The 144,179-nt window shown below is 38.9% G+C and overlaps 1 protein-coding gene across 1 annotated transcript; it reads right to left on the bottom strand.

Moving 5' to 3' along the window:
• Positions 1–137,413: 137,413 nt before the first annotated feature.
• LOC149201228 (uncharacterized) lies at positions 137,414–138,619 on the bottom strand. Its single transcript, XM_089399695.1, has 2 exons — positions 138,203–138,619; positions 137,414–138,112 (listed from the first exon to the last, which is right to left on the bottom strand). Exons 1-2 carry the CDS (start codon positions 138,438–138,440, stop codon positions 137,988–137,990), a joined length of 363 nt encoding a protein of 120 aa, XP_089255821.1. The 5' UTR covers positions 138,441–138,619; the 3' UTR covers positions 137,414–137,987.
• Between the last annotated feature and the right edge of the window lie 5,560 nt (positions 138,620–144,179).

Here is a 144,179-nt window from a genome sequence, read left to right as displayed (position 1 = left end):
AATCACTAGTATTATAGGGACCCAACATATTTTGAGTTTATTTTTTGTTTTTCTTGGCTATCATGGGTTTGACCCTAATAATTGCGATGATATCATAGGTTTTCTAGTTACAATAGTGATGATCACTACTTTCCTTCTTACAGGTGCGATGATTGCAGAAAATTAAGAAATTTAGGGTTTTATTTCTTATTTTCAGTTCTATTTTCCTTCTCCCAATGATTTACCAGTGTGCTCTTCATTGAATCTATCATTGTCTAATTGTAATTGTCTTTTAACTTGGTTTCAGTGTGCTTGAAGTTTGATTAGCCTTTTAGGGTTCTAGGTCTTCTAGGTCAACCTTCATCCATTGGTTGGTCTTCCCATCAGAGATCCATTGCTTGTGTTAAAGAGTCTTTGTGTGTTCAGACATAATTTGCAGATCACTTTTTGGTTGTTGTGATATAAGTCATTTTCATTAAGAGATATTGTGAAAGTCACTTAAGCTTCCTTTGAAGAATGATAGATTACAAATTGATTGTCTCATTGGAATCAAAAGGAATTTTTTGCTTTGAAGTTTTTGTGTTTCGAAGTGAAAGTGAAAGTGTTATTCTTTTCATAGTTTTCGAAGCATTTTGAGTTGCATTCAAATCATTTATGTGAAAGAGATTTTCATATTTGTTGGCTTTCTTGCATTCTCTTTTACTTTGCATTAGATTACATTCATTGCATTTTGAAAAAGAGAAAAAATCATCATTATATCTTAATGAAATTTTACTTTAAGATTCATTTTGGCATTGTATTTTCTTATCATATGAAAGATTAGATTTCATATTTTGCATTTAACATTTGAAGACTGTCATGGATGCACTTTTACATTTGGTTTGATGCATGATTTGAGTGATCTTCTTCCCTACATAGATAACTTTCATCAAATTGAAGGATTTCATTTCATCATCTAGTTTGCATTTTAAGAACAGGTAATATCGTTAAGGCCTTTAAATTGAAACATAATTACAGGATCAACTTTAAAATCTATCAATTAACCTAAGGAGAATTTGAAATATTAACGTTCATATCTAGTGGTCTGGGTTAGAGATGTGTTCCTTAAAAACTTAGCAACAGTCATTCGCTTCGACATTAAACAATGCTAGCACAGACTGTGCTCCCCGTACCATTGTGTATATAAAGGGAGACCCCCATAGGTTGCAGAACTTTATCCATAGGAAGTCGATTCTGCTTCCCTATAAATGTGATACATCGAACACAACATTCGGGGATATTTCCTACACGTACGTCAAGTCCTTGGTAATTTTATTTGTTGAGGTGTATATTGCAATTCATGGTTACTGGGCACTCCTTTTACCTAGATTCACCTGGGTAGTCATTTTATCTTTTCTGACTCTTTAAATTTGGAAAGATCATCGAGCAACTTGTCCTTTCAAGCTCACAAACCTATTGAAAGTGACTAAAGTCACCTTTTCTCCCTTTTCTTGACTCTTAAAAGATGAAAAGGCAATTTTTTTGTTTCTAAAATATAACTGGCCACAATAAACATGTCGATCCAAAGAAGTTGCTTCTTAGACCTAAATTGAGTAATTCCCTATTAATTTCAAGATTGTTAAATCCATAAACAAATTTTCCTTTCCTTTTGCTATTGAGAGGAAGTCATGAACCATTGAGTCCATCTCATAGTTCCCCTTCATTGTCTAATACTGAAGGGTCCTCCCAAGGAGTTCATCTCGAACTTCCTCAGTTGCTTGAGGATCAAGGTTTTGAACTTGGAATTGTTCCAAGTATCCAATCTTTGTCTTCTCATCTGACTCCATCAAACTCCTGGTCACCTCAATAATCTGATTTGTTTTCCTCTAATAACCCTATTTAGACCCTTGAGAGTCAGCAGACTCCTGAAAGTCCGTGGAGTCTTTTTATCTATTCGTCAAATCCATTGTTCAATCCTATTGTGATATCTCCTCAATGCCCTTACAGTCTATATGATTGGCCTGGTATTCCTTTGGATTTATCTCCTCAGACATCTCAGGTTCCTCACCACCAATTGTTTCCATCTATGGAGTCAAAAGGTGAGATCCCAGTCTCTTCTCCAGGTCATTCAGAAGTTTCTGCTACCCATACTCCTCCCATGGATGATGAGTAGGGATATGAATTCCCTCCATAAGGATTTCCTCATATAGGAAGAGTCCTGTCTCTCTCCTATCCTGAAACTAGTGGACCCAAGTAGCCACATGGCTATACCACTCTAGCTCAATTAGTTTCAGGCACTCCTAGTGCCTCATCATTATATCAGAACCCCATCTGGTCTTCTAATGATATGACTACATCAGGTTTGTTCATTCTGAACATGATCTCTTGAACCACTATACAAACTACAGTCACTTCAGTTCCTATTCAACCTACCATTCCGTCTCAACTTGTTTCATCGTTTAAATTGACTCTTTTGGTTCGACTGACTGTCTCATGTTGGGTCTCGGTAAGTTCTTCTATCCCTGCATTGAGTGGATAGATTGTGCCACTGCTTGGGGGGAAAGATCTGAATATTCCTCTCATGTCAGGCGAAACCAACGTGAGTGGATTACAAACTCACATGGTTGGAATGAATCAACCTTTTTATGGCGCTATTCCTAACCCTGTTGGTCCGTTTGAGTCAGGTAACGTCCAACATCAGCAGTTGTATATGGCTTAGGTCCCATTCCAATAGGATTATGTTCCATAAGGTTCATAAGCCTTGGTTAATCCACCTTACATTCCTCAAGATGGACCTTATGCTTAACCTAGTCAATCCACTATTCCTAGTGGATATGGCCAGATCCAATTTGGGAACTATTAATACCCTCAGGGTATAACTCAAGGAATTGTCCATCTACCCTTGCAGCAACAAGGACAACCTTTGTAGCATCAAGGGAAACCTTTGCAGTAGCAAGGGAAATCTTTGCAGCAACAAAGGCAAGCATTGCAGCTGTAAGGACAACTGCTACAACAATAAGGGAAACCTTTGCCACAATTACAACATCCTTTACAGCTGCAAAATTAGTTTGTTTAACAGTCCTCCCAACTTTTTTCCTTGCGAGGCCAACCTTTGTAGTAGCAAGGTCAACCTTTACAGCAACAAAGTCATCCTTTGTAGCAAAAAGGTTAGCCTTGGCAGCAACAAGCTTTATATGTGTATCAACAAGGTCAGCCTTTGCAAGGCCAAGGTCAACGCTTGCATCAACAGGGTCAATCTCCTTATGTCCAGGGTCAACATGTTCAGCAACCTTATAACCCATATGCCTCGTACAATGCTTATCAGCCGCCTATGGGAGGGAAGTATCAAGCCTACCCTCAACTGAATCCACCTTACAGGTAAGGTAACCCTCAATGGGGACAAAACTAGGTTCCATATGGACAAAATCCTCCACAGTGGGGGGGAATCCTTACCAACAAGGATGGACTCTGTAGTTTGGGTTGCCTCAAAGGCCCTATATGTCGTTTAACATGAAATTTCCTTTCTTGGCTACGTTGGAGTTGCTCGATGTCTCGAGGTTCATGAATTATCCCATTCTTCATTTTCCTTACTAGCCTCCAGTTCCAACAAAAATTCCAAGCGATTTCCCCAAATTTGAGGGAAAAGCGAAGGAGGATATACAAGCCCACGTGATGACATATCACCTCTGGTTCTCCTCCAATTTGTATGTCGATGATTCTATTTGTCTTCGACTCTTTCAAAGAACTCTCACAGGTGTTGCCACTAAGTGGTACATCGAATTGCCTCGAGGTACCTATGGTGATTTCAACTCTCTTGCTATGGCTTTCCTCACTCATTTCCAACTACCAGTTTGGTATGAAACTGGCACTCATTTGCTTACATTCCTTAAGAAATACATCGTGACCCACATTTCTAATCATATCCATGAATGGGGATGTTGGTTCCGCCTCATCAAGTTTGAGATTACTGATGAGTTGTTGACAAAATGGTTCACAAAATCATTCGTCAGCAAAATTGCTAAGGACATAGCCATGGGTGGATGTGTTACTAAAGAGAAAGCTATTTCTCATGCCTAGTATTTAGACTTGGTCTATTCGTAATCTGGCACATTGTATGAGATGTTACCTGATGATCTGAGACCATCATTGGATCTGATAGAATTGAAGTCTTTGGATACACCACCTGTTGACGGTGTGATTGGTTCTGTGTCTCAAACTTCCGCAAAAGCTTCTTCAAAGCAAAAATTTGTCTCAAACACTGGTTCCAATAATCCCTCAAAAAATCCGTCCATTCCTGGTAAAACCTCTGAGGTACATCTTGTCTAATCTACCGCAGTAGATAAGATCTCTAGAGGTAAAAAGAAGGGAAAAGGTAAGGCTAAAGATGATGCCCAAAACAGGAGCCTCCTAAATCCTATGTTGAAGATTCTTCTAGAAGAAAGATGAAATATCCTTGCCTCATTTGTGAGGAGGATCATTACACTAAGGATTGTCCCCAACGATTTGAAGTTAGTCACTTTCTGAAAGGGACTCGGGTTGTCTTAAAAGAACCCTTCCCATCACAACAGACCTAGTTGGTAGACCAAGCACAGTCTTCTGCTTCCTTAAGTTTCCAAGTGTTCATGATGCAAGGTTCATCACCTATGTCAATCGCTATTCAAACTAAGGACTATCAAGCCACATCTAAGAAGACGATGGAGAAAGAAGACACTGATACTCCTTCTACTTCTACTTCGTCCAGTTCTGGTCCACTCCATATCAAGCATCCTAACAATGTGTCTGTGATCTGACCACCTCCCAAAGGTGTTCTTTGGAAGTCATCTTTTAATCCGAATTCTAGAGCTATGAAACATTATAATGTTGTTGAGGATTTAGCTCAGGCACCTTCAGTGATGTCTGCCTTGGAGGTTCTCCAATCCCATCCAACACAACGAAAGCCACTATTGTCTGATATAGGTGCTATTGGTCCTTCTAATTCAAGTCTGGTTACTTTCGATCTAGAGAATCATGTGCCTCGTCTTCCTCATCAAATTTCATTTCTAATATAGGTCCTTATCAAAGGAATTATGATTCATCGAACAATTATTGATGAAGGTGGCTCTACCTACATCATATCAGTTTTGTGTTGGAAATCCATTGGCTCTCCTTCTCTTAACCAATCTATGAACACCTTGGAAGCCTTTGATGGAATAGGTTCACGACCACACAATATTCTTACGTACTTGCCGATTAGATTAGAAGGAAAGGCTATTGAATTAGAAATAGAAGTTGTAGATGCCAATCTCAACTACAACCTTCTTCTCGGGTGAAGCTGGACTTGTGCCATGTTTTGTGTGGTGTCTTCTTTGTTCCGCATACTTCGTTTTCCTCATGAAGGAAAAATTGTCATAGTTGATCAACCATCCTTCTTTTCTTCTGGTTCATCGAACAATAATGTTCCTTATGTGGGAAATATTGAGATTCCTTACGAGAGTGTGGGGGTAGGTCTCTTCAAAGACTCTACTTTAATGGGTACCTTTTCTCTCCCACCTTTGAATGTTCATTAAGACAATATGATCTCAGACTCTATGAATCCTTGGATTATCCCTATTAACAATCAAATTGACTCATTTGGTGATGTTATGCCTTTAAGTCCATTGGAGATAAATTATCAAGAAATTATCTTAGCTTCAATGGTCGCTTCAGAAAGTCATATTGTCTTCAGTATGAACCTAGACACTTACATGCCATCTCCCTGGCTTGGTTCTTGGGATTCTCCAGATCCTTTGAACGAGATATTCCCCACCGATGAGAGTATCGTTGAGGTCATGTCTCTGGATGAAATTCCATGGAACGGTCTACATCATCATTCTTCTTTTCTTCCTAGCCTCGATGAGATGCCTTCCTGTCTTGAAGCATATGTTTCTCATTTTCCTACACCTCCACTTCAGACACCTGTCCTGGTGCATGAAGTCTTGTCAGATGGGAAACATCACTGCTACAATGTCTCTTGACATTTTTGTTAAACCAAGAATTGTCAAGAACGTTCATATCGGGGTTTCCTATTCTCCATATGAGATCAGGATTTATACTCAACTTTTTAAAGAATTCTGAGACGTTTTTGCTTGGTCATATGAGGAAATGCTAGTTATCGATCCAGCCATAATGGTGCATGAAATTCTAACTAATCCTAGTGCTAAGATTGTTTGGAAATGACTTCACCCTGTGCACCCTCGAAAGGTTGTTTCTATCAAAGTAGAAGTAGAGAATCTTTTGAAAGCGGGTTTCATTTATCCTATTCCATTGAAGGATTGGGTATCAAATATCGTCATTGTTGCCAAAAATTAGGGAATGATAAGTGTTTGTGTTAATTACCACGATATCATTTGTGCATGTCCTAAGGACAATTATCCTACTCCCTTTATCGACCAAATCATCTACAAATGCGTTGGGAGTGAGTTTTTTTCGTTCATGGAAAGTTTTTCTAGCTATAACCATATTAACATTTCACCCGATGATCAACATAAAATGACCTTTATCTATCCATGGGGTACTTTCGCTTACAAAAAAATTTCTTTCAGTTTGAAGAATGCTGGTGCTACCTTCCAATGAGCAATGCCTTATGCATTTCATGAAATTTGACACATTTTTCATCCATACCTCAATGACTTACCAGCTCATTCGGCTAAACGTTGTGACCATCTAGATCACTTAAGAGCCATATTTTTACGATGTCGGCATTACAATATCTATCTCAATCCACACAAGTGTGTGTTTTGCGTCGAGTCTGGACGACTCTTAGGTTTTGTGGTGTCTCGTGAAGGTATCAGGATTGATCCTTTGAAAGTTGAGGCCATAGTCAATCTACCCCCCCCTACATCACTACTGCAATTGTAGAGCCTATAGGGAAAAGCTAATTTTCTCCGTCGATTTGTCCCTAATTACGCCAAACTTGCCAAAGGTTTTACTCGCTTACTTAAGAAGGGGATCCCTTTTATTTGGGATGAAGTTTCCCAGGAATCCTTCGATGCTTTAAAGAACACACTAATTAGTGCTCCTTTACTACATCCCCCTGGATACCGTCACGATTACTTCCTGTATTTGGATGCAACTGATACCACTATTGCTATTGTGTTATTGCAGGATGAAGACGATGACAACGAGAATGTGGTTTATTATCTGAACTGGAATCTTCTTGATACTGAGTCTCGATATGCTCATGTCGAGAAGCTTTCCTTGGTGGTAGTTCATGTCATCCAAATATTTCGACACTATATCCTTTTATGGAAAACCACCATGATTTCTGATTGCAACCCCATGACATATATACTAACTCACCAGTTACTGGGGGGAAAATACTCCAAATGGATTGTGATCTTGTAGGAGTTTGATTTGGAATTTACTGCTACCAAATCAAAGAAATCGCTCGTCTTTGCTGAGTTAATCTATTCTCTTTCATCTGCAAGCACTCCAACTAATTTTACTGAGCAGATACCCAATGAAACTCTGTTTCTGATCAACACTCTTGACCCATGGTATGGAGACATTATTGTTTATCTCCAAACCTAGACTTTCCGATATGAGTTGTCCCGATCCGACCGACGCTGCATTCGGCATCAGTCCCAACCCTATTGGATCCTCAGTGATACATTGTATCGGGTCGGTGTGGACTTTTTTCTTTGCAGATGTCTCACCCTTGAAGAGGCTAAATGGGTCTTAAATGATTGCCACTCTGGTGCCTGTGGTGGTCATATGTCTGGATATTCCACTGCTCATAAAATCCTCTGCGCCAATTATTTCTAGCATTCTATCTTTAAAGACTACGTTCTAGTTGTCCAAAAATGCCATGAATGCCACATTTTCAACCGCAAGTAGTGCACCCCACCCGCACCCCTACACCCAGTAATTACCATTGGCCCATTTGCCAAATGGGGCATTGATTTCATGACATATACCGCTCGTTCGGTCGAGGGGCATGGTTATATCATCGTTGTCATCGACTATTTTATGAAATGGGCCGAAGCAATGCCTACATACAATGTTGCGGTATTACTGCTGCTCAGTTCCTTTTTAACCATGTCATAGCATGTTTTGGTGTCCCTCAAGCTATCATGATTGATGATGGATGACATTTTCATTAGCACATGATGGCAGAGCTAACTGCTTAGTTAGGCCTTTGACATTATAACTCAACTCCTTATTATCCACAGGCCAATGGCTAGGTTGACGCAGATAATAAAGTTTTGATTAATATGATTCAACGTACCATTGGGAAGCACAAAAAGGATTTGCATTTAATGCTATTCTCATCCCTTTGGGCTTACAAAAATTCTACTAAGACGGCCACTGGATTCACTCATTTCCAACTGGTGTACTGTTTAGAGGAAACCCTTCTAATCGAATGTGAAATTCCTTCTCTTAAGCTAGCTATCGAACTTCTTCTGAATACCTTGCCTAAAGAGGAGCGGCTATTATATCCTGAGAGACTTGATGAGACTCGTCACATTACTGCGATGGTTATTGAAGCTCGAAAGAAGCGAGTCAAAGCTTATTTTGACCAAACCGTTTCTCCTCGCACTTTTGCTGAAGGTGACTTGGTCCTTCTTTATGATCAAGCCAATGATAAATTGGGGCCAGGGGCCCTACATCTTCAAGCGTGTCTTACAAAAAGGTGCCTATGAGCTATGTGATTATGAGGGAAATGAATTATCACAGCCCTGTAATGGGTTGTATCTCAAAAATTATTATTCGTGAAATTTGTGTAATAACTTTTGTACATTAGTGTGTTAATTCATTATTGTGTGTTTTTTATTATTGGTGTGTTTGATTCCTTTGCAAACATATGTTTTTTTGCTTACCCTATTTTCCACTCGGTTTGTAGATGTCGTCAAGCCATTACATTGGTTTTGCTGATGGTGCTTCTCATAGCACACAGAACCTCTCTTCCACAGCATGGGTACTCTATGACCCTAATGGCAAGTTGATTAACTTACAAGGTATATGTCTTGGTTGAACAACCAATAATATTGTTGAATATATTGCAGTTATTGAACTCTTGTCGAAAGCAATTGCTCTTGGAATTAGGGATTTAGTTGTCAAGTTGGGTTCGTAGCTCGTTTTGTTACAATTAAACAATCATTACTCAGTGAGAAATCCACAAATATTGCATATGTATCTACATGTTAGATTGCTAGAAAGAAATTTTGATTACATTACATATCAACATATTCCATGTAATTTAAATACATTAACAGATGCATTATCAAATTTTGTTCTTGATAGACATTTGTGTCATTTATAAAATGAAATCATGTTATGAACACATAAGTAGAAATAAAACATGCATATATATGTGTGTGTGTGTGTGTGTGTGTGTGTGTGTGTGTGTCTGTCGGAGTGTTTACATCAAAATGTCAAAAAATAGAGTGTTCTAGGACACTTGGCTTTCAAAGCCTACAAAATGTGTAAAAGACTAGATAAAATATCAAACTACATGGTGCTCATGATAGCACGAGACCACCCTAATCACTTGGCCTAGTAGTCGACACAGTCTCACAGAGAATCCCATAGTGTGTCTCTGCCAACGTAGTGGAACATCATCGATAGTGACATAATCTATAACCCCTCAAGTTATTGCCTCCAGATTGCGCTCCACCTCAACTTCATTATCACATTCACAGTTTGTACTATTGTACCTTGAGATCCATTTTCATTATTGGTGGTTTCTCTCGTACCTGTTAATCGTCCACATTATTGGCTAGTAATCAGGTGGTTTCTAGCATATTCGACTTCAACACTTTATTCGAATGTTAGGATTCGCACATTGATCAAGTTGGGATGGAGCGCAAGACCCTGAGTCTTGTCTGCTATGACTCAGGCTGCATGGAGTTATATGTCATTCATGATTGTACACATGTTTCTACTATACAGATGGCTGTGACCATACCATGAGACTTTATATTTATGATGATCCTTGTTATCTGGATGGTCGTGTCCATACCATGGATCTTTTCATATAGTATTCATCATCCAGATGGTTGTGTCCATGTCATGGATTCATGTATTGATCTCAGATATGTATATGTATATGTATATGTGTACTTTATTTTCAGGTCTCCTGACAGTGTGTGTCCTCATCCTTGCCAAAAAATCATAAAGCATCTAAGCCATCACTCCTCGTTCTACCTTCATGCTTTAGGGGGCATCTATTACACAATATTTTGTCATGCCTCCTGCACTTCCCTATGACATACCCTAAACTGCACGAAACATGATCATTATATAGTATACTCATCCATGTATATAGTTCAAATCCCTCCTTTAACTTTTCTTGGAAAATCTCTAGAGCTTCCCCTGAAGAAATATATCTTAAAACCCTAAAATGAGGGTCGTCGCCCTTATGAAGCTCAAAACTGTGATGATCACCTGGTTCACTGTGTTAAGCCAGTGATGGCATCACTTTATTCTCTTTCATACCCATGATGGTATTAAAAAGGATTTTTTCCCAAAGAGGATGAGAAGCTTCCAGAGCGGCAAACTGGAGGTGGTTTCGCATAGATGAGGTCGAATACTCTTAATTTGACCTCTTGGTCTCATCCCTATGAACTACGTCCTTAAGATGTGGGCCTAATCCTATCTTTGGAGGAGTCCTAAGTCCCTCTCCCAGCCTATAAATTCCTCCTCTCCCATTCCCAAATGGTTGATATATGGCCATTTGCACCCTTATGCTAAGCTTGTGCTTAAAGGTTATTCATTAGACTTGGAGAAGGAGTGTTTGGAGAGTTTCTTGGCTTGGACTTGGATTACCACTCAAGGAGAGCCTTTCAACATCAAGGCTATGGTTGTAAGATTCCCTTTGTTCTTTAAATAATATACAACTACTTGTTCATCTTCCCAAAATATATATGTTTATGTGTGTATTAGCTTGGCATTCCTTGATCAGCTAAGTAGGTTATCATTGGTTTTTTTATTGGTTTTGGCATGATTTGTTGTCTCTTGATCACTTGTGCAGGTACATAAGAACTGAAAGAAGTAGGAAAAAGTCCATGACACAAGCGATTCAAGGATAAGAGTGGCGAGGTATCATGCGGCGCATGGCGATGGCATGTCAGTCGATATGTGATCTACATGTAGGTGGAGCAGAGCCTTTGGCGTGAGATCTGCCAGACAGTGACTAGATGCAGGGACATGTGGGTCCCTTTGATTGTGATTTTTGTAACATGCTATGGGCATGTCAGATGTATTTAGAGCTATGGCTCCAAACACTTTTATGATACATAATATGATTATGCATTTTATATGATGATGATGGTTCGCCATTTGTTTTGTTATCTTCTATGGTATATGTGTGATAAATGCCAATCTAGAATGTTGTTTGCAATGGTATCTACATAGTGATTTTGGGCTCTAGGCACATGACTGAAAGTAATGGTTTCAAATTCACATACCAATAGCTTCACTCGTAGATATTTTCTAAATAGGACTTGGTTATGCACATGATACACACCATTCAATTGCATGACAAGTAGCAAGGAATCTAAACGAACATGAAGATGAAGGATGCGATGAGCGAGGGCATCGACTAAAAAACCTATCACTACATCATATTCAGCCTGATTATTGTTGGTATATCTAATGCACATGCCATTTGAAATGAGTAACGTATGCAAGGGGGTAAAAATGGACCAGGCTTCTGAGGCTAGATTCTGAGAGAAGTGACTTACACCATCAGCTTGACCGATATATGGTGTGGATGATGGATCCATCAAACTGGTGGAAAAGAAAACTGATGAGATGATGCAATCTACCTAACTTGATGGAAGAAATAAAGACATGAAATTCAAAGGGATGTGATATGAGAAGAATTTCTTGAGGTAGAGCACATTGGGAGAATTAGGAAGGAAATGGCCTTCAAAACCCTCTAAAGAAATGCCCCCTTAATTAAGGGTAGGGGTAACCAGGGGTAGACATATCTTCCATGGTATCCTCATCAGGTTGAGAGATGTGTAGATGGGAGGAATACTGACTACATGATGCGGCGACATTACCTGGTGCATCATGTTGAGAGAGAGGATTCACATACGCAACATCTTGAATGGTAGACAACAGGCTAGTAGATGGAGGATATACAAATGTTGAGACCTAAGATTCTATCCAAAGAGGTTCGACAGAGGCACGTGAAGAAACCTTAGAAAGGTTTTCCTGCGAGGAACTCAAGGATGACGACATGTAAAGGATGTGGCCTGTGGTGTCCATCGTATTAACATCAAGGGGAGGGATCACAATAGTGGGACCAGAGTCTCCCTGTTCTAGTTGACTAGTGGTACCTGAATGCATGGGTAGAGGAGTAGATGATCCACTCCAAGTGGCCTCGTATTCGTGAATCGCCCCAAGGAAATCACGAAATTTGTCAAGACAAGGGAAAAAATGGGAATAGTGACCATGATCATCACACAGGGCACAAGGGTGATTTTTTCACAGCGTTTTGAGTTTCTTGATTGGTCCCGGTAAAGAAGTTTGGACCTCAAGGATATTTGACTCGGGGAACATTTCATGAACCAAAGGTTTGAGTTGAGGAAGTTCAGGACAATTATTGGTGGCATGCCCAACAACTTCACAAAAAGCGCACGAATGTGATGACTTTGGGGCTTTTGGGGTTGGAGAAGCTTAGGGAACCTTGTCCTTAGGTTCTTTCCTCTTGGCTTTACCCCCTTGGCCATATGCCTTCACGACAGGAGCTGGTTCATGTTGAGGTTGTAATGGAACTGAAGTAGTGGCAGGGGTGATGGGGACCGGTTGAACCGGGGTCAAAGTGTGATATGGTCTTTTATGACTAGGCAGGATGTTTACAAGGGGATCAATGTACCATACTGGGATCCCCAGAGTCATGTTAGGAAGGACCAGCAAAGCCATGACAGGTACAAAAAGAATTTTCTGGAGGGGAGAATAAGAAAGGTATCTGGCTGGCAGGATAATGTCTCGGCAGAATAGCTCCTGGATGGTTGAGACCTGAAGGAACATTCCTAATGGGAACATAGGAGAGGCACCCACAAATGGAGGAGGTTTTGGGGGGGTGGGTCCAGAGGGTTCAATTGGAAGAGAAACAACAAGTTGCTGAGGAGATGGTTGTTGGTTAGATGTACCAGACTGCTTAAGGGAAGCCTATGATGCTTGTAACATGCAAACACTCTTGGAAGTAGGTTCTGAAATGGGAGGGGGAGGACTAGGGAAAGCACCCAACAATGAGGAATCCTTTTAGACCCCGGGTGAGACACTGGCATAAGGAGTTGAAGACTGGTTGTCCGACATCGATGAGATAATGGACTTGGGGGAGGTCACAGATGCCGACTCGTAGTAAGTCAACTAATCGATGGTAACGGTCTTCCCTTCATGGGGGAAGCACATCTTGCGGAAAACCATAGATGTGACATTTGACATGGCATATGTGTAACTATGACCTAAGAGAATATTCTAATCCAAAGGGGCATTAATGACTTCGATATCGACATGGACAGTCTTGCCCGCAAGAGTCACTGGACAGTTGCAGTACATGACAAAGGGCTCGGAGGGGTGTCCATCCCAAGTACGCAAAGTGATGGTGGAGGGGGACAACTCAAGTGACTTGAGCTGTTTCCAAACAGCAGTAGACATCACACAAGTGGATGCGCCTTCTTCAATAATGCATCTAGAGATGATGGCATTACAGACTCTAACTAGTATCTGGAAAGAAATAGATGAAGGCAAGAGGGGATGTTCTGATGTATCAACTAGAAAGACAATCAGACGATCGACAGAAGGATCTACTGCACCCAAGGAAGTTAGTAGAGCTTTATTTTGGGAAGGGCACGACTAGAGGAATTCTAGTGTCGACATGGTGGCAGGTGACTGCTCTAGGTCATCTACTATACTGTATGTATGGGCAGCTTTATTAGAAGTTGAATTACAACATAATGGCCCTTTTGAGATCTTAAGAATCTATAAGGACCATTTTGTGTTGTAAGAGGCTTAGCAGATACTTTGGTTTTGGAGTTGGAAGCAGATGAAGTGGAGGGCTTGTCATATTGACGCGACCAAGTTTGTAGGTTGATATTGGATGGATTAATATCATCAGAGTTCATCATAAGGATCTAGTAGTCACCGAGATCAGAAGGTTGGGGGAGGTGGGTTGCTTAACCTGGTTGGGGTTGAGCGACAACAAATCCTTACTGAGGGAAAGGATTTGTTAGCACTGCCGGTTGGGTTAGCACAAGAATCTAAGGCAATTGTGGACCTCTAAAAGTTTCTTGAGCTTCCCACATTTGGCACATCTAGGGTAAGATGGGACACTCATGTGTGTAGTGGCCATATACACCACAACATGTGCAAGGCTTGTTCGTATGAATAGCCTTGTTATGCTTGGGCTGGCCACCCTATTGCTGGTTATTAGTGTTAGGCTAGTTCCCCTGCGGTTCACTAGGCTGGTTACCTTGGTTAGCCTTGTTACCCTTCCCCTTATTCTTTTTCTTCAAACTTGGGGGATTGGTAGCACTCTGTTGCACAAACACCTGACCCTGAGGGGGCGGTGGTTGCTAGGGCTGAGGATGCATGGGAGGCTACGATACTAATGCTTTGAGGGTCTGGAGTGATCAACTGTGCATAAGGAGGAGCAACAATTTGGTAGATGGGTTGGGGTCCAGGAAACATGTTGCTAGTAGGATGGGCATAAGTATTGGAGGAACTGGTGCCCCCCTACGGTAGCCATAACTCTCCTGAGTATATGACAAAGAGTGTGAAAGGGAACCAATGATACCGTCAACGGTGTGAGATTCCCCCAATGCATTGGCACTTCCAGGATGAGCGAGGTCTAGAATGACGGTATAGACATAACCGGATTGTGCATAAATCAGATCATGTCTCAAAGCGGTCTGGAGAGCTTCTTCCTAGGTCTGAGGAAAATGGGGCGCGACATCTTTCCCAATGGGGGAAAAAGGCTCTTAAGAAACCAATCAAGATAGACATGGTCTACGAAATGCGGGGCATGACATGTGCTCCTCCTACGACGCCACTCTTGAAGATGGTCAGAAAGGAGAGTGGTGGAGGACTGACGGAATGTGGTCAATAGCTCCATATTAGTGTCGTACCGGAGAGGTATCTGGAAATGCAAAAGGAACGCTTTAGCAAGCGTTGGAAAATGGAATGAGATGCGAAGAGCTGGTCTACATACCATTTTGCAGTGTCTCCAGTGAGTGTGAGTTGGAAGAGCCGAAGACAAATGGAGTCGTCGGTTATGGAGTTGGATGAACATCAAATGTGGAAGGATTGAATATGGTTGGTAGGATCCTCTCCAGCAATACCCTCAAACTTTGGGATGTCTGAGGGAAGCTTAGTTGGCATAGAGGGCCAAACATCATCATGGTGTATGGGCTCCTTTATTAACTGGTTAAGATTTGGTAGACTTAAACTAGCCATAATGGGGAGCATGGGGGCTGTCAGAATGTTTTTTGAGATTGTTCTACTTGATGTGACCACCAGTATAGAATCGGAGCCAACACTAGGTTGGGTTCTTGCACCAGATGTGGGTCAATACACGGTGACAATATGCAGTGAAGGAGGCTTGTAATTAGATGAGGAATCATAAGAACCAAGAGAAGAATCAATATGGTGACTTAGAGAGCTATGAACTCGAAGTCAACATGGAGGAGTAATATGCCCAAGCGAAAACTAGGGGTGAAGGCCTAATAGTCTCCACGACACATGCCTTGGTGGCACAATGATGGTAGGACACTCAGAACATGGAAATGGTTAAGGGAGATTAGTAATATATCTTTGTCTTTATGCAGGGAGATAAATTTATTATGTTAAGTCTTGGCTTGGCGGTGTAAACCAAGCACCCTTTGCTTAAGGTATGCTTGTGTGTGCAAGTGTATTAATTGATTAAGCCCAAATTGTGTTGGTAAAAAAGAAAAAAGCTTGCTGAAAATAAACTGAAATAAATAACAAAAAATGAACAGGAAAACAATTAAGTAAACCCCACCCAAGTTAGGTTTGTAAACACCGTACTGCTTGGTGTCTAAATTGATGGGAAATACACTGAAACAATCAAGAGATCTGAATGTTAGTGTGACTGGGATCAAGAGACACTAAGGTGCTAGAAAGTGGTGTTGAACCTCATAATTACCTTCCCCTTGACATTTGTTCTCACCTTTTTCTCTTGATTTCTCACAAGACTACAGATCCAATCAATGATAAATATTAGATTTTGTCTCAGGAAAGCATTAAAATGATCACCATATTATATTTTCATGTTCTTGATATTTTAATAGATTTTTTCAAATTAGCTACGAAATGCAGCCTATTCTACAGCTAACTATGGGTTCTGTAGCTACTCTCATGGTTTGACAGGTTAGGTGTCAAATGAAGAACTGGGTGAGATGGGCATCTCCAGAATCATCTCTACATGGATTCTATCCTACTCACTCGATCCAGGTCGACAAAAAAGCATGCCTAAAGTCTTGGTCAAAGATGGAGTCAAACACGTTATCTAGTAGTAGTAGGACTCTTGATATTTCGTAGTTGATTAGGAGTCTAACAGTTTTGTTGAAGAGTTAATACAGAGTAAGCCACTTGTAGCTGATCAGGAGTTGAGGATTTAATGCATATCAAGCCACCTTTAGCTATTTAGAAGTCTAACAGTCTCATTACAATTCGAACTAAGCCATTTGTAGCATGTCTTTCTATAAACAATCATGATAGATTTGGATTAAGCCACCTGTAACAAGATTTTCTCTTAAACAGTTATGTTGTTTTTCTATAAATATTGGTTAAATGAGACCGAGAAGCAGTTAGAAGCTAAGGAAGGATACAGGCTTTTTGTTTAAAAACTCTGTTCAGACTTCGTTTTTTGGATAATACAAACTCTGTTTTGTCAATGGTGGTTTAAAAGTGCATCTTTAATTAGCTGTTATCCAGCCACATCAGTTGTAGAGGGCCCCTACACTGAAGGAGGTTTTTACTTGTTGTTTTCATTTTAATTTCTACTACTCTGTTTTCTACAAGTCCATTTTCTCTAGTTTTGTTTCATTTCAGTTTTGTAACCAATAGTGTAAGGGTAAAAATCACAACTGTGCAAGTCTTATTCTTCTAAGATATTGTATGAGAAATGACTAAATGAAAAATGGAGAAATGAGAATACATGGTTGCTTAGCTTCTTCCTATTTTTGATTACTCATTTTCTTAGCATAGAATTGTCAATTAGTTGTATTAATAAGGTGTTCTTAGAACCATTTCAAAATGATGACAATTATAACTTAGTTGGTTTAATATCTAGTTCATGCAGTGATTGAGCTTACTCAATACGTTGTTTTTTACAAACTGTCATCTTTTCTTTTCTGTTTTCAGGTCATTACTTAGTTGCATCACTTGACATTCCAAAAGATCATTTCAAGGAGATTGATTCTATCATGTTCCAAAATTGAATGGTTGAATGGATAATGAATACAATTATTGAATTACCTTCTGCATCAGTATTACTTTTGGTTGTAAAAATTAGATCCATGGATTAGGACTAAATGGTAGATTAGGACTAAATGGTAGATAAGCTAGATGCTATGTTTCTCTTATTAGGTCCTAACTAGTTAAAAATGATTCTTAGTCCATTTTAGGAATTTAGACTAACTTAGGTACCTATCTTTTCTTTAAAAACTTGTTAGATCCATGTAAATTTCTCATAGATTGTATATTCTTAGACATCAAAGAACAGAAACCCCCCAAAACAAACATAAAATACAAAACAACGAAGTAAGAGAAAATTTAACTAAGCACATATAGTGCATCACACTTCATCAGTCTACAAACCTCAATTGATAATTCATGCAAGCAATTTAGGACACTAAATTGACTAAACATTTGGGCGCCATTGCCGAGGAAGTGTAATTAGGTAACCTTATCTCTTACATTCAGAAAATAAAAATGATATGCATAGAGAAAGAGACTCTAGGGGTAAATTTATAGCTAGAGGCAGGAGTTCAATTCCTACAACACCACCTACTCCACCAAGAATAAGAAGAGATACACCTCCATCTCAAGCTCATATTCCTAGCCATAGACCTCCTAAAGTTCTAAGGTCAGAAATTTAATCAAGAGGATCTCCTACTTCATCTACTGAGGCAGTCCTAGAGGAGGAAAATCTTGGATCTCCAGCAGAAGGAGTAACCTTTTTCACCTCCACGGGGGAAAATATTTTAGTTGAAGAATTAAGAATACCTAGTGAAGAAGAAGAAGTAGAACCTCTCTCCCACATACCATTAATAGAGGAACCAGAGGAAGAGAAATTAACCTTGCAGGTTGAATCTTATACTGACTCTGAAGAAACTATAATGGTAGAAGAAGGAGAGGATGGAGAATTCACACTGTTTGGAGGAGGAGGAGGTAGAGGAAATAATGGAGGAGGTAGAGGAAATAGGGAAGTTGATAATTCTTTTGGATTCCCTATAGTTGATGAACAAACAGATGCCACAATGAAAAATATCTCATCTTCTGTCCTCCCAAACTTTCATGGATTGAAAAGTGAAGACCCTGAAACCTTCTTATTTGAATTTGAAGTCTTGTGCAGAACTTATGATTATTTACAAGACTCTCAAAAACTCAAATTATTCCCTTCAACGTTGAAAGGAGCTGCTTTAAAGTGGTTCATGGGGTTGGTCACTCAGTCCATTAGAACATGGAATGACATGAAGAAATTGTTTTTGGACATGTATTTGGATTATTGCATGCCTATCAATCACAAGGATTAAGTGTTCAAAATGATGCAAAGAGAGGATGAAAATTTAGAGGATTTAATTGAGAGATTCAACTATAACTTAAAAAGAGCAAAGATGGATAACTTAGATGAAGATACCTTAAAAGCTCTTCTATTAAAAGCCATTAGAGATGAGTGGATAGATATCCTTAACATGATGGGGAAGGGAGATATCTCTCAACTCCCATTAAGTGACATAGGAGAATTATGTGTTCATCTCTCAAGAGGAAAATCCAAAACTGGGAAAGGTCCAAGAGATCCTTCTCTTGTTAGGGTGAATAAATCTGCAACTAGATCAGTGAGTAGGGCAGAAATTGGAAACATGCTTGATGAATTTAAAACATATATTCTAGGGAGCCTTAGTGAATAGATAGACACCCTTAAGTTACAAAACAAGAAGAAAACCGAAACTGATGCTCTGGCTATTTTTTGTCCCAAATGCAGAAAGAAGCACGCTTTAAGAGAATTCCCTTTAGATGCAAAAGTTATAGAGACTTGTGTGATTTGTTCAGAAAATCATGAGACCAAAAGTTTTCCTTCAATCCCTGGTCTTAAGGCTATTTTTCAAGAAGAAATAGTTTCAAATCCAACAAAGTCTCTTTGCTTTGTCTCTAGAAGACCTTGGCAAGGGCAGCAAAATTAGGGTTTTAACAACCAAATGTATATGCAACCCCCTCCAAATTGGAATTCTTGGCAACAACCTTGGCCTCAATCTTAGTCTCAAACTCAACCTTGGGCTCAAGGAATGCAGAATCCTTATGGAAGATTCTCTCCATACTATCAATATCCTCCATCATATCCAAACTATCCTCCCCAACAAATTCCTCAACAAAATCAACAGCCCCAACTTCAAAACCAAAACCCTCAACTTTCACTGCCATTTCCACAAAGACCAAATCAGTTACCTGCCCAACCATTACCTAACCCCAAGAATAAAAATCCTTAGAATACCTATATGGTAGAAGGATAGCAATTTCCAACTTACATGATCACTCCATTAGATATCAATGATGTCCAATTGAGATCTGGTAGGATACTATAAAAGAAAAAACCTTCTATGGTTATTCAAGAACAAGACAATTTTAAGGAAGATTCTCTACAGAAAAATAAAAGTTTTGAAGGGACATATCCTCAAAACCAGAACAATGAAAATGAAAAATAGAAAGAACCAATAAACTCAACTCCTGTCATAGAGCAACAACCAGTATCTACTTCTACACCTCCTTTTCCAAAAAGATTACAAGTTGATAGAGGGGTAGAAAATCATATTATGTTGCCTAATTATGATTTTATAGATGAATTGAAAAATGTCTGTATCAAAATCCCTTTTTTACAAGGCATTAAGGAGATTCCAATTCTAGCTAAAATAATAAAAAACAATAAAAGAGTTGAGCATGAAGAAACCAGGAAGAAAAACAAAAGAAGTAAAAAGAATTCACCTAACAAGAAAAATAGCAGACATAATGATGGGAAAAATTGCCATAAAAAAAATATGTAGATCTAGGAAGTCCAGTTGTAAAAACACATATCAATGGAGTTGAAATCACAAATACACTGATTGACTTAGGATGAGCAAACAAACCATGGAATAGCTCAAACTCCCCAATCTTCTTTATACACCTAAATTACTACAATTGGAAGATAGATCTGTGATCAAACCATATGGTGTATTAGAAGATATTTCAGTGTCCTTAGACTCTTGGGAGTACCCTGTTGATTTTATGATCCTAACCCCAAAGAGCAATCTAGGAGGACATCCACTTATATTAGGAAGACCTTGGCTAGCTACAACTGATGCATTCATTAGCTATAGATATGGTGATATGTATATCTCTGATGGTAATTCAACTAAGAAATTCAATTTATATCCTCCAACAAGAACAATCACAGAGATAGATGACAAAGAATGGATTGATGATGAAAATGATTTTCACCCTCTCTTTACTATTTCAACCATTAGTGAAGATAGTCAAATCTTGAATACAATGGAAAATTTTGAATCATCTCCGGAATATGAACATGATCAGTTTCAAGAAAGATCTAATATTGAATATTTTTCATCTAGGCAGATGTCTCTTTATTCTATGGAAGAAATTGGTAGCTCCGCAGTTGAAATCTTTCCAGGGAAAACATTGAACATAAACCATAACTTGGAAAAATTACAACAGGAAAAGCTAATCAAAACTTTACAAAAACATTCTTCTGCATATGCATGGGAATACACTAACATGAAAGGAATTAGTCCTAAGACTTGTATACATCACATCTACATTGAGGAAAATTGTAAACCTATCAGACAACCTCAAAGAAGGATGAATCCAAATCTTAGGGAAATTGTGAAAGAAGAGTTGCAGAAATTGCTGAATGTAAATTTCATCTACCCAATTTCAGATAGCCAGTGCATTTATCCTCTAGTGATTGTGCCTAAAAATAATGGTGAATGGAGGGTATGCATTGATTATCGAGAATTGACTAAAGCTACCCTGAAAGATCATTTTCCTTTTGCCCTTTATAGATCAAGTGTTAGATACATTAGCAGGTAAAAAGTACTTCTCATTCTTGGATGGTTTTAGTGGTTACAATCAGATTCAAGTAGCACCTGAAGATCAAGATAAAACCACATTCACTTGCCCATGGGGAACTTATGCCTACCAAGTACTCCCTTTTGGATTATGCAATGCACCTACAACATTTCAAAGAGCAGTACTAGGAATTTTTTCTGATCTGATACATGATTGTGTAGAGGTATATATGGATGACTTTACAGTTTATGGGAATACATTTGAGGAAGCATTAGAAAATTTGGAAAAGGTTCTTAAAAGATGTAAGGAAGCAAACCTTTAACTAAGCCATGAAAAATGTTTTATGATGTTTACAGAAGGGATTGTCTTAGGACATCACATTTCAGGAAATGGAATTAAAGTTGATAAATCTAAAGTTGAAGTCATCTCTAAGTTATCAATTCCAAGTTGTCAAAAGGATGTTAGAAGTTTTCTAGGATTCACAGGATATTATAGAAGGTTTATAGAAAATTTCACTAAACTAGCATCACCACTCTTCAAATTTCTCACCAAGGATTGTGAATTCAAATGGAATCCTGATTGCCAGTTGGCATTTGAGACCTTGAAAGAAAAAATTTCTGAGGCACCCATCTTAAGAGGTCCAAATTGGAAACTACCTTTTCATATTTCAACAGATGCTTTAGATACAGCTCTGGGAGCTGTATTAGGACAAAAAGATTTGATCCCTTATGCCATCTACTACACAAGCAAGAATTTGACTCCCATTGAGTTAAATTACACTGTAACTGAAAAGGAATTCTTAGCTATTGTTCATGCTATCAACAAGTTCAGACATTATATAACAGGATATGAAACCTTTGTTCATACAGATCACTCTGCAATTAGATACTTAATGAATAAACCGATTACTAATGGTAGAGTTACAAGATGTTTATTACTCCTACAAGAATTCAACATCACTATGTTAGATAGACTTGGAAAACAAAATATAGTTGTTGATTTCTTGTCTAGAATTCAAAATATCGAAGATAACACTCCGGTTGAAGATAAATTTCCTGATGAATATCTTTTTGCAGTAACTACTCAAACTCCTTGGTTTGTAGATATTGCTAATTATTTAGTCACAGGAAAATTACCTTCACATTTGTTTCCTAAGGAGAAAAGAAAAATCATTCAAACAAGTGCAAATTACTCATGGATTACTAATGAATTGTATAAAACAGGTCCAGATCTCATGATAAGAAGATGTATTCAAGAGGATGAAATGCCTAAAATTCTTAAGGCATGCCATGATGAACCTTGTGGTGGACACTTTGCTAACAAAAGGACAGCCTATAGAATCCTTCATTTAGGATATTATTGGCCCTCCATCTTCAGAGATTCCAAAGAGTATGTCAAAAGGTGTGACATTTCTCAAAGGGTAGGGAAACATGCTCCTTCAGATTAAATGCCACTACAAACTCAGGTACTCATTGAACCTTTTGAAAAATGGGCCTTGGATTTTTTTGGACCAATTAATCCTCCATCTAAAAAAAAGAAGTATACTTTGGTATGCACTGATTATGTCACTAAATGGGTAGAAGCTAAAGAATTACCTTTTTCTAATGAGAATTTTGTAGTTAATTTTCTTTTTGAGGACATCTTCACTCGTTGTGGTGTTCCAATAGAAGTAGTGACAAATCAAGGATCTCAATTTACATCTAAAATGGTGGAAAGACTTGTAGAAGAATACAAGATAAAACATAGGAAGTCTACTCCTTACCATCCACAAGCAAATGGTTAAGTTGAATCTACAAATAAAGTGATAGAAGGAATTCTCACTAAGACTATACATCTACACATAAGTGATTGAGCAGAAAGGCTTCTTGAAGCCTTATGGGCCTACAAAACTACATGGAGGAACACAACAGGACATACTCCCTATGAGCTTGTTTATGGGAAGCAAGTCTTGTTCCCTATAGAGTTTCAAATCAGAACCTTCAAGATGGCAGTCCAATTGGGATTGGATTTATCAGAAGCACAGAAACATAGATTGGAGAAACTCAATGAGCTTGATGAAATCAGGCAAGATGTCGTTCAAAGAGCCAGTTTAGTCCAACAACAAAGGGCTAAGTGGCATGATAAGTATATCAAGGAGAAGAAGTTTCAAGCAGGAGATTGGGCACTTTTGTTCGGTTCAAAATTCAAATATTTTCAAGGGAAGTTTCAGACTCATTGGCTTGGGCCATATGAGATTGAAGAAGTCTTTAACAATGGAGCGGTGAGAATAAGGACAATAGATGGGAAAAAATATCTCTTCTTGTAAATAGTCATCGGTTAAAGATTCAAAGGAGGATTTTGCCAGAATTTTCTAAGATAACACTGAGATGAAGTTGGTGAAGAAGAATTATTCTTCTCCACTAACTTAGTTTTTATGTGTGTATCTATATATATATATATATATATATATATATATATATATATATATATATATATAATAATAAATAAATAAATAAATAAATAATTGTAAAAGGTTGAAAACCAATTGTTCATTGGCTTACTTATATAGGAAATACAGGGTGAAAATCAGAGATTTCTGACATCCTATATTTCCTATTTCTCTTTCTATAATAAGTAGTGACATAAAGCTACATTCGTTTGCAGTGCCTAATCTGAAAATTCATTTCATTTAATTTAATCTCACTTCACTTTCATTCCATTTCACTATTAAATTCCATTTTCCTTTCATTACACTCCATTTTCATTTTATTTCACATCCATGTTCCATAGCCATATTTCATCTTTATCATGTTCTGTAGCTAACTCCATTCCATAGCCACTTTTATTCTGCGTCCATAACTCCATTCTGTAGCTCTATTCCAAATAAATGTTGATTGCAGGGAATTGAAGATTTTTTTTGAAGACTAATATGCTAAGAAGGGGATCTGCAGATCAACATCAAAGAAAAACAACAAACAAGAAGGTTAAGTTCCAAGAGGTAAAAGTGCAAAAATTTATTTTAAAATAGCAAGGTTAGAACATAGAATATGTATAATATGGGCATTCATATGCCTCCATGACAAATCATCATTTGATTTGATTCCCATCTCTATCGTACTGCATATCCACCACACCATCTGTCCTATGTTTTACAACGGTCCATAATTAAACTCCCTCATTGTTTTTAATGGTCATGACCACGACGTGACATATTTGTCCACGTCTCTCCAAAACCCTCACCATCTACTTATTCCATGCAAACCCGTAGTTCTTTTCACCATACTCGCAGTCAATCCATTTCATAAACCAGGAGAGGTAATTCTGAAGGTTAAGGAATCTTGCGAAACAGAAGACATGGGACTCATTTTCAGGTCAGAACCAGTAGGAGCAAAATATATGGAAGGATACCCACAACTCAAGGAAATGCTGCAGAAGGCTGGATGGCTCAAATTCATCAAAAAATTTGATGGTTTTCATAAAGAAATCACAAAATATTTTGCTAGATATTTTGATGGTACAGAGGTAGAAATTGGAGATATTAAGTTTGCAGTAACATAATCCTTCATAACAGAGGCTAGAGAACTTCCAAGACATGGTGAAAGATGTTTAAAAAACAAGGAATTCCATAGTGAATCATGGAAGGTAATCCCTAAGAACCCAGGTATGGATGTCTCTATTTTTAGAAAAGGAATTCCCATTTCAGCTCTTAAAAGTAAATGGAGAAGCATGCTTTTGATATTACAGAAATTTATCACCTGTGAGGGGATATTCGGGTGCATGTATGTCTACCATATACGTTTATTGATGATTTTTCTAGAAAATAGAGAAATCAATCTTCCTTTCTTCCTGATAAATAGTTTAAAAAGGATGGCTTCAAATGTGTAGAAGAAAATAGAATTCATAGACACAACAATGTACCATCATGGGTTGGTAAAGATACTGATTGAGTTTCATTTAAAAGGCATAGGAGATACCTGGGAGGATTTCCTCATTAGAAATCATTTTCAAGAAGCACCAGAGCCACCCAAAGAAGATAATGTTAGAAAAAGCAGAAGAAAGAAGATTGGTGTAGTCATTGAAGACAAACCTGAGTCTTCATCACAGAAAGAGGATGAAAAATCAATATCTGAAGAATTGACAGAAATTAGGAAACAAATCAGAGTAAGAGGAAAGATAAGAAAAGAGAAAAATATCACAGAGAAAGAGGATGTAAGTCATCCACAACCTAGAAGAAGCTCTAGACTTCGAGGGTTAGTAAAGAAAACACCGTCAAAAGGGACAGAGTTCATAAACTTAGAAGAGGAAACCCAAAAAATTTCTCCTGTTAACATAACTTTTGCACACAGTCCTCAAAACACTCCTGACCATCATTTTGAAGGTAGCCCAAGTAGAGGATCTCCAGGCATAGACCCAATACAACAACAAATATATGATTATATAGAATCAATGGAGAAGAAAAGTGCCTCAATGAATCCAGAACCCTCTGTCAATCCAGAACCCTCTGTCAATCCACAAGAACCTCTAATTAACTCTCTCAAACAGGACATCTATGAATTAGATATATTGAACAGACATATCAAGAAGGAGAATGAAACCTTGAGGGAACAAAGTAAATTGGATAAAGATATTCATGATAATACCATTCTGCATCTAAGGCTGTGGTATAAGAAAATAGGAAGTTGAAGAGGAAGAATAGAAGTCTGAACAGAACAATCATCAACCTCAAATACAGGCTTCTTATGAGGAAACCCAGAATGACAGTCACTTCAAAGAAGAGCAAAAGAAGAAAATTGGATGTACTAGCAGAAGTGTCTAAGCAAATGCATTAGAGAAGAAAAATTCACATTTTTGGCAAATTGCATGAGGACATGCAATGATTTTGCAGTGGGGGTATGTTGAACCTCAGAATTACCTTCCCCTTGACATTTGTTCTCACCCTTTTCTCTTGATTTATCACAAAACTACAGATCCAATCAATGATAGATGCTAGATTTTGTCTTAGGAAAGCATTAAAATGATCACCATATTATATTCTTGTGTTCTTGCTATTTTAATAGATTTTTGCAAATTAGCTATGGAATGCAGCCTATTCTGCAGCTAACTATGGGTTCCGTAGCTACTCTCATGATTTGACAGGCTACAGGTGTCAAATGATGAACTGGGCCACATGGGCATCTCCAGAATCATCTCTACATGGATTCTACCCTACTCACTCGATCCAGGTCGACAGAAAATCATTCCTAAAGTCTTGGTCAAAGATGGAGTCAAACACATTATCTAGTAGTAGTAGGACTCTTGATAGTTTTTAGTTGATCAGGAGTCTAACGGTTCTGTTGAAGAGTTAATACAGAGTAAGCCACTTGTAGCTGATCAAGAGTTGAAGAGTTAATGCATATCAGGCCACCTATAGCTGTTCAGAAGTCTAACAGTCTCATTACAATTCAAACTAAGCCATTTGTAGCATGTCTTTCTATAAATAGTCATGATAGATTCAGATTAAGCCACCTGTAACAAGATTTTCTCTTAAACAGTTATGTTGTTTTTCTATAAATATCAGTTAAATGAGACCGAGAAGTAGTTAGAAGCTAAGGAAGGATTACAAGCTTTTTGTTAAAAAACTCTATTCAGAATTCATTTTGTGGATAATACAAACTCTGTTTTGTCAATGGTGGTTTAAAAGTGCATCTTTAATTAGCTGTTATCCAACCACATCAGTTGCAGAGGGCCCCTGCACTGAAGGAGGTTTTTACTTGTTGTTTTCATTTTAATTTCTACTACTCTGTTTTCTGCAAGTCCATTTTCTCTAGTTTTGTTTCATTTCAGTTTTGTAACCAATAGTGTAAGGGTAAAAATCACAACTGTGCAAGTCTTATTCTTCTGAGATATTGTATGAGAAATGACTGAATGAAAAATGGAGAAATGAGAATACATGGTTGCTTAGCTTCTTCCTGTTTTTGATTACTAATTTTCTTAGCATAGAATTGTCAATTAGCTGTATTAATAGATGTTCTCAAAACCATTTCAAAATGATGACAATTCTAACTTAATTGGTTGAATATCTAGTTCATGCAGTGATTGAGCTTACTCAGCACATTGTTAGTTTTACAAACTGTCATCTTTTCTTTTATGTTTTCAGGTCATTACTTAGTTGCATCACTTGACATTCTGAAAGATCATTTCAAGGAGATTGATTCTATCTTATTCCAAAATTGAATGGTTGAATGGATAATGAATGCAATTATTGAATTACCTTCTACATCAGTATTACTTTTGGTTGTAAAAATTAGATCCATGGATTAGGACTAAATGGTAGATTAGGACTAAATGGTAGATTAAGACTAAATGGTAGATAAGCTAGATGCTTTGTTTCTCTTATTAGGTCCTAACTGGTTAAAAATGATTCTTAGTCCATTTTAGGAATTTAGACTAACTTAGGTACCTATCCTTTCTTTAAAAACTTGTTAGATCCATGTAAATCTCTCGTAGATTGTATATTCTTAGACATCAAAGAGCTGAAAACCCCCAAAACAAACATAAAATACAAAACAACGAAGTAAGAGAAAAGTTAACTAAGCACATATAGTGCATCACACTTCATCAGTTTACAAAACTTGGTTGATAATTCATGCAAGAAATTTAGGACACTAAATTGACTAAACAAGTGGTGTAGCAACAACCAAAAACTAGAGGGAAGATCGTTGCAAAAAGATAGGGAGATGGGTATAACACCTAAGGAAACTGATGGGACTCGAAGGTAGATGACCAAACAAGTTTAAATGTGAAACTATGGATGTTAGCAACCTATCTTAATAGATCTAAAACAAAAGATTACAGATCTAGAAAATGTGGCTAAAAGCGTTGCTGAAACTCAGACTACTCACTCAGCTAAACTCCTCCTAAAAAGGTGGAAGCATACTAGAAGCTTCAGGGGAGGCTAAATTTAACTTTGATGCATAAATCAAAGTGTATCAAGACCTAAGTAGGCTGAGACAGAGGTCAGACAACCCAACAGAAAACTCTCTGAAAAACCCAAAAATCGATCCGAGAAAAACCCTAAAACCCAGAAATCACAGTTACTAACCTGTTTCTCTATAGGGATCACACTTTTCAGGCTGTTTAGTGCATTCTAGCCTCCAGATTGCACTTTTTGGGCCAAAACGTGTGATTTCTACTCTGTGGATCTCGGTCGGAAAATTTTAGGAAAAAGTGTTGCCTTTGTTGTGGTTGGTTCCTGTGACCTACGAAAACGACCAGAAAGCTTGTGGAAGTTAGAAATTTATCAGATCTAGAGTTAAAAAAATGGGAAACATTAAGAGAATTGAACAAATAAGAAACCCTAAGCTGAAAACCAAAGGTCACCTAGGTTTCTAGATCTGAAGTATAAAAAAACCAGTGGAGTCACCTAATTTTGTATTGGAGACCTAGGTTTATGAATCAGAATTATTCCCAAGTGGAGTCACCAATTTTGTGATTGGAAACAAATGGAAAATCCCCAGTGGAGTCGCTAATTTTGTTGTAGTGTTTTCTTCTCAATAATGTAAAAAAAGAACCCACTTAAGATTGTGGATGACAAACAATCTCAAAAATATAAATGGCTGCTAAACATTGTAGATCTACAATAACTAATAGAAACAAAACCTACCAAAGTCTGGATCTATGCGATAATCATAGTTAAACAACAAAAAGAAAGAGCAATAACTCCAATCATCCAATGGAAACCATATATTTAAAGAATAATTTTATTATAACACCTGTGAAGGGAACAAATAGATGTTACCAGTCACCCTCTATAGGATGGGTTGTTGGCTATCCTCAAACGTCTTCAACTTGTTTAGAGTCTCTCTCCTCTATAATGTATAAAACCAACAAAAATATGCTGTGTGAAAATGAAAATAATCTGAGTTACAATAGTGAGTGAAACAATGAAAATAATCAAAAGTGAATAATGAATGGAAATCCCTTCTATTTATAACAAAATATTGAATTATCCTTGAATAATGAACAATAATAAAATATTATTAATCCCATTCTTGGAATAACCACTTGGAAGATTTTATTATATTTGGTTGGGGGGGGGGAAGTATTCAAACTTTTATTTAGAAATAATAAATAAATAAATGATTTATTTATCATCTCAAGGAATTAGTTAAGGAATAATAAACAAATGAGGATTTATTTAATTATTCCTAAGGGATTTAGTCAAATTTGACTAAGAATAATAATTAATTAGTGATTAATTAATTATTCTTAGAGAAAAATAAGATAAATAATAATTTATCTATTTATTTTTCATGATTGGGTCAAATATGACCAAGAATAATAATAAAACAGTGCTTAAATTAATTATTCCTAGAAGAAAATCAAATAAATAATGATTTATTTAATTATTCTTCATGGGTTTGACTATAAATTACTTTAAAAAGGTGGTTTATTAAGTAATTTCTCACAGTGAAAGCAATTTTACTATGATAAAATTGGCTTTACATGGTGTACTTTGATCCATCTAGTAAATTAGGCTAGATGATCAGTTTTTTGGTGATAATAATCTCAATAAAGGAAATTGGAATAGAATCAAAGCAAGGTAGGTCATCTCTCTCGTTCTATTTTTCAATTATAGTCTAGGAAGATGTCTAGTTGATTGTCACTTCAGTTGCTAGACCCACTCATTGGGCTAGAGGAATCGTCTCTGTCCTCAGAGAGGATTAACGTTGTCAATAGGCCCGCATCTGATCCACCATCTCCCATGTAGCGTCTTCAGGCCCAAAGTGCTTCCACTGCACTTTAACTTTCTCTATGGCTTTGTTCCTCAGCATGAGATTATTCCATTGGAATACGCACTAAGGCTCTGGATGTAACTCTACTTCTTGCTCCACCTGCAATATAGACCAATCAATAACATGATCAAAATCCTTTATATACCTCTTAAGCAATGAAATATGGAAAAAATCATGGATTTTCATTGTTGGAGTTAGTGCAAATCGATAGGTCACTGGTCCAATCCTAAAAGAGCTCATCTTGGGCTTGATGCACAAATACACATGATCCCCAGCCTGAAAATCCTTGAACACCCTATGATGGTCTGCATACCTCTTCTGTCTATCTTGTGCTGCCTTTAGATTCTTCTTTATAACTTGCGTTTCTTGTTCCATGCCTGCCAACATATTTGGTCCAATAAATACCCTGTTCACAGGGTCACTCGAGCTGATGGGAGTATTACAACTCCACCCATACAGTGCCTTGAAAGGAATCATCCTCAATAACACCTGATAACCATTGTTTTATGTGAACTCAACCAATGGAAGATACTCCTCCCATCTTCTCTGCTAGTGCATCACATACATCCTCAACATATCCTCCAAGATCTTGTTGACCATCTATGTTTGTCTATTTGTCTGCAGATGATAAGCTGTACTAAAGGCCAACTATGTACCCAAACCTATAAATAACTGCTTCGAGAACTTGGAAGTGAACTTTGCATCCCTGTCTCAAACAATATTCTTCAGAACACCATGTAAACTCACTATCTCTCTGATGAAAACCTGTGCCACCTCACTCGCTAAATATGTAGTCTTCACTGCAATGAAGTGAGCTACATTTCTCAACTTGTCAACCACGACCATAATAGAATCATGTTGTCTCACTATCCTCAGAAGACTTGTAATGAAATCCATGGAAATGATCTCCCATTTCCATTCCAAAATCACAATAGGTTGTATTAGACCACCTAGATTCTTACATTCTTCATTTCCATGATGAAAATCTACACATCTAGTCACAAACTCTACCACTTCCTTCTTTATATTCGACCAATAGTAGAACTTCTTCACCCTCGTCAATGTCTTCTGATATCCTAGGTGACCTAATTATGGCTTCATGTGAAACTCCCTCAAGATAAGCTTCTTGAGCTCACTGCAATTTGACACATAGATCATATCCCTGAATCTCACCAAACCATCTATCGTGAGACGATAGTCTGCATCCTGATCACCTGTACCCACACCTATACCTATGCTTGTACCTGCACCTATACCTGTAGTTGTGCCTGCACCTATACTCTGATGTAACTTGTGCATGATATCCATGTACTTGTCATCCTGTTGTCCTACCTACAAGATCCTATCCTATAACTCTATCCCATAAGAGCTCATAGCTTCTATATGATTTAAATGTACCTTCTCACTAAGAGCATCCACAACCCGGTTCTCCTTTCCTTTAATGTATCTGATCTCAAAGTCGAACTCACTAAGGGTGGCCAACCATCTAACTTTCTTGGCATTTATATTCGGCTGGTCAAACAAATACCTCAACCCACTGTAATCGCTAAACAATACAAAGCTCGTTCCAAAAAGATAATTAGTCCACATCTTTAATGCATGTAAGTTCATTGCTATCTCAAGATTGCATGAGAACTCCACCAAGTCCTCCCTTGCAAGCATCTGTATGCACTACAAACTCCTTGTCGGGATCTGTAATCTTTAGTATTGGTGCATGTGTCAACAATTGCTTGAGCTGCTCAAAACTAACTTCACATTCTTCCGTCCATTCAAAATTTTTACATTTCCTCTGCTACGATGTGATAGGATATGCAGTGCGTGAGAAGTTCCTGATGAACCTCCTATAATAACCTGCCAATCCCATGAATGATCTCACTTCATCCACATTTTTAGGAGCTGCCCACTTCGTGATGGCCCTTATCTTTTCTGGATCTACTTTTGTGCCTTCCTTGGAAACAACATGTCTCAAGTAATGCACCTCTGTCTGAAAGAAGCTGCACTTTCTAAGCTTAGCATACAACTGATGCTCTCTTAGAAATCTCAACACTGCTTCTAAATTCTCGACTTTCTCTTCCTCATTCTTGGAGTATATCAAGATGTCATAAATGAATACAATAACAAACTTGTCCAGATAAGGACGCAACACGTTATTCATCAAACACATAAATGTATCTAGATCATTAATCAAACTGAATGGAGCTAGAACAAACTCATAATGCCCACACTTGGTCCTGAATGTAGATATCCTCTTCCTTGATGTATACCTCATGGTATCCTAATCTCAAGTAGATCTTAGAGAACATTGTTGCTCCCTTCAAATGATCAAACACATCATCAATCCTCAAAAATTGGTACCTATTCTTAATCGTTACCTTGTTTAGCTGTCAGTAATCAATGCACAATCTGAGAGTACCATCTTTGCTCTTTACAAACAACATTGGTGCACCCCAAGGTGATACACTTGGCCTAATGTATCCCTTGTCAAACATCTCATTTAACTGCAATTTCAAGTCTACAAACTTAGGTGTGCTCATCCTGTAAGGTGCCTTCGATGTTGGTGCTACCCCTCATACCAACTCAATGGAGAAATACACTTCTCTATGAAGAGGTGAATTTGGAATCTCTATTGGAAACATATCTTGATACTGATGCAATACAAGGTACCTCTTGAAGATTTCTACATCCTCAATATCTTTTCCCTTTTCACTAGATATATGTATGCAAACATCACACAACCTTTTCTGCAACTATGCTTAGCTTGCATAATTTAGCCATCCTCTCTAGTCTAGACTTCTTCTTCCCTTGCAAAGTTCCCTTTTCCCCACTATCATCCACACACTCAATGGCCTTGTCGAAGAAATCCACTGTGGTCTTGTGAAGGTACAACGAATCCATACCCAAAAGCATACTATACGATCCCAATGGTAGTACATTCAAATGTGCTACTATAGGCATACCATTTAACTCAAATGTACAAGCTCTTACCCAATGGTGAACTCTCTTCTTTGTACCTGTAGCCAATTGTACCAACCATGATTCTGCACACATTTATTTTGTCAAACCAAACTTATCCACCAGGTTAGGATTAATATAACTATAGTTATAACAACTATAGGTCAAGATCAATCAAAATAGAAACAACTTGATCACAAGGCTTACCATCCATCTCAATGATAGATGTCTCATGATCCGCCTACCTGTTGTCCATAGCTAAATAAATATAAGCAATGTTATGACAAACATCACCAATTATATGCACCTCCTGAGTACTATAGATCTAGGGTCTACCACCACTTTGATAATGCAGACAATCCCTCTTATGATGATCCTTACCACATATCCAACACTTCAATGGTTCTCTACCACCACATATATTCTATTTCTCTCCATATCCATTCTCATTTGTATTGAACTGTTACAAAGTAATTTGTCACTGTCTCCCTGTCAGTCTCCCTACTATGTCATGAATTCCATTAATCATGATCATGCTTTCTAATCTGGCCAAATGACCCACTTTGCCAAAGTTTATTTCATCATCGCGACTGTTATTAAAATAACTGCGCTGACTGGCGCCTGATAGTGCAATTGATGCGCTGCCAGCGTGGAAGCACATGGGTTTTCCGTGCTGGTCAAATTTCATGAGCCAGCGCATCCTATGCTTGTATTGAATCGCGCTGACACAACTTTCTCCGTTATTAAGATGCGATGTCAGCGCCCCAGTGCAGTTATACACCCACGCTGATCCAGTTTGGGCGAGTTTGTTCTAACAGCCAGCCTTCCAGATGACTCCAGACCTGGTTGTTGGTCTTGTAAGTATCGTCCTCCCTTCTATGGCAGGTCTGTTTTTCATTTGAGCCACCTTCCTTGGAGATAAGATCATCCTCCCACCATTCATGGAGACTCCTTCTCCTATTTAAACCTCTACCATTGCCATGAGCAGCTAGTTTTTGATAGTGTGGAGTTGATAGTGCTTAGAGTGCTGCTGCTAGTAGGTAGTTGGTGTGAAAAAAGTGTGAGATTGCTAGAGCTTAAGGAAGGTTGTGGAGTGTTGCTTGTGTGAGAGAGAGTTCTTGTCTTGGGAGATCTACCTCTAAGGGTGAATGCTTAAGAGACTTGCTGGCTGGACCCTGTTGAGAAGGATTCAACGTCAGAACATTTGGTTGTACTCTTCTCTGTTATTGATTAATAATAGATGACTACTATTATGGTTCCACTCTCATTTGTCTTTGTAATGATTAATGTGAGTTACGTCCTTTCTGACTAATGTATAATTGCTTTTATTAGATTTCACGCTTGTGTTTGTCTTTCTCTTCGTATGTGCAGGTATCTATTCACGAGGATCGTGGAGGATCGTGACCGGCCAAAGCGAAGGAGCGAGAGCGGCATCTCTTCATCAAACAATAGCGTTGGAATCCAAGTAGGTGTTCATTGCCTACCTTTTATTTGCAATTAGGAACTTGCATAGTAGCATTGACCGATTGTTGGAGAGGTGTTACCCGCACTGATCCTGTAGGATTCAATTTTTTTCAATTTTGCCTCTTGAGGCTGTTGGTTTGACTATCCCCTACTCTTTCCACCTGGTTTATGAATTGATTGTTATTGTTTGAACTGTGAAGCACTTGCTTGCGAAGTCTTGTCGGGCGGATCTTGTTTTGTGTCCTGTGACCTAGTGCTATCATCCCATTTTTGCTGGATTGACTTTGTTTTATCACTCATTCACAAAGATTCGTTGCTACTTGCCTTTGCTTTCGCAGAAACCTTCCTCTTTTGCTGTCTTTGCTTGGTTGTTTAGGCGATTGTCATCGAACTAGTCCTTGGATTGTTTCGATTACTTCTCGCTACCCAGACACGAATTACAATTGCTTGGGTTCAACCAGATCTTTTCACGCTTGTTGTGTTTTTCATTGAGTGATTTTTATTTCTCTTTACTCGGTGTTGCTGTCTCTCAAAATTCATTTTAAGTGCATTGTGCCACTGAAAAGAAATCGAACTAATATCTTTTGCATTCAATAGTTAATGAGAAAAAGAACATTTCATTGATTTGTGTTCTCAAAAGAAAAGTCTCATTTCTTTGCCACTAGCTGCATTATATTGTTTGATTGACTGAGTTCGTTTTGTTTGATTGAAAACTCTTAACCCTCTCATAGCTAGAATTCATCGAACGAAATGGTATTCTTTGGCATGTAGTTTGCATCTAGGTAATTGTGAGAGATCACACGATAAGGCTTGAAACCGAAACTTAATTCAAGATCAACCATAAAATAAACTGAATAAACCTAAAAACACATTGGAACTTAACGCAAACATCTAGAGGTCTAGGCTAGAGACGTGTTCCGGCGTCTTTAAACATAGTCACTATTGTTTCACATTACGGTTGGGTGATTCCTCCTTCTGTGACTCGATAGTGGTCTAACACGGATTGTGCTCCCACGTACCGTCGCGTATATAGGGAGACCCCACTAGGCTTTTATCCTTCATCCATAGGAAGCCGAGTCTGCCGCCTTGCGAACCATAATGCACCGAACACAGCATTCAGGAAGATTGACTGTAGTACGGAAAGTCCTTGGTTCTCATACGATTGCCAAGGTGTATAAGCAGTTTTACAGATTGCTTGGTAAACCCTTTGCCTAGAATCTCCAGAGCAGTCACTTTTGATCCTTTTCAGACTCCCTAAAAGAAAAGGTGCCAGTGAGCGTCTTGTCACTTCGTGCTCATTAAACATTCGAAGGAGACTAGAGTCATCTTTTCATCCTTTTCTCGACTCTTGAAACATGAAAATGTCAAGTTTAGTTCCTGTGTCTTAAAAATTTATTCGGCCACGTTAACATCACCTAGTTAGATCTTGTGTGCGTTAGTTTGAGTAGGGTCTTTTATCGTTAGATTCCTTTAGGTTTTGTGTGGGGTTTGTCATCCTGGCTGACCCGTCAACTCCCGTTCCAAGTGATCAAGGTTCTCCATCTTCTGCTGCTCCTGAGGTACCAGTTGTAAGCGATACTCTTCCTGTTATCCCGAGTATCCAACCTATCAACTCACGTGCCCCGGGCGACGAAGATTACGAAGAAGATTGGAACCCTATCTGGGAGCCTGACGAGGACGATATTCCTGTTACCCCTCCTGGTATTTCGTCTCCAATGTCTACCTCCCACATGGATGAGACATCTCCCAGCGCAAGTGAGACGCCTGTGGTGTCGAATGTTGACATTCCCATCCCAGCTACTTCTCCACTCCCCCCGCGTTTTCAGTCGCTAAGGGATAGAATAGCTGCCAGGACTCCTGCTACGACTATGTGGGATCCTCATGTCATTCCCACCACGGAACCCTTTGTTTCACAACCCCATACTACACCTGTTACCTCAGTTCCCACGAATCCAACCGTTTGTGTAGCATACTCGACTCCGGTCGTCAGTGCCGTGACAACGTCTTCATCTACAAACACTGGTGCTGATCCCTCTCACGGTCAAGTGAGTAATGGCCAGCCGGAACTTTCGTCTGGAGTCGTCGACCCTGCACAAAGTGCTCCACCCTCTTCTGGTCCTGTTCCAGGAGGGGGGCCATATGATGCCTATGGGCAAGCTGTTCAGGACCCGAATGCGCAAGGTCCACTCTTTTATTATGATTCTACTGGTCAATACCTCCAGTTCACTCAAACCATGCCTCTTCAACCTTTCGTTGAAGTTTCAATACCGTTATCCATTGCTTGGGACTCCAGTACTCATTCTTTTCATGGGGGCTAGGCAATCCCTGCGCAGCCTCAAGGACCGCCTAATCAAGGCCAGCCACCTTATGTGCAAGCCCCTCAAGGGCAGCCACTTTATGGCCAGTCTTACCCAGGACAATCTGGGGGCCCACAAGGACAACCCTATCAGGGACAACCTTCGGCCGCTGGTGGTCCATCATTTTCCTATCAAGGTCAACTTTCTGGTTACCCAGGGCAACCTGGTACCCAGCAAGGTTACCCGTCTAGACAACCGGGACAACCTTACATCCAACAAGGCCAACCTGGTCTCCAGCAAGGTTATCCCTCTGGACAAGCTGGGCAAAATTATATTCCTCAAGGTCAACCAGCAGTCCAACAGGGGTATCCTCTTAGGCAAGGGGGGCAACCCTACATACAACAGGGCCAACCCACTACTCAGTCTAGTCATCCTTCTGGGCAAGGGGGGCAACCCTACGTACAGCAGGGCCAACCCACTACTTAATCTATGCATCCTCGTAGGCAAGGGGGGCAACCCTACGTACAGCAGGGCCAACCCACTACTCAGCCTGTGCATCCTTCCGGGCAAATGGGCCAGCTTTCTACGCAGCAAGGCCAACCCACTGTCCGTCCTAATCATCCATTCGGATAGGCTGGCCAACCTTAAGGTCAACCGGTCGTCCAGCCTGCTCGGCCATCTGTTCCGCAAGGACAACCCTTGGTTGCTCAAGGACAACCTGGCACCCAGCAAGTACGTCCTTCTGGGCAAACAGGTCTATCCCAAACCCAACCAGGCCAACCTTCCGGCCAGATGATCCAAGCCCAACCGGTTCAAGGACATTATTCTGGGCCCCAAACTCAAATGGGTTATCAAATGCAAGGCGGGCCACGGCCCCAACCTTCTTACCAAACGCAGCCTCCTTATCAGGCTCAGTATGGAGCTCAACAAATGTATGGCTACCAGCAACCCCAGGGGCAAACTCAGTTTACCCCTTATCAAAATTATCAACAGATGCAGGTCACCCCTTATCAAAATTATCAGTACGCTGCACCTGCAGGTCAAGTTGCTAATACGTGGGGCACTGGGGGGTAGACCCAGGGTCAACTGTCTGCATATGGACAAAATCCTTATGGACAGAACCCCTACGGGCAAGGTCCCTATGGGCCAGGCCCTTTTGGGCCGGGCCCATCCGGACAGAGTCCATGGGGGCAACCACCACCTGGTTGAAACCCCGGTACTGCCTCTCTTCCGCAGCCACAGATGTCCTTTAACCCTCAGTTGCCTTTCTTAGCGACGTTTGAACTTCCGGATGTGTCCAAGTTAACGAATGACCCCATTCTGCATAACCCGTATTGGCCACCAGTTCCAACTAAAATACCCGGTGATTGTCCAAAATTTGATGGCAAAGCTGGTGAAGATCCTCAAGCCCATGTCATGACCTATCACCTCTAGTGTTCATCGAATTCATGGCTTGATGACTCTATCCGGCTCCGCCTCTTTCAAAGAACTCTCACCGGCTCAGCCGCTAAGTGGTACATTGAGCTAAATCGGGGCACGTTTCAAGATTTCAACTCGTTGGCTATGGCGTTCTTAACTCATTTTCAGTTACCCATTCGGTATGAGACAGGGACACATCTCCTCACGTCTCTCAAACAGGACATAGCTACGCATATATCTGATCATATACATGAATGGAGAAGGCGTCGTCGCTTGATCAAATTCTGGATTCCTAATCAACTCCTGACCGATTGGTTCACAACTTCCTTTGTCCCTGCGATTGCGTGAGACATCGCCATGGGAGCTTGTGTAACTGAAGAGCAAGCTATCGCGCATGATCAGTACCTTGACTTAGTGTACTCTCAGTCGGGTACTTTATATGATTATTTGCCAGACGCCCCGAGGCCTGGACAGTCCAAGGCTCCGCCAAAACCATCTGTTGATGGAGTCATTGGTTCTGTAAATTCGTCATCAAAGAAATCGGCTGCGAACCCTGGGAAGCAAAAACAGAACGCTTCTAATGGGAATACTTCTTAGGGCCAATCTAATTCTGGGAGTACCTCCGAGGTAAACGCCGTCCAGTCCACCGCGGCAGATAAATCCTCAAAAGGGAAAAAGAAAGGGAAAGCTAAAGATAAATCTGGACAGCCCAAGCAGGATCCCCCTAAGCCTCCACCCGAGGAAGGAGCTAAACGAAAACCTAAGTATCCTTGTCTCATCTGTGATGAGGATCACTACACCAAGGACTGCCCAAGGTGGTCCAAAGTTAGTCGACTTTTGAAAGGTGCTACTAGGCCTCCTGCCATGCTTAAAGAGCCTTTCCCTTCCCAGCAGACTCAAATGGTGGCAGACCCATCTCAACCCTCTTCCTCGTTCGGTTCTCAAGTGTTCATGGCTGGAACGATTCCCATCCATGTTTCAACTCGAGCAAAAGACTATCCATCTCATGCCGGGAAAGAGCCGGAGGTCCCCTCCAGCGCTCCTCCATCCAGTTCTGGTCCTCTCCACATCGAAAGGCCCAGCACTGAGATGATCCCCCGACCCCCTCCAAAAGGTGTACTCTGGAAGTCGTCTTATAACCCTAATGCTCGTGCTGCCCAGCATTATAGCATTGTTGAGGACTTAGCTCAGGATCCGTCTACTATGTTCGCTCTAGAAGTCCTCCAAAGCTGCCCCTCCCAGAGGAAGTCCTTGCTATCAGCTATTGGTGGCATCGACCCAGCAGATTCAGATTTGATTTCTTTTGATCTCGAGGGTTTTACACAGAGACTGCCTCACCAAGTCGCTTTCCTTATACAGGTCATCATCAATGGCAAGACAATTCATCGAATGGTCATTGATGAAGGTGCCTCAACTTGCATCATGTCTGTTGCTTGCTGGAAGGCTATTGGTTCTCCTACTTTGAGTCAGTCTCCTACGACGTTAGAAGCCTTCGATGGAAGAGAGTCCCATCCTTACGGTATCCTCCAACGCTTGCCCATCTCTTTAGAAGGGAAAACGGTAGAAGTAGAGGTCGAAGTTGTTGACGCCAATCTTACCTACAACCTCCTCCTCGGACGTAGCTGGACATACGCCATGCAAGCCGTGGCTTCCTCCCTATTCTGCGTCATTCGTTTCCCTCACCAGGGGAAAATTGTCACGGTGGACCAGCTCTCCTTCTTCGCTTCTTCTTCTGAAGGTAATGTGCCATTTGTGGAGCATACCTCTAAGTCCTTAGAGAGCGTGGGTGCTGGACTTTTCAAAGATCCCGCGTTAATGGGAGTCTTTCCCCTCCCACCTCCAAATCTCGCCCCTATTAACATGATCTCTGTACGTTCTTATCCGTGGGTTCTTCCTCCTGCTAATTAGGAAGACTCTTGGGGTGATATGATGCCGTTGAGTCCTGTCGAGCTCAACTACATCGAGATTGTCGCTGCATCGGGTCCCCTGTTGAACCTGCTCTTCCGAGCAGTGTTCCCGATTCATATGTTCATTTCCCTTGGCTAGGAGATGAGGCTACTTCGGATCCATTGAAGGAAATATTTCCTTCCGATGAAGCCATCATAGAGACTATGTCTCTCGAAGAGCTCCCTTGGTCAGATCATCACCACCGCTCTTCGTTTCTCCCTCCCCATCCGGAAATGGTCGCATGTCTCGAGCGGTTTGCTTCGTGTATCCCATCCCCGCCCCTTCAAACACCTATTCAGCTTTATCAAGTGTCTTCTGAGGGCAATATGGGTAACATCACGCAAACCCAACCCATCGACATCTCTGTTAAACCAGGGATTGTTGAATACATTTACATTGGAGTCACTTGTACTCCAGAGGAGGTTCAACTTTACACTACTCTATTTCGCGAATTCCGTGATGTCTTCGCATGGTCCTATGAGGAAGTGCCCGGCATCGACCCCACTATCGTGGTGCATGAAATACCAACGTACCCAGGGGCTAAGCCTGTCCGTCAGCGCTTACGCCTAGTGCACCCCCGAAAGGCTGCAGCCATCAAGGCCAAAGTCGAAAAGCTTCTCAAAGCCGGTTTCATTTACCCCATTCCCCTTACGGATTGGGTGTCTAATATAGTCCCTGTGAATAAAAAACAGGGCACTATCCGGGTCTGTGTTGACTACCGTGATATCAATCGTGCTTGTCCGAAGGATAACTTCCCTATGCCCTTCATCGATCAACTTATTGATGAGTGCGCAGGAAGTGAAATTTACTCGTTTATGGACGGCTTCTCTAGCTATAACCAGATCAACATTGCACCCGCAGACCAACATAAGACGACTTTTATTTGTCCTTGGGGCACCTTTGCCTATAAGAAGCTCCCTTTCGGTCTCAAGAATGCTGGTGCCACTTTCCAACGTGCAATGTCTTATGCCTTTCACGATATTTGTCACATTGTACAACCATACCTGGATGACCTCCCGGCTCATTCAGTCAAGCGTCAGGACCATCCCTCTCATCTTTGCGAAATTTTTCTACGCTGTCGACACTACCGTATTCGACTCAATCCTCATAAGTGTGTCTTCTAGAATCAGGCCGACTGCGCGGGTTCATCGTCTCCCGAGAAGGCATCCGTCTGGATCCCCTCAAAGTCGAGGCCATCCTGAATCTTCCTCCCCCTGCTTCTTTGCAGCAATTGCAGAGCTTGCAGGGCAAAGCGAATTTTCTTCGACAATTCATTCCGAATTATGCCGAGGTGGCTAAGGGTTTCACACAGTTATTAAAGCGATACACCCCCTTTCGTTGGGATGCTATCGCTCAGGAATCTTTCGAGCGACTCAAGGACCTCCTTGTCTCGGCTCCACTCTTAAGACCTCCGAACTACCACCGTGATTATACTCTCTATCTAGCTGCCGCTGACACCACCATCGGCATGGTTCTCATGCAGGATGATGACGACGGCACTGAGCACATTATCTATTACCTTAGTCGCAACCTTTTGGATACGGAAACTCGCTACGCTTATGTCGAGAAGTTGGCATTGGCAGTTGTCTGCGCCGTCCAACGTTTCCGGCACTATATCCTGTTGCGCACCACGACCGTGATTTCTGACTGCAACCCAATGACCTACATTTTGTCGCGTCAGCTACTGGGGGGAAAATACTCGAAATGGATCGTAATCCTCCAAGAGTTCGACTTGGAATTTACTGCTGCCAAGTCTAAGAAGTCTCTGGTCTTTGCTGAATTGCTCTGTTCTTTGCCATCTCATTCTGCACCATCTCGTTCGGAGGAGCATATCCCGAATGAAACGTTGTTTCTCATCAACACCCTCAACCCTTGGTATGGGGACATCATAGTATATTTGCAGACGTCTTCCTTCCATCCCAATGTATCGAAAGATGCTCGACGGAGGATTCGTCATCAATCTCAACCCTATCGCATTATTGGCGATACCCTGTACCGCTTCGGCACTGATTCTGTTCTCTGCCGATGTTTGACTCTCGAGGAGGCTGAGCGGGTGTTGAATGACTGCCACTCCAGTGCTTGTGGCGGCCACATGTCCGGATATGCCACCGCCCAGAAAATTCTCCGTGCTGGTTATTTCTGGCCTTCTATCTTCAAGGATTGCATCCTTGCCGTCCGCGCATGCCATGAATGCCAGATCTACCACCGGAAAATGCGTGCACCATCTGCACCACTGCACCCTGTTGTTACCGTAGGTCCATTTGCCAAATGGGGCATCGATTATACGTCCTGTAACCCTCGTTCGGCCGGGGGGCATGGGTATATCATCGTTGCCGTGGATTATTTCACCAAATGGGCCGAAGCGATGCCTACATTGAACGAAGACGGTTACACAGCGGTGCAGTTTTTGTTTAATCATGTCATTACTCGGTTTGGAGTCCCTCAGGCTATCGTCACGGATCACGGAAAACATTTCCGTAATCACATGATGACGGAACTAACGACCCAACTAGGCTTGCGTCAAGATAGTTCGACACCATACTACCCTCAATCCAATGGCCAAGTTGAAGCCGTGAACAAAGTTTTGATCACAATGCTCCAACGTACCATTGGTGCACACAAGTATAATTGGCATCTGATGTTGTTTCCTGCCTTGTGGGCCTACCGGACCTCTGTGAAGGACGCCACCGGTTTCACCCCTTTTCAGCTAGTTTATGGACTGGAGGCCACCCTTCCTATTGAATGTGAGATTCCTTCGTTAAAGTTAGCTGTCGAGTTGCTTCCCAACACCACTCCGGTGGAGGAACGGCTTCTTTACTTAGAACGGCTAGAAGAGACCCGTCGCTTAGCTTCTCTAGCTATTGAAGCGCAGAAGAAGAGGGTTAAGGCTCATTTCGACAATACCATTCAACCTCATTCCTTTGTTGAGGGAGATCTAGTACTGCTCTATGATCAAGATAAGGATAAGCTAGGGGCAGGAAAACTCGAATCCATGTGGCTAGGCCCCTATATCGTGAAGAGAGTTTTGCAGAAGGGCGCATATGAGCTGATTGACTACGAAGGAAATCCTCTCGACAAGCCCCGCAACGGGCTTTATTTGAAAAAATACTATGCATGTTTTCGTGCACCTAGCTTGTACATACGCGTGTTTTTAGTGTGTTATGTGTGCATGATTTCACGTTTTTCTTTGGTGTGAAGGCGTGTTTTCCTCTTATTGTGTTTTCTGCTTCTTGTGCAGATGTCTAGTGCACCTTATGTTGGTTTTGCTGATGGCGCCTGCCGTAGCACTTGCAATTTGTCTTCTGCGGCGTGGGCGATCTATGATCCTCACGGAGAGTTGCTAGACCTTCAAGGTGTGTGCTTGGGTCGTACCACTAACAATGTTGCCGAATACAGTGCTGTAATTGAGTTATTGGCCGAAGCAGTTGATCTTGGCATTCATGCAATGGTGGTGAACCTAGACTCTCAACTTGTCGTCCATCAACTCAACGGGCGATATTCCGTTAGAGACCAACGCATTCTAAGGTTGTATCTACGTGTAAGATTGTTAGAAAGGAATTTTGATTACATCACATATCAACACATTCCGAGACGATTAAACACGTTAACTGATGCATTGGCAAACCATGTGTTAGATAGACATTTGCGTAACAGATAAACATCATACAAGAAGACATAGAAAGCATAATAAGACCATAGAATAAGCATATGTATATAAATGAATCCTTTTCCAAGCATAGTTTGCATGTGTGTTTGCATGTGTGCTTTTAAGCTTGCATAAAAATTAAAATATGTGGGTCGTGTGTTATGCAACTGATACATTAGATTACATTTGTATTAGACATTTTCATAGCATATAAAAACATCATCACATGTGAAATATCCATCCAAAATCAGTATATATATATATATATCACGCGGCGCACCAAGGCGCTCAAAAAATAAGTGTATATGTCTAAAGTAAAGCCGGTGTCCTCAGTACATCTGAGACATATGTCTCTCAAAAAACATCAGTGGAAATAAAACCAAGATGTCTACTATGGTGGGTTATGCTCTCTGTAGCATACGGCTACCCGTGCCACCTGCCTCAGAAGATGGTGCATCCTGGGTTCCACCCCCACTGCGTGGATCTGAGATGCTATAGGGACCTCCTCGATCCCCTGGTAATCTGGCACCCCCACCAGTAAGCCCTCGAGCTTTTGCGCCACAATCTTCGTCGTATCGACTCCCAGAGGAGCCAGGGCCAGGACTCCAGCACCTTGTCCCTCTCTCCGTGCCTCTGGGGCTAGACCAACGGGTCTCGTGGGTCCCACATCTGCACACCATAGCATTCATCAAGACATGTACATGAAAAATTAAAAAACATTACAAAAGATAAAAAATTAAAAAGAGATCAAGTGTCATACCTCCATCGTCCCAATGCTCTCCCGCTGGCAGTGGCATGTCTGGATCACCGCGGAAGTCTATGCCAGCATATGGCCAGTCCTCTACAAAAATAACCTGTCGATCCAGCCACTCTCGAAAATATACACCCCATGCCACTGGGCGGCCGCCACCTCCGCGCGGCATGACATGGCCCCATCGACTGGCCCTCGTCTCCCGGGGACCTCTGGGTGGATCCACGACCATATCCTGTAGCTGTAAGGCCGGTACCCACTCCAGCATGAGCGGAAGTAAGAGCGACCCATAACCAAACTGCTTCGACTCTCCGCGTCGACAGTTGCTCAGTTGTCTCTTCATGCTGGTTGTTACTGCTGCTGCCCAGTTGAATATGGTGGGCTGTAAACACTCGAGAGCTAATAGTAGATGGGTCTTTGAGGCCTCGTGATTGGCCAAGCAGCCCGCTGCCCGGGTCACCATAAAGAGTATGGTCCGAAGGACGATGTCCTCCACTGTCGGGATCGCCACCTTTCCACTCCGTGTTTTACGTGCCCGCGGGCACACTCGAGCCATCAGCATATCAAGGGTCTCACCACTGGGTCGTTGCCCCTCCAGAATGGGCATCTCGCCCCGGCGTGATAACCCAGTCAAAAAATAAATGTCCGTGTGATCAAACTCGATATCACGGCCTCGGATCGTGAATTTTCCATCAACTGGGTTCCAGGCTCTGATCAGGAACTCTAGAAGATCGGGCTGCGCTCGTAGGCGTGGAGTGAGGAAAAATTTGAGCACCCCGCATGCCCGCATTGCATTACGGCACCCCGCATCGGCATAAGCTGCTATATCTTCGTTATCGTGAGCTCTCTCTTGCCAAACAAATGCCATTGTGTCCTGCATGACCATAAAAAACTATTAGAGCCCTGACCGTTGGAGTTTATACGTTCAAATTGTTAAAAATATAACTTCACGGCGTCAGCGCGACTGTTTTTAAAACAGTCGCGCTGATAATGGCACCCTGTGTTTTTTTCCTTGGGTCAGCGCGGAAGCACACGTGTTTTCCGCGCTGATCCGGAGGTGGTGTGTGTAAAAATTAATCGATCAGCGCGGACCCGATGAGGAAATCCGCGCTGACCGAGAGGGCATCAAAGCTCAAAAAATTTGCCCAAATGGCCACTTCCCACCGTGGAAATGCTGCAAAAAAGGCTCAAAATAAAGCGCAGGGAGAGGAGAACCTACCTGGAACAGGTTGCAGGATGGATGGTATCCGCACGGGATGGAATTCGCTCTGTCAACCTCGTAGCTCCACAACGTTCTCCACGGCTCAAAATGGTAACAATGGTAAGAAATTTCTTTTACCCCCCTATTTATGGTAAAAAATTTATAATTGACTATGGTTTTTCATAAATGTGGGTTTTTGTCATGTTTTTACCATGTATTTCATGCCAATGTCTCTCTGCTACGTGTTTTATGCATGTTTTCCTATGTTTTTTAACATGTCGAACAGGTTTACGCGGGTGGTGTTCTTGTGCAGGTTCTCGAAACTAGCAGGGTCACGACAATTCTATGTACGCTTGGTCCCAAAAAACGTCGTCTTTAAGCTCTTTTTCGGCGTAAAGCAAGAAAAGATGGCCGAGCTCCCTTTCGGCTCGTTAAACGGAATGAGAGGCGGTCGCTTTTAAAGCTCTTTTTTGACCGTTTAAACTAAAAAGATTGTCGGGTGTTTGTCGTTTCGCACTCGTTAATGGCTCCAAAACGACGTGCTTCTGACCGCTTTTTTACTTTTTCAGGTCGAAGTCACTACTTACGAAAAGTACTCCTCGATCATATTGGTCGGGCGGTTCTTTCGAGCATTGTTTTATACTTTTTCGGGCTCGCGAGACACAACTTTACGAAAAAGGACCCCCCTGGAGTTTTCTTTTCTGCTGTCTTTTCAAACTCTCTAAACAAGAAAAGACGCTGAGTTCTTCCTTTGTTAGGCTCGTTAAAACTTAATGACATCGGACACCGTCGAAATGACGCTTTCCAAGCATATGCTATCCCCGTCAAGCTTGTCATCCAAAAATAATCGGGGTACCTGCCAGAAATGGTGGGGAAAATGGAACTGTAATAATTGTCGTGTCGGCAGTATGTCGCTCTTGAACATGGCACTCGTCTGCATTCGTGTCTGGGTGGGGATTTCTCATCTTGTTTTACACTAGCCTCCGCGGGTTTGGGTTACCCTATTTCGACCTCTCATCTGCTCATTGCCTTGTCACCATGACCTCTGCTCATTTGATGTCAAATACTGCCAAATCCGCTGTCGTGCCGCCATTATGTTCAAGAGAAGTTGACCTCTGCAAACTTACCACCTCCCTCTGATGTCTCACACAAAATATTTTATCCTTCTCTGTCTCGTGTCGATGATGTGGGAAACATCATGGCCCACCTTCGATCAAGGTTACTTCCTGTCGACTTCAGCTCATTATCCAGGACAACAACCTAGAGACTCCCTTCAGGTGCCTTAGAGCCTGTATGCCTCAATGGTAGGTTCTTCGTGTTCGACACGAGGTTTTCATCATTGGCCTCCGATCGAATGATTCTGCGGGTGTTCGACACTAGCTCATTGATTCGCACGCCGCAGATTGTACCTATAAGTACCTTGAGGACCATTGTCATTATTGGTGGTACCTCTCACGTCTGTTAACAGTTTTCATTATTGGCTGGTAATCAGACGATGTTCATGCATGTTCGACTTCAGCTCATGTATTCACATGCTTGAACTTGTACTTCGTTCAGGTTGGGATGGAGCGCAAGACCCTAATTTTTGTCTGTTGCAAACCAGGTTGCGATTCTATGGATTATTATTACATGACTCATTGATGGATGGCTATGCCCATACCTGAGTCTTTTAGGATGGCTGCGACCATACCTTTTTTATCATCATGGTCTCTTCAGCTGGGTGGCTGCGTCCATACCACAGACCTTCTTCGTATGTCTTTTGGATGGCTGCACCCATGCCTAGACTACATGTAATCGATATATCAGTTGTACGCACAGGTCCTTCCTGGTGGTGTTCCAGTTCAGCGAGTTTTGTAAAGCATTTCACCCCTCCCACTCTCTCGGGCTTCATGCTTTAGGGGGCATATGTTACACAGTAATTTGTCACTGTCTCCCTGTCAGTCTCCCTACTATGTCATGAATTCCATTAATCATGATCATGCTCTCTAATCTAGCCAAATGACCCACTTTTCCAAAGTTTATTTCATCATCGCGACTGTTATTAAAATAACCGCGCTGACTGGCGCTTGATAGTGCAATTGATGCGCTGCCAGCGCGGAAGCACACGGGTTTTCCGCGTTGGTCGAATTTCATGAGCCAACGCATCCTATGCTTGTATTGAGTCATGCTGACACAACTTTCTCCGTTATTAAGATGCGATGTCAGCACCCCAGTGCAGTTATACACCCGCGCTGATCCAGTTTGGGCGAGTTTGTTCTAACAGCCAGCCTTCCAGATGACTCCAGACCTAGTTGTTGGTCTTGTAAGTATCGCCCTCCCTTCTATGGCAGGTCTGTTCGTCATTTGAGCCACCTTCCTTGGAGATAAGCTCATCCTCCCACCATTCATGGAGACTCCTTCTCCTATTTAAACCTCTACCATTGCCATGAGCAGCTAGTTTTTGATAGTGTGGAGTTGATAGTGCTTAGAGTGCTGCTGCTAGTAGGTAGTTGGTGTGAACAAAGTGTGAGATTGCTAGAGCTTAAGGAAGGTTGTGGAGTGTTGCTTGTGTGAGAGAGAGTTCTTGTCTTGGGAGATCTACCTCTAAGGGTGAATGCTTAAGAGACTTGCTGGCTGGACCCTCTTGAGAAGGATTCAACGTCAGAACATTTGGTTGTACTCTTCTCTGTTATTGATTAATAATAGATGACTACTATTATGGTTCCACTCTCATTTGTCTTTGTAATGGTTAATGTGAGTTACGTCCTTTCTGACTGATGTATAATTGCTTTTATTAGATTTCACGCTTGTGTTTGTCTTTCTCTTCGTGTGTGCATGTATCTATTCACGGGGATCGTGGAGGATCGTGACCGGCCAAAGCGAAGGAGAGAGAGCGCCATCTCTTCATCAAACAATAGCGTTGGAATCCAAGTAGGTGTTCATTGCCTACCTTTTATTTGCAATTAGGAACTTGCATAGTAGCATTGACCGATTGTTGCTAGACCCGTTTTGGGCTAGTAGGGATCGCCTCTATCCGTAGAGGGGATTTACCTCTCCAACATGAACTTCTTTTAACGGACTACATTTGCTTTCTCACTTGCATCTTAAGGTCTTCCTCACTTTGGTGGCCATTTTCCTTTAGCTTTCTCATTTCCTTTCAAGTCACGCTTAGGCTCCTTTACAATTCGCCTGCTCATAGCAATGTTTCAAATTTCAGATAGCCTCCTCCATTGATCTAGGCTCATTGAACTCAATCTGGTCTCAATATGCTACTGGAAGTCCACTGATGAATATCTGAACCTTGACCTTCTCCTCTTTGAGGTAAGTCACATATCTCAATAGCTCCAAGAACCTACTAGTATACTCATCATTTGTCATGGAACGCATCTGAAAATCATAAAACTCCTTATCTCTATCATCAAAGTATCTCTCCAACAAATACCTCTCCTTGAAGAGCCTCTCAAACTCATTCCAAGTCAATCCTGATGTATACCTTTAACATTCTTCACATCTTCCAACCAAATATATGCTTTACCTTTATGACTAAAAGTGGTTATCTTCACTTTCATGTTTTCTGAATAATCATGCAATCTAAAGAACTTCCTCATACCAAGAAACCATGCCTCTATATCTTATGATTTATTCATCTATCCATCAAAGCTAGGTGGATTTTCTTTCTTAAACTCATCTAGTAAGTTATCCCTATCACTCCTCTTATAAGGATGATAACGATGATGATCATGATGCCTGTCTGAACCAGAGCTAGAATAGTAATTGTGTCCATCACCTCTCCTATTTGGGGTGTCCAACAACCTGCCATCTATGACCATGTCATCTTTGTATGACTTGTAACCACCATAAGACTTGCTGCCATATGCCCCACTAGTTTTGTCCTCCTGCTCATGACTGATATGAAGTGGTCTCTATCATTGCAATTCTGAAAAACTGTATAGTGGTATTGCATTAACCTCTGCTTATTTCTCTTGTGCCTACATGATTTTGTCATTTTCCTCCTTACAACTCCTTATTTATTCCTTCAAGCTTCTCAATGTGTCAGCCAAATCAAAAGCGGTCCCAACATCTCGCTGTTCATCTAATTCATAGGGAGAGTCTTTGTAGTCTACCATCTTGCTAGCCATTTTGATCTCTTTCCTACTAGGCATATATGTCAGCTAAACCAAATCACAATAAATCAACATACCTTAGTATACTTATGGGAGGATACCTTGTTTGCAAGATCAACAAATTAGTGTGATACATGTACAATATAATCATGACAACATATAAAATATAATGCATACGCATGTAACCATATGTCCAACATTATATCTAGATTCCACTCATCAATGCATGAACATATCAACTACATATACCATGACCTCATGCATGACAACACAACCATATCATTGTATATTGATTGTACGCAAACATAAACAACATGAACCCCATCATACACCCATGAAAACACACTTCACACAACAACATCCTTATTCCCGTGGTGACATCACTATGACCATGACCAACACCATGCATATGCAACAAGCATTCAAGGATGACTGAAACACATGCAACCGACATGAATGCATGACAAACACATTTAGCTAAGGAGAGCACAACCACGATTTGATGCCAATCTGTAAACACCCTCCTACCACATCTACCCAAGCAACCAACCAATCAGAGTAAAAATGCGACGAGAGGCTACTATGATATGATTCAACCTACTTGGTGACATTAATGAAATGGAATTGATGGAAACACATCAACCATACCTTCTACATTAGCAACAACACCCCCAGGAGATATCCCAGCCACTCAGGCATCCTACCCCTGGGTCCCATTGACCTTTTAGACCTATTGAACTTTGAACACTCTCATGCTATGGGCATGCTAGCATCCAAGGACCTATGGACACTCTCATAGGCCTACATGCCTCCATCCAGGGACATTTCCCAGCAGACCTGTGCTAGTGTTTGTAGAATTTAAGGCAATTTTCTAGCCCAAAATTCTGGCCACTGCGCATAATTTGTTGTAACTTTCAGAATCCATCACACACAACATGACAAGACTAATAAACCAAAAATCAACTTCAGGACTATGCTTGACCATCCCCAACCGAGGCTGAAATTATGTCAAACACTTGGCAGCAATGCAACCTACAGATCTAGGATACAAGCTAGAGCATGAATTACTGAAAACTTCTTTGAAACATGACAAGAAGGATCACCACCTTCCCCCTTTAACTTTTATGACATCAATTAGGTCTTTCATCCATCATTTTAATAATTACAAGTAAATACATGAAATAACCATGACATGAACCAGACAATTAACCATGCTTATAATCATCATAAAACCATGGAAATAATAGAGATATAAAAGCAATTAAACCCACATATAAACAATTACAAAATGAATAGAACTTAACTTTCATTAATCATTGGAAAATTCGACAAGGTTTGGGAATTCCATGTACCACCCAACTGTAGACATGGCTGAACCAAATATTTCTTTCAAACAGTCACCCCCATTCCATATTCCAAGAATGAATGTGGGATATCATAGATAAACCAATCCAAAAATAACCAAGGGAATCTAGAGGTTAAACCACCTCCACCCTCACCAAATTGTGATCTCACCAAAATCACCGGTCAAGGGATTCCTAGGAATTTGGGAGTGAACCTTGAGACCACCTCTACCCTAGATTGTGAAATCCATCTAGAAAATCCAAAGATAAAAACTGAGATAAAAATCCCAACACATCATGGCATATGGAAAAGGCTAGGCTAGGCTAAAAACCACTATCATAACCCGACAAAGTCATGCCACTGGCAACAAGAGAACCATAAACCAAAATGCAAAGCCATGCATGTCAAAACTAGCTAGGAAATCACACATGCAATATGTTACCTACAAGTATTCCTGTTGAAGGTGCTTGATCTTTTTCTTCCTTTCTTGATCTTTTCTTTCCTTCCTTACCCTTTGCTTGATTTTCCTTCCTTGATCCAAAACTAGAGTGCTCCAAGAAAACTCTAAGTGACCAAGAGTGAGAGAGGGAGAGAGAGAATAATGATAGAGCTCCAAAACTGAACTAAAAAAATGTTACCAATTGATCCTCAAGAATTTTTATTAATTAGGCCTCTATTTTATTCATTTTACATTATTTTCTTTCATTTTACTCCTCACATGTAATGTCTAACCTTTCATCTTACTTTTCTCCTAATTTCCTTTAGTTTCATAATTAAATGTGTCGAAAGTGCCTTTTTTTCCTTTTAATGCCTTTGCCAATTTCCTTAGCCATAAACACATCCAGTAATGCCTATTAGAAAATTATATATTATGGAGCAACGGAACACATAAAATATTGCAGAAATATAAACACAGAAAGCGCATAAAACAAGAGAGACACAGATATACGTGGTTCACCCAGTTTGGGCTACGTCCACCATGAACAGCCAGTCCTTCCTTTCTATTATCCAGCAAAATGAAGAGACACAACCTACAGCAGATCCACTGTAATATCCTCTGTTTTCTCTCACAGTCTCACCTCTCTATTTCCCGCTCACAGAATACACATCTATCACACAGCCTCAAATACAATACCCTCATACAAAGAGAGGGGTTTCCTTCGAGGGCAAAAAACCCTAAACTAAACATAAGTTCTACCATCAGATCATCCGCCTAATGAACGACCCAGATTGACTAGAAATTACTATACTTTTACAAGGCAATTTTACAGCTGTTTTTAGCTTCGGGGGTGCTGCCCCCGAAACCCCCTGCCAGGGGGGGGGATCCTAAAGGTCGCACCCGCCCCCCCCTGGACCCCCCTTGCAACGAATATTTTACGGGCGGCATTTCGAACTGGTGTCCAATGTGGCAATACCTTTGAATATAGAAGATAATCAGGCTCCACACCCAACAATCTCCCACTTGGAGACTGATTGTAGCAACTCCACCGCTACTCCATTTGCTGGACAATGACTCCTCTTTGGACCTGGCTGTTTCTCATCTTCATCGTCATCCTTGAAGACCAATTGAAACTGAGCATATTCTCAGTTTCTCCCTAGTTACAACTTTTGTTAGCATATCTGCAGGATTCTGGCTAGTGTGTATCTTTTCCAGCTTCAACTTTCCATCTTCCAACACTGATTGTATGAAATGGTACTTGAGCTGTATGTGTTTAGTCCTGGAATGAAATGCTGAGTTCTTTGCAAGATGAATGGCACTTTGGCTATCACTGTATAACGTGCCCATATCATGCTCCTTACCCAATTCACCCATAAACCTTTGTAACCAAGTCATTTCTTTACTAGCCTCTGTAGCAGCAACATACTCTGCTTCTGTTGTTGAAAGTGCAACAACACTTTGGATTTTTGAAACCCAATTGACAGCTGTTCCTCCAATAGTAAATACATATCCTGTAGTGCTCCTCCTATTATCTCTGTCACCTGCCATATCTGCATCAACATATCCTTGTAGGGAGATGTTTGAACCACCAAAGCATAATGCTTGATTTGTGGTACCTTTCAAATATTTGAGAATCCATTTCACTGCCATCCAATGTTCCTTTCCTAGATTGTTCATGTACCTGCTTACAACTCCCACTACATGTGCAATATCGGGCCTTGTGCAGACCATTGCATACATTAAGCTTCCAACTGCTGATGCATATGGAACTTTAGACATATAATCCATGTCTTCTTGGGTCTTTGGGAACATTTCCTTGCTAAGTTTGAAATGGCTAGCAAAAGGTGTACTAACTGGTTTTGCATTGTGCATGTTAAATCTTTTCAACACCTTTTTTATGTACTCATTCTGAGACAATGTTAATTTATGATTTTTCCTGTCTCTAGTTATTCTCATACCAAGGATTTGTTTTGTAGCTCCCAAATCCTTCATTGCAAATGAATATGCCAATTTTCTTTTGAGCACATTTATTTCCTGCATGTTAGATCTTGCAACAAGCATGTCATCTACATACAATAACAATATATTATAGCTGCCATCATTTTGCTTTTTCAAATAAACACAATGATCAGAGTGACATCTAGTATAACCTTGTTTAGACATAAACTTGTCAAATTTTAGATACCACTGCCTTGTAGCCTGTTTTAAGCCATACAAGCTCTTCTTCAACCTGCACACTAGTTTCTCCTTCCCTTTCACCTCATATCCTTGTGGCTGCTACGTATATATCTCTTCCTCCAAATCCCCATGGAGAAAGGCTGTCTTTACATCTAACTGCTCAAGATGCAAATCTTCAGCTGCTACAAGACTTAAAATAGTTTTGATTGAAGTCATTTTAACAACAGGAGAAAATATTTCATCAAAATTAATACCTTTCTTCTGTGCAAACCCCTTCACCACAAGTCTAGCCTTATACCTCTGTTTTCCTCCATCTTCTTCCTTCAGCCTGTAAACCCATTTATTCTTCAATGTAGTTTTTCCTACAGGAAACCTTACTAAATCCCAAGTCCGGTTATGCATTAAGGAGTCCATCTCTTCTTCCATGGCTACCTCCCACTTCTTCTTGCTTTCAACCTGCATTGCTTCTTCATAACATTCGGGTTCACTGGAATCAGTCAACAATAAATAATATAATGAAGGAGAGTATCGTTCAGGGGGTCTACTTATCCTGGTAGATCTTCTAACACCACTTTCAGGTGTTTGGGGCACCTGTTGTTGTTGTGGTTGTTGATTATTATTATTTTCAGGAACCTTTACTTTTTCAGTGATTTCATCAAGAACTGCATATTCCTTGTTTTCCTTTTCCTGTTTCTTTTCCTGCAACTGATTCTTATACAAGACCTTTTCATTGAATATTACATCTCTTCTCCTAATGATTTTGTGATTTTCGTAATCATATAAGCGATAACCAAAATCATTAACACCATATCCAATAAAGGTACATTTCTTTGACTTTGCCTCAAGCTTTGTTCTATTTTCTTTATCAATATGGACAACGGCCTCACAACCAAAAGGCTTTAAAATAGAGTAGTTTACCTTCTTACCTGTCCATGCCTCCTCTGGAACACCACCATCCAAGGAACTTGAAGGCCCTCTGTTTATTAGATAAACAGCAGTATCTACAGCATCTACCCAAAACTGTAAAAGCAATCCTGCATGCAATCTCATGCACCTTGCACGCTCCATGATTGTTCTGTTCATCCTTTATGACACACCATTTTCTTGTGGTGTTCTTGGAACTATCTTCTCTCTGCGAATTCCATGCTCTGAATAGTACCTATCAAACTCTTTGCTGCAATATTCACCTCCATTGTCTGATCTAAGACACTTCAATTTCTTTCCTGTCTCAATCTCAACCAAAGCTTTCCATTTCTTGAAAGTATCAAATACATCAGATTTATTCTTAATACAATAAATCCAAGTTTTTCTAGTTGCATCATCAATAAAAGTAACATAATAATGAGAGCCACCGAGAGATGATACCTGAGCAGGTCCCCATACATTTGTATGCACAAGCTCTAATTTTTCATTCTTCTTTTCTTTCCCAACTCTGAGAAATCTGACTCTCTTCTGTTTTCCATAAATGCAATTCTCACAGAAGTCCAAATCAACATTCTTCAAACCCGACAATAAATTCCTTGAGTGAAGAATCTTCATCCCCTTTTCACTCATGTGTCCGAGCTTATGATGCCATAATGCTGCATCTGCTCCTTTGGAAGTTAAAGCATTAACAGAGTTAGAAATACCATTGCATAAATACAATGTACCAACCTTTTCGCCTTTTGCTATTACCAAGGCTCCTTTGGTGACCTTCCAAGATTTATCTATGAAAGTTGTCACACAACTTTCACCGCCTAACTGCCCTGTTGAAATCAGATTTTTCTTTAGATATGGAACATGCCTTACCTCCTTTAATAGCCATTGGTTTCCATTCTGCTGTTTTACAAGAACCTTACCCATTCCAACGATTTTATAGGGTTTGTCATCACCCAGACGAACTTGTCCAAAATCTCCTTGAACACAGTCATGAAAGTATTTCTTATCAAGTGTGGCATGGAATGAAGCCCCTGAATCTACCACCCAAGAATCAGTAATATTTTCGAAAGAAAGAATCAAAGCATCTTGTAACACCTCTCCTATCACATTTGCTTCATGATTGTTTTCTTGCTGTGCATCTCCTTCTTTTCCCTTCCGAGATCTACAGTCTTTCTTTAGGTGTCCTTTCTTTCCACATTTCCAGCACAATATCCCCGATCTGGACTTGGATCTACCTTTCCTTGATTTACTGCGATATCCTGAGCTCTTTCCTCTTTCCATTTTTCTTCCTCTAGAATCTGCACTCAAAGCATTTCCCGATGTCTCACCGGAGCTTTTCCGTCACATTTCCTCGCTAAGGATAGCACCGACAACATCATCAAACTTTAAGGTACTAGATCCAGAAATGGAGTTACTAATGGCCATTACCAAACCATTCCAACTTTCTGGTAATGAGCACAAGAATAACAGAGCTCTAACTTCATCATCAAAATTTACCCCTACAGAACTTAACTGACTTGTAACTGTATTAAAATCATTTAAATGGTCTGCAACAGATCCACCTTCCGACATCTTCATATTAAATAATTGTTCCATAAGAAATACCTTGTTTGAGGCCGAGGGTTTTTCATATAGTTTCGACAACGTCTGAATCAAACCCTCTGTCGTGGTTTCCTTCAAAATGTTGAAGGTGACTGACACAGCAAGGCACAACCGTATTGTTTCGAGTGCCTTTCTATCGAGAAGGTTCTATTCTTCGTCTGTCATACCCGTCGGCATATTTGATTTTCCGCCCAATGGTAGGTATAGATATTTCTGATACAGATAATCTTCCATCTACATCTTCCACAGTGAGAAGTTTTGGCCGTTAAATTTCTCGACCCTAAACTTACCATCTTGGCGCTACCCCCAAAACCCCCACCAAGGGGGGGGGACTCCCAAAGGTCGCAGCCGCCCCCCCCTGAACCCCCCTGCAGCGAATATTTTACGAGCGGCGTTGCCGCCCCCATTTCGAACTGGGGTCCAATGTGGCGATACCTTTGAATATAGAAGATAATCAGGCTCCACACCCAACAATGCCCACTAGGATATCTTTTCTCAACATTCAGCTTGGAATACATGTCTCTTACCCGTGGTCTTATTTTTTCCTTTATTAACTTGTATTACATGAACTTTTCTCAACGGTTGTAATAATAGCCTTGAGTCAAATACACAGAATAGGTCCTCTCCTTGGACGTGGTGACCATACAACTTGAACTAGATGTCTGATATGTGGAAAGAATAAATAGGGTATGAAATTTGAGCCTCAGTGTCCATGAGAGGCACAACATTAGATGAGGATTTGGATTCCAAGGTTTTAGGGGCCTTGGGGGTTGCCTTCTTCATGTTTTAATGAGTATTCAAATCATTTGTAGGTGGAGGGGACCGATCAGTTACCTAGTAGTCATGGTGACAATTGAAAACCACGTTGGAAGGGAGTTGCATACCAGTTGAGTACTCAAATGGCGTTACAGAGTAGACGAATGGTGGGAGGAGGATGTACGAAGAAATCAAAATAAAATTGAAAGTTTGGAGTGGGAAGGGTTTTTTATAGGTGGAGAGAAGACAATGGTAATCTGACATGGGATGAATTCACTAGGGGTGGGGGGTGGGGGGGGGGGGGAATGTAGCGGAAGGGTATTGGGCAGTGACAGGTGATAGGTGGATGGGATTAGGGGAGAAGAAGTTATCATTTACCTTTAAATTTAATTGCGCGCTTGAAACTGGCATTAACGGACATATAACATGGCAAGTGGTCCCCACCATCCTCTAATGGGAAAAAGAATAGGAGGTTGGATCTAGCGGTTAACCCTGAGAATTAATTTGGGTCATCAAATTGACAGGCCCACCTCTTTGAATTTTCAAACCTGGGGGTAGCACCTATCTGTCGCCCGCTCAAGTTACCCGCCTGAAATGCTTCCGGGGGATGGTTAGGCAGAGATGGATGATGATCTTCCCCTAAACCTACTCAATCTTTAAACAAATAGGTGTTCCCATGATAATTTCCTCTTTTAGCCCCTATAGGACCGGGTGTCATGACTAGTGGTTTGGGCACTTGGGTGCTTAAGCCTTCGAGCTCCTATCAGGAGCCTAACTAGATTTATATTTGTTCTTCTGCCCTTGGTTCATTGATTTCTCATGACCCACTACCACATAATATTGGAGCCCCTTCGTTAGAGTCTTTTCAAAACAAAATTATAACAAGGGTCCGAAATTCTAGACCTCTGAAATTCAACATAGTGCCTGGGTGCTCCACCTTTTCTACACCCCTGGTCCCTCGATTCCTCATGGCCAAGTGCTAACAACATCAGAGCCCCTCCATTGGATCATAAATTTTTATAAAACATTCTATATAGGGGGTTATGAAATATCTTTATTCTGATAAGCTAACCTATGAAATGACATCACACTAATGTCATCACCTCCAAAAGGCTCCAATGTCCAGTCTTCTGATATTGGGCCTCGATATACCTTCCTTCCATTCTTCCAATATTGAGTTCTAATGTGATTTACTCCTAAGTTTCTGTGTTTTCCTTTCATTTTGGCCTTTTATGTTTCTGCATTTCCTTTTCATTTCGGCCCTCCTTTGAATTTCGGGTCCCAAAATTTCAGGTCTCTCATCTGATACCGACCCCCGATATATTGTTCCTTCTCTGAAATGGTGATTCAATGTGCTACCTATCCCTTTTAATTTCAGTTTGAGTGACCTAGACTTCACCTCTTCAATGTTGTATCATGGATGGAAAAGAGGACCATTCAACACAAATGTAAGAAAGTATTACAAATACAACAATATGGATGGAGGGGGGAGATAGAGGTTAAAAGAGAGAGACAAAGAGAGGGAGGAGTCAGAGAGAGAGAGAGACAAAGAGATAGAGGGAGAGGGAGTTAGGAGATAGGTAGAGATAGGAAGGAAGGGAGATTGTAGGGGAGAGAGAGAAGGAGTGAGGGAGGAAGAGAGAGATGGAGTTGAAGGGCGAGAGATATGGAGGAAAGAACAATGATATAAAGAGATAGAGGTGGAGAGAGAGAGAGAGAGAGAGAGAGAGAGGGAGTGAGTGGCAAGGAAGAGATGGAGAGAGAGTGAGTGAGTGAGTGAGAGAGAGAGAGAGAGATGGAGATATAGTGGGAGTTAGGATATAAAGGGAGAGAGATGAACGAACAAAGAGATGACTTCAAAGAGAGAAGGAGAGAGGGAGGGAGAGAGATATGGAGCTGGAAGGGGAGAGAGAGGGAGAGAAGAAGAAAGGCATATTGAAGGAAGGGAGTGACAAGGGAGGGATGGAGAGAGAGTGAGGGAGAGAGGAGAGGTGAAGAGAAGAGAGAGAGGATAGAGAATGGGAGAGAAGGGGAAGAGAGAGAGATAGATATGGAGAGAGAATGTGTATGTTTGGGCGGTGATGCAGAGAGATAAATAAGGAGAGACAAAGGGAGATAGAGATATAGATGGAGGTTGGAGAGAGGGAAGAAGAGAGATATATAGAGAGGTATTGAGGGATATATATATATATATATATGTATGTATGTATGTATGTATATGGAGAGAGAGAGAGAGAGAGCATGTCTGTGTGAGGGGGTGAGATAGAGATGAAAAGGAGAGATGTAGGGAGATATAGGTATAGATGGTGGGGGGGGAGAGATGAAACAAGAGAGAGAGAGAGAGAGAGAGAGAGAGAGAGAGAGAGAGAGAGATGGGGGAGAGAGGGAGGGTAGAAGAGAGAAAAATACACATATTATATAATAACATATAATATTGAACATTATTGGCCATAGAGGAAGAGGAAGTAATACTTTTACAAAAGGTAAAAGAAGTTGGATTTAGAAAGCCATTACTATTTTGGTTTTTCACTAAAATAGATGCATTGATTTTAGTGTAAGCACAAAAAATTATTAACATGTGCATTAATTTATGTGCTACAATAATTCAACCATAAATAAAATAATTGAATTTTCATCTTAAATAAATTGTTCACTTACCTAAGAATGTTTGTGATGCAGGAAAAACCTGCAATACCCACAATATGCATATAAAATGCATAATCTCATTTATCACAGGAATTTCAATGATCTGCCTAATCAAACCTTCATAAATTAAGGTCTAAGGCCCCTTAATGAAATCTCATGCAGAATGAGTTAATAACTAACCCCAATCTGACCCTTTGGTAATCCTTTTTCGTGGAACCTTATAACTCAACCCTTCAACCTTTATAACAACTCTGGTTAATTCTATACCCATGTATGTTAACTAAACCCCACTCTACGTGCCAACTCATCATATGTCACAATTACAGAGTTTCAAAGGACTTAATAGGATATGCATTCAGAACTCCCAATTTGTGATATGTGATTTCTCTTTCCATCGTTGATTTCGTCCACCACATAAACAACTATTGCAATATCACATCAAACCAACATGTGACTCCATCACATTCCTAAGGCTCCTCCTCTCGCATGCAATATGTGATAACATAGTCAGACTCCAAATAAATTAAAACCACGCCTATAACCTTCTCAGGTCCACTCTCCACAAATCTTATCACTTCAATCTCCACTGTCAATCTTGTCTTGGATCCGACGGTTGATATCTTCCCCAATCAACAGAGCTGCTTGGTTATCCTGCACCATAGATCAAAACCCATTTGATCCAACGGTCCACAACGATATCGCACGGACCACTTGCATGATGTTTAACCAGCCTTACAGAGCCGATAAGGATTATACAACCTTAATCTATAAATGTTTGGGTCCACCTTTGAAGTTAAAGTTTGATATCTTCATGGTCCAATATCCATTGGATGATGGAGGCCATTAAATCCTGTGGTCTGCAACCCTTCAACTAGCATGTGCATTATCAACCAACTTAACCCTGCAGTTGATTGTGATGTAAGCATTGACTTTTGCGATGTTATGGAACCAACTCAGAAAAATATAGAAAATATAGATGAATGCCTTAGAAATAAGCCTCTTTGAGGGGGAAACCTCCTTTACATTACACAAATGAACAATTCTTGGATGATTCAAATGACAAGACCTCCTTTCTATATATAGGAGTCTAAGGGGTCATAATATAATTAGAGCTGACATAAAAATAATAATGTAAGGGCACAACAATAACAATAGTGGGCTTCTATGGGGCACAATAATAACAATATGGGGACTACATGGGCACAACAATATAATAAGGGGGTTGTACTAATAACAATAAGGGGTTACACTAGTAGTATAGGGTGCTAACATGCCCCTCTCCTTCAAAAAGTGTTGTCCTCAACGCTTGAGTAGTTCTTGATGCTTCTGTATAAAATTCTTGTCCTCCCCTGTGGAATCTTCAGTGGGTAAGTTCTTCCACTTGATGAGATACTCTAAAATTGATCGATTTCATAGTTTTTGGGTTCTTCTTTCTGTGACTGCTCTAGGTTCCAATATGATTTTTCCTTCCTCTTCAAGTTTTGGAAATATTGTTTGAATTGGGATCTTCTGCAACTTTTGAATGAGTGGCCACACTTCTTCGTCCTTCTTCCACTCATCCCTTGCTTCGTTTATCCAATCTGGTTGGATAATAGAAATAGCACAAAACAATGCTTCGACATCCTCATCCTTTCTTGAGAGTGCCTCTACAACAAAATTTTGCTTCCCTTTTCTATAGATGGTATCAAAGTCATAACCCAACATATTTGTGACCCATTTTTCTATTCTTCTAAAGATAATATTTGTTCTAAAAAGTATTTAAAACTATCATGATCCATTTTTACCTTGAAGTGTCTTCCCATTAGGTAAGGTCGCCATTTCTTAAGTGCATGTAGTATTGCCAACATTTCCTTCTCGTAAATAGCTTGCTTGAGATGTAGCTATAAAAATACCCAATCACCTACATCAAAACATTTTTCACTGCGATGTTGATCTACTTGTTGTTTCATTCAATTCTGCACCAAAGTGGCGTTATCCTTTAAAAGTTGGAGAACTTGTTGTTGATGCTCTATGTGACCTTTCACTGCTTAAACCTTTTTCTTCTTGATATTTCCTTCTATCTTTAGAGTTTGAGGAGCGGTAATTTCTTCCAACGCTTTACAAGATATGGTCGGATTCATTTCTTGATACTCGATGTGATCTTTCACTTCTTGAACATTTTTCTTCTTGATATGTCCTTCTATCTTGATAGTTTGAGGAGTGGTAATTCTGGCTAATGCATTACAAGATATGGTTGGATTCATTTCTTCTTTCTCGATGTGATCTTTCACTTCTTGAACCTTTTTCTTCTTGATATGTCCTTCTATCTTGAGAGTTTGAGGAGTGGTAATTGTTGCCAATGCTTTACAAGACATGATTAGATTCATTTCTTCTTTCTCTGGGGTTGGTTCCTAGTGTATATTCTCTTCTTTTGATGTTTCTTGATCCTTTTCTTCCTCCTCTTCATAATCTATGTAAAATAATTTCTTCTCAGCACACTTATGAACTTTAATATATTTTTTATCACAATTGTAACAAAGCCCTTTTTCTCTTTTTTTCTTCCAATTGTTGTGGTGTTGCTCTTTGTATCCTCATAATGTGCTATAATTTCCTCCGTGAAAATTGACCACGTAACAAGTGGTTTACGAGAACAAAGCCCTTTATACCATAAAAATTGATCATGTTCTAAATATGAAGATGCAATACATACCTTTTGTAACAGTGGTACATCATGTAGATCAAAACATTTCTCCATTTGTAGTATCCAATTTACCGGATCCTTGCCACCAAACTTCCTCATCTCAATGTTTCTTTATTTTAGGATCTCGATCTTGAAACAACTGTCACTTTGTAATTTCAGATCTCCAAGTTCTGAAATTTCTTCCTGTGGTAGCTCTCTGAGTTCTCTTTCTAACCCCGAAAGTCTGATTAGAATTTGATTATCCAAGAAATAGTTATGCCAAATCTCCCATGGTGACCTGATTATAGACTAGTTCAGTAGAGCGAACTTGTATGATGCACCACATATCACTGTTTCGACCTTAGTACCTGAAACTAATATACAAAAAACAACAAGAAGTCCTCTTTTTGAAAATTCTTACGAAATTTCAATATGGTGCTCAAAACAAAAGTTATGATGATTTTCCCAAGGTGACCTGTTTGGAATGTAATTTCGATTAGACTGGTGGCATTGGAAAGAGAAACACCTTCTTTAGCCAATTGATAAACCTCAAACAAAAGTGTTCAATGGCAGAGCACATTGAGGACAACACTTTTTGAAGGAGAGGGGCATGTTAGGTCCCTATACTACTAGTGTAATCCCTTATTGTTATTAGTACAACCCGCTTATTATATTGTTGTGCCCATGTAGTCCCCATACTGTTATTATTATGCCCCATAGAAGCCCACTATTGTTATTATTATTCCCTTACATTATTATTTTTATGTCGGCTCTGACTATATTATGACCCCTTAGACTCTTATATATAGAAAGGAGGTCTTGTCATTTGAATCATCCAAGAATTGTTCATTTGTGTAATGTAAAGGAGGTTGCCCCCTCAAAGAGGCTTATTTCTAAGGCGTTCATCTATCTTTTCTATCTTTTTGTGAGCTGGTTCCATAACATTTGGTATCAGAGCTTTGGATTCTAGGGTTTCGCTGCTCCAAACAGGTCATCGTGGTATTTTCACTATAACTTTTTTCCACGACGTTTCAGAAGCTAAAACACAAACCCATTTGAGAATAAATCTTGCTAAACCACGCATCCGAATTTTAGATATTGTCTCGCTATATTTTCGGATATATGATATGAGGAAGTTAGGGTTTTTGCAAGCTCCAAAATTTCATCTAAAACAGGTCATCGTGGTATTTTCGCTATAACCTTTTCGCTACAAAGTTTTAGAAGCTAAATAAAAAACCCATTTTAGAAGAAATAGTTATGAATCTCGGATCTGAATTTCAAAACTTGTCTCACTATATTTTCGGATATATGATCTGAGGAAGTTAGGGTTTTTGCAGACTCCCGAATTACATCCTAAATAGGTGACCTTGGGAAACTCGTCATAACTTTCTCTCTGAGCAACAATTGAAATTTCGTAAGAAGTTACAGAAAGAGGAAAAACTATAGTTTTTTGTGCATAGTTTTCAGATCGGAAGGTTGAAACAGTGAAATTTGGCACGTCGTACAAGTTCAATCTACTGAAACATTATATAATCAGGTCATCTTAGGAGATTGGGCACAACAATATAATAAGGGGGTTGTACTAATAACAATAATGGGGTACACTAGTAGTATAAGGTCCTAACATGTGATCAATGGCTAAGATTAATTGTGGGCCTTCAACCATGATCAAGGCATCCCTTACTCTCTACCCTTGCTGCGATTATTAACCACCATCGATCTACCAGATCTGTCGATCTGACGGTCCAGATCGATTCCCGCCTTTCACCTTCCGCAAGTACTTGGACTTAATCTCCGTCGTTCATTTCTTTCTCTTATGTTGTACAACTTAATCTTGGTCACCCATTGCCTGCAACCTCATTCATTGATCTATAGAACCAACGACTCCTGTGTATCGTTGCCTCCCTTCTTCGTCCTTCTCTTTACTTTTTTTTATGTCGTTCCTTCAATGTTCTTTTGTGGCATGTTAGCTTTCTTCAGGGTTCTGGTCCTTCATTGTTCTGCCACATAACTCTCTCTTGAGCTTGTCTCTGCATATTCTTTAATCACTATCACTCCTGAAATTTACTTTGATCCTTCAATTGGATTCAGCGACACGATCCTTCATCCTCACTTCTTTCTGTATTCTGCCCAAACTCCACCTGCATACATATACTATGCAGAACCTCTAATTCACACATAATTTATCATTCAATACTCAAACCACACACTTACATAGTTTAAGAATTAAATATCTGCATATATATAAACAAATGATTACATAATGAGACTCTCTGTCTCTCTGGCCTGATTTTCTAATCAGTGGCCTCTGTTTTCCTACCTGCTGTAGGATTACGAGCAAACCTATCTAACTATCGGCCTGACTGACTAACTAGCTAACCCCTGACTATGCCTTTTAGGATTACATTTATACAAAAGGATTCTACAACCAATTCCTGGTTTAGATCCATAATATTTTCAACAAAATCCTAAAATATCTTCCTTATCTCTAAGGATCCTCTCTAATCTACAAAATCATGAACTAGCTCCTATTCTAATATTTACAATTAATTCTCAAATCTCTCATTCTCTCAACTATCCTGATTCTGTCATGTTCTCCTACATTCAAGAATATTTACTAATATGCCTCACTATACTTAATTAAATCCCTATTCTAGCTTCTCTCATTAAAATCACTCAAAACCTTAATAATTACATTAATTCAAAACATAGGAAACCAACTTCCTCGAAAACACAAGACCCCCTATGTCTACTAAGATACAATGATATTATTGAGCTAAATGCTCCTGCATCAGTTTTCTTCTTGACACTGTAAAATATTTACAATTGACTAAATTCTTATTATTCCCATTTTACATCATTCAACATTGTTAGTGTTGGCTTAGTGGGTCCTGACATAGGTTCAGAGTTAGTTTTTCCAAACAAATCCCTACATTACTAGCCCTTTCGGCATCAATCCACAGAGTGTGGACTGAAGTCTCACCCGAAGCAGTATGAGGGGATGCTGGAACCAAGTTTCCACACCCAGAGATTAGTGTAATCTTGTTTTATGCCCTAAAACTACCTTCGCACAGGGTGATCCAATTCTCATTCACCAGCTTGCGACAACACTTCTCCTAGCACAATACATGACACATCCACATGCACATGAAATTCCTTCTTCCAATCTGGGAAGACTAGGATCGGCGCGGTGACCATTTTGTCCTTCAATACATCCAGACTCTGCTAACATTCTTCATCCTAATAGAATGTAGCATCCTTATTTAATATATTTTCCATCGGTGTGGTAATTTGGGCATAACTCTTGATGAACTTCTAAGAGTATCTAGTATGACCCTGTGTTGTGTGCAGCTGTTAAACACTTCTAGATAACTCGAAATTAATTATAACCACAATATTAGCGGGGATGCAAAATAAGGATTTCTTCAAGTTTATCACAATCTGATACCTTCGACATGTATCCAACATCAAGCGTAAACTAGCTACATGGCGCTTTACCAGTCCAAATACTGTCCAATCATAAAAATATACCTCCAAAAATTTGTGAATGAACTCTTTGAACGCTGCGATGACTACTTGCAAGAAGATTGCTGACACATTCATGAGCCCAAAAGGCATTATCGTATACTTGAAGCATCCCCAATCAGTCACTAAGGTCATCTTACTCCTATCTTCCGGCATGATCTTGATCTAATGGTATCCAAAGAACCCATCAGTGAACCAATATGCTTCCTGTCCTCCAACATTATCCAATATCTCATCTATGAACGGAGTTGGGAAAGGATCATGAACATAGGCATCATTAAGCTTCATGATGTCTACACAAATTTTGATTTCATCTTTTTTCTTATTTTCCTGAACTACCATTGGACTCACCCAATCAGATTCCTCCACTGGTTCAATAATACCTACTACAAGCATCTTGTCCAACTCCAGACGAACCTTTTCCTTGTATTTGGGATTAAGGCGATATGGCCTCTACTTAACAGGATTCGCATCTAGTTTTAAAGTTATTTTCATCACTCCCAAATCGTCAATGATGCCTTTAAAGTCCAAAAATTTTGTGGGAAACAAATCTTGATATTCGCGTAGCAACTCAGTGACCTTGTCCACCATAGCATCTTCCCAGTAGTCCCCTATCTTCACAAACTTCGGCTCCGCTTTTGTGCCAATATTCACTTGTCTAGTCTTTAGTGGTGTGGTGATATCTAGATTCTCTATTTGTGGTCCCTCAACTTCGCGGTGACCTTTTGCCTCTAGGATATTAATGTTCCTTGGATCCTTGTCTTCTTCTTCAGCAGTCACATTGTAGCACTCCAATGCATGGCACAGCTGGGTGGTCCAATCTAGTTGAATCAGATCCAAGGGGTCTTGTGGTATTCTGAAGATCACTGCCTTGACCTCCTGCAACGCCTCATCAATGCATTCAAATCCATCCTCAAATCCGAATGTAAGTAAAAATCCCTATCTCAAAATATCCCACTCATCAGTGCCATGGAGGAGCTTTGTTTCCAGGTACCAATTCATCGGTATTACATCCAAAGTGTGATAGAATAAATGCACCTACTCTGGTTGCATCTCCATTCCATAAACATCAATCCAATTTGCTAAATGATCATGCGGATCATTCCTTCCATCATATTTCTCTGTTAGCTAAACTTTTGGGCAATCAAACTGCAACCTCATCATTCTTTTGTATTCATGCCATTCATCAAAACTGTCTTTATGCATACCCCACCATCTTTCGGACATAGTGCGTAGTGCCAAATCCAAGGATTAGAAGCGATGCTTCTCTGGTACTTCCCTTTCAAATGCATCCAAAAATTTATCTACGTCAATTAGACCATCATAATAAGGCAAACTATTGGGCATGGAATCCCCCCATGGCATGTTTTAGGGCTCAAAGCCCAAGTTTTGAGATGAGATTATTGTAAAGCTCCATGAATTGTGGGTGCGAAATGTATGTTAGAGTCATAGGGTTGTCCACCCTAGTTTTGAATGTAATGGCGGCCTACCCATGGTCAGCGGACCATGGGATTGTATAAATAGAGAAAGGTTCTAAGTTGTAAAGACAGCTAATCGAATAGAGGATGGGCATGAAAGGTCTTAGAGATTAAGTGGAAGTGCGAAGTGTGTCTTGATTCGTAGAGTAGGAGAAGGGTCTGCAACTGAGTGTGTAAAGGCCTAGTTGTCTGCAGCTGAGTGCACAGACCCCTGCAGCTGAGTGCACAGGGCAGAGTCAAGTCTGTAACCAGAGAAGAGAATAATAAAAGAAGTTCATTCCAAATTCTGTGTATCTATTCTTGAGTTATTACATGTTTTATATCAATTGCTAATGTACTGTTTATTTATTTTGTGCACTTGTATGAATGATTTATGTTGCTAAGTATACTTTACACATGCAAGTAAGCTAAGTTAATAATCTAATATCAGATTACTAGTAAGGACTAAGGTAATAACATTGTTCGGCCCCCGAGTAGGGATGCGTGAAGGCAACACTGGAGGCTACGAGGAACGGGTAAGTCCGCGTAGCGATGTGCTTGTAGGGTTAAACCGCAGACCACTTGAAACCATCAGACATCTCCAGGGTGTGGAAACCTAGTTCTAGCACCCTCCCATACTACTTTAGGTGAGACCTTAGTCTGCACTCTGTGGACCGTTGTTGAAAGTGCCAGTAGTACTGGGATTTGTTTGGCTAAATCACCTCAAAACCTGGGTCAGGCCCCAACATGCCAACAAATGGTTCTGTTGTCAGGACCGGGATCTACATAAGGGATGTCTGATGTCGTGTCACTGGAATTCAATGAAGAAAGAAATTCAAGGGTGGTTGGATAGAAATATTCATGAGTTCGTGGTGTAGAAAACAGGAATCTGTGAGTATCAAAGGAACAGTGGTTAGAGCGCTACTTATATATGGAAATCCATAAAATTTTCTTTGCATCCTTTCCCTCCAAGTTGTATGAGTGGATCGCGAAGCTAGTAGATAGTTAGGGAAGGTGTAGGCTCAACAAACCGATTGTGTGGACTCCAGAATTGGTGCGTAGACTAGAAGCATCGCAAGATAAGATCGTACACATTGTGGACCATTGGCTCGATCAAATTATAGGAGGGTTTATCACTAAGTCGGGGGTAGATACTTCAGTCAGCTACAATGAGGCGGAACGACACTTCCTCAAAGGACTGCGAGGTAAGTACATTAAATCTTTGAACACTTGATTAAAATGCTATTGTGTGAAAAGCGGATTATCCGAATAAATTGATGTTTGGGGCTACGTGAAGTGGGAGGATCTATAGAAATGAAGGTAGCACAGAAATAGAAAATAGCCCCTTGATTTCGCCTCGACGAGAAAGAGAGGAAGAGCTCGCGAAATTTTCACCAAGAAGTACGATCAGTCTGATAAACCAACGAATTCCGTGCATACCACCTCCACCTACACCACCACTAGTTTCACCATCTTCACCCTCATCTCCGCCCACACCACCTCTGCTACCACCACAGTTCAATATAGTGAGCGCGATAAAATTACCAGTATTCAAAGGAGTAGGGAACGAAGATCTGGACTAATTTTGGTTCATGGTAAAAGCTGTATGGGAAGCACAAGGAGTCGTGGATGACAATATAAAGAAGGCAATGCTAGTAAGCATGTTGCAAGATCGCACACTAACGTGTTACATTAAGCATTCTAATGACCATCCAAACTCAGGGATCATAGATATCCAGGTTGTGCTGAACAGGGAATTTAGCAGACCAAAATCAGAGACACAATCGATTATCAGGTTTAAGGAAATTGCGATTCTTCCAGGTGAGACCCCATGGGATCTAGATCAGAGACTGAAGAGCATAATTCATGAAGCCAACATGACCTTGATGGATGGATAGCACTATGCATGGTTTGTAGCGTCACTAATGCCACATTTAAGGATGGCACTGTCACAGCAGAAGTTATCCACCCAGGCCGAAGCTTTGGAGATTGCAATGAGACTACACGAGACCCCAATACAAGATCCTAGCTTGGGAGTCCAAAAATCCATGCGCAACTGAAAAATTTATGTCTGGAAATGCAGAGTTTGAAACAGGATAGGACAACTCGCCCAGAGGCATGCGAGGAGGTATGGTGCATAAAGTGCAAGGGACAGGGACACGACAAGGACCATTGTCCAGTCTTCATGAACTACTTGGTGGGAGGAGGGTCGATGCCATTAAGACCAGAGGCACAAGAAGGACCGAGCGCAATGTCTGCATTATGGTGCGCGATTTGCAAATAGGAGGAAAAAATACTATGGATAATTGTCATCTATTACAGAAGTATACGCAGACATCCCAACAATTGTTCTGTAATTTCTGCAGGTCGGTAGGCCATGATGAGTGCACCTGCAGAAGTTATGAACTGATGATGGATTAGACTCCTACCTACAAAGTGCAGACCGAAACGCAAGCCCTCGATCAAAATGCAGGGATGGTGCGCATTAGATTTCAGGGGCGTGGACGAGGTCGAGGTGGAATGGGACCAGGAAGGGGTCGCGGATAACTGATTTATTACAATTGCGAAGGGCCAGGGCATTATGCCCATGATTGTAAAAATATGACTAGAGCATCATGTTTATATTGTACTCAGTTTGATCATGAGTCAGAGGACTGGCTTACACTAATAGCGAGGTTGCGTGATAAAGGAATATTCTAGCCTCCCTCGACTCAGAATTTGAAAATGATGAGGTCTGAGCTGCACGAAGAGGACCTGAATGTAAACATCGTGCTTTGAAGTGGTATCATGACAGGAGATGACAAGGGCAAGCAACCCAAAGAAAGTGCTTGGGTTCCTAAGGCTCCTACAAAGGAACCAGAGTTTGATTTGGAGCGTGCAAAGGAGACATTCATGGAAGCTAAGAAGAACTTCACAGAGGCCTCCACTTCAGGTAGTAAGGATAAACTAGAACCAGAGATGGATCCTTCAATGCTCACTACCTTTTTGGAGACATACATGAAACTTTTGCACGACAGCAAGGTTGTGAAGGGACTACAGGAACTCATCACTAGGTGTGCTGGGTCAGGAGAACCATGCGTAGTCTAGAAGCTCGGGAAGCACACATTTCGAACAGGATGGGAAATTAGATTGACTCCGCAAGTTGGGGAGTATGAAATGGATCAAGTGATTTTGGTTCTAGGATCGGATGTGAATGTACTGCCAAAGCAGACATGGGAGCGCATGGACAGCCCTGCGTTGCAATGGTCCCCTATTCAATTGCGAATGGCAAACCAGTAGAAGATCCTACCCATGGGAAGATTGCAAGGAGTAACGGTGGTATTGAAGGTGCGAGCGCACTTGAAGATTTTGAAGTAATAGAGATTGTTGATGACAACAATCCCTATCTTGTGCTACAAGGAATAGATTAGGCCATTGATATGAATGGGGTGATAAATCTCAAGAAGCATAGGATGATTTTTGGGAAAAAGTCACTACGCATAGTGGTACTGCTAGACCCTGTGGAAGGAGCGTGCTACACAGAACCGGTGTGCAATGATGATAATGATGACAATATTGACTGTATCTACAAGATAACCACGCGAGAGCACGATTTGGTGAATCCAACAGTAGACGACAGTATTTCGTGGGAGTGCGAAAGCTCTTGCACATCGGATTCAAATGAGGAAATAGAATGATGGCAGAACCGGTTACACGAGGTAACCACACTCAATTGAAACATGATGGTAAGATCACTGCACTGCATGACAATAGAGGTAAGGGATTTGCTTATTTATGATGGGTTGATAGCGGTGGATGAATTCCTGAAAAAATTTGAAAGAGAAGTGTCAGAACAGCAACGTTTTGACGCTCTGAAATGGGCATTGTGCTACGCCTAAAAGATGGTGGGGTAGACATCAGAAAAGTTTTGAGAACTCACGTGAATGAAGAATAGTGATGCTTATATGGTTTGGAAAGCCTCAATTATAGATGGAAGCTAGGTATGATGGACAAAATAGCCTACGTGCACACCTCTCTAGATGGGTACCAGTGTACAGTACGCAACCTGCATGAATGCACACTGTCCTTACGATAGAAAATAGGAACAACAAGCAGGAGCAGGCAAGAGAAGTGTGCAAACGACGAAGTATGAGAAGACTTAGCATGCCAAAAATCATACATAGGGAAGCCTTTGACAAGGTGTGTGAAGTGTTGAACACGATCAACCATGCTAGATGCACTGACTAGGACCTGTGCATACTAGTGGTTCTATGGGATCACAGGACCATGTGCAAAACCCTAACCACGCAAGCACTTCTAAAGCTGAAGTATGAAGTAGGGGTTGTGATCCATATGGAGCATGCGAAGCCTAGTATGTGCATAGTAGCATCCCTAGATACGACAGTCTGTGATGCCTGGAATGAACGAATTACACAGCCGCGAGAAATAGAACACTTAAGACTCGAGGAAGAAATCCAACAAGAAAACCTTAGATTTCGCGAGCTTGAAAAAGACTGGGTACGGATATGGAAGAAAAGTGCTTTGATGGATGTGGAGGCCAAGAATCTAGAAGACGGAATAAAGGAAGCATTTCTCGTCGAAAAATCAAGGATGATAAAATAGGGTGCGTACGATTATACTGACAAATGGGAGAACTATCGCCATGAACTGGTTAGTCTATTGCCTTGGCTTAGACTGCATCTCGCCAAACGTAGTGACCAGGGTAGTGCATTGCAAATAGTAGAGTGCGCGATGCCGACCACAACTATGGAAGGTGGGGATTCTCCGCGAACCATGGTGGAGGAGGGGATGGAGCTTCGCACGGGTGGTGCGACCACTTGAATAGCAGTAGGAAGAACATTCTAAGCACTCCAGGCAACTAAAAAGGAGTGTGGGACTATAAAATATTCTGCCGGGGAGCTGCGTGATATTGGAGATGCGTGCAGAATCAGAATGTCATAGGGTTCGCGACCGCACATGGAGGGCTGCACTGCCACGCGGACTGTTTGGGAAGTGACCATTGGTGTCACTATTCACGATGGGATGTTCACTTTGAGGCCAAATGGAGCAGGTGGCGAGCATTTAAGACACAATATACGTGCTAGATTTGGGAAAATCTGCCACCAAGAAAGCATTAATGGCTCAAAATTGGGGGGAACGGTCGAATTCAAATTCGAAAGATGCAATAAAACACAAAGGGCTAGCCATAGAACAACACTTGGTCATTTGAGAATTGAGCGCTTGAGCAGAGCGCTGAGCATTGAGAGCCGAGCGATAATTGAGCCCCTAAGTTTGCAAGTGATAGAATACAACCTAACTATGATGACAACCACTAAGGATGGTTTAGGGATTGAAGAGGTAACCATTAGCGAGGCCGCGTAGGCCCAAATGATGGAGGATGTACCAAAAGGTGCTGGGGTTGTAACAGAAATCCCCAAATCACCACGAACACCGAGGCCCAAGAAGGATAAATAGGCAATGGGCTGAGTATGTGTGTCCTTGAGGAATCTGCAACACAACAAACTATCTATGGCAGAGAAGGGCAAGGTAGTCACAATAGAAATGGATGAGGAAGAAGAAGACTTGCAGGCCTTGATCGTCACAGAAGAAGAAGAAGAAGAAGAAGAAGAAGAAGACATGGAGGAGGATATCCAACTGTTACACTCTACAAAAAAACTGCCCGCATATGTCCCTCCGCAGAAAGGGAAGACTAAAGTACCAAAGGATCTAGATGAAACAAAGAGTTCACTCTAGACCCCACTCCTCCCAGATGGCATTGTATTTGAGGGCACACACCTAGGCCGCATGCCAACCATGAAATTTGAAGACTGGGACCTTGCTGACCACGAGAAGTTCCCACACCTAGAGACCAGGAACCTAATGAAGCAGAATACTAAGGGGGTAGTGATAACATTAGAGCCACGGAAATGGCTACGCGGTGTGGAAAAGGCCGGGTTGCTGCACTTATTATGGATACCACATTTCCACCGTGCACCCATCACCATTTTCGTCATCAAGCAGCTGCTTTGCCTAGTGCATGATGGGTATCTATGGCTGGAGGAGCCTATTCCCATCACGATAGACCTCATTCACCGTATTTCTCGGCTCCCCTACAAAGGAAAGGACCCCGCGACCATAGTGGAGGGAAAAGGTAGTGATTTGGCCCTTGTAGAAGCCATGAAGACAAAATATAAGCTGGAGAAAAAGAAGAGGGGCTACGCTATCTCCAGCATCAAGGACAAAGGGGTATGTGTAGCAACCCAACTCCTGGCTGACAAAGTTATGAGGAAGTGTCGCACCGATGAGGTACCAGTGCCGGTGGTTGCGTTAGCCGAGCAGTGCGCGGAAGGGGTCTAGTTCAACTGGTCTGAATTCCTCTACGAAGAATTTTTGACAAACTGTCGCGAAGCCCAGGAGCAGGGTAAAACCTTCCACTATGCGTGGTTGTTGTTATCCATAATGCTTGTAGCAGGGGAACTACCAGAAGACAGTCAATTCCCCAACATTGACAGAGACTTACCGGAGGCTGCAAAGTACGCTTCGCTTTGGGCCATGAAGGACGCAAAACGGATTCGCAACACCAAAATTTTCTGGGTGCTCATGGAGGCAAGCATCCAGATGTGGATCAATTCAAGACCACGACTATCACCTATGGTGTACAATAGTCTACAAAGTTTTGCAAACTTCAAAACTAATATGCACAACATTTATATCAGGGCGCGAAAGGATCCAGTGAAGCAGTGGATGAAGCTACCATTTGTAGCCACTAACAACATGATTTTTACTGTCTTAGAGACATGGCCTCTCAAATGGTGTGCCCCAGATCTGGCAGAACTAGAGAAGGTGGAAGCACAGAAGAAAAAGGACGATGCCAAGCTACACATCACTCAATTGGTAGAGAAAAGGTGAAAGGAAAAAGCAGCAGCTAAGGTAGGGGCAGCGCGAGAAGTGGGGAAGTTATGCTGCAGTGTCCACTTCAATAAATTCAAGTAAGTTACGAAGTCTATCATCTTTTGAAGTCCCCAATCCTATTATTTGGTATCAGAGCCCTGTTCTAGTCCTGAGTCTGTAATCTATAGACAGAGCCTAGAGAAAGCCAGGCAGCCTTCGAAAGGCATCATTGTTGAACATTGTGCTGAGTAGATAAATGCTTTCTTTAGTCAATCTCTGGTTTAGATTATAAAATATGGCAAATCTCTTGTGCTCATTCTCTTCAATAGATATAAAAGTCATTACTGAAGTTTCATCCCGATCTGTTGAGTCTGAAATAATGAAAATGAAAGTCATGAGATAGTCGAGGATCCTTCTAAGTGGACTCCTCCTGCTTTACATGCTACTGATATTTATAAGCTTCCCATGACCTTTGTACTTAAGAAGAAGAACTTTCTGAAAGAAGTAGAAATCACTATAAAAATCTCTGGACCTTCTACTCAAATCCTTGCTTTAAACTTGTTTTCTGATGATGAAATCAAAAAATTTCGTCAGTATGCTAAAGAAGGAAAATACTTTTATCTTCATTTTGGAGGTATAAGGATAGGCCTTGCACCATTATTCCGTCATGGAATAAACACTCCCTGCATTGCTGAATTATTCGATACCCGTCATCAGAATTATGATCATGCTAGGATTGGAACTATTATGGGAAACCTTGCCACAGGTTGTCAATATGGGACAATCTATCCTGACTATGCCATCAGCCTGAATGATGTACATTTGAAAGATTGTTGGAAATTATTAACTGGGGTTCAAGGGTTAACTATGGCAGAAGAAAGTGAATATCTCTCTGTGATAGGGCAAGCTTCATTTCAGCTTACCAATACTGCACATCCAAAGCTTAAACAGCCTGTACTGAAAGATTGTGTCACTGTTGGTTTATCTAATGCCCAAGTTGAAGGTGTATTGTATGACCCCACTGAGTTACCCGGAAATTGGTATTTCCAATATAAATCCATAGCTGATGAGAAAAAGCCTGAACTAAAAGTAAAACGAGTTGCTATTGATAATGGCCAAGTAAAATTGATTCCTCCAAGGCCAAAAGTACCTCGTCCAATTACCAAGCAGAAAAGATATGTGTTTCCTATTGCTCCAACTGAAGTTCCGTCAAGTAGTCATGATTTGTCTACCATACAAGAAGTCAGTCAGAATCAGAGTGAGCCTCTGATGTCATCCACTGAATTGTACATACCAGAGTCCAAACCTTTTTTACCCACTATAAATAAAATGCATCGTCTAGGTTACTTTCCTCCTGTTGAAGAATTGCAGTATGCCAATCGCAAATTTGTAAAAGGTGGCAAATGGCCTCCTCGTACAAAGTTCTGCACCACTTCTTCATCCTCTCGGCAACCAATCACTTGGGCAAATTGCGCTCCATTGATTGAGCATAATGCACAAAATACAAATGATCTGGATGAGACATATCAGATCGGCAACTATATAACTACATGGTGTGCACATGCAGAAGAAGTTTTAGATGATTTGGGATGCCAAAGTGAATTAATTCTTGCAAATCTTAAACTTCTACAAGATGAACAAACAACCGATAGGCAACATAGAGAAGAGAGAGAAAGAAGAAGAAGAGAAAAGAAGAAAAAGGAGTCACAGCCTCCAAAGTTTTCTAAAACTATGGAAATTCCTCAGAAATGGGAAACTAGTGATTCCCAAGAAGAAGTAGCTGAGTCTAGTAGTAGCCAAATTGGTTTCAGAATAGATAAGCCAAAATCAACCACAGTTCACAGAAACAAAAGTGAATTGGCTACTTTTGAAAATGCTGCTACTCTATTTCTGTCATTCATAATGCCCTCCCTGCAGAAAGCTAATATGTATAAAGAACCAAAATATCCAAGAGTAGAAGAAGATTTATTTGCTACTAATTCATCTGGATATGTTCTAGATTTGGATAAATCTAAAAATCCAGCTGAATCAATTAGAATATGGATTGGTGCTTTGTACCAAATGCAAGTAGTGTCCAAGTTAGATAATTTTTCAATCTTCTTGCTAGCAGAAAAACGTATGGCAGATATTGTGTGGGACTGGTGGATGGCTGGTTCAAATGAAGAAAGACAAAATGTTGCAACATTGGGTTTAGCTACTTTAGAAGTTTTTTTGCTTACTCAATTTGTTCCAGAACCTACTGATGAAAGAAAGCAATTAATTACTGATCTAACGAGAATGGAGTTAAAAGATCTAAAGGATCTAGATCAATTTGGCTCAGACTATATGGCTAAAGTTTTTAAAGCCAGTTTAAACAATGACCCTACCCAGAAAGTTGCTTTCTTATCAAAATTGCCTGGAAATTTAGGAGACATGATTATGAAAGATATTGAAGTTCAAAATAAAAAGATTGAACAAATCTATTGGATAGATCTCCTATTCAGATGTCAAGAAAAGGTTAAGTATTTATGCTAGCAAAAACAGGTTCATAATGTTTCTCCAAATCTGAATGTTTGTCGTTCTGTATTACCTTGGACTCCCTTCAGAAAAAGAAGAACAAAGAAATATGGTAAATACAGACCAAAAAGGGTTGCTAATCCTAAAACACCATTCAGAAAGTTTAGATATGTTAAAAAGAGGAAACAACCAAAAAGAGATAATGCTTGCTTTATCTGTAAGCAAGAAGGACATTTCGCTCGAAAATGTCCCAAGAGTTCCTCTAATAAATTGAAAGCCTGTTTTGAGATTGATGAATTTGCAGATGACTGGTCAGTGGTCGATTCAAATGATGAAGTATCTGATGTATATATTTTAACCGATGCTTCATTATCTGACACTGAGTCTCTTAATGATGTCAGCCAAAAGATGAATATTTGTTTATCTAGTTTTGAAAGTGAACCAAGTGAGTTTGACGAAGAAGAACATCATTATAGTGATGAAACCGACACAGAAGACTATACAGAAGAATACTCAGATAATTCTTCTATAGAAACTGTAACTATTGCAGATTTAAAGAACTCCTTCCCCAGTTTAAATTCCTTGCCTCCACAGCCACCTGTGAGTTCTTTCTGTCCATATCCAAAAACAATTGCGTCTTCCTCATCATCACGTCCTGTAAATAATACTGCTCTAGATGAAGAAAATGCTTTTCTTAAAAAGATGGTCAAATCCAATAATCTTTTGTACATTCCAGTTGAAGTCCAAGTCCATGGTGAATGGATTAGTGTTGATGCTTTTATTGATACTGGTGGTTCCAATAATCTTGCCCGACCATCTATTTTCAAAGGATTATGGAAACCTTTGCAGCATATTATTGTTTTAGAAAATATTGGTGGATCTATTAACCTTACCCATTATGTAGATAACATTTCTTTGAAACTTGGGGGGGTTACTACTAAAATCTCTGCAATTCAGCACTATGATGCTTCTGCAAGTCTATTTTTAGGAATGCCATTTATTAATTCAGTACTGCCAGTAACAATAAGTGAAGACAAAATCATTTGTAATGTTAAGAAGAAAGCAGTAGCAGTTCCAAGATTAACAATGGCAAACTCAGAAGCTAGAAGGGAGCAGAGTCAGAAGAAGGTAGGTTCCAGAAAAACAAAAAACGAGTCTCATGATTGGAAAGAAGTATTGATGATATATGAGGCTAAATCACAGCCTACCCAAAAAGCCAATAGAGATCCCAATTGGTCCTCTGAACAAATCAGTTTATATGAGGAATTGTTAAAATGTTGCTCAAACAATCCTCAAGCATTCTGGACTACAGAAAGTCCACAGCAGGAAATTAAGACATTGCATGATAATGGGGTAACCGGTAAATTAATACCATGCACCCCTGCTGAAGAAAAAGAAATGAGAAAGCAGATTCAAGAATTGCTAGATCTTCAGTTGATTGAAAAAAGTGAATCTCATTACTCCTGTTCTGCATTCCTTGTCAGAAATCATTCAGAGATTGTTCATGGAAAAGATAGGATGGTTATTAACTACAAACCCTTAAATGCAATAACAAAAGGTTTTAATTATCCTATGCCTAGACAGGAAACTATTACGAGGAAAATTCAAGGAAGTAAGATCTTTAGCAAGTTTGATAGGAAATCAGGCTATTATCAAATCCAGATTGCAGAAGAAGATCGCCACAAAATTGCTTTCACATGTCCTGCAGGATTCTTCCAGTGGAAGGTTGTTCCTTTCGGATTGAAGAATGCTCCTGCCTTCTTTCAGAGAAGAATGGATCATATCTTCAGTAAATATGATTTCATTGTTGTATATATTGATGATATTCACTTTCTTGTGCCATAGTTAACCCTTGAACCCCAGTTAATAATTTCAAACAATCTTTCAAATGTACATCATTCAGGCTGATGGCATAGTCGGGATAGATTGTCCCATATTGACAACCTGTGGCAAGGTTTCCCATAAATAATTCCAATCCTAGCATGATCATAATTTTGATGACGGGTATCGAATAATTCAGCAATGCAGGGAGTGTTTATTCCATGTCGGAATAATGGTGCAAGGCCTATCCTTATACCTCCAAAATGAAGATAGAAGTATTTTCCTTCTTTAGCATACTGACGAAACTTTTTGATTTCATCATCAGAAAACAAGTTTAAAGCGAGGATTTGAGTAGAAGGTCCAGAGATTTTTATCGTGATTTCTACTTCTTTCAGAAAGTTCTTCTTCTTAAGTACAAAGGTCATGGGAAGCTTATAAATATCAGTAGCATGTAAAGCAGGAGGAGTCCACTTAGAAGGATCCTCGACTATCTCATGACTTTCATTTTCATTATTTTCAGACTCAACAGATCGGGATGAAACTTCAGTAATGACTTTTATATCTATTGAAGAGAATGAGCGCAAGAGATTTGCCTTATTTTATAATCTAAACCAGAGATTGACTAAAGAAAGCTTTTATCTACTCAGCACAATGTTCAACAATGACGACTTTTGAAGGCTACCTGGCTTTCTCTAGGCTCTGTCTATAGATTATAGACTCAGGACTAGAACAGGGCTTTGATACCAAATAATAGGATTGGCGACTTCAAAAGATGATAGACTTCGTAACTTACTTGAATTTATTGAAGTGGACACTGCAGCATAACTTCCTCACATCAACCAGAGATATGCGTGGACTGCGTGACTCCTTTTCGCTTCTCCAACACGCCTTACAATCTCAACAACTCAGATGATCTTGGAACAGAACAGTCCTCAGACTGGCGGCCCAGCAGGCTTCAATATTAATTCAAAATAAGATTACACACTATAGATAGCCCCAAGTCGAGAGCTTGACTAGCCTCTGATCGTTGAGAGCTCAAAATACAACTCAAAACACTCACACACTCACACAACTCAAACTCACGATGCCTAACTCCTAAGAACTCATTCTTTAAATAGACTTGAAAACGAATCTATCTTAGCTAATACATGACATAAGATAGAAATAATTGAGGGTCCTATCGGTATCTTTTTCCACCGACGGTGTCTACTCAATTTTTTCTTTTGTACAAAAGCTTTTATCACAACATGTGACCAACAGTGTCACATTGCTGACAAGAGATTCTTTACCATGGTCCCTTCGGACTCCTATCACTATCATAATCTAGTTCACAATCCGAATCTGATGGGGTTCTTTATCTTTCCCATGAGTGCGTTAGCTTTGCCAATACGTCTTCTTGCTTTTCCCATGAGGAGGTAAGCCACGATAGATATTCTTTCTCCCAAGTGGGGTCGTTCTGTACCTGCGCATCTTGATAAACGTCGACAAATACAGTCTCTTTTTCTTCTTCCACTTTTGCTTTTCCTTTGGAATCATGAATTGCTATTGAAGATGCTTCTTTTTGTGGTGCATGTGAACTTTGTCCTGTGTCATAAGAAAATTTTATCGAATCTGCAGTTTTCCGTAGACTCTTTGATGGAAAGAGATAATCATCTTTATTCCATCTGTTCACATATGCGAATGGATCAATTTCAATTCCAAGAAAAGAATCTTTTTTAAATTTTCTAAAGTCTGGCAAGGACTGCACTGCCAACTCGACTCCATCTAACAAATCCCATCTAAAAATTTGAAACATGCTGACTGATTGTTCGATGGCTGCTTGCACCCATAATTTTCACTGATGACTGACGTGTCCTTTATCTTGCCATCCAATTTCAAATGTCATTGATGAACATACCCTGTTTGATAATAGCAGATTTATAAGACATACAGAATCTTCTGTCCAACTTCCTGAGGACACACAGATTGTTATTAATGCTTTTTGATTAATAATCAATCGTAACACTCCATGTTTTCCTTGCATCGGCTCCAGTGTTTTGATCATTGAAATTTTCTCTGGTAATTTTAATGAATGCAATTCTTGAAGCCACATAGAGATCTTTTTTATCTGCTTTGGGTTTCCTGCCAATGTGGATTCTAAAACGCTATCCTTACCATACATCTGTGCAAACGGATTAGGCTCTATTGGATTACGGAATTCCATACTCTGATAATCCCAAGGTTCTGTAAAAGTTCTGAGATACTGGACGGTTATCATCACACACTGAGATGCTCTAAGTTGAACTTTCTTTTGACATCTGCCATTCTTTATCTCCCAATCAGCAAAAGACTGAAACAATTCATATTGTGGGAAAGAATCTGTGGATACAAAGTTTTCATCCACTTGTTGTAGAAAGGCTGCCTCTAATTCTTCAAACATATCAGGAATCTTGAGAGATTTCAAAAATCATTCAACTAATCCATTCATATTAACTTCCTCAAGATCTAGCATTTTTGCAGAGACATAAACAGCAACAGAGAAATCAATTCCACCAATTATTTGATAATAATTCAAAGTCTTTAAGACTTTGATCATTTCTTCAGTGTAGTGGCTGCTCCATGTGTCATCAAGCAATTTGAAATAAATTTTTACTTGTAGATTTGGTAGAGGATAAACCTTTACCAATTCTTCGACAAGATTAAGAAAAATACCAACATTTTTATACTGCCAAGCCTGGCATCTTTGAATCCACTGATTTCTTCTTAATCGTAAACCAACTACCTTCTTTATTTCTTCAACAAGATCAGGTAAGAGAAATTCTAATATTTTGAAACGCTGTACAAAAGTTTCAAAATTATCATCAGAAGCAAATTTACCTGGAATATCAAACATATTCTGTTTATGTACATGAAACTTATTCATTTCTCTTGTCAAAGCATTTGCCAAAAAGTTAGAATTTCCTGGGATCCATTCGACATCAAACTCATACATCTGAAACCACATCTGCCATGCTAACAATCTTCCACGAGCTAGTTGTTTGGAAATCTTTGCACTCAGGAAGTATTTAAAATTCATGGAATCAGTACGAATTAAAAATTTTGCAGGAGCCAAATAGATTTCAAATTTCTGAATTCCATTGAAAATAGCAAGGGTTTCTTTCTCTGCAGGGAAATAACCTTTTTGATGTTTCTGAAATTTGCTCGAGGCGTATGCACAAAGAACTTCTTCAATCTCTTCTCCTTCTCCTTTTCTTTCAAGAAGAGTAGCAGCCCAAAAATTATCTGAAGCATCTGTTTGTAAAATCAAAAATCCATTACCTGGAGGTTTTAATGCTGGGAGATTTTGACATTCTTTCTTAAGTAACTGAACTGCTTTGGTAGCTTCATCTCACCATCCACCATTGATATGCTGACGAATTGGTGAAGTTTTCTCAGATAGGTTTGGAATATATTTATGTACATAATTCAAAATCCCTATAAATCTCTGAATCATATGTTTATCTGTCAACTGATCAGGAAATTCAGACAATTTTGTTAAAACATGCGGCTGCATCTGAATTTTCCCATCACTTATATGAATTCCAAGAAAATCAATATTTTCTTGAAAGAGCAACATTTTATTTTCAGACAAAACAAGACCATGTGCCTTGGCCTCTTCAAGAAATATATGCAAGTGTTTCAAATGAGATGCTAAGTCAGAGCTATGTACAAGAATATCATCAATATATACAACAATGAAATCATATTTACTGAATATTTGATCCATGGCGACTTCAAAAGATGATAGACTTCGTAACTTACTTGAATTTATTGAAGTGGACACTGTAGCATAACTTCCTCACATCAACCAGAGATATGCGTGGACTGAGCGACTCCTTTTCACTTCTCCAATACGCCTTATAATCTCGACAACTCAGATGATCTTGGAACAGAACAGTCCTCAGACTGGCGGCCCAGCAGGCTTCAATATTAATTCAAAATAAGATTACACACTATAGATAGCCTCAAGTCGAGAGCTTGACTAGCCTATGATCGTTGAGAGCTCAAAATACAACTCAAAACACTCACACACTCACACAACTCAAACTCACGATGCCTAACTCCTAAGAACTCATTCTTTAAATAGACTTGAAAACGAATCTATCTTAGCTAAGACATGACATAAGATAGAAATAATTGAGGGTCCTATCGGTATCTTTTTCCACCGACGGTGTCTACTCAATTTTTTCTTTTGTACAAAAGCTGTTATCACAACATGTGACCAACAGTGTCACATTGCTGACAAGAGATTCTTTACCATGGTCCCTTCGGACTCCTATCACTATCATAATCTAGTTCACAATCCGAATCTGATGGGGTTCTTTGTCTTTCCCATGAGTGCATTAGCTTTGCCAATATTTCTTCTTGCTTTTCCCATGAGGAGGTAAGCCACGTTAGATATTCTTTCTCCCAAGTGGGGTCATTCTGTACCTGCGCATCTTGATAAACGTCAACAAATACGGTCTCTTTTTCTTCTTCCACTTTTGCTTTTCCTTTGGAATCATGAATTGCTATTGAAGATGCTTCTTTTTGTGGTGCATGTGAACTTTGTCTTGTGCCATAAGAAAATTTTATCGAATTTGCAGTTTTCCGTAGACTCTTTGATGGAAAGAGATAATCATCTTTATTCCATCTGTTCACATATGCGAATGGATCAATTTCAATTCCAAGAAAAGAATCTTTTTTACTTTTTCTAAAGTCTGGCAAGGACTGCACTGCCAACTCAACTCCATCTAACAAATCCCATCTAAAAATTTGAAACATGCTGACTGACTGTTCGATGGCTGCTTGCACCCATAATTTGCACTGATGACTGACGTGTCCTTGATCTTGCCATCCAACTTCAAATGTCATTGATGAACATACCCTGTTTGATAATAGCAGATTTATAAGACATACAGAATCTTCTGTCCAACTTCCTGAGGAGACACAGATTGTTATTAATGCTTTTTGATTAATAATTAATCGTAACACTCCATGTTTTCCTTGCATCGGCTCCAGTGTTTTGATCATTGAAATTTTCTCTGGTAACTTTAACGAATGGAATTCTTGAAGCCACATAGAGATTTTTTTTATCTGCTCTGGGTTTCCTGCCAATGTGGATTCTAAAACGCTATCCTTACCATACATCTGTGCAAACGGATTAGGCTCTATTGGATTACGGAATTCCATACTCTGATAATCCCAAGGTTCTGTAAAAGTTCTGAGATACTGGAGGGTTCTCATCACACACTGAGATGCTCTAAGTTGAACTTTCTTTTGACATTTGTCATTCTTTATCTCCCAATCAGCAAAAGACTGAAACAATTCATATTGTGGGAAAGAATCTGTGGATACAAAGTTTTCATCCACTTGTTGTAGAAAGGCTGCCTCTAATTCTTCAAACATATCAGGAATCTTGAGAGATTTCAAAAATCGTTCAACTAATCCATTCATATTAACTTCCTCAAGATCTAGCATTTTTGCAAAGACATAAACAGCAACAGAGAAATCAATTCCACCAATTATTTGATAATAATTAAAAGTCTTTAAGATTTTGATCATTTCTTCAGTGTAGTGGCTGCTCCATGTGTCATCAAGCAATTTGAAATAAATTTTTACTTGTAGATTTGGTAGAGGATAAACCTTTACCAATTCTTCATCAAGATTAAGAAAAATACCAACATTTTTATGCTGCCAAGCCTGGCATCTTTGAATCCACTGATTTCTTCTTAATCGTAAACCAACTACCTTCTTTATTTCTTCAACAAGATCAGGTAAGAGAAATTCTAATATTTTGAAACGCTGTACAAAAGTTTCAAAATTATCATCAGAAGCAGATTTACCTGGAATATCAAACATATTATGTTTATGTACGTGAACCTTATTCATTTCTCTTGTCAAAGAATCTGCCAAAAAGTTACAATTTCCTGGGATCCATTCGACATCAAACTCATACACCTGAAACCACATCTGCCATGCTAACAATCTTCCACGAGCTAATTGTTTTGAAATCTTTGCATTCAGGAAGTATTTAAAATTCATGGAATCAGTACGAATTAAAAATTTTGCAGGAGCCAAATAGATTTCAAATTTCTGAATTCCATTGAAAATAGCAAGGGTTTCTTTCTCTGCAGGGAAATAACCTTTTTGATGTTTCTGAAATTCTCCCGAGGCATATGCACAAAGAACTTCTTCAATCTCTTCTCCTTCTCCTTTTCTTTCAAGAAGAGTAGCTGCCCAAAAATTATCTGAAGCATCTGTTTGTAAAATCAAAAATCCATTACCTGGCGGTTTTAATGCTGGCAGATTTTGACATTTTTTCTTAAGTAACTGAACTGCTTTGGTAGCTTCATCTCACCATCCACCATTGATATGCTGACAAATTGGTGAAGTTTTCTCAGATAGGTTTGGAATATATTTATGTACATAATTCAAAATCCCTATAAATCTCTGAATCATATGTTTATCTGTCAACTGATCAGGAAATTCAGACAATTTTGTTAAAACATGCGGCTGCATCTGAATTTTCCCATTACTGATATGAATTCCAAGAAAATCAATATTTTCTTGAAAGAGCAACATTTTCTTTTCAGACAAAACAAGACCATGTGCCTTGGCCTCTTCAAGAAATATATGCAAGTGTTTTAAATGAGATTCTAAGTCAGAGCTATGTACAAGAATATCATCAATATATACAACAATGAAATCATATTTACTGAAGATATGATCCATTCTTCTCTGAAAGAAGGCAGGAGCATTCTTCAATCCGAAAGGAACAACCTTCCACTGGAAGAATCCTGCAGGACATGTGAAAGCAGTTTTGTGGCGATCTTCTTCTGCAATCTGGATTTGATAATAGCCCAATTTCATATCAAACTTGCTAAAGATCTTACTTCCTTGAATTTTCTGCATAATAGTTTCCTATCTAGGCATAGGATAATTAAAAGCTTTTGTCATTGCATTTAAGGGTTTGTAGTTAATAACCATCCTATCTTTTCCACGAACAATCTCTGAATGATTTCTGACAAGGAATGTAGAGTAGGAGTAATGAGATCCACTTTTTTCAATCAACTGAAGATCTAGCAATTCTTGAATCTGCTTTCTCATTTCTTTTTCTTCAGCAGGGGTGCTTGGTATTAATTTACCAGTTACCCCATTATCATGCAATGTCTTAATTTCCTGCTGTGGACTTTCTGTAGTCCAGAATGCTTGAGGACTGTTTGAGCAACATTTTAACAATTCCTCATATAAAATGATTTGTTCAGAGGACCAATTGGGATCTCTATTGGATTTTTAGGTAGGCTGTGATTTAGCCTCATATATCATCAATACTTCTTTCCAATCATGAGACTCGTTTTTTGTTTTTCTGGAACCTACCTTCTTCTGACTCTGCTCCCTTCTAGCTTCTGAGTTTGCCATTGTTAATCTTGGAACTGCTACTGCTTTCTTCTTAACATTACAAATGATTTTGTCTTCACTTATTGTTACTGGCAGTACTGAATTAATAAATGGCATTCCTAAAAATAGACTTGCAGAAGCATCATAGTGCTGAATAGCAGAGATTTTAATAGTAACCCCCCCAAGTTTCAAAGAAATGTTATCTACATAATGGGTAAGGTTAACAGATCCACCAATAGTTTCTGAAACAATAATATGCTGCAAAGGTTTCCATAATCCTTTGAAAAGAGATGGTCGGGCAAGATTATTGGAACCACCAGTATCAATAAAAGCATCAACACTAATCCATTCACCACGGACTTGGACTTCAACTGGAATGTACAAAAGATTATTGGATTTGACCATCTTTTTAAGAAAAGCATTTTCTTCATCTAGAGCAGAATTATTTACAGGTAGTGATGATGATGAAGATGCAACTGTTTTTGGATATGGACAGAAAGAACTCACAGGTGGCTGTGGAGGCAAGGAATTTAAACTGGGGAAGGAGTTCTTTAAATCTGCTATAGTTACAGTTTCTATAGAAGAATTATCTGAGTATTCTTCTGTATAGTCTTCTGTGTCGGTTTCATCACTATAATGATGTTCTTCTTCGTCAAACTCACTTGGTTCACTTTCAAAACCAGATAAACAAATATTCATCTTTTGGCTGACATCATTAAGAGACTCAGTGTCAGATAATGAAGCATCAGTTAAAATATATACATCAGATACTTCATCATTTGAATCGACCACTGACCAGTCATCTGCAAATTCATCAATCTCAAAACAGGCTTTCAATTTATTAGAGGAACTCTTGGGACATTTTCGAGCGAAATGTCCTTCTTGCTTACATATAAAGCAAGCATTATCTCTTTTTGGTTGTTTCCTCTTTTTAACATATCTAAACTTTCTGAATGGTCTTTTAGGATTAGAAACCCTTTTTGGTCTGTATTTACCATATTTCTTTGTTCTTCTTTTTCTGAAGGGAGTCCAAGGTAATACAGAACGACAAACATTCAGATTTGGAGAAACATTATGAACCTGTTTTTTCCAACATAAATTCTTAACCTTTTCTTGACATCTAAATAGGAGATCTATCCAATAGATTTGTTCAATCTTTTTATTTTGAACTTCAATATCTTTCATAATCATGTCTCCTAAATTTCCAGGCAATTTTGATAAGAAAGCAACTTTCTGGGTAGGGTCATTGTTTAAACTAGCTTTAAACGCTTTAGCCATATAGTCTGAGCCAAACTGATCTAGATCCTTTAGATCTTTTAACTCCATTCTCGTTAGATTAGTAATTAACTGCTTTCTTTCATCAGTAGGTTCTGGAACAAATTGAGTAAGCAACAAAACTTCTAAAGTAGCTAAACCCAATTCTGCAACATTCTGTCTTTCTTCATTTGAACCAGCCATCCACCAGTCCCACACAATACCTGCCATACGTTATTCTGCTAGCAAGAAGATTGAAAATTTATCTAACTTGGACACTACTTGCATTTGGTACAAAGCACAAATCCATATTCTAATTGATTCAGTTGGATTTTTAGATTTATCCAAATCTAGGACATATCCAGATGAATTAGTAGTAAATAAATCTTCTTCTACTCTTGGATATTTTGGTTCTTTATACATATTAGCTTTCTGCAGGGAGGGCATTATGAATGATGGAAATAGAGTAGCAGCATTTTCAAAAGTAGCCAATTCACTTTTATTTCTGTGAACTGTGGTTGATTTTGGCTTATCTATTCTGAAACCAATTTGGCTACTGCTAGACTCAGCTACTTCTTCTTGGGAATCACTAGTTTCCCATTTCTGAGGAATTTCCATAGTTTTAGAAAACTTTGGAGGCTGTGACTCCTTTTTCTTCTTTTCTCTTCTTCTTCTTTCTCTCTCTTCTCTATGTTGCCTATCGGTTGTTTGTTCATCTTTTAGAAGTTTAAGATTTGCAAGAATTAATTCACTTTGGCATCCCAAATCATCTAAAACTTCTTCTGCATGTGCACACCATGTAGTTAGATAGTTGCCGATCTGATATGTCTCATCCAGATCATTTGTATTTTGTGCATTATGCTCAATCAATGGAGTGCAATATGCCCCAGTGATTGGTTGCCGAGAGGATGAAGAAGTGGTGCAGAACTTTGTACGAGGAGGCCATTTGCCACCTTTGACAAATCTGCGATTGGCATATTACCATTCTTCAACAGGAGGAAAGTAACCTAGACGATGCATTTTATTTACAGTGGGTAAAAACGGTTTGGACTCTGGTATGTACAATTCAGTGGATGACATCAGAGGCTCACTCTGATTCTGACTGACTTCTTGGATGGTAGACAAACCATGACTACTTGACGGAACTTCAGTTGGAGCAATACGAAACACATATCTTTTCTGCTTGGTAATTGGACGGGGTACTTTTGGCCTTGGAGGAATCAGTTTTACTTGGCCATTATCAATGGCAACCTGTTTTACTTTTAGTTCAGGATTTTTCTCATCAGCTATGGATTTATATTGGAAATACCAATTTCCGGGTAACTCAGTGGGGTCATACAAAACACCTTCAACTTGGGCATTAGATAAACCAACAGTGACACAGTCTTTTAGTACAGGCTGTTTCAGCTTTGGATGTGCAGTATTAGTGAGCTGAAATGAAGCTTGCCCTATCACAGAGAGATTATCACTTTCTTCTTCCATAGTTAACCCTTGAACCCCAGTTAATAATTTCCAACAATCTTTCAAATGTACATCATTCAGGCTGATGGCATAGTCAGGATAGATTGTCCCATATTGACAACCTGTGGCAAGGTTTCCTATAATAGTTCCAATCCTAGCATGATCATAATTCTGATGACGGGTATCGAATAATTCAGCATTGCAGGGAGTGTTTATTCCATGTTGGAATAATGGTGCAAGGCCTATCCTTATACCTCCAAAATGAAGATAGAAGTATTTTCCTTCTTTAGCATACTAACGAAACTTTTTGATTTCATCATCAGAAAACAAGTTTAAAGAGAGGATTTGAGTAGAAGGTCCAGAGATTTTTATCTTGATTTCTACTTCTTTCAGAAAGTTCTTCTTCTTAAGTACAAGGGTCATGGGAAGCTTATAAATATCAGTAGCATGTAAAGCAGGAGGAGTCCACTTAGAAGGATCCTCGACTATCTCATGACTTTCATTTTCATTATTTTCAGACTCAACAGATTGAGATGAAACTTCAGTAATGACTTTTCTATCTATTGAAGAGAATGAGCGCAAGAGATTTGCGATATTTTATAATCTAAACCAGAGATTGACTAAAGAAAGCGTTTATCTACTTAGCACAATGTTCAACAATGATGCCTTTCGAAGGCTGCCTGGCTTTCTCTAGGATCTGTCTATAGATTACAGACTCAGGACTAGCACAGGGCTCTGATACCAAATAACAATAATAGGATTGGCGACTTCAAAAGATGATAGACTTCGTAACTTACTTGAATTTATTGAAGTGGACACTGCAGCATAACTTCCTCACATCAACCAGAGATATGCGTTGACTTCGCGACTCGACTTCAAAAGATGATAGACTTCGTAACTTACTTGAATTTATTGAAGTGGACACTGTAGCATAACTTCCTCACATCAACCAGAGATATGCGTGGACTGCGCGACTCCTTTTCGCTTCTCCAACACGCCTTACAATCTCGACAACTCAGATGATCTTGGAACAGAACAGTCCTCAGACTGGCAGCCCGACAGGCTTCAATATTAATTCAAAATAAGATTACACACTATAGATAGCCTCAAGTCGAGAGCTTGACTAGCCTCTGATCGTTGAGAGCTAAAAATACAACTCAAAACACTCACACACTCACACAACTCAAACTCACGATGCCTAACTCCTAAGAACTCATTCTTTAAATAGACTTGAAAACGAATCTATCTTAGCTAAGACATGACATAAGATAGAAATAATTGAGGGTCCTATCGGTATCTTTTTCCATCGACGGTGTCTACTCAATTTTTTCTTTTGTACAAAAGCTTTTATCACAACATGTGACCAACAGTGTCACATTGCTGACAAGAGATTCTTTACCATGGTCCCTTCGGACTCCTATCGCTATCATAATCTAGTTCACAATCCGAATCTGACGGGGTTCTTTGTCTTTCCCATGAGTGCGTTAGCTTTGCCAATATGCCTTCTTGCTTTTCCCATGAGGAGGTAAGCCACGATAGATATTATTTCTCCCAAGTGGGGTCATTCTGTACCTGCGCATCTTGATAAACGTCGACAAATACGGTCTCTTTTTCTTCTTCCACTTTTGCTTTTCCTTTGGAATCATGAATTGCTATTGAAGATGCTTCTTTTTGTGGTGCATGTGAACTTTGTCCTGTGTCATAAGAAAATTTTATCGAATCTGCAGTTTTCCGTAGACTCTTTGATGGAAAGAGATAATCATCTTTATTCCATCTGTTCACATATGCGAATGGATCAATTTCAATTCCAAGAAAAGAATCTTTTTTACTTTTTCTAAAGTCTGGCAAGGACTGCACTGCCAACTCAACTCCATCTAACAAATCCCATCTAAAAATTTGAAACATGCTGACTGACTGTTCGATGGCTGCTTGCACCCATAATTTGCACTGATGACTGACGTGTCCTTTATCTTGCCATCCAATTTCAAATGTCATTGATGAACATACTCTGTTTGATAATAGCATATTTATAAGACATACAAAATCTTCTGTCCAACTTCCTGAGGACACACAGATTGTTATTAATGCTTTTTGATTAATAATCAATCGTAACACTCCATGTTTTCCTTGCATCGGCTCAAGTGTTTTGATTATTGAAATTTTCTCTGGTAATTTTAATGAATGGAATTCTTGAAGCCACATAGAGATCTTTTTTATCTGCTCTGGGATTCCTGCCAATGTGGATTCTAAAACGCTATCCTTACCATACATCTGTGCAAACGGATTAGGCTCTATTGGATTACGGAATTCCATACTCTGATAATCCCAAGGTTCTGTAAAAGTTCTGAGATACTGGAGGGTTCTCATCACACGTTGAAATGCTCTAAGTTGAACTTTCTTTTGACATCTGCCATTCTTTATCTCCCAATCAGCAAAAGACTGAAACAATTCATATTGTGGGAAAGAATCTGTGGATACAAAGTTTTCATCCACTTGTTGTAGAAAGGCTGCCTCTAATTCTTCAAACATATCAGGAATCTTGAGAGATTTCAAAAATCATTCAACTAATCCATTCACATTAACTTCCTCAAGATCTAGCATTTTTGCAGAGACATAAACAGCAATAGAGAAATCAATTCCACCAATTATTTGATAATAATTCAAAGTCTTTAAGACTTTGATCATTTCTTCAGTGTAGTGGCTGCTCCATGTGTCATCAAGCAATTTGAAATAAATTTTTACTTGTAGATTTGGTAGAGGATAAACCTTTACCAATTCTTCGTCAAGATTAAGAAAAATACCAACATTTTATGCTGCCAAGCCTGGCATCTTTGAATCCACTGATTTCTTCTTAATCGTAAACCAACTACCTTCTTTATTTCTTCAACAAGATCAGGTAAGAGAAATTCTTATATTTTGAAATGCTGTACAAAAGTTTCAAAATTATCATCAGAAGCAGATTTACCTGGAATATCAAACATATTATGTTTATGTACATGAACCTTATTCATTTCTCTTGTCAAAGCATCTGCCAAAAAGTTAGAATTTCCTGGGATCCATTCGACACCAAACTCATACATCTGAAACCACATCTGCCATGCTAACAATCTTCCACGAGCTAGTTGTTTGGAAATCTTTGCATTCAGGAAGTATTTAAAATTCATGGAATCAGTACGAATTAAAAATTTTGCAGGAGCCAAATAGATTTCAAATTTCTGAATTCCATTGAAAATAGCAAGGGTTCCTTTCTCTACAGGGAAATAATCTTTTTGATGTTTCTGAAATTTTCCCGAGGCATATGCACAAAGAACTTCTTCAATCTCTTCTCCTTCTCCTTTTCTTTCAAGAAGAGTAGCAGCCTAAAAATTATCTGAAGCATCTGTTTGTAAAATCAAAAATCCATTACCTGGCGGTTTTAATGCTGGGAGATTTTGACATTCTTTCTTAAGTAACTGAATTGCTTTGGTAGCTTCATCTGACCATCCACCATTGATATGTTGATGAATTGGTGAAGTTTTCTCAGATAGGTTTGGAATATATTTATGTACATAATTCAAAATCCCTATAAATCTCTGAATCATATGTTTATCTGTCAACTGATCAGGAAATTTAGACAATTTTGTTAAAACATGCAGCTGCATCTGAATTTTCCCATCACTTATATGAATTCCAAGAAAATCAATATTTTCTTGAAAGAGCAACATTTTCTTTTCAGACAAAACAAGACCATGTGCCTTGGCCTCTTCAAGAAATATATGCAAGTGTTTCAAATGAGATGCTAAGTCAGAGCTATGTACAAGAATATCATCAATATATACAACAATGAAATCATATTTACTGAAGATATGATCCATTCTTCTCTGAAAGAAGTCAGGAGCATTCTTCAATCCAAAAGGAACAACCTTCCACTGGAAGAATCCTGCAGGACATGTGAAATCAGTTTTGTGGCGATCTTCTTCTGCAATCTGGATTTGATAATAGCCTGATTTCATATCAAACTTGCTAAAGATCTTACTTCCTTGAATTTTCTGCATAATAGTTTCCTGTCTAGGCATAGGATAATTAAAACCTTTTGTTATTGCATTTAAGGGTTTGTAGTTAATAACCATCCTATCTTTTCCACGAACAATCTCTGAATGATTTCTGACAAGGAATGCAGAGCAGGAGTAATGAGATTCACGTTTTTCAATCAACTGAAGATCTAGCAATTCTTGAATCTGCTTTCTCATTTCTTTTTCTTTAGCAGGGGTGCATGGTATTAATTTACCGGTTACCCCATTATCATGCAATGTCTTAATTTCCTGATGTGGACTTTCTGTAGTCCAGAATGCTTGAGGATTGTTTGAGCAGCATTTTAACAATTCCTCATATAAACTGATTTGTTCAGAGGACCAATTGGGATCTCTATTGGCTTTTTGGGTAGGCTGTGATTTAGCCTCATATATCATTAATACTTCTTTCCAATCATGAGACTCGTTTTTTGTTTTTCTGGAACCTACCTTCTTCTGACTCTGCTCCCTTCTAGCTTCTGAGTTTGCCATTGTTAATCTTGGAACTACTACTGCTTTTTTCTTAACATTACAAATGATTTTGTCTTCACTTATTGTTACTGGCAGTACTGAATTAATAAATGGCATTCCTAAAAATAGACTTGCAGAAGCATCATAGTGCTGAATAGCAGAGATTTTAATAGTAACCCCCCCAAGTTTCAAAGAAATGTTATCTACATAATGGGTAAGGTTAACAGATCCACCAATAGTTTCTGAAACAATAATATGCTGCAAATGTTTCCATAATCCTTTGAAAAGAGATGGTCGGGCAAGATTATTGGAACCACCAGTATCAATAAAAGCATCAACACTAATCCATTCACCACAGACTTGGACTTCAACTGGAATGTACAAAAGATTATTGGATTTGACCATCTTTTTAAGAAAAGCATTTTCTTCATCTAGAGCAGTATTATTTACAGGAAGTGATGATGAGGAAGACGCAACTGTTTTTGGATATGGACAGAAAGAAATCACAGGTGGCTGTGGAGGCAAGGAATTTAAACTGGGGAAGGAGTTATTTAAATCTGCAATAGTTACAGTTTCTATAGAAGAATTATCTGAGTATTCTTCTGTATAGTCTTCTGTGTCGGTTTCATCACTATAATGATGTTCTTCTTCTTCAAACTCACTTGGTTCACTTTCAAAACCAGATAAACAAATATTCATCTTTTGGCTGACATCATTAAGAGACTCAGTGTCAGATAATGAAGCATCAGTTAAAATATATACATCAGATACTTCATCATTTGAATCGACTACTGACCAGTCATCTGCAAATTCATCAATCTCAAAACAGGCTTTCAATTTATTAGAGGAACTCTTGGGACATTTTCGAGCGAAATGTCCTTCTTGCTTACAGATGAAGCAAGCATTATCTCTTTTTGGTTGTTTCCTCTTTTTAACATATCTAAACTTTCTGAATGGTCTTTTAGGATTAGCAACTCTTTTTGGTCTGTATTTACCATATTTCTTTGTTCTTCTTTTTCTGAAGGGAGTCCAGGGTAATACAGAACGACAAACATTCAGATTTGGAGAAACATTATGAACCTGTTTTTGCCAGCACAAATACTTAACCTTTTCTTGGCATCTAAATAGGAGATCTATCCAATAGATTTGTTCAATCTTTTTATTTTGAACTTCAATATCTTTCATAATCATGTCTCCTAAATTTCCAGGCAATTTTGATAAGAAAGCAACTTTCTGGGTAGGGTCATTGTTTAAACTGGCTTTAAAAACTTTAGCCATATAGTCTGAGCCAAACTGATCTAGATCCTTTAGATCTTTTAACTCCATTCTAGTTAGATCAGTAATTAATTGCTTTCTTTCATCAGTAGGTTCTGGAACAAATTGAGTAAGCAACAAAACTTCTAAAGTAGCTAAACCCAATGCTGCAACATTCTGTCTTTCTTCATTTGAACCAGCCATCCACCAGTCCCACACAATACCTTCCATACGTTTTTCTGCTAGCAAGAAGATTGAAAATTTATCTAACTTGGACACTACTTGCATTTGGTACAAAGCACCAATCCATATTCTAATTGATTCAGCTGGATTTTTAGATTTATCCAAATCTAGGACATATCCAGATGAATTAGTAGCAAATAAATCTTCTTCTACTCTTGGATATTTTGGTTCTTTATACATATTAGCTTTCTGCAGGGAGGGCATTATGAATGACGGAAATAGAGTAGCAGCATTTTCAAAAGTAGCCAATTCACTTTTGTTTCTGTGAACTGTGGTTTATTTGGGCTTATCGATTCTTAAACCGATTTGGCTACTGCTAGACTCAGCTACTTCTTCTTGGGAATCACTAGTTTCCCATTTTTGAGGAATTTCCATAGTTTTAGAAAATTTTGGAGGCTGTGACTCCTTTTTCTTCTTTTCTCTTCTTCTTCTTTCTCTCTCTTCTCTATGTTTCCTATCGGCTGTTTGTTCATCTTGTATAAGTTTAAGATTTGCAAGAATTAATTCACTTTGGCATCCCAAATCATCTAAAACTTCTTCTGCATGTGCACACCATGTAGTTAGATAGTTGCCGATCTGATATGTCTCATCCAGAGCATTTTTATTTTGTGCATTATGCTCAATCAATGGAGCGCAATCTGCCCGATTGATTGGTTGCCAAGAGGATGAAGAAGTGGTGCAAAACTTTGTACGAGGAGGCCATTTGCCACCTTTGACAAATCTGCGATTGGCATACTACCATTCTTCAACAGGAGGAAAGTAACCTAGACGATGCATTTTATTTACAGTGGGTAAAAAAGGTTTGGACTTTGGTATGTACAATTCAGTGGATGACATCAGAGGCTCACTCTGATTCTGACTGACTTCTTCGATGGTAGACAAACCATGACTACTTGACGGAACTTCAATTGGAGCAATAGGAAACACATATCTTTTCTGCTTGGTAATTGGACGGGGTACTTTTGGCCTTGGAGGAATCAGTTTTACTTGGCCATTGTCAATAGCAACCCGTTTTACTTTTAGTTCAGGCTTTTTCTCATCAGCTATGGATTTATATTGGAAATACCAATTTCCAGGTAACTCAGTGGGGTCATACAAAACACCTTCAACTTGGGCATTAGATAAACCAACAGTGACACAGTCTTTTAGTACAGGTTGTTTCAGCTTTGGATGTGCAGTATTAGTGAGATGAAATGAAGCTTGCCCTATCACAGAGAGATATTCACTTTCTTCTGCCATAGTTAACCCTTGAACCCCAGTTAATAATTTCCAACAATCTTTCAAATGTACATCATTTAGGCTGATGGCATAGTCAAGATAGATTGTCCCATATTGACAACCTGTGGCAAGGTTTCCCATAATAGTTCCAATCCTAGCATGATCATAATTCTGATGACGGGTATCAAATAATTCAGAAATGCAGGGAGTGTTTATTCCATGACGGAATAATGGTGCAAGGCCTATCCTTATACCTCAAAAATGAAGATAGAAGTATTTTCCTTCTTTAGCATACTGACGAAAATTTTTGATTTCATCATCAGAAAACAAGTTTAAAGCGAGGATTTGAGTAGAAGGTCCAGAGATTTTTATCGTGATTTCTACTTCTTTCAGAAAGCTCTTCTTCTTAAGTACAAGGGTCATGGGAAGCTTATAAATATCAGTAGCATGTAAAGCAGGAGGAGTCCACTTAGAAGGATCCTCGACTATCTCATGACTTTCATTTTCATTATTTTCAGACTCAACAGATCGGGATGAAACTTCAGTAATGACTTTTCTATCTATTGAAGAGAATGAGCGCAAGAGATTTTCCATATTTTATAATCTAAACCAAATATTGACTAAAGAAAGCGTTTATCTACTCAGCACAATGTTCAACAATGATGCCTTTCGAAGGCTGCCTGGCTTTCTCTAGGCTCTGTCTATAGATTACAGACTCAGGACTAGAACAGGGCTCTGATACCAAATAATAGGATTGGCGACTTCAAAAGATGATAGACTTCGTAACTTACTTGAATTTATTGAAGTGGACATTGTAGCATAACTTCCTCACATCAACCAGAGATATGCGTGGACTGCGCGACTTCTTTTCGCTTCTCCAACACGCCTTACAATCTCGACAACTCAGATGATCTTGGAACAGAGCAGTCCTCAGACTGGCGGCCCAGCAGGCTTCAATATTAATTCAAAATAAGATTACACACTATAGATAACCTCAAGTCGAGAGCTTGACTAGCCTCTGATCGTTGAGAGCTCAAAATACAACTCAAAACACTCACACACTCACACAACTCAAACTCACGATGCCTAACTCCTAAGATCTCATTCTTTAAATAGACTTGAAAACAAATCTATCTTAGCTAAGACATGACATAAGATAGAAATAATTGAGGGTCCTATCGGTATCTTTTTCCACCGACGGTGTCTACTCAATTTTTTCTTTTGTACAAAAGCTTTTATCACAACATGTGACCAACAGTGTCACATTGCTGACAAGAGATTCTTTACCATGTTCCCTTCGGACTCCTATCACTATCATAATCTAGTTCACAATCCGAATCTGACGGGGTTCTTTGTCTTTCCCATGAGTGCGTTAGCTTTGCCAATATGTCTTCCTGGTTTTCCCATGAGGAGGTAAGCCACGATAGATATTCTTTCTCCCAAGTCGGGTCGTTCTGTACCTGTGCATCTTGATAAACATTGACAAATACGGTCTCTTTTTCTTCTTCCACTTTTGCTTTTCCTTTGGAATCATGAATTTCTATTGAAGATGCTTCTTTTTGTGGTGCATGTGAACTTTGTCCTGTGTCATAAGAAAATTTTATCGAATCTGCAGTTTTCCGTAGACAATTTGATGGAAAGAGATAATCATATTTATTCCATCTGTTCACATATGCGAGTGGATCAATTTCAATTCCAAGAAAAGAATCTTTTGTACTTTTTCTAAAGTCTGGCAAGGACTGCACTGCCAACTCGACTCCATCTAACAAATCCCATCTAAAAATTTGAAACATGTTGACTAATTGTTCGATGGCTGCTTGCACCCATAATTTGCACTGATGACTGACATGCCCTTTATCTTGCCATCCAATTTCAAATGTCATTGATGAACATACTCTGTTTGATAATAGCATATTTATAAGACATACAGAATCTTCTGTCCAACTTCCTGAGGACACACAGATTGTTATTAATGCTTTTTGATTAATAATCAATCGTAACACTCCATGTTTTCCTTGCATCGGCTCCAGTGTTTTGATCATTGAGATTTTTTCTGGTAATTTTAATGAATGGAATTCTTGAAGCCACATAGAAATCTTTTTTATCTGCTCTGGGTTTTCTGCCAATGTGGATTCTAAAACGCTATCCTTACCATACATCTGTGCAAATGGATCAGGCTCTATTGGATTACGGAATTCCATACTCTGATAATCCCAAGGTTCTGTAAAAGTTCTGAGATACTGGAGGGTTCTCATAACACACTGAGATGCTCTAAGTTGAACTTTCTTTTGACATCTGCCATTCTTTATCTCCCAATCAGCAAAAGACTGAAACAATTCATATTGTGGGAAAGAATCTGTGGATACAAAGTTTTCATCCACTTGTTGTAGAAAGGCTGCCTCTAATTCTTCAAACATATCAGGAATCTTGAGAGATTTCAAAAATCGTTCAACTAATCCATTCATATTAACTTCCTAAAGATATAGCATTTTTGCAAAGACATAAACAGCAACAGAGAAATCAATTCCACCAATTATTTGATAATAATTCAAAGTCTTTAAGACTTTCATCATTTCTTCAGTGTAGTGGCTACTCCATGTGTCATCAAGCAATTTGAAATAAATTTTTACTTGTAGATTTGGTAGAGGATAAACCTTTACCAATTCTTCGTCAAGATTAAGAAAAATACCAACATTTTTATGCTGCCAAGCCTGGCATCTTTGAATCCACTGATTTCTTCTTAATCGTAAACCAACCACCTTCTTTATTTCTTCAACAAGATCAGGTAAGAGAAATTCTAATATTTTGAAACGTTGTACAAAAGTTTCAAAATTATCATCAGAAGCAGATTTACCTAGAATATCAAACATATTCTGTTTATGTACATGAACCTTATTCATTTCTCTTGTCAAAGCATCTGCCAAAAAGTTAGAATTTCTTGGGATCCATTCGACATCAAACTCATACATCTGAAACCACATCTGCCATGCTAACAATCTTCCACGAGCTAGTTGTTTGGAAATCTTTGCATTCAGGAAGTATTTAAAATTCATGGAATAAGTACGAGTTAAAAATTTTGCAGGAGCCAAATAGATTTCAAATTTCTGAATTCCATTGAAAATAGCAAGGGTTTCTTTCTCTGCAGGAAAATAACCTTTTTGATGTTTCTGAAATTCTCCCGAGGCGTATGCACAAAGAACTTCTTCAATCTCTTCTCCTTCTCCTTTTCTTTCAAGAAGAGTAGCAGCCCAAAAATTATCTGAAGCATCTGTTTGTAAAATCAAAAATCCATTACCTGGTGGTTTTAATGCTGGGAGATTTTGACATTCTTTCTTAATTAACTGAACTACTTTGGTAGCTTCATCTGACCATCCACCATTGATATGCTGACAAATTGGTGAAGTTTTCTCAAATAGGTTTGGAATATATTTATGTACATAATTCAAAATCCCTATAAATCTTTGAATCATATGTTTATCTGTCAACTGATCAGGAAATTCAGACAATTTTGTTAAAACATACGGTTGCATCTGAATTTTTCCATCACTTATATGAATTCCAAGAAAATCAATATTTTCTTGAAAGAGCAACATTTTCTTTTCAGACAAAACAAGACCATGTGCACAGAAAGCCGCGGAGCAGAAGAAGGTCGCAGAAGCAGTAGCAGTAGCACAGGCAGCAGAGGAGGCAACAACACAAGTGGATGAGGGCCAAGAAATTTCCTCGCAAGGGCAGGAGACAGAGGAAATAGAAACAATAGAAGGGAGCGCGAACCCAGGGACCACATCCACACAGTTAAAGTTCCCACACATTGCAGAGAGAGTAGGACCAAGGAAGAAGGTCAAGGCCTCGAAGTTGGCCATTGACCTGATCACCTTAACCGAAGGTGATCTCCATGACATCGGTGAGACGGTCCGCGATGTCACCAATGAAGCACTTCAGGAGTTTATGCAGGAGCATCAGACTATGTTGGGGGCCCTTAGAGCACAGCTGCAGGAGTTACAGGTGCGCCCCCCTCAGGAAGGTACCCTGTCAACCCACGTCGCAGCAGGAACTTCAACAGTAGAGCAGATGTTGTGCGCAAGGATGGAAAACACAATAGTGTTGCCGGAGGGAGCTCTAGTGTCATCAAATGTGATGGATCGATTGTCGATTAGCATGATGAAAGGCCTTGGCCTTAATCTGGTTACCCTTCTTGGGAAACGTTGTATCTGCTACAGGATGGGATAACGGCAGAGCTGTGAGCCAGGGAGAGCCATGCGATCCAAGTTCTTAGCGAGCAGAAGATAAACATAGAACAACTCAGCTTGTAGCGCGATGAATTGGTGTCACAGAATCAACATTTGGTGTAGACGGTAGATGACGCTTGCTGACGCATCCCGGAATTGGCCATCGCAGCAGATCTACCGGTAGAAGTGCGGATCCACAATTTGGAAGCCGGAGTCTGTGAGGCCAGGGAGGAGAGAACAAAGGTGTAGCTGGAGCTAAATCTCTAGATCACCAAGCTGTGATTGAAGGTGCAACCTTCCACTCCCCTAGAAATTAGAGAATAGTGTGCTAGCACTATCACAGTGGGGTTGGAAGAAATTGGAGGTGCAGTGCGCGACTGTACCAACATGTTGGAATAGGCACTTGAGGTCCTCACGACTTTGTAGGAGGACCCCAACATCCAACGCCTAGAGACAGAGGCATGCGAACTCCAGCAGCAGTACGACAGTGTCAGAGGAACTGCACAGACAGTAGTCCTCACTCAGCAGCTTGTGAGGATGCAGCAAGCCAAGGCATTAAAGGAGCAGGTGGACATGACGCACCATAAGGAAGTAGTTCTCAAAGCACACGTTCAACCATGGATTGATGAGGCCTTCACGATCACGAAAAATATCGAAGGGAAGCTTGCACACATACAAGGGATGGGATGCATGCGCGGATGCAGGAAAGCACACCGGCCATGGAGGTCTCAGAAGAACGGATGCAGCATGTTCAACAAGCAGCAGCTTAGTGCACTGCAGACATCAGTACCGTTCGAGAACAATTGGAGGGAATCCACGGCAAGATTTCCACGCCGAAAGAGTGACTCGAGGGTGAGTCACAATATTTGTGTTGGGGGCCTGTTGGGCATGGAATCCCTCCATGGAATGTTTTGGGGCTCAAAGCCCAAGTTTTGAGATGATCTTGTTGTAAAGCTCCGCAAATTGTGGGCGTGAAATGTATGTTAGAGTCATAGCGTTGTCTGCCCTAGTTTTGAATGTAATGTCGGCCTACCCATGGTCCGTGGACCATGGGATTGTATAAATAGAGCAAGGCTCTAAGTTGTAAAGACAACTAATTGAATAGAGGATGGGCATGAAAGGTCTTAGAGATTAAGTCGAAGTGTGAAGTGTGTCTTGAGTCATAGAGTAGGAGAAGGCTCTGCAGCTGAGTGCGCAAAGGCCTAGTTGTCCGCAACTGAGTGCGTGGACCCCTACAGCTGAGTGCACAGGGTGGAGTCGAGTCTGTAACTGGAGAAGAGAATAATAAAAGAAGTTCATTCCAAATTCTGTGTATCTTTTCTTGAGTTATTACATGTTTGATATCAATTGCTAATGTACTGTTTATTTACTGCGCGCACTTGTATGAATGATTTATGTTGCTAAGTATACTTTACACATGCAAGTAAGCTAATTTAATCAACTAATATTAGATTACTAAAAAGGAATTGGGTAATCACATTGTTCGGCCCTTGAGTAGGGTTGTGCGAAGGCAGCACCTCAAGATGCGAGGAACGAGTAAGTGCGCATAGCAACATGCATGTAGGGTCGAACCACAGACCACTTGAAACCATCAGACATCTCCAGGGTGCGGAAACCTGGTTCTAGCACCCTCCCATACTACTTCGGGTGAGACCTCAGTCCACGCTCTGTGGACTGTTGCCGAAAGGGCTAGTAGTACTGGGATTTGTTTGGCTAAATCACCTCCAAACCTGGGTCAGGCCCCAACAAGCCAACACAAACTCCTTACCTCCGACGATACACATCACAACGATTTAGTCATCATGTTACAGTGCAACATAGATACTTCATGCAACCTATTCTGCCAGTGCTCCAGCTCTTCATCTGAATCTGATGTACAAGAAATTTCGCGGTCCCATGCAATGCATCCATCAGTTGTCAGATTAACCTAATCTTGATCTCGCGTAGTTATTTTATAGATTTGGTCCAGATCATCGTCACCTTCCTCATAATCTTGGGCTAGTTCAGTATAGCATAGTCCTTTTACAAGGTCCAAAGGTACTATTACGCGGAGCGATTTCCTCTCAAATGACATTGTCTACTTCTCCAGATTGATTACTCCATTCATGTTGATAACCCAATCAATCCCAAGGAGCGCAGGGTATGGTTTGTTGTCATCCACAATCTATATCACTTCAAAATTGGCCAACGCGCTCGAGCCTTCAATGTCTACCATCATTCCCTGCAGTCTTCCCATGGGGATGATCTTATGTTGATTTTCCATCCTCAATTAGATCGAAGACCATTGCAACACAGGTCTCCCCATTCTCTCCCATGTCTATTTAGGCAAATCATTTGCTTCTGACCCAAGATCCAGAATAACTTGGTCCATTTCATATTCTCCTATTTGCACGGTGAGCCTTATCTCACGCCTAGTTCTTGCCTTATGCTTACCAATTTTTCTGACTACGCGAGGTCCTTCGAGAAATTTTTCTTTATTGACACATTTATTTGTCAACTCTTGTAATCCTTTCATGGAATTTCTATCACGAAGCAGCTTCATACAGGTCTCCAAGAACGTGGTAAGCATGGAGGGGTCCACTTCATCAGACAGCTTATCCTGACTTCCTGAGGTAAAGGCCTGAGCGAAGCTTTTTTTCATTTCCATGAACGTTTCTTTCGCATGCTCCAAGTCAAACCCAACCTCTTTTTCTGGAGCCTTGTGGACCCATCCACTTTCTTCAATCTATTTTATTTTATCCTCGCCGGTTTTCATTCCACTTCGCAGTATGATATTCACATTAGGATCTTTTTCGTAGGGTTCAACCCTCATCATCCGTAGGTTTTGGGTAGGTTGTTGAGGCTACGCCCTATTCTCCTGCATTTTAGTTATCAATATAGGGAAGTCTTCTATTGCGTGATCAAACTAAGTACAGTATCGGTATGACAAGCATGCTGAGCTTGTACACTCTCATGCGTAGTGTCCCAACACTCCACAATTGTAACAAATGACTTGCCCCCGAACTCTCATAGGTCCTCCTCCTCCTCGGCCTCATCCCCACCCTTGATATCCTCCGCACACTCCCCCAGCACCTTGATTTGGAAGCCAATTTTTTGTCTACATTCGATACACAAGCGTTATTTCCATCATCAACTCATAGCTACAGCAGTTACGCTCATCATGGCTAACTACATGGGCTAATCATGGAAAGAATATAACACAACCCAACATTCTCCAACTTGTTGTTTTCTTTCCACAGGGGGGCACAAGAGAGCTTAGTCATTTTTCCAGCCCTGAAACACCCATTGTCTCTCTACACCAAGAGAACTTCTTAGAGCTCACAGATTTTGTCAATGCATTTGCAGTATGCTTCAAAGTGTCCACCTTTACCAGCAACACCTTTTGGTCTTCTATCATATTCCTCACAAAGTGATACTGAACATCAATGTGCTTTGTCTTTGAATGATATGCGGGGTTCTTTGCCAAGAAAATTACACTTTAGCTGTCACAGTCTATCCTTATAGCTCCCTGTACTAACCCCATACTTGAACACAATCTCTGCAACCAAACTGCTTCCTTGCTTGCATGAGTTGTTGCCATGTATTTTGCCTCTGTAGTTGATAGTGCCACTACAAATTATTTCTTACTCATCCAAATGACTGCACCTCCAAGTAGGTTAAACACATACCCACTTGTAGATCTTCTCTAATCCAGATCTCCAGCCCAATTTGCATCAACAAAGCCACGAATATCCAACATTCTGTTCAATCCTAATCTTCCTTGATAGCACAAACCATAATCACTAGTGCCACGCAAATACCTAAAAACCTACTTCACTTTTGTCCAGTGCTCCTTCCCTAGTTTTGATATAAACCTACTCAATAATCCCACTGCATGTGCAATGTCTGGTCTAGTACATACCATTGCATACATCAAGCTACCGATTGCACTTTCATATGGAACCCGGGACATGTCCTCTTCCTCTTCCTGTGTCTTGGGACACTGTTCAACATATAACCTCACACCTACAGGAATAGGAACTTTCACCGGTTTACTATCCTACATATTAAACCTCTGTAGTATTGTCTCGACATACTTCCTCTGGTTTAACCAGAGCTTCCTCTTTGCCCAATCTCTTTTAATTTCCATGCCCAAAATATAGTTTGCAACACCAAGATCTTTCATGTCGAATTTGGAGGACAATTGGGTTTTCAAATCCTGGATAATTTCTTTGTCATTTCCAACCAGTAACATATCATCCACATACAATACCAAATAAATAACACGGTCACCAATTAATTTAAAATACACATAATGATCTGTTTTGCTTTTGGTGAAGCCAAGTCCCCATATAAATGTATCAAATTTCTAATACCACATCCTTGGTGACTGTTTTAACCCATACAGAGACTTCTTTAACTTGCATACCAGTTCTTTCTTACCCTTCACCGCAAAGCCTTCAGGTTGCTTCATGTATATTTCCTCTTCCAGATCCCCGTGAAGAAATGTTGTCTTCACATCCATCTGTTCTACCTCAAAATCAAAAGCAGCAGCAACAGATAAAAGTAATCTAATAGAAGTTACCTTGGAAACAGGAGAAAAAATATCACCAAAATCAATTCCCGACACCTGGGAATAACCTTTTGCTACCAACCAAGCTTTTTATTTCTCCACCTTTCCTTCTGCACTTGTCTTCTTCTTGAACACCCATTTTCTGCCAGTGGGTTTCCTTCCAGCCTGCAACTCCACCAGATCCCAAGCCTCATTTTTGTGCAAAGATGTCATTTCATCAACCATGGCCTCTTTCCAGAGTTTGCCATCCTCTGAATCTACCGCTTCCTTCACAGTTCTGGGATCATCGCCAGTAATAGATAAAGCAAAATTTGAATAGAAAGAAGATGGACTATACCTTTCTGGCTGCCTTCTTTCTTGAACTGATCTTCTCACACCCGGAGTTTGTGGCTCTTCATGTTCTGATTCCTCCTCTGCTGTAGAGTCTGATTCTTCCTCCTTCAGCTAAAACTCTATCTTCTCAGGTTCCTTTGGTTGAACTTCATGTTTAATAACATCTTTCACCTCTCTAAACACCACATCTTGGCTATACACAACCTTCCTTGTTACTGGGTTCCAAAGCTTATAACCCTTTAAACCATCCTTATACCCAATAAAGATGCACATTTTAGATTTACTATCCAACTTGGTTCATTTCTCATTTGGAACATGTACATATGCATCACATCCAAATACCCTTAGATGTGAAAGAGAGGGCTTCTTACGAGTCCATACCTCTTGTGGAGTCTTATCCTCCAATGCTGATGAAGATGACCTATTGACCAGGTAACATGCAGTGTCCACTGCCTCTACCCAGAATTCTTGTCCTAACCCGACACCACTGAGCATGCTTCTTTCCCTTTCCATCAACGTCTTGTTCATTCTTTCTGCAACTCCATTTTGCTGAGGCGTATATGGATTAGTCTTTTGTCGTGCTATACCACACTTCTTACAGATTTCTTCAAATTCCTTGCTGCAAAACTCTCTACCATTATTTGTCCTCAACACCTTTATCTTCTTCTCTGTCTGGTTTTCCACCAGAGCCTTAAATTCTTTAAACCTATCAAAGACTTCAGATTTCTTCTTAAGTAAATATATCGATGTATTCCTTGAGAAGTCATCTATAAATGATACATAGTACACAGACTTACCTAGTGATGGAACCGTCACAGGTCCAAACGCATCACTGTGCACAATCTCTAATATTTGTTTCGACCTCTTACTACCAGAGTGGAAACTCACCCGATTCTGCTTCCCATATACACAATTTTCACAGAAATCAAAATCCAGAGAACTATTACTCATACCTTCTACCATACCTTTACCATGAAGTATTTAGAGGCCCTTCTCTCCAATATTTCTAAGCCTTTGATGCCATAGCATGCTCTTCTCTCCAAAGACCACTAGATTTTCTGCTCCACTTTTAGGAACCACAGAACTATTGCACCCATCAATAATAGTGCTACCTTACAGCTTGTACAGAGTTCCAATCCAAACTCCTCGCATCAATACCAGTGCTCCCCAAGCCATTTTTGCAGGTATCCTTCTCGAACACTGTTTTTACGCCTGCATCATCTAGCTTGCTTACAGAAATCATATTTCTAGCTAATGCAGGAATATGTAGAACACCTAGAAGTGTTCTAACCCTTCCACCTAGCAACTTCAGTTTTATTTTTCCACGACCAATGATTCTAGCCTTCCTATCATCCCCTAAGAAGACATCACCACCATCGTATTTCTCATACTCGCAAAACCACTCTCTATGGGGAGTGAAGTGAAAGGATGCACCTGAGTCAATCAACCATGCCTCATTATCTACATGTGTACTTGAAGAAGCTAAGTACACATCCCCACCTTCATCTGAGGTGGTTTTCGCCTCTGCAGAAGGAGCACCATCAGATCCCTTTCCTTTATTAGGAGCTTTAGATTTACAGTCCCTTTTGTAGTGCCCTTCCTTTCCGCATTTCCAGCACACCACCTTTACAAGTTTTCCTGGAGACTTAGATCTCCCTATAGATTTAGATCTCCCACTTGATGACTTATTTTTGTTTATGTTCTGGGACTGTCCTCATACAGACAAGGCATCACCATTCTGGATCTCCATATTTTTCCATCTCATCTCCTTCGTCAGCAAGGATGAGACTATTTCATCAAACTGCAAGGCAGTTGCATTGCTACCTATTGCAATAACTAGACTATCCCACGAATCTGGTAGAGAACACAAAAAACTAATGCGCTTATCTTCTTCTGAAATTTTAATATCAACATATGCTAACTGACTTACCACAATATTAAATGCATTTAGATGCTCTGTGACTGAGTCTCCATCTTTCATCCTCAGGTCATATATCTTTTTTCGCAAGAACAATTTATTCACCAAAGACTTAGATTGGTACAAAGTCCCTAACTTGTCCCACAAAGCCTTCGCCGTAGCTTCCCCTGATACATTCAACAATACTGAATCTGAGACACACAATTGTATTGTGCTCTTTGCCTTCTAATCCAACTTCTTCCATTCTTCATCAGGCACTCCTGTTGGTTTAGTACCCGGATCTACCATGATCCATTGATCTTTATCCACCAATAGATCCTCCATCTTGAGTTTCCACAACTCAAAACTCTGACCATTAAATTTCTCGATCTCTATCTTTCCACTGCTTGCCATCTTCTTTCACCACAAGAATCGATCTCGTAGATCTCCCACTAAATAGGGTTTGCCACAGACTTGCGCGAAACCTCTCAGCAACAAAGGCGTCCCCTTGAAGCCAAAACTGCTCTGATACCAAATGTAGGTTTTAACCCCGTACAGAAATTACCAGCATACAAATTCTAAAACACAGAAAATAAACAATGTGAGAGCATAACACATAAAACACATATATACAGAGATTTTCCCGTAGATCCCAAAACCGCGACTACCAGCTTGATTTTTCATTCTATTCCTTTCAATGTTATAATACATATTTATAGATGTCGAAGTAACCAATACCATGGACCGAAAACCATCGTGTCCAATACCATGGACCAGAAATCATCACGTCCAAAAAACATGTGTGAAAATCATGCACAAAACCATAGGTGGTTCCGCCCAACCTAACATAGGTTCCAAACCCAAAATTTTCCAGGGCGCTTCCCCGAACCCCATAAAGTGGGGTTATGGGTACACCTCAAACACCTTGTGACCACCCCCCCGCTACACAACTAGCGCAACGAAGGGGGGCTCCACCCCCCTCTAACCCCTCAGTTAACTACACGGGCTAGTCATGGAAAGAATATAACACAACCCAATAGTTTTCTTTAATTACAATTGGAATTTACTAGATGCATCCATTTACTCTTCTATTTAAAAGATCTATACTGCAATTTAGGAAACATTACTCTCTGAGTTAAATAGCAGCCACATACTATGTACACTCTTGAAATAAGAAGACTTGCCCAGATTGATAATTAATGTGAGGATAATTAGGAGTTTTAAAAGGCACCTTTTATCGACCAACATTTTGGTGTCGTTGCCGGGGAGAGTGTAGCCATTTCTAAAGAGTAATGTACATCTGATGATTTTTGTTGAAGAAGAATTGGGTATTGAAAACAGAAGGTAAGAACCTATGTAACCAGCAAGTAAAGTTCTTGTTCATATGCCCGCTTTTCAACACAATTACAAAAAACTGAAGTAGGTATTTGCTGCTTGTCTGTTGAGAGAGAACTGGGTATTAAAAACGAAAGGTAAGAACCTACGTACGGAGCACGTAAAATGCCTGCTCCCCCGCTTGCTTTCCAACATAATTTTTAGGAAATTAGGGTAGAGATAAACATTTGAATTGTTTGCATGAATGACTAAGAAGAAAAAACCTGAAAACAATCCAATTCCACTACCCAAACTCGACATATCTAAGGGACTGGTGACCCTTGGATGATTAAAGTTCATAGATGACATCTTAAAGAAAGCCAAATCTCATCCATCAGCAGGTCCCATAAACGTTGCTTCCAGACAACCTATTGTCTCCCTTCAGGCCACAAGCTCACCATCTATAGCCTACATTAAGGTCCACAACAAAACAGTAGGGACTGAGCAGAGTTTTCAAGAAATTGAAAATTCACACCCAATTTCCTCACAAGAAGGGAATTCTTGTAATATTCATGAAGGAGGAGGAGAAATAGGGGAAACAGAGGAGCCAAGATCCCCTCAGGTAGTAATTCAACAAGGAACACCTAGTATCCCAGATCGAGGGAGTGCTGTTAAGATCATTCCCACCCCTTCTAATCATCCTAGGAATAACTCTCTAGAGATCCCAAAAGGGTACTAGCATATATTTGATCAAATGGCCAACAACCCACAAGCACCCCAGACCTCTACATTGCAGTATCCCATCGTTGACACAACTATCAATGCACCCATGAAAGCTATCCCTCTCCAAAATATTCCCACCTTTCATGGACTGACATCAGAGGATCCAAATGCATTTCTATTTGAATTTGATGTATTATGTCAGGGTTATGATTATACCACCGACCCCCAAAAACTAAAGTTGTTTCCCTCTACATTAAAATAACTAGACTTGCATTGGTTTATGGGATTAGGTGGGGGCACAATAAATGATTGGGATCAAATGAAAACCACTTTCCTTAAAAAATATCAGGACTATTGTAGATCTAGGGAATTGAAAGATGAAATATTCCAAATGGTAGCAAGACCTAGTGAAACGTTAGAAGAATATGTGGAATGTTTTCAATATAACCTCCAGCGGTCTCCCTATGCAACTCTGCCTTTGCCTGATAATGTGCTAAAAACTACACTGATTAAAGGGATGAAAGAACAATGGATAGAGACATTAAATATTATGGGTAAAGGTGATATATATCAAGAAGAGTATACTGAAATTATTGAATTGTGTATCAGGTGCTCAAGAGGCAGTACGATATTGAAACCAACAGAACACGACATGACCTCTAGGGACAACAAAATCTCTGGTGGAGGTATAACTTGTGCAGAAATTGGCAACCTACTAGAGGATTTCAAAATAGATATTTTTGGTTCTCTGACAACGCAATTAGACATTGTGTAAGCCAAGCAAAAGTAGGCTGAAGCAGGACAAAACTTGGTGATATTCTGTCCTAGGTGCAAGAAGAAGCATGGTCATAAAGAGTGCCCGCTGGATATCATGCAAACTTGTGCCATATGTACTAAAGATCATGCCACAAAAAAATGCCTATCACTCCCAGGGTTAACAGTAGTCTATAAGGAGGCAGAGGAAGAAACAAAACCAGTCTACCTGCTAAATCAGTGTCACCAATGCAAACCATGACAAACAAGTACGCTTACTAATCCATCTTCTTTCTTTCAACCCTCGCAATATAATTCACAATGATACCCAGGAGCTATGTGGCAGAAACAACCACCTTTCTCCAATTGGTCACAACAACCATTCTCTATGCCACCTTTGCCCAACCAATCAAATCAAAATAACAATTGGCCAAATTCCTCTTACCTCCCACCATTCTAGCAAAATAATGCATGTCAATCTCAATGGTCACCCTCCACTTCACAGAACCAGAACTGGCAGTCAAGCTGGCAAATACCAACAAACCAGCCAGTAGGAACAATCCCCCTACATCAACCCACACTACCAGCACCCTCCACATTGCAACAGAACCCTCAGACCAACCTACGACCGCAGCTCCTAGCCCAACCCAACCTGAACCCCAACAATAGACCGGTGCAATCTGTGCAAATTATTGAAGTACTAGAGCCAGAAACCGAGTTGAGGGAGTGCAATGAGCTTCAATTAAGGTTTGGATGGATAATAGAATCAAAGGGGGATAAAAATATACAAATTGAAGATCTGTTACCTGTAGAACAAGCACCACAAGTGGAGAACATGGTTAAATAGAAAACTCACGATCAAACGATCACCTCTTCTCCACCATTCCTAGAAATATTAATCATACCCCGCCCAATCGAATATCCCGATTTTGATCTTTTGGGAGAATTGAAAAAATTGTGTGTAAAAATACCTCTCCTCCAGGCTATTCAAGACATTCCAATTTATGCAAAAACTATTAAGGAATTGTGTACGAAAAGGCCAAAGAGGAAAATAAAAACAACCCCAACTGTCCATGTAGTCGGTACCTTATCTGATTTACTATCAGGCAAAGAAACACCTGTAAAATATGAGGACCCAGGAAACCCTATAGTCATGGTGCAAATAAATGGATGCTCCTTCCCCAATGCATTAGTTGATTTAGGAGCAGAAATCAATATTCTTACAACAACAACTTGTCAAAAGCTTGGCATTACATCCTTGGACCCAACCACGACCTTGTTGGAGCTGGCTGACCGGTTGGTAGTCAAACTAGAAGGCACATTATAGGATGTAATGGTGTCCGTAGACTCTTGGGAATACCCAACAGAATTTCTGATCATCAATCCTAGAAATTGGCTCGATGGACATCCCCTAATTCTACGTAGACCTTGGCTAGCAACCGCGGATGCATACATAAGCTGTCAAATAGGCAACATGACTATAGCAAGAGGAAGCAATTTGAACAATTTAGCCTTATATCCTCCAGCTTAGCCAAGTTTAACAATAATAAAAACCAGAAAACAACATGTATCATATCTAAATAAAAACATTAGATCTCAACTAACTATAGAAGATGCTCTCAAATTCAAGGATCAAACAGAAGATGACATCATTAACACTTACGTTAACCAACCAGATGTCGTATCCCATCCAAAATGTCACATGATCGAAGCAGCCCTTGATAACGAAATAGAAGAAGATCCCTTAAAAGATATTAATGACCAGTCAATACCAACAACTTCTGTTTATAATAGCAAAACCATAGAAATTGAACCAGGAAAAACTTCAAATATTAACAAAAACCTAACTGCTGACCAGGAGCAAAAGCTTGTTCGATTTCTGAGAAAATATAAAGAGGCCTTCACATGGGATTACCTGGACATGAAAGGGATTGATCCCCAATTATGCATGCACCACATCTATACAGAGAAAGATGCCAGGCCCATTCAACAACCTCAATGGAGGTTAAACCCTCACCTTAAAGATATTGTTAAAGCTGAACTACAAAAATTGTTAGATGTAAATTTTATCTATCCTATATCTGACAGCAAATGGGTCTCTCTATTAGTAGTGGTGCCTAAAAAGAATGGAAAGTGGCGTATATGTGTTTATATAGAGAGATTAATAAAGCAACCCAAAAAGACCATTTTTCCCTTCCGTTCATTGACTAGGTCTTAGATACATTGGCAGGAAAAAAATTCTTTTCTTTCCTAGACAGCTTCAACGACTACAATCAAATTCAAATTGCCCCTGAAGACCAGGATAAGACTACCTTTACCTGCCCTTGGGGGACATTTTCTTATAGGGTATTATCTTTTGGGCTGTGCAGTGCACCTGCCACATTCCAGAGGGCTATACTCAGCATTTTTTCAGATCTGATAAATGAAGGGCTCGAGGTGTACATGGACGGCTTTACACCTTACAAAGATGACTTCGAGCTGGCATTACAAACATTAGATAAAGTTCTACAAAGATGCATTGCTACCAGACTCTGTTTAAGCCATGAAAAATGCCACATGATGATGACCGAGGGCCTCAACTTGGGTCACTATATCTCAGCAGCTGGAATCCAGGTAGATCCAGCTAAAATTCAGATAATTCTTTTAATACCTACCCCTTCCACACAAGCTGAGGTATGTAGTTTCTTGGGATTTTATGGCTATGATAGAAGATTTATAAAGAATTTTTCTCAAATTGCTGCACCATTATATGCATTAACAGGAAATATCGATTTCATTTGGACTAACAAATGTGACATTTCTTTTGAAGATTTAAAATGACTTGTATCAACAACCCCAGTATTACAGGGCCCAAACTGGGATTTGCCATTCTAGATTTCATTCGATGCTTCAGACATAGCCATTGGAGTAGTTCTCGGCCAGGAGGAAGATAAGAAGTTGTATGCAATATACTACATCAGTAAAAATCTATCTCCTGCTGAATTAAATTATACTGACTAAAAAAGAATTTTTGGCTGTAATTTATGCTATCAATAAATTCAGACATTATATGCCCACCATTTTTAAAGATGCCAAGAAGTTTGTCCAAGCATGCGACAATTACCAAAGAATGGGATGCCCTGGGTAGTCTAATAAGATGCCCCTGCATCCGCAATTAATCATCGAACCTTTTGAATGATGGGCGTTAGATTTCATTGGTCCAATAAACCCATCATCTAATCAAAAGACATACATACTAGTTGCAATAGAATATAAATGCGTGAAGGCAGAAGCATTACCAAGGGCAACAAAGGACTCGGTAATCCACTTTCTTTTACAACTATTCGTGCGATATGGTTTGGCTAGAGAAATAATCATAGATGGAGGGCCACAATTTATAGGCCATAAGATTGCTACAACATTAAAGAATCATCATATCATGCATAGAATCACAACTCCTTACCACCCACAGGCAAATGGCCAGGTAGAGAGCACCAGTAAAGTAATTGAGGCAATACTCCCAATCGAATTTGAAATCCAGACATTGAGGATAGCTCAGGAGGTAGGCTTGGACTTAAATGAAGCACATATTAATAGGCTACATCAAATCAATGAATTGGATGAAATCCAGTTATCATCTCTTCAGCACACTACACTGATCCAACAACAAAGAGCGAAATGGCATGATGCCCTTATCAAGAAGAAGATATTCCACGAAGGAGATTGGGCACTCCTATATGATTCTAGGTTCCAGGATTTCCCAGGAAAAATCCAGACCAGATGGTTAGGGCCTTATGAGATACAAGAGGTGCATGATAATGGCACCCTCACATTAGCCACCATTGATGGGTCTGGCTACTCTTTTAAAGAGAATGGACATCGAGTATGAGTCTATTACAAACCGCTTACCAGGGAGTCCTTTTGCCGACAATTATGGGAAGATTCCATCATACAAATTCTTGCTAAGGAGGGCAACCCGTCCACAGCATTGGCCTAGTGAAGAATTTATTTGTTTTTGAAATTTGTACATAAATTTTCCTTTCTATTTGATTGAATTTTCTTGTATAAATTGTATATAAGTTCTTTTTCTACTTTTCCTTTGTTGTTCCCTCTAAGGAATAGCTATTATTCCCTCTAAGGAACAGTTGTCGTCCCCTCTAAAGAACAGCAATGTTCATATGGATTTTCTTCTTGCTGTTCCCTTTAAGGAACAACTGTTGTTCCCTCCAAGGAACAGTTATCGTTCCCTATAAGGAACAACGATTTTGTGAACAATTTTTCACTTCTTTCTTTTCGTGTTGTTCCCTTTAAGGAACAGTTGTTGTTCCCTCTAAGGAACAACTATTGTTCCCTCTAAGGAGCAGCAGTTTCATATGTATTTGTTTTAACGTTGTTCCCTTTAAGGAACAGTTGTTTTTCCCTCTAAGGAACATCAGTTTCGTATCTATTTGTTTTCTCATTGTTCCATCTAAGGAACAACTATTGTTCCCTCTAAGGAACAACAATTTCGTGTGCATTTGTTTTCATGCTGTTCCATCTAAGGAACAACTGTCATTCCCTTTAAGGAACAACGGATGTTCCCTCTAAGGAACAGCTAATGTTCCCTCTAAGGAACAACAATTTCATGTGTATTCATTTTCTTACTGTTCCCTCTAAGGAACAACAATTTCGCGTCCAATTTTTTTCTTTCTTTTTGCTATTCCTTATAAGGAACAATTGTTGTTCCCTCTAAGGAACAACCGTTCTTCCCTCTAAGGAACAACAATTTTTTTGGCACATATTTCCTTTGTTGTTTCCTACAGGGAATAGTTGTTTTTCCCTCTAAGGAACAATAGTTTCGGTGTGCAGTTTTTCTTCTTGCTATTCCTCCTAAGGAATAGCTAATGTTCCCTATAAGGAACAACACTTTCGTGTATATATCCTTTTGTTGTTCCCTACAGGGAACAACACCATCTGCATGTATTTTTCATTTGTTGTTCCTTACAGGGAACAACTGTTGTTCCCTCTAAGGAACAACACCTTTTTGTGTGTTTTTTTCTTACTATTCCCTATAAGGAACAACACTCTTTGTGTGAGGTTTTCTTTTACAGTAGGAAATAAGCACTTTGTGAATATTATTTCTTTCCTTTGCTCACTCTTTATGATCCTCTACAGGGAAAGTTTACAAATATATATGTAAGGATACAAATTTGAATTTTACTAGAACAAGCAAATCGAATATTATCATCTTTAATGAGATTGCTTTGTATTGATCGAAAAAGGAAGGACACAACCATCTATATCACTTCACTGTCCTTATTTTCACTATAAATTGAATTGATTGATTATTTGTACCATGCTGGTTCTCCCCTAACCCCTATAATTCTCTCTGTTCATTATCATCAAATAAGGTTAAGGGCATACTTTTTTTCTATTGATATGTTCAAACTTCTTCCACCATCCCTACTCATAAGGAGTGTTGAGCCACCCTCTATATATATAAATAGGAAGTGCTATATCTATCTATCTATCTATATATATATATATATATATATATATATATATATATATATATATATATATATACTAACAATTCTATGATTTTTTAGATGGAGGATAGGGGTTCTCATCATGAGCCAACCTACCATGATCATAAGGAAGCAACGAAGTGGCATTCCCACTATGGCCACCACACCAGGGATATGATCCAATGGATGCATCAAAAAAATAAAGTCCTTGGAACAGGAGGTCTCATCATGAGTCGGCCTGCCCACCTTTCACTCCTTCCTAGTGAATGGCAATGTGTTCATCTGGTTACCAAGCCAAAACATTGGTCTCTACTCTGACATCATAATGCACTTCCCTAATTATACATAGAGGATCATGGTTCCAAAGGGTGAAAAAACAACTCTGTCAAGGCTATAAACGGGCAACAAAAGCTCTGCTAATGGTATTGGAGTCGTATTTTCAACATCAATAGTTATTATAACTCCCTTTTCTTATTTTTTACCTTTACTATAGAGAGATTATGTTCCTGATCTATTTTTGAACCTTTATGCACGCGATATCTTTTAAAAATCAATCATAGCAGTTTAAGTGGAATGATGATGGCAAATTATATTTCCTACGTCAGATGTCCTTTTTCCTTTTCAAATCACCTCATGGAATCTCCACACTTATTCATAATTTTCATTATATGCATTGATTTCAGCACTCCGATATCTTTTGCGATCCTATCATTAATATGCATACCTTGCCACTTTTATCACCCCTGTACTTCGCCGCCAGCACGTCATTCCTTCACTCATTCAGTTGAAGGCAACCTATCATTTCAAAGGGGCGGGGAGCAACCTCTAGTGTATTTATGTATGCGTGTCAGTCCTTTATTCGATTGTGCAGGGCAATACGACATTCCATGATTATGGAGTATGTGGTACAATAGCAAGTCCTAGATAACGGTATTTATGCCTGTAAAGTATCATCCGAAATAACCATTATAACAACTTGTTGTTCCATCACTCGGCTCTGTCTATTGCTATGATATCTCTACTACACTAACTGTTTGTAGAATCCAGGCAATATGGGAGGAAGAATAGTGCATAGGGAGCTGCTAATACTGGTTGTTTCTGATGCAGCCAGAGAAATTCTAGCCCGAGCTGGGTGGATAACATATTTCACATGATTTCAACAACCCAATGAAGCAATTGCTATTGAATTCCTACAAAATTTACAAAACGGACAATCTATGATAAGAGGGAGGAAAATCACAGTGTCAGATGCGGTGATAGCTGAAGTGTCTGGATTACCAGCAGAAGGACCCGTATGGGCTAATAAAAGATTGAAGTTGCAGGATGCTATTGCAGTCTTTAAGGACGAGGGACAGGACCTGATCATCAAAGGCAAAGGAGTTTGACCATCATCCCTTGGAGAACTGTGGGGAGAACTAGCTAGAGTCATCCAGAACTACATCACATGTGACGGGCGAAAAGATGTGGTAAGGTTGCGTCAATTTAAACTTTTAGCAGTTCTAAAACAAAAATGTTCTGTGAATTTGCCTGCATATTTGAATTTCTTATTGCATGACACCGATCGAAGCATGAAAAAGTCCCAACATATAGAAACAGTCATGAGCCACCACTGCTTGATCAGGCTAATAGTGAATTACAACCTCACCCAACAGCAATCAAGTTGGGAGGAATTAGTATTTGCCATTGAAGGGGGCCTAGCTCTGCCTGCGCCTAACCCTGTTCCAAAAAGGAAGAGGACTACCCTTACAGCAAACATTCTCCAAAAGTTCAGACACTCCACTAGGCTGAGAACAAACTTAGGAGCAGCGAAAAACCCCCAAGGTAGTATCAGCCAACCCATAGAATTGTCTAGCCTGGGAAGTGAACAACAATTGCAGATAGAAGGCCAGGATAACCCTGAGTCGAACCATGAGGAAGAATCAAGGCATTCTGGAGAAGAAGAAAGAAATGAATCAAAACTCCCCTCAACATCAAGTCCCCCAGGTGATTTACTACATGATATCGAATTGGCCCAGATTTTGGCCAATATGGATGATTTCATACAGCCCGAAAGCCTGCTCAATTTGAACATTGGAGCAACCCAATCTGTAGAGAACTCTGGCCACGATAGAATTATATCAAAAAACATAAGTTGCAAAGCAGAAACAAGGGCAGAGGCCACTCAAGAAGAGGTGAACCAACTTGGTGATATGCCTCTAGGAGAACCCAGTCAGGTAGGCCTAAATACAGAGAATGTAGGCCAAACAGGAGAAATAGAAACAAACCAGGGAGATGACTACCAATCTGGGGACACAGTTCTTGTAGAACAAAGCCAAGATGAGCAACCAAGCTTGTTAGGAGCAGAGACGATTAGCAGAACAGTTGTTCCTCCTAAAAAGTAGAGAGACAAAATTAAAAATCTTAGGAAGGAATAGTAGAGGCTGCGAAAAATAGTAAAAAGGCTCAGGCGAAAGATAAGAAAATTATCAATAGAGAAGGTTCTAGACAAAACCTCGGAAATAATAAACGTAGGCATTCAAACTGAATTATATGAAACAAAAGCTACAGGGACTTAAACTGAGCCCACACTCACTCAACTTGTTAAGAAATAACATGTAATTTTTACAGAAGCAGCTACCCAAACAGAGGCTATACCTTCTTATGACTTAGCTATTCAGATAGAGGTGGTACCCTCCTACAACATGGCTACTGAGATGGAGGCTTTGGCCTCCCACAACAAAGAAGCACAGACAATAAGCATCCATTCTCATAGCAGGAGTATGCAGACAAATACCCAAGCCAAAGATATCATGACCAGCAATGACCCCAACATAGTGAATCTTCAAGAAGATCTAGCACAGGCTTGGCTTACCATAGAACGGCTTGAGCTAGAAACTGTCTCCCAGCAAAAATACCAAGAATTACAGAGGCAACTTCGGGACATGAATACATCAGAAAGTGAGACCTTCGATAAATACCGAAAGGCAGAAGAAAGAATTGAGAAAATGAAGCTCAGATTAGAGAAGGTCATGAGTCAAATGGACATTATTTGCTCATTGTACACTGATGTCTTGGCATGTAGATCCCCTACCAATAATTATGCCTTATTTTTGCTAGAAAGATACTTGCAACTGAAAATCAAAGCCATCAAGGCTGGAAAACTGATAGAATTAAAAACAATTGAGGATTTCATAAATTGTTGCAAACAACATGGGGTAAAAGTTTAGAGATTGCTGTGTGAATTTTACCTACATAATTTTGTATTAGAGGAAGAAATTGAAAAGAACCCCAATCCTTTTGTCGGGGATGTGCAATTCCAAGCTTTTATTTCATTCGCTGTCAATCAACTGAAATGGTTCAAGGCTCATAACACGTTCCAGAGGCAGGAGAATGGACTAGACCTTTAGGTCATAGGTGATCCAAAATACCTATTACAAATGTTGGCCAATCACAAAAGTTTGATGAAAAGGGAAGGAGTAATAAAAAATTTGGGGCCTATTCAGAAAGAGATTGTCTAGAAGGGAGTAGAATACTTCCTCTCCATTCAGGAAATCTCCTTGGCTGCAGCCAAGTTCAGGTGGACAGTTTCCAATAGTAATGAATAAAATAGAGATCCATTTAATTATAAAAATTTTAAATTGGCTGTAGAACACTTTGTCACTTATAGCAATCTCATCTTAAGAGGAGGTCCTTATTGGCTAGGTTGTTGGTTCCGTAGCCCTATTGTTTGGTATCCTGCTGAAGGGTATCAGGCTATATATGAACTACCTGAAGGACAAACAAGGCACATCTTTGAGCTCTTGGCCAAGAATCATGGTTTCAGACCGCTTTACGACATTCCTTCTCCAGCTTATTCTTTGACTGCTTTGCATATGAACTACATGTTTTTCATGAGGACATGAAAAAGGGTAAGCAGGGGAGTATGTTGAATCATGGAAAAGGTATGCATTTACTATTAAAATCATCATCCTTTTCCTTTATTCTTATCCTTTCTATATCTCAATGCGCTAATCTATTAAGGAATTATGGTAAGAAATGAAGGAATTATCTACAGTTACGACTTAGCTAATTATTACCTTTCTTTATGCAGGAAAACAACAAAAGGGACAAATGTTGTTCCCTATGAAGGAACAGCAAAAATCGGCAAGCTAAGGAAGGAACATGGTGGTTGCAGATAAGGCCAAAAGAAAATCAGCAGAATCAGCGCAAGAAAGGAAATGATGTTTGAAGATGGAAAACCGTTGTGAATCCCTTAGGATCGAGAGATCCCGAGGGATCACATTTATCATTTATTTTTTTTACCCTTTCCTATTATAAAAGGAGATGTTTTGTAAGAAGGAAGGGGAGGAGGAATTTCTGTATTATTGAAATTGTAATTGTAATTACAGACTCTCGTTGTCGAGAAGAACATGAATATATTGTAATGCTCATTCAGTTTGATGATTAATATATAAGTAAATTTGTTATTCCCTCGCGTTTCCTGAAGTAACTTAGCAGTGTTCATTGGTGGCTAAAGGCCCAACCTCTGGTGGATTCAACTGCTTTTCTTGTGTCATACATTTCCAATTCTCGCAAGTGTAATGGTTTGATAGTATTCTTTCTTTCTGTGATTTTATCGTTGCATTGTTTATTATTTTCCAGTGTTGACAGAATCTCTTTACTTTATATAATTTGTAGTATTGTCGTTGATTCAGTTTACTTTCATTTCAGATCAAGTTTCTTAGATAAATATTCCACTTGAGATAATAAATTGTAAAGGGTATTAACTATCGTTGTTGAAACTCTTAGATTGATATCATTCGCTGTTTAGATTAATTATTGAGGATTGGGTTTGATTTAGATTAAATCAATTAAAGAGGGATGAGTTATCACTACTATACTCTCAACTGATGTTGTTGTTACTTTGATGAATGTAAGATTTGATTTCGTTAAAGGATTGAGTTTTCTTTAATTGAAATTGGAATTTACTAGATGCATCCATTTACTCTTGTATTTAAAAGATCTATACTACAATTTAGGAAACATTACTCTCTGAGTTAAATAGCAGCCACATACTGTGTACACTCTTGAAATAAGAAGACTTACCCGGATTGATAATTAATGTGAGGATAAGTAGGAGTTTTAAAAGGAACCTTTTATCGACCAACATCTGCCAGAAGTAAAGGAGCAGTGTGCAACCGCTGTCACAGAGGCAATAGTGGCGGTTGACAGTGCAGTAGCGGCCTGCACACAACTCTTTGACTAGTCGTTCGAGGTCCTGACGAGCTTGCATGAGTACCCTAATGTACATCAACTGGAGATAGAAGCATGTGAGCTACAACAACGCTATGATGAGGTCAAAGGCACAACGTGAACCGTCGCACTCACACAGAGACTGGCAAAGCTGCAGGAGGCCAAGCAACTGAAAGAACAAGTGGATGCAGCACAGCACAAGGAAGCAGTGTTGAAGGTGTGATTGAAGCCCTAACTGGATGAGGCTTATGCAGTTATGGCCTCTATTGAAGGAAAGCTTATGACTCTACAATAAACTTAGAAAAATCTTCAGGTCGACAGTTCAGGAGCAGTGACCGAGCATATGGTTGAAGAAGCAAAGAAGGCCGCTACACAGTGCATTGTCGAGGTTGCGATCATACAGGTTGAGCTGGGAGGTCTTCACGCTAAGATATTCATGCCCACAGAGTGACTTGAGGGTGATTCACGATGTTTGTGTTGGGGGCCTGTTGGGAACGGGATCCCCCAAGGACAAATTTGGTGCTAAAAGCCCATGTTCTGGGTCAAGTTTTGTAACAAAGTCATAAAGTCTCCACATTTTGTGGTCGCAGAGTGCGAAGGTGTCATGAGTCATAAAGGGTTGTCCACCCTTATTTTGTAAAGTGTAAAGTCGGCTGTAAAGATGTAGATTGTATAAAAAGAGCTAAGTAAGTAAGCTCTAAGTAGCTTTAGAAGTAAGAAGTCTTGAGCGATAAGGAGGAAGTCTTTAGAGAAGTCTAAATTTCAGGTCATAGCATAGGTAGAGGCTCTATAACTGAGTGCACAGAGGCCTAGGGTGGAAGTTTGCAGCTGAGTGCGCGGACCCCTGCAGCTGTGTGTGCAGGGTGGATAGAGTCTGTAATCATCTGAAGATATCAATAAAGAGAAGCATTCTACAAATTCTGTGTCTTTGTTTCTTGTTAATGCATCTTGTCATATTGTGTATGAATTTCATTTACAATGCTTATGTGATGCACAAATGCATGTAATTATGTTGGTTAATTGAACGCAAGTAAGAATATCCATTTATGCGGTGCTAATCATGATCGTTTAATAAGATAAATAAGACACTTAAGATAATTTTGGAATCTACACAATACGCTGCCCTAGTTGCGTGAAAGTACCTGAACCATAGGTTAGGGCTACGCGAGGGTCAATCATACCCCTTCGCAGAGGTACTAAAGGGCGGAATAAAGGGCTAGATAGACAAAGCCCTAGAACTTGGGGACCTACGCAAAATCCAGAATAGAAGGAATAAACTGACATCACGACCATCTCAGGGTGCAAAAAATCGGTTCCAACATCCCCCCATACTGCTTCAGGTGAGACTTCGGTCTGCACTCCATACGTTGATGCCGAAAGGGCCAGTAGTGTAGGGATTTTCTTGGCTAACTAACATTGAACCTAGGCCAGGCCCCACTCAGCCAACAAGCATAGATGAAAAAGGATCTATAGATGAGATGTCTTCAGGGGGTAAAGTTGAAGAACAAGAAGGGGTTCTAAGTCTTCTCCTTCAAGAGGCTCCCCTAATAATTCTTTCTAGATCTGGTAGAGGGTTAACAATCTCAGAATCAGAACATGATCTAGTATGCTTAAAATGAGCCAGCTTGGACCAGTGGAATTGCCAGGTGAAAGATTTTGACCTGTAACCTTATCCTTTATTCACCTTAAAGGAAAGCGAGAATCATTGCCCTAGGGAAAATTTAGTTTTCAATCCTTCGCTCCCTGGCAATGACACCAATCTGATGTTGTCCTTTGAGGTAATGTAAGGTCAATTAGTTAAGCCAAAACATCTATAATGTTTTGTTGTTTTAACTGATTGGATGACCAGTGAACTGTTTATAAATAGGTAATTTAAACTTAGATATATTCTTAATAAAATAAAAGGTTGTTCTTTAAATGCACATGGTTATTTTGATTTTAGTGGGATGGATAAGTAGAATATGGAGCAGTATAATTGATTTGAAATTCAAACTGAGTATTTAACCATTTATAATCAGAAATTAAGAAAACGATGTTTTCTTAATCAAAAAAATATAATCAGACTATCACAGAGATCTAGTGCAATTTATACTCAAAGAGGAATTTACAATAACAAATAGTTGTGTAAATTTATCTCTTATTTAAATTACAACTTCACAGAGGATCCAAAATGAAACTGAAATTCAATTAAATTTTAAATCAGATAACTGCAAAAGACATGATTTATATGAATAAGACATAATGAATAAACAATACGAAACACAACTCACTGAGAGATAGACCATATGAGGCAAATCCAGAATCTTGTATTATCTCAAAAATGCTCTAGCTTAGTACAAATCTGCTTGATAACTTGTTCAAGGGTTCAACCCTTAATACTTCAACAGAATGAAGTATTTAAACAAAATTACAATTAATACCTGAGTGACATGAAATTCTATTATTAACTTTGAACTAACAGAAAATAAATAATGCGATCAAAAGGAATGAATTTGGTGAAGTGATCTGGACATCTGGCCCTACTTTGGAGGAGAACAGTTGCTGAGTGGCCACTATTTGGGTGTTGTGCTAGTGAAACTGATCTATCTTTTTAATCCTAGAATTCACACAACTTGTCCCACCGCTCTTCTTCTGGAATAACAATCTTTGTTACCTTGTGGTAGATCTCATCCACCTCATTATACCAAGAAAAAGTGGGTTTTACTACAGAAATGTGTTTTATCTCGTGTTGGATAAAACTTATGTTGTTGATAGCTTCGTAAAAAGCTCTCCCTGTTATAGGAACTTTGATGTCGGAATACTTAGTTGTATCCCTTGCAATGTCTTGAAGCTTCTTCATGTAATCTTCCCTGGTCATCAATGTTTCATTGATCACGAATAGAGAAGGCAGACCTTTCTTGTTCAATGCATCTATTCTAGTGAAAAACCTATTAACTACTACCTCCAGAGTGTGACATTTCTTTGTCAGCTATACAACCAATTTCTTCTTTGTTAGAAATTTCTTTACCTCCAGGATGGTTTCTGTTCTATCACCTACTCCTAGATCATCCAGCTCATATCTGTTTTTGAAATTGAGGAACTTTATGATGTTGTTGGCTATAGCAAGTATTTCTCGCAATTTAGCATTGATAGTGGAAATAGTTTGCTTGGCTTTCTCCATCAATTCCTTCTACTCGAATATAATCTGGATACATGGCCATATCTCATATATTTCTTCAATGATATTGTTCCATATGATTTCTTTAACATGATCGAGTGTGTAGCCAATAAAGGACTCAAATGCCGACTTCTTCCATGCCTCTATCTGATTTTAATCTCTTTGAAGCTCTGTTGCATGAAAAGTCTTAGTCTTTGTTTGATGCTCTTGTAGAAGATTGACTTGAGCCTACAATATTTTGATCTCTTCTTTCTGGAGAGACATGTTTTGTATTGCATTTACCAACTGATCTGCAGCATCCCCTGTGCTTGTTGTTGAAGATGTGACTGTAGGAATGGTTGTGATAGGGAGTGCTTCCAAAGCGATAACAGTCATTTTGGAAGCTTTCTCCTTTTCTTTAATAATATTTTCCATCTTTGTCTCCATTTGCTTCAAATGTGCACTTTGCCCCATGATGAACTTCATCATTTTTGCCTTTTGTGTCTCTGTTTACTCAATATCCTTGGCCAGAGGATCTTCTATAGCTAGAAATTTCAATTGCTTCCTTAAGGCTGCTATGTTTAAATTCTTTTTCTTTACAAGTTCTTCTGTAGCATTTATGTTTGCAGGGTCATAACCCACTTTGATCACCAAGTCCTCCATATTTCTGATCTTGGTGTCTTTGGCAAGTGCAGAGACCTTTTCCATCTTCAGTTGTGATTGAACATTGGCCAATGTAACCTACAATTTAGACAAACTCATAATAGTGTTAGTGACAGTGGAAAATATCATTTCCCCAATCTACTTGTGCATCTCCATTTGGTCAATGGGATGTATGTCTTTTACATCAAACTCAAATGTTGTCTTCTTGTAGTCTGATGTTGCCTTGGGCTGGGGAACCTATTCTTGGAGGAATTCCATTTGCATTTTACCTTTCTCTGAATCAAAGGCTAACAGTGGCCTACTTTGAGAACTGGAAGTCTGATTCCAGAACTAATTGTAAGTTTTAATCTTCACGGCCTCATTCCTTACTTTTAGCTCCTTAAAAATGTCCATTATACTTTTCTTTATCTCCCATGTAATAGGTGTGCTAGTTTGCATTTGTTGATGATCATGTGAAGCCATGGAGGTAGTAGGAGACAGTGTGGTCTAATTACCCACTAATGAGGAAACAAGTTTCTCATTAGTGGTGATAATGTTCTCCTACTCTGAATCCTTGCCGAGGCTTAGTTTGGAACTAAGCTTGGCCTTCTTCCTATATGTAATTTTGAATCCTTCACTAAAAATTTTAGTCCCTGAAGGGGACTCTTCTTCTCTACTTCTCTTAGTAGTTTTCTCCTACATGGTAGGAGTCTGTACTATAGAGGATGATACCAGCTGCTCCTCTACCTCTTGTAGGGTATTCTCAACCCATTCTAGCTAGTTTTTGTACTTCTCTATCTCTGGTCTGGTTGTGTGAAAATAAGCAGTAGATTTGGTTTCTACTCTTAATTTAGAAATGATCCCTAATGGATCATATGACTAGGTGAAGCTAAGGCTGAACTGCATTTCTTTTAGTAGCTTATCTTCTTCTTCCCTGCTGCCCTGTTGTTGCAAATGAAAGGCCCAATCTGTGTTTTAATTTTGAACTAGGACTTCTTCTTGGCAACTACAAAGTGGATCTCATCCATATTGAGCATTTGCCTTATGTATTCTAGATCAAACATCCTCACTGGGAGTAATTTAGGAAGCTTGTGAGGTGCAAGATCACACCCAAATATTCTCAATTATGTATAGTTTTGATAAAGGTACCAATCCCCTGTCTAAACTTGGTTTGATAGCTGCAACACATTTCTAATTTTTTCATTGACCCTAGGTTCTATTTTGCTACCTATGAGACTGATTGTTGGATACAAAAACATCTCTACAAACTGTAGGTATGTGTATTCCTTCTGTTCCTTCATCACCAGAGTAGTCCAAAATATGAATGATTGTTGGTTCCCTTCTGCATCCAACTTTTCTAAAGAAATCTTGATGTTGTCTCCCCAAAAATATAAGAACATGTAAACTAACATAGAGGCATACTTGAACACCTCCTTAGTCTAAAATTTGATAAACTTCTTATGAATTGAATATGTAAGAAATTGGCTAAAGTTAAACATGATGGAGGGCTTAGAATCAACAGAGAAAATAGATAGAAATCCTATGATGGCCTCATCTACCCACTAATCTAAGTAGTAGCCAAGGAGGTAAGAGATGACTGTGATAATTTTCTTGGCTGTCTTAGGGAAAATAGGGGAGGGGTAGGGAGGATTTTTATTTTGAAATGAGGCATCTTTTGTCACGAAAATTTCAAGGGTTTTGGCTCTCTTGGAAAAGTCTAATTTCTGGTACAATTCAACAATTGCTTCATAGGAAAAGGGGGTGGCATTCTCTACTGTGGGGGCCTGCATCATTTGGTCTATGGCTTAAGGAGTGATAGTAAACATAATTTCACCAATGGGGGCAATGATGGCTCTTTGGCTTAGTCGATAATAGGCATGACACTTCCCAACAAATTCTGGGGTGTTGTGGGTATGAGGAAAAATATAGTGGGGTAAATTGGATTCCCATAGCTGAATGTCATCAGATTTTTCAATGTATTTGTCCTCGAGCCAAAAATACATCTCATAAAGGTCAAATTCACAGAGAGTTTCATGGATTTTAAGGTCTTTGCCAGCCAAAGGAACGTGATGAAAATCAATAGGAGGATAGATCAGAGGTTTGACAGGTTCTTTTGGTCCCTTGTCCTTTGGAGGAATCTTCAGATGAGGCTAAGGACAATAGTGAAAACTAGATTGGAGGCTTCAATACACAGATAGGAGTCAGGATTTGGGGCAAGAACAGAGGTAATAGGCGAGTGAGCAGACAATGTCACTGGTGGGTGAAAATGTCAGAGTTTAGTCCAACAAACCTGTAAGAGAGCAATAACAGTGACAGTGCATGAATTCAGTAAACAATTAATGAGTGAAAGGGAGGTTTATATAACAATGTGGTTTTTCCATTGAAGGTGGTGCGGGTCCGTTGGATTAATGGCTAAACCAATTGATTGCTTAACGACTTAATTTTGGAGGGAGCAGATGTAATTGGTGGAGTTAACGGGCAAATGACGTGGCAGAAGGTGAGTGGTAGGAGTGCAACGGGTAGGAGAGCAGTATCAGGAGGTGGAGAAACTACTTTTCTAAGGGGGCAGGGAAGTGGTTAATAGTTTCATTTGATGGGGGTACAAAAAGTTGTAGTGTTGACACGTAAGGGTGGGCAAAGTTTTGAATACCGCCCATTTCAGACCCCACACCCCACGATGGTAAAGTTCGGATGGTGAGGGGGCGCCAAAATACAGTGTGGGTCATCAGATCTTGGGATATGCGCGGAGATGGAGTGAGAGGTGGCAAAGAGTTAACGTGATATAATGGGCACCTGATGGGGCCAGCGAGAATTAATATACTACAAAGTGGGAAATATTTGCAATGAATGGGGAGGCAATAAAACTTAGGAATAAGTGGGTGGAGGAAAATTTGAGCGGAGGGGTGATTTTGGGGTTTAAAACTTAGGGATAGGGGATTAATACACCAAAATTAATTGATATAAAACCTTAGAGCAAAACTTTAATCCTTTTCCCTTTCCTTCTACATATGAAGATAACATTTGACATTTCACAATGTGATGCATTTTGACTAGCAGCTTGTGCATTTATAAAAATATTAAATGAAGCCATTCTTTTCTTTTTTTTGCTTCCCTAACATTTTTTTTCTTTTGCCTTATTTGTTTAGGGCAGCAAACACCTATCATTTTATTGACATGGATGCTTATAAAACATTGAATTGGCCTAACATATTAACTTTTCTTTCTTTCGCGTCCATATCCTAACTTAATGTTTTACTATTATTTTTGGCTAATATACTAACTTATCAAAACCAAATAATGTTACAACATACACCAAGAGAGATTTGATCCCTCTCGATCCTTGATAGATATTGGGTTAAAATATAAATAGGTCGGTACTATTACAAATTAATCTAAATGTGTTTCTAATATACATCTTAATATTGACTATTTCTGCCCACGGGGCTTTGGATTGACGGTGAATGGGTGCGCTGTTAAGGCACTCCTTGCGATAGGTCACCGGTTCAATTCCTCGTGGGTACTTAGTTTAGTCTTAACATAGAAAAAAAAAATATTGACTATTTCTAGTTTCAATATATTTTTCATTTTTTTCATTTAAAATTTGACACATTAGTCATTTGTGTAAATTCAAAAAACACGTTCTAAAGCTTTATGCCCTTGAGCCACATATTATACTATGGTTTAGATGAGTAATGATAGTGTTATGGATTGGATTGTTTAACACACCTTATTTTTATTGATACAATGATCCTTACACTTTACATCATTATTAATTGATGATTCAGTAGAAATATAAATTAGAAATCTAAGCTAACCTTATCAAACCATTAAAAATGCATTTTCTTCATCAAAACCATTATAAGAAAAGAAATGGGAAAACATCCATACCCACAAACAAAGAATCCAAATAAAATCCCCAAAAAATCATTTAGAGACTTATACCCAAAGTAAAGACTAGGTACAAGAAGCAACAAACACACATAATAATTAATGGTAAGATAAGAAAAAGAGAAAAAAATAATTATAGAAGAGTGAACCCCATTGTCACAATTTCCAAATCTACACTTCTAAATGAGAATAGTTTCTTACTACAAATATTGAATAACATTCTTAATGGCACCATCAAATAGAGATAAAGAACCACGAACCTTTATGTTAATCTTACAATTGCTATGAGTGAAACCATCATCTATTCTCATCCATGAGAATGTCGAATATATTGGGATGCCTATATTGGGATCTGCCCAATAGGTTAATGGTTTTGAAATATTCATTAAAGGACAAAGTAGATGTGGGTGGAGTACGAGGAGTTTTCTTACCTTCAACACATTTGTCCTTCGAGATGATATCTTTGGATGCAAGGGCTATGAACATGACATAAAAGTAGGCCATACTCTAATGCCTCGAGGTGGATATCCATATATGCTTACTAAATTATGAATAGATATGTTTCCAATGGTATTTCTTTGCTCAAACTTATATAATCAAATTGGGAAATAGAAGAAAAAGTGTAAATTGAATAACCTTTTAAATGACAAGGAAAAAAAAACATACAAACAAATGTTATTTACAATCTAAATACCTAGATCTGATCAATAGCAACATTACCATATGTTCAATATGATCATCACTAAAGATATTAAAACCATGTGAATGAGGCCCTTTTATAGGATTTTTTAACGAATGTTATTTACAATCTAAATACCTAGATCTAATCAAAAGCAACATTACCATATGTTCAATATGACCATCACTAAAGATATTAAAACCATGTGAATGAGGCCCTTTTATAGGATTTTTTTTTCCTTCTACTGTTTCTACATGAAGAGTAGGTCCATATTCTAGTATATTATTGCAATTGTTTTGCTTTAGGCATATCATAAAAGGTAATGCTTAACATAGGAAATTGAGGAGCACTCTTTGATCAAATTTGATCCTATCAAAAAAGAAAGATATAGTATCAACCCATGGTAGTCCATCCTATGTTCTTTGATAAAGGAATATTCATCTCAGTAATGGCATAAAGTACTACGCAACTTCATTGGACTATTATGGAATACTAGAATTTATTATTTGAGGGAATTTGTTTATAAATAACCAAATTATTTGGCTGGAATTGTGATGATGGAACATGAACTTTTTATTACTTTATTGTTGTCAAAATGATGATGAATCAATAATTCATTTATAAATATATATATATATATATATATATATGATATCATATATTAATTAAAATATGTATTGGCATGAAGCAATTGATGATAATAATTTCTATGATTTGAATATTGTAAAATGAAAATGTGAATGCATTAATTTATATATGATATTGATCATTTACCAAGTGTGACAAGGAGCCACGATATTGATCATTTACCAAGTGTGAAAGGGAGCCACGAGAATGCATTGATGTGTCATTACATCAATATTATATTGGAGTTTGAATTCAGTGAGGGGACTATTTATTTGTGTGATTATTTTATATTTTTATTATGAATTATGAGAGTCACTAATGAGTTAATTGCAATGTGTGTAGTCATAGGCGACATGATTTCCAATCAATTCACATATAGATGATGAGGTTGCATGGATGGAATCTTCACCTTGTCGATTAATTGTGAAAAATAAAGTTAATATATCGTAATTGTAATTATGAAAAATAAAGTTAATATATTGTAATCGTTGGTTAGGTAAGGGATAAGGTATGAGGATGTTTAAATGTATTAGGGGATATAAAAATGCTATTTAGTAAGAGTATGATTTTCATTACTAGAAATATGTATTGAAATGGGGTAAAACAAAAGGATATTTGGTGGTATTTATAAAGATCTAGTTAAATTAAGGGTATTTTTTAATTTCCCATGAATGTGCATGTTATATCATAAGTTCACATGTTGAATAACACATGTTTGTATGGAAGCATATTGAGTACCATGAAGGATAGGAGGAGAAGAATTAATGTTTCTACCTAATAACACTCCTTCCATGGCCTAAGTTGAAAATCTAGAAACACTTTTACTCAGATTTCATATTTATATAAGGGTATGCCATTAGTCTCTCAAGAAAGGATGAAAAATGAGTTAATAAGATCTCCATTGTTATGCTATTTTCTCACTAACAAAATGTGAATAATAGGTGAATCTTGACAATTTATAAACATACTTAAAAAAATGGCAAGTGTTATTGTTACACAGTAATTTGTCATTGTTTCCCTGTCAGTCTCCCTACTGTGTCATGAGTTCAAATTAATCATGCTCATGTTCTCTAATGTTTCCAAATGACCCACTTTGCCAAAGTTTTTCCCATCATCGCGACTGTTATTAAAATAACCGCGCTGACTCGCGCCTCATAATACAACGAATGCGCTGCCAGCGCGGAAGCACACGTGTTTCCCGCGCTGGTCGAATTTCATGAACCAGTGCATCTTCTATTCATATTGGGTCGCACTGAATAACCTTCCCTGTTATTAAGATGCGATGTCAGCGCTCCAGTGCAGTTATACACCCGCGCTGATCTTGTTTGGGCGAGTTTGTTCTAACAGCCGGCCTTCAAGATGACTCCAGACCTGGTTGTTGGCCTTGTAAATGTCGCCCTCCCTTCTCTGGCATGTCTGTTTCGTCATTTGATCCACCTTCCTTGGAGATAAGCTCATCCTCTGACCATTCATGCAGACTCCTTCTCCTATTTAAGCCTCTACCATTGCCATGAGCAGCTAGTTTTTGATGGTGTGGGATTGATAGTGCTTAGAGTGCTGCTGCTAGTAGGTAGTTGGTGTGACAAGTGTGGGATAGCTAGAGAGCTTAAGGAGGGTTGTGAAGTGTTGCTTTCTTGTGTGAACTTGTGTGAGAGAGAGTTTTTGTCTTGGGAGATCTACCTCCAAGGGTGAATGCTTAAGAGACTTGCTAGCTGGACCCTCTTGAGAAGGATTCGACGTCAGAACTTTGGTTGTACTCCTCTCTGTTATTGATTAATAATAGATGAATACTATTATGGTTCCACTCTCATTTGTCTTTGTAATGGTTAATGTGAGTTATGTCCTTTCTGACTGATGTATAATTGCATTTATTAGATTTCACGCTTGTGTTTGTGTTTCTCTTTGTGTGTGCAGGTGTCTATCCACAAGGATTGTGGAGGATTGTGACCGGCCAAAGCGAAGGAGCGAGAGCGACGTCTCTTCATCAAACATTAGCTTTGGAATCCAAGTAGGTTTTCATTGCCTACCTCTTATTTGCAATTAGGAACTTGCATGGTAGCATTGACTGATTGTTGCTAGACCCGTTCTGGGCTAGTAGGGATCGCCTCTATTCGTAGAGGGGATTTACCTCTTCAACAGTTATATCGCTATAAAAGATATATTTTTAGTTAATTTTTTTGGAACACAATTATATTACTATTTTGTAAATTATGTTGAATAATTATAAAAATGGTTGTAAATACAAAATGAGTAACTAATTTTTAAATTTCAAATAAATGTTATGGTAATCAGAGAACATGAATTTTTTTAACATTGATGAAATGTCATAATAATTAAATCATTTTCCTAAAATGATTCCCTGTAATGTTAAGGGATCTTTAATTAATTTAATTGAGTTTATAACTTTGAAATTCCTATATAAAAGAAAAGAAAATTTTTTATTGATAAATGCAAAATCACAATGGTTGATTTCTCACAATCATTATGCATTATCATATGAATTACATACTAGATAATTCATAATTATTTCTTATCAATATGTTGTGGGTGTTAACTTTTGAATTTGAGGAATGTAATTCATAATAGAGTAGAGCTATACTTATAATATAATAACTAACAATTCAATGGAGGTCAACCACTCATCTTGAAGGAAACATATAAGATTTATCAAGGGTGATAGTTAAATAGTAGCATAGTCTCTACCTCTTTGAACTATTCCCACATTCATAAATGCTTCCTCCGCACCTTTGAACTATTCACTTCTTCAACTTTTGCTATTGTTGGTTATGGTTTAATGGGTTAAACCTTTATGAAATATTTTGAAATTTGAGTGCTTATTAATTTCACTGTTGTTTTGTCATTATTTGAGAATGTTGTGTTTTTGCATTGTTCATAATGAAAGCTTTCTCCATACTTATGCATTTTGGAAAATCAAAGCTAAACCTTGATTGTGCAGAGTGTGTCGTTATTTGAGAATGTTGTGTTTCTATATTCCACCCAATGAAACCTTTCTCCACATCTCTACATTTCGCACAATGAAAGCTAAACCATAATTGTGCGACGTATGGAAAATATTTCATTGTGCTTCCTATACACTCTGCATAATGAAATTAACTCAATTGAAAATAAAACATTAAAAGTGGAACATAGTTTTTGAAAACTGCTCATCATATCATCGGACCTTGCACACAACACTAAAATAATTAAGGCTTAGTTGTACTATTAAGATCTAAAATTCGTAATAGGAGCAAGCTCATACATGGAAATTTATGTCCCATAAAATAAATATATCAACTTCACTTTGAGGATTTAACATTGTGCAAACTGTGGATGGGCGACGAAGGCTTTGATTGTACAAAGTGCAGAGGTGTGCCAAAGGAATATTTTATTTTGAATGATGCAGAGTGCAAAGGAAGATTTTATTGTGCAGAGGAAGCACTATGTACAAGGAAATTAACTCAATTAAAAATAACATATTAAAACATATAATTCGATAATCTAGTAACGGATCAAAGATGATGAACATAGTTTTGAAAACAACTCATAGGATCATTGGAATCTGCACCTAGTATTAAAAAATCAATTAAGTTTTAGTTGTACTATTAAAATCTAAAATACATATTAAGCAATTGGATTAAATGGAGGTGAGGAGAAAGTTCATACAAGGAAATTTAAGTTCGACAAAATTACTATATCAATTTCACTCCAATGAGAAGAAGAAGCTTTCATTTTACAAAGTGTGCAAATGTTGTTACGCAAAGGTTCAAAAGCATAATGAAAGATTCTTTTGTACCTATGGAGTTTGCACAGTGCAAAAGAATCCCTAAGATATGCACACTTTGTAATCATTATGGCAGTTGCCCCAATTTCACTTTGAGATGTGGAGGAAGAATGAATGAAATCTTCCTCTACACCTCTGCACTTCGTACAATTAAATCCAAACCCTAAGACATACATAAAAATTTCCCTAAATTCGCGCTAGTATGTAGAGGAAGCTTTCATTGTGCAAATATCTGAGTTGCAGTGAACATATTCATTATATGAAGTGCAGAGGTGGGGAGGAAGCTTTCATTTTCTGAAGTGTAGAGGTGCAGTGAATGCTTTCATTGAATGAAGTGTGGGGATGTGGAGGAAGCTTTTATTGTGCAGAGTGAAAAGAAAGGAGGAATTTGTCATTATGCTTCTTCTACCCTTGTTTCTTCCTACACGTATGCCTGCTCCGCAAATCCTTTATTCTGTACACTAAAAATTTAAAATATTAACTCAATGAAATTAACTTAATAAAAAATAAAAGAATTAAAAATATAATTCTCCGCACTTTGCACAATGTATTGACGTTATGGCGAACATGATTTTTTCTTAAACTGGATTGCATAAAAAAAGGACAAAAAATGAACAAAAACATGTTTAAAGATGCATAAATTTAAATAACACCTTATTTTGTAGTCAATTTAATATAGGCTTAAGGCTTTAAGCATTTTGGGTGAAGAAAACAATCCTTAAATTTAACCACACATTCAAAATAACTTATTGAAAAGCTTAAAAAAAAATACACCAAAAGCAAGAGAATGCATGGTGAATTCTTTGAGCCCCATCAAAGATCACATTTTCACATTATTTTATCACAAGTTTTCATTTAAGCTCAACATTTTCATTTTACGATGAGCGGGGTGGAGGGGGGGAAGCTTTTATTGTGTGGAGTGCGAAGGAAGATTTCATTGTGCTTAAGATTAAAACATTTAATTTGATAAATAAAATAATAAAAGTTGTTGTACATTATGTTTTCATTGGATTTTTTATTGAGTAATATGGGAACATGTTGTGAAGAATACTCACTATGATGTAGAGGAATTTTCACCCAACAATAAATAATTAAGATTAAATCTAAGCGAAACAAACACCAAGAAATATTATATATCAATCTAGTGTATACCTAGAAATTCAAGTCGAGGAAAATTAATATATCAATTTCATTCTCAGGTGAAAAAAAATATTTCATTCTGAGGAGTGAAAAGTTATGGGAGAAGCACAATGAAATCCTTTTATGCACATCCACACTATGCACACGTTTAAAAAATTAAAACATATAACATATTTTGAACTTCATATTAAATAGAACTACAATGCTTTGATAATTAAATTAATAAAACTTGTCACAGATTATGTGTTTTCATTGAATTTTTTTATTGAGAATCAACATGTTATCCTTTTATTTTGGGAGATCTATGTATGATATTCAAAACTATTGTCAAAAGTTCATTTTCATTCTGATCAATAACACAAATTTAGATGTAATATAAGATCTCAAAGAATAAGTCTTGAGAAATAAGCAACACAATTATTGTAGAAGAATTGTATCCAGATTCAAATTCCAATCATCATAGCTATGATTAAAACAAATAATAAAGAAGAAACATATATATAAAATCCAAAATTGTTCTTAAGCACTCACTTTAATGTGATTAGTAGGAGAAGATTAAATATAATATAAAAGTTAAAACCATATCCTCAAAAACTTATGTTCTATTAATGTTTTTGGTCAATGCCACATAATTCAAATCCATACAAGATCTTATGAAAAACATTAAGAACCTTGAATTATGGCAGAGGTCTTTTAAATTGGTAATGAAAATGTTCACTAGCTTAGCTCACCAACTCATTCACCATGTCATTCTAGCATGTCGTCTCTTTAACTATCTGCTCCTACATTTAGAAAATAATGGTAATAATTGTTCTCTAAGAAATTAAGTAAACATAGTAAATTATAATTTATCTCTGAAAGAAATGTATCTAGTAAAAGGAAGGCATGTGCAGATGGAAGGTATTATGTAACTGAACTTACATTTATGTTTGGTGTCTAAAGCAGTCATCAAAATCCTACTAGTTAATCAAAAAATTAAATGCATTCTTCCCAATGGGTAGTGGGATTGGTCTCCCGTGAACTGTAATATGGAAAAAGGTGACAACAAGGGAAAACAAGAAACTATATCCAACAATTAGCTTATGTCATGACAACACAACCAACAAATACTAGAAATTAAATACTAATAAAACAAAAAAATGATTGTGCAAAGGTTTGAGAACAATCACAATATGTGAAAGCACAAACCGTTACTATTTAACTATCATCTTTCTTTGGATTCATGATTTCTTGAAGGAATTTCTCCAACATAGTTTTATAAATCTTTCACCAGAGTGACTATAATCTCTAGCTTAACATGTTTATTGAATATATACTTCTCAATTTCCATAACCTACTTTTGAAATTTAGCAATTAACACACACTTCTCTTCATTAATACTAACAAAATTAATTAGTCATTTATTAATTTATTTTGTAGTAAAATTAGTTATATCATAAAACTCTCTTGCCTTTGACTCTTTTAGCTTCTATGATTTGATCATTATCGTATCTCTCGAAATTAATTTAAAATTACATGTGATGTGTGGACCATTTAGAACCTAAACAACCTACACCACCTTGAGAAAGGCATCACCTCTTATAATTTCTATGCTTTCACATTCAAAAACTATGTTTTCTAGTGTCTTGATTCTTTTAAACCATCCGAATTTGACCTGCTTCAGTTGATTAGCATTCGTGAGTCCTCTATTTTTTTTCCATATTAGACAACAAACCCAACCCTTGACTAAAATTAAGTAATTCATTTTCAATGGAATTTTTGTCTTCCTTAAGATTACTTTTAACCAAATCAAAAAATGACTTAATTCCCTATGCTAAATGTTGTAGATTGGAAGTTTCTTTCCATGCATGTTCAATAATTTCCAATATTTGGCACAGATAAGTGATAGTATTAGATTTCACTGCATTAAGGAGTTTGATAGCCTTATTAGATATATGTAATGTCCCCAAAAGATTGTAAATATTTTATTTTACCATAGTATAAACAAAAACTTGATATTATGGTTATTATTTGAATTAAGTATTAATGTGTGTTTATTATGAAAAAGAGAAAAATGTTTGAGTATTAACAGATCTTGTAACTTCTCATAACAAGGAAGTTAGGGTAGGTAGTTTCCAAAAAACCCTAACTATCTCCCTGACTATGAATTCTCCAAAGAAAGCCCTAGAGGGTAGAGGGGAAAACTGTGCTGAGAGGTCAGACGGAAGAGTAGCTAAGTCTGGTGGTGACCAGATAGCTAAAGAACTGCGTGCAGAAACTTGCAGATAGACATTGGTCTTATGAGCAAGCTCAAGGGGAGACTTGGACCTGACGACAAGTCTCATGGTTGGGAGGAATGAAAACTGCAAGTAACAAAGGTGACTTCAATAGTTGAGGTTTTCTTCTTTTATAGCAGTTCAGGTAGGTAATAATCCTGAATGAATGACAGCAGTTATATTTTGGAAATAGTATTGAACAGGAATAGTTAATATTTGAATTAGTACGGTGCATATATAGTTAATAATTTAGTTAATACTGTATAGGTTTAGTTATATTTGGAATTAGAACTATTCAGGAATTATCTGAAGCATAGGCAGAAAATACACACACAAAAGATAATTGACACTTAGAAAACAGACTCAGGAAAATAAACATGTTTATGTTCTTCTGCTAAGAAGAAGAATGAAACTAAACATGCACAACATCGTGAATAACATGACTAAACATGTATAGCATAACATAATAGTGGTAAAACTACACAACTTAGTATATCAGTTGGAAGTAGCAAAGAACGATTGAGCAAATAATCTTTTTGAACTTCAAAGGAAATGGTGTAAAACTAAACTAGGGTAATTGAGAAACGTTAGTAAAAGACTATTTAATTCTAGACCATGGAGCACTGTAACTTCTTTCTTTAACCTTTACTGAGTTTCATATTTAAGTAAAAAAACAGAGAGAAAAATACTGACATGCAACATCTAGAATCTCTGTAAATGATTTCTTTAACCTTTACTGAGTTTGGTATTTAAATAAAAACCAGAGAAGAAAATACAGGCTTGCAACATAAAGACGACGCAGAAAACATTACCTTACAGGTAAAAGTATGATAATATCGTATAATAGCAGCAACCACGAAAAAGACAAAGACTTATGTATAGTTCGATAAAATTTCATGGAAAAACGAAAAGATTGCATATCAAACAAAGATGCACCTTCATTGTAAAATTTATGGAGCAATGTCTAAACTCAAACAAGGACCCAACACTTCAAACACTTCATATCTGGGAATTTAAAAAGGAACAGAATAACACTTAGACCCGAGTCTCATTTAATACATATTGGCAATTCCGAACCTAGAAATTACACAACACCTCGAGAGGTCCACTACCCAGAACTCGGGCAGGTGGAATTAAGTACACCAAATTACATACAATCCTTTAAACAAATTAAAAAAACCATTCCGGGGTAGCCTTAGCTACATGCCTCGCATGCCAAATGGTGGTACATCTGAAAGAGCCACAGAGGAGAGTCTCTGGTCCTCTACCGAAATTTCCAGAAAATGAATGATTAAACCCTGGTAAGATTGCAAAAGGAAACTAAATGCATGAACCCCAAAATATACGAGGCTTCCATCAACAAACTGCAAAAGTATAGGAATTCTTTATAAACTATTTAACAGAGGGTAATCTCACCCAACCCGAAATTCATTAGGCCTATGAATAGAGAAACCCTCCATGTCTGAGAGCATCAAGCAAAAAATCAACTAACGATTCTCCTACTCAGTTAACATATTACAAGAGCAGCTCGACAAGACTTACAGGTAAGCCATTGAGTAACTGAAGCAGGGGAACGAAGGAAAAATCCGCGAAACCCTCCATGGAGTATTTTGAGCTTCTCTTGCCTGCCTCTACAACACCTGCAACCAGAGAGTGGCAACACATTAGAAAAGCGCCAAAGGACAATGAAATTGTATGCAAATTCACAAAGTCGTAAACCTTATACTCACCAAGTTCTTGTTGCACAAGGAAATAAAAGCCATCTGCACCAGTCATGGTAACCTCATCCCTCATCAAACCCTCATGTAAGGAAGCCCTAAACTCAGAGCCGAACCTACCAGAAGTGAAACGTAGGCAGCAGAGATGAGTACCGAAGAACAAAGGGGTGCAATGAAACTCATCACCAGCAAACGAGGCAGTAAATATTTCCAGGACAAAGCTCAACCCTCGGATCAAAGACCAAGCCATTCCACCATTGATGAAGCGAGGGAAAATGAGGTAGCCAATACAGCTAGTGGGAAGCTATGCGAGAGGACAGAGCCTACTCTCGCCACGTCTCCGTGGTAGAGCATAACATTAAATTCAAATCGATTGCAAATCAAACCAAGTAGTGATTGCTATGTAAACTTAAATAAAATCACATGTGAAGTTAAAACCCTGTCAGAGCTCCATTAGAATGTGGACCAATGTACATGGATGTAGAAAAAGCCCTTAAACTAAGTACGAGTCATTATATGTTAATGAAAAATGTATATAGAATTATAATCATGCCATGTCGGTAAATTACTATGGTGAATTTTTTTATTTTTTTTTTTGGATATGTTTGTTTATGGAGGTGTGACAATCTATGAGGTGTGCTAGGAGTAGAAATTTCCTATGGTGGTTCCTGTATTTCCAGTGGAGTCATTAACAAAGATCTTAGAATTAGACCATCTTCTAACTCTTTTAATATTTCTTTTAGTATCAATTTCTTTGTTTCTTGTTTTTTAATAGAATCTACAAGTGAATTACCAGTAGCTTGATGCAATTTCATGAGGCTGGTGAAACCCTAGATACAACACCATACGTTTCTACTTTGGCAATAACATTTTTATTATAATCCTTTAATTTTTCAATTCTTAATTTTTTACTACCCTTGTTATAGTTTGCATCTTGTATTGTGACAGTGAGGTCATCAAAAGTAGTGACTTATTTGGGAATTTTATACATTATTTTCTAATTTTATGCTAAATATGCAGTATCCCAATTAGGTAGTACAGTGCTGCCCATTTCTACATTCATAGCTTGTTGAATGCTTCATGCTTTGAGGGGACATTTGGATTTGGATGATTCAATCATGTTCATTCTATCTGGAATGAATCTCCAAGGAAGTTCTTCATCATCTCTGCCACCTGATAATTTACCATGAACCAGTTTTGCACTTGTAGTATCCTTTATATTTCTTTGACTAGAGGATGAAATCAGACCAGTCCCAAATGTGCAAGGTGGAGATTGTTTTTTAATATTTGTACCTATTTTCTTGGAATTTTTTGTGTTGATGTTGGATTCTTCAATAATTTTTTCAATATACATTATAAGTTCTTTATTTTTGGCTAGACTAGTGCGATTCTCCTTACTTTCCTTTGTAACTCATGTAAACAAATTGTTGTATCTAATAGTACCTAGGTGTACAATAAATGTGTCTTTTGGATCAAAGCCTCAACGGGGTTTGGCTCCTATTAAGTTAAAAGAACCCAAATATTTTTCAAGCTCTACAACGTGAGGCACATTATTCACGGTGACTTTCCCAAGAGTACATGGAAAAGAAATAAATTGTGTTTTCATTTTTTTGTTCAAATATAACTATCCAATCACGATATTTCCCGCAGACTTCAAAAACAAAATACCTATCTATAACATTTTTTGGCAGCAACAATGGCTTACCTTTAAACCAAAAAAATTGAATAATCATATTATTTTCTCTTTCTTCATGCACTCCTTTCCCCACAGGGAAAATTGGGCTTGCATATATATTATATGGGGCTCTTGTCTAGTTCTCATGTAAATTATCTTCTTTACAAAGACATATTGGATTAGAAAAAAATCTAAAGCATCTTCCTGCTTCCACAATATGGGATACCAAAGCTACATTGGTTATTCATTGGAATTGAATTTCGGTTTATAGGGTATGTCATGAAAGAGATGGCTCGGGATGAGGATTTTTATCAAGTACACCATCATAAAGAATCTATTAATCTTGGAAAAAATGACTAACTAAAAAGATAATTAATGTGAATAAGATCATCCCAGCCAAATAAACAATATTGCTTATGAGTAGTAGAGCAAATAGAGAATGGATTTTGGAAAATTTTCTATAGTTTTTGGCCTGTCAAATAAGCATAGAGACAACAAAAGTATCTAAATGGTTGTCTAAACAAAGAAATATCTATACTGGAAAGATCAGAAGGAACCTGGGAATTTAGTGAAATGAATTCCCAAATAATGTTCATCCTTCCTATTTGTGACTCCAAAAAACTATTTTCTTTCGATAATTTTAAGCACATATCCAGTCAGGTAGCTTGAATATCCATATGAATTCATTAGGAATTAAAGGAAATTGGTTCTTCTTCACTATTAGCATAATCATTCTTGTGCTTGAATTAAAATTTTTGCGCACAAATAAACTATTTCTCTAAAATCAAACACTTTTGGAACACATGCAGTATTTGCCAATCTTCTAAATCAAATCTTATTTCTATTCTTCTCTTCCATTTGATAGGTTCACATATTTTTCATACATAGCCGACCACTAAAATTTCTCATCAACAAGAGAAAGTGAGTTAATATTATTAGTGAAAATAGCTTCTTTCCTTCCTATGCTAGCCATTTCCACTTTGTACTTTAAAAATATTCTCTCAATTAGTAGCATTTTCAATGTTGTTTAGTTGCATATTTCTCGATGCACTAAATAATTAGCATCTATTAATATTTATTGTGTAGTTTTTTTTATACAAGACACTCTCAATAAAAATCAATTCAAGATACCAAAGACGACATTTATGGGAAGTAGTGGAAATAAATCATGAAATTCTGAAACTATCTCCCCCATTTACTTTACAATTTTCTCTTGTTTTAATATAATCAATATACATACCCTAACTATAATAAATTTATGAATTAAATTAAATGTGAATTATTTGTGATAATGATAGCTAGCATATATGCTGTCAATAATAACTCTAAGTCGAAAGGCATGCAAGGACAACCGCAAAGAAATATTGTGCAAAGATGTGGGTAGTTATCTCTACTATGAAGTAAGTTGATGGTTGGGATCGAAAGGCATGCAAGGACAACCGCAAAGAAATATTGTGCAAAGATGTGGGTAGTTATCTCTACTATGAAGTAAGTTGATGGTTGGGATTGTACTCATTACTATTTATATGTCGAATGGCTCTATTTGATAGAAATGATTTTTTTTACATGGTATCAATTCTCGTTCTTGAGTATGTGTTGATTCGTTGATTCACCAAAACAATGCCAAAACATCTTATATTTGCTAAAAGTGAAGCCTTTCTTTACTATAAATTGTGAAATATGTTATATGTTTTAACCTTTAAAAGTTCAAAATGTGTTATATGTTTAGTATTTAGTTATTTCAGTATACAGAAGATGGAAATGTGGAGGAATATTTCATTATTCTTCCCCTGCACTCCCATGGTCTGCACAATGAAAGATTCTTCTATCATAAATGATGCTAATTTGTAGTTTTGTGCAGTAGTGTTCATATTGTCAGGTTAATTTGTACTTTGTTCCAATGATTTTAATGTCGTTTGTCCCATGTTGAGTGCATTTAACCAACTACAAAATTGATAGGCTCAAAATCAATTTTTGATTTAAAAATGTAGACAAGTTATCTCCCATATATTATTACATTAAGTCATCCAAACCTAAACCTATCTTTTTCTCTGCAATATTACTCACGATTCAATATCATGATCACTTTTTTGTGACCTGAAATGACCATTTGTGTTGTGATTCTCCCACATAGCTTACAATGAAATCTTCCTCCACACCTCCTCAGTGATGTGAACTAAAACACTATAGCTTAACGATATTTCTACTACAAATTTTAGAAATGTACAAATACTTTTCCATGGATGAACACAATCCATGATCTCATTATCTGTTCTACACGACATATGCCTAGAAATTAAAGACCATCTAAAGAGAAACAAGATAAATGAATCCCTAAACATTAATTGAAAAATATCCATATTTTATGTTCCACGTCGATATTTACACATATCTTTTTATAACTTTAGTCAAGGTTCTATAAAATATATTTCACAAGTAATACAAAATATATTTTCTTGAAGTTCAAAGGTGTGGAGCAAACTTTCATTGTGCTTCTTCCACACATCAACACCTCTGCACTGTGCACAATGAAAGATTCCTCTGCACCTCACAGTGAAATTGATGTATTAAGTTTTTGGGGACATAAATTGTGAGAACTTAAGAAGTTATATGTTTTAATGTTTTTTTTTTAAATGCAACAAGAAATTCTCAATTTGATTTTGCCTTGATTGAATTAATAAAATTCAAATTTCCACATCAGTAGACAACTTGGATGCAGTTAACTTGTGTGACATGGCTTGTGTCACCTAGTTTACTCAGTAAATTGAAGTTAGAGGAGTGGGAGTTCAGTAAAGCATGTGTGATTTCTAATTTGTAGGAATAAAAGTTAGTTATTTCAAGTTGTTTTCAGTTAAACTAGTTCCAACTACTGGAGGAACTAGTGGAAGGTCAGTTGTGCAGTGGGACTTCAACCAAAATCAGTGATAATCTAGTTAATTCATCAATTAGCCCAAAATAGCTAGTGCACGCAAAGAATTCAATTTCCTGAGGCTTGGTGGAGATTTCAAGGTAGTGTAACATCAGTGTAGACTATTCTTGAGTGTACAGGTGTTGCATGTAGTTAGATGATCAACCTGAGGAATTTCACAATCAATTTTTGAGAAATTCCTAAATAATAGGGGCCTAATTTCTCAAGGAACAATGCAAGGAAATAGGAGCTCAAGCAGAGGCAAAAATTTTCTAATTTTGGATCAAAGCTTCTCAGTGAGAAAAGAGATAGTTTATGCACTTGTAGGTTGTGCTCAGTTGAGAAAAGAAATTGTAATACATCTCTATTCATCATATTAATGCAAGTAGGCATTTGGGTTTTTAGCATATTTCTTCTTCCCAGGAAAAACAATATTTTCATGGGTGTGATTTCTTATTGCATGTTTGATATTTTGTTCTAAATTGTGAATTAATGTCTACAACGTTGTAGAGTACGTTTGTGTCTTGTGATTTTGATTGAAATTTCATAAGTAGTTGAAAATATAAATCATAATTTCTACATGGTATCAGAGTAGGATTCATATCAGTGCAGGAATTTTTAATTTGTTTCTCAGGAGGTCTGAATTTCGAGTTCAGTGCAATGAGATCTCTTCAGAGCTGAGAAGATGGCCTTCAATGGACTAAAGCTAGAGTATGCCTTGGAATGAACCTCTATTTGTGTTGCATGGAAGGATCACATGGAGGTGGTATTGGATGAAAATGGATTGATAAAATAAATCAAGACAAATGTTACAAAACCAAAAGCATCTAATGCCCAAAACCTTTGGCGCTCAAGGATAAACTTAGAAGTATCAAGATGTAGAATGTTATGAAACCAGCTCAAGAAAAGATAGATCAATGCCTTAGAATTCAGCCTCTTCGAGGGGGCAACCTCCTTTACATTACATAAATGAACAATTCTTCGATGATACAAATGAAAAAACCTCTTTTCTATATATAGGAGTCTAAGGAGTCACAATATAACCCAGCCGACCTAACAATAATAAAATAAAGCCACAAAAATAACAATAGAGGGATTCTATGGGGCATAGTAATAATAATATAGGGGCAATAGGGGCACAACAATATTAATAAGGGGTATAACTACAATAGTAATGGGGTAATCACTAGTATTATAGGGACCCAACATGCCCCTCTCCTTCAAAAAAGCGTTGTCCTCAACGCTTGAGTAGTTCTGGATACTTCTGTAAAAAATTCTCATCCTCCCATGTGGAATCTTCAGCAGATAAGTTCTTCCACTTGATAAGATACTCCAAAATTGATCAATTTCGTAGCTGTCGAGTTCTTGTTTCTGTGACTGCTTCCGGTTCCAATATAATTTTTCCT

Source organism: Pinus tabuliformis, chromosome 2_1 (assembly GCF_031772625.1).
Source record: "Pinus tabuliformis cultivar Carrire ecotype Pingquan chromosome 2_1, CPIR1, whole genome shotgun sequence".
NCBI classification, from domain to species: Eukaryota; Viridiplantae; Streptophyta; class Pinopsida; order Pinales; family Pinaceae; genus Pinus; species Pinus tabuliformis.
This window is presented reverse-complemented; position numbering and strand designations above follow the sequence as displayed.

Bases quoted from the DNA above. Each gene is read 5' to 3' on its own strand.
- LOC149201228 (XM_089399695.1), bottom strand. From the start codon at position 138,440: ATGGCTTGGTCTTTGATCCGAGGGTTGAGCTTTGTCCTGGAAATATTT. The intron at 138,113-138,202 runs GTGAGTATAAGG...CTCTGGTTGCAG, and splicing joins CCTTGTGCAACAAGAACTTG to GTGTTGTAGAGGCAGGCAAG.